At 37.9% G+C, this 123349-nt stretch overlaps 3 protein-coding genes and 1 long non-coding RNA gene across 5 annotated transcripts in view; 3 read left to right on the top strand and 1 right to left on the bottom strand.

Moving 5' to 3' along the window:
- The first annotated feature begins 7445 nt into the window (after positions 1-7445).
- On the top strand, positions 7446-61496 carry LOC139170400 (cytosolic phospholipase A2 epsilon-like). The gene is made up of 21 exons (XM_070757595.1): positions 7446-7484; positions 9339-9413; positions 11819-11891; positions 23383-23519; positions 25157-25285; positions 29177-29217; positions 30895-30937; positions 33144-33216; positions 36678-36847; positions 36960-37055; positions 44237-44274; positions 45758-45893; positions 46626-46762; positions 49177-49402; positions 51030-51144; positions 52621-52758; positions 54907-55014; positions 57309-57494; positions 57773-57939; positions 60076-60262; positions 61156-61496. Exons 1-21 carry the CDS (start codon positions 7446-7448, stop codon positions 61425-61427), a joined length of 2586 nt encoding a protein of 861 aa, XP_070613696.1. The 3' UTR covers positions 61428-61496.
- LOC139170421 (uncharacterized) lies at positions 54864-66527 on the bottom strand. Of its 2 annotated transcripts, none has more exons than XR_011559625.1 (4): positions 66028-66527; positions 65087-65219; positions 62424-62574; positions 54864-54985 (listed from the first exon to the last, which is right to left on the bottom strand). It is a non-coding gene; the product is annotated as an uncharacterized lncRNA (long non-coding RNA). The 2 variants fall into 2 exon arrangements; XR_011559624.1 differs by lacking the exon at positions 66028-66527 and adding an exon at positions 65799-65986.
- EHD4 (EH domain containing 4) lies at positions 66317-93770 on the top strand. Its single transcript, XM_070757624.1, has 6 exons — positions 66317-67050; positions 77005-77181; positions 79738-79835; positions 82609-83021; positions 87133-87297; positions 90936-93770. Exons 1-6 carry the CDS (start codon positions 66818-66820, stop codon positions 91473-91475), a joined length of 1626 nt encoding a protein of 541 aa, XP_070613725.1. The 5' UTR covers positions 66317-66817; the 3' UTR covers positions 91476-93770.
- Positions 93771-106909: 13139 nt separating this feature from the next.
- SPTBN5 (spectrin beta, non-erythrocytic 5) overlaps positions 106910-123349 on the top strand; it is a 138291-nt gene continuing 121851 nt past the window's right edge. Inside the window, exons 1-11 of the mRNA XM_070740867.1 lie at positions 106910-106942; positions 107919-108035; positions 109033-109200; positions 109591-109707; positions 112024-112181; positions 113229-113457; positions 114717-115351; positions 116646-116784; positions 118241-118473; positions 119552-119705; positions 122405-122644. Of these exons, the coding sequence (XP_070596968.1) occupies positions 106910-106942; positions 107919-108035; positions 109033-109200; positions 109591-109707; positions 112024-112181; positions 113229-113457; positions 114717-115351; positions 116646-116784; positions 118241-118473; positions 119552-119705; positions 122405-122644 (2223 nt within the window). The remainder of the gene's footprint in view (positions 106943-107918; positions 108036-109032; positions 109201-109590; positions 109708-112023; positions 112182-113228; positions 113458-114716; positions 115352-116645; positions 116785-118240; positions 118474-119551; positions 119706-122404; positions 122645-123349) is intronic.

Genomic DNA, 123349 nt, shown 5'->3' with positions numbered 1-123349 from the left:
TGTAGATTAGGGGAAATTATTATTGTACTGGGATTGATAATGGAAGATACTTTCAGTGAAAAATAAATAGAAAAATATGTTACACAATAATTATGATTTGCTAAATTAGAAATGATATGTTTGTAAAAGGAAGGGAATGATATAATGTTTAAGCACAGAAAGAATATAATATAATTTAAATTCTTAACAATAACTCCCCCCACGTATTGCTATTGTTATAATTAGATCAAAGGCATGATATGAACCAACTTTTTTTTTCTTGTTGTATGAAGAGAAGTAAATTTGAAACTTCCCTCGTAAAGGGCAGTCATATTAAAATGAGGGTTTAAAACATGAATGAGATAAGAATATAAGAAATGGATTGAAGCACTATGGCATAGTTTTAGTAGAAAAAAGCAAATAGGCAAGAGAAATTTTGATAGCTAATAGCATTTTGAACCAGAATGAGAACAGAAAACCATCTCTGAAATCCAGATGACAAAATTAGAAAAGGAGGTAGCACAAGATAAATGATGTGTACCAAAAGATAAATAATTAAGAATTTTGATTAAGAATTTATCAATTGATACTATATTGTATTGTATTCTAATTTGAAGGTATGTGAATTTGTATTTCTGTAAGGTGTGGAGGAAAAAAAATAAAAAAATTATACCCCATTAAAAAAACCTGGTTTCCTATATCGCTTGGAGATCAGAGAATGATGTGGAGCTGTGCTGCTTGTGAATTACTGTGGTCTCCTAGTGATACTATCGTGCACTTTTAATTTTAGAATAAACAATCAGCAAAAACCTCTGAAATCTCACTTGCACGAACATCCTCATGCAAGATTTCATTTGCTGCGCATGCCCAGAAGCCAAATCTCACATGGAGGGGTGTGTGCATGCATCAGGGGTGCGCATCTGCATGCAAATCCTGGAATTTCTTACCGGGATGGAGTTGGAAGCAGTGGTGGGCAGCAACTGGTGCGGTCAGGTGCTCCTTCCTGGTAGGAAATTCCAGGATGTGCATGCAGCTGGGCATCCCTGATGTGCGCATACGTATCCCCATATGAGATTTGGCTTCTGGGCATGCACAGCAAATTAAATCTTCCACGCATGCATGGAAGCAAAAATATTGGTGAAAATCATGAAAATCTCATTCACACGCATGTCCTTGCACAAGATTTTGCTTTCTGTGCATGCGCCAAATCTTGCAACAATGGGCACACGCATACACGCCAGATATACACATGCTTCTGACGGTCTCGGAGGGCGCACCGGTAGTGCCAAAGATGAGCGGCCCTTCACTGGTTGGAAGGGACCTTGGAGGTCTTCTAGTCCAACCCGCTGCTTAGTCAGGAAACCCTACACCACTTCAGACAAATGGTTACCCAACATCTTCTTAAAAACTCCCAGTGTTGGAGCACATACAGCTTCTGGAGGCAACTTGTTCCACTGATTAATTGCTCTAAATGTCAGGAAATTTCTCCTTAGTTCTAAGTTGCTTCTCTCCTTTATTAGTTTCCACCCATTGCTTCTTGTTCTGCCCTCAGGTGCTTTGGAGAATAATTTGACTCCCTGTTCTTTGTGACAACCCCTAAGATCATATCATAGTCCTTCCTTTCATAAGACTAGACCAGTCATTCCCAACATGGGGCTCATGCCCCACAGGAGGGCAATTCGATTTTTAATGGGGGCAATGGAAACTTTGTTTAAATCAAGTTAATGGCCTTTTAGGCTTCTTGCACATGAGTAGGAGTTCATTTTTTGAATAGTAAGAATTATATGTCATGGGGGGGTATCAGGATTTTAGAGATGCTTAGGTAGGGCATGGTCAAAAAATGGTTGGGAACCACTGGACTAGACATATCCAGTTCCAGCCACTGTTCTTTATGTGTTGTATCTATAATAATTAATTAATTAATTAATTAATAATAATAATAATAGTAGTAATAATAATAATAATAATTTATTAGATTTGTATGCTGCCCCTCTGCGCAGACTCACAACAACAATAGTAACAATATAACAAATCTAATACTTAAAAAACATCTAAAATCCATCATTAAAACCATACAACACAAGCATATCATACATAAACTATAAAAGCCTGGGGGGTATCTCAATTCCCCTATGCCTGGTGATATAGGTGGGTCTTAAGCAATTTACAAAAGACAAGGAGGGTGAGGGCAGTTCTAATCTTTGGGGGAGTTGATTCCAGAAGGCCGGGCCCACCACAGAGAAGGCTCTTTCCCTGGGGCCCAACAGAAGACATTGTTTAGTTGACGGGACCCAGAGAAGGCCAACTCTGTGGGACCTTATCAGCAGCTGGGATTTGTGCGGCAGAAGACTGTTCCGGAGGTATTCTGGTCCGATGCCATGTAGGCTTTTATAGGTCATTACCAACACTTTTAATTGTGACCGGAAACTAATCAGCAGCCAGTGCAGGCCACGGAGTGTTGGAGAGACGTGGGTGAATCTAGGTAGCCCCATGATGGCTCTCGCAGCTGCATTCTGCACGATCTGGAGTTTCCAAACACTTTTCAAAGGTAGCCCCATGTAGAGACCGTTGCAGTAGTCGAACCTCGAGGTGATGAGGGCATGAGCGACTGTGAGTAATGACTCCCTGTCCAAATAGGGCCGCAACTGGTACACCAGGCGAACCTGTGCAAACGCCCTCCTTGCCACAGCCGAAAGATTATGTTCCAATGTTAGCTGTGGATCAAGGAGGATGCCCAAGTCGTGGACCCTCTCCGAGGGGGTCAATAATCCCCACCAAGGTAATGTACAGACAGATGAGATTGTCCTTGGGAGACAAAACCCACAGCCACTCTGTTTTGTCAGGGTTGAGTTTGAGCTTGTTGACACCCATCCAGACCCCAACAACCTCCAGGCACCGGCACATCACTTTCAAGTCCCCTAATCCTTTTTATTGCTCTTCTCTGCACTCTTTCTAGAATCTCAACATCTTTTTTTACATTGTGGTGACCAAAACTGGATGCAGTATTTCAGGTGTGGCCTTACCAGGGCATTATAAAGTGATATTAACAGTTCACATGATATTGATTCTATCTCTCTGTTTACGCGGCCTAGAATTGTGTAGGCTTTTTTGGCAGCTGCAGCTTGTTTTAATTGTTTTTAACATTTGTATTGTTTATAGTGTTCTTTTTGGTAATGGCAAAGGGGTGATCAAAATGCTGATTTTTGAAAGTTCAAACAGACTAAGGTCCCAGATAGGTTTGAAATAAGATTTTAAAATGGACTTTATGGGTATACAAGCTTATGATGCTACGTGAGAGATACATCCAGTGGTGGTTTGTTCCCTGTTTCGCTTGGTTCGGTGAACTGGTTGCAGTGGCGTCAGGAGGCTCCACCCAGCCACCCAGAACACTTCATGCGCCCAACGCGCGCAAACCTGTAGCAATGGGATTTAGAACTCACTACTGGATTCCACCCAGAGTCTGCGGAGAGGGGCGGCATACAAATTCAATAAATGAATGAATGAATGAATGAATGAATGAAATAAACAAACAAACAAACAAACAAACATAAATAAATAAATAAATAAATAAATAAATAAACCAAGGACATTTCAAAAATAAGAAAATATATCTATAATTCTATATTAAATATGGATACATAGACACAATTCTATAGTTAATTCAATTCTCTCTGGTTTAAGTCCAACCTACACTCCTATCATTCATATCAGATGTTGAGACTCTAGAAAGAGTGCAGAGAAGAGCAGCAAAAATGATTAGGGGACTGGGGCCTAAAACATGAAGAACGGTTACAGGAAGTGCATATGTCTAGTTTAATGAAAAGAAGGACCAGGGGAGACATGATAGCAGTGTTCCAATATCTCAGAGGTTGTCACAAAGAAGAGGGAGTCAGGCTATTCTCCAAAGCACCTGAGGGCAGAACAAGAATCAATGGGTGGAAATTAAATCAAGGAGAGAAGCAACTTAGAACTAAGGAGAAATTTCCTGACAGTTAGAACAATTAATCAGTGGAACAATTTGCCTCCAGAAGTTATATATATAAGCTTGGTGTACCCAAGCTTATCTAGAATGAATTATGAGATTTACAAATGAAGCTAAGCTCTAATGTTTTGACTAACCAGATGGTATGAGCTTAACCATTGTGGTTTATAAGTCATTGTTTGTAGAGTAGTATTATCCAGAGAAATGTAGCTCAACAAACTATGAATATGTAATCCATGATGCCATTAATAAAATGATGAACAATCTTAGATGAAAGTACTCTTCATCAAAAGATTTTTTGGATGGGATAATTGATGTTACTCTGGCATAGAGTTCTTTTATTTGAACTCTCTGAGCAATTGAGTAATGGTCTGAGACTAAGGGGCTTAGAAGTATTGCCTTTGTCATGGTCAGACCATTTCCTACTACGGCTTGACTTCCTGGCTCCAATCCTTCCCCGCAGGGAGGCGGAACCAATTAAGATGTTCCGCCCCAGACGCCTGATGGACCCAGAGGGCTTTCAGACGGCGCTTGGGGTTATTCCAGATGCACTCGTCCACAGTTCGGCGGAGTCTCTTGCAGAAGCCTGGAACAAGGCTGCAGCGGAGGCTCTTGATCGGATTGCGCCTTTGCGACCTCTCCGTGGCGCTAGACCCCGTAGAGCTCCATGGTTCAACTAGGAGCTCCGGGAGTTGAAACGCCAGAAGAGACATCTAGAGAAGCAATGGAGGAAGAGTAAGTCTGAATCTGATCGAACACTTGTAAGAGCTTTTATTAAGACTTACAAAGTGGCGCTCAAGGCGGCAAGATGCGTGTATCATGCCGCCTTGATTGCATCAGCGGAATCCCGCCCGGCCGCTCTGTTTAGGGTGACCCGCTCCTTTCTTAATCAGAGGGGAGTTGGGGAGCCCTTACAGAGTAGTCCCGAGGATTTTAACACGTTTTTCGCTGATAAAATCGCTCAGATCCGGGCGGACCTCGACTCCAATTGGAAAACAGAGTCGGCTGACAACGAGTCAGTTGAGGTGACTGGGGCCCGTACTTGTCCATCTGTCTGGGAAGAGTTTGATCTGGTGACACCTGATGAAGTGGACAAGGCCATTGGAGCTGTGAGTTCCGCCACCTGTTTACTGGATCCGTGTCCCTCCTGGCTGGTTTCGGCCAGCAGAGAGGTGACACGGAGCTGGGTCCAGGAGATTATCAACGCTTCCTTGGGGAGGGGATCCTTTCCATCATCCTATAAAGAGGCGCTCGTGCGCCCCTTCCTCAAGAAGCCTTCCCTGGACCCAGCCGTACTTAACAACTACCGGCCAGTCTCCAACCTTCCCTTTATGGGGAAGGTTGTCGAGAAAGTGGTGGCACTCCAGCTCCAGCGATCCTTGGAAGAAGCCGATTATCTAGGTCCCTAGCAGTCGGGTTTCAGGCCCGGTTACAGCACGGAAACTGCTTTGGTCGCGTTGATGGATGATCTCTGGCGGGCCCGGGACAGGGGTTTATCCTCTGTCCTGGTGCTTCTTGACCTCTCAGCGGCTTTCGATACCATCGACCATGGTATCCTTCTGCACCGGCTGGAGGGGTTGGGGGTGGGGGGCACTGTTCTTCAGTGGTTCTCCTCCTACCTCTCCGGTCGGTCGCAGTCGGTGTTAGTGGGGGGTCAGAGGTCGACTCCGAGGTCTCTCCCTTGTGGGGTGCCTCAGGGGTCGGTCCTCTCCCCCCTGCTATTTAATATCTACATGAAACCGCTGGGTGAGATCATCCAAGGGCATGGGGTGAGGTATCATCAGTACGCTGATGATACCCAGCTTTACATCTCCACCCCATGTCCAGTCAATGAAGCAGTGGAAGTGATGTGCCGGTGCCTGGAGGCTGTTGGGGCCTGGATGGGTGTCAACAGACTCAAACTCAACCTGGATAAGACGGAGTGGCTGTGGGTTTTGCCTCCCAAGGACAATTCCATCTGTCCTTCCATTACCCTGGGGGGGGGGATTATTGACCCCCTCGGAGAGGGTCCGCAACTTGGGCGTCCTCCTCGATCCACAGCTCACATTAGAGAACCATCTTTCAGCTGTGGCGAGGGGGGCGTTTGCCCAGGTTCGCCTGGTGCACCAGTTGCGGCCCTATCTGGATCGGGACTCGCTACTCACAGTCACTCATGCCCTCATCACCTCGAGGTTCGACTACTGTAATGCTCTCTACATGGGGCTACCTTTGAAAAGTGTTCGGAAACTTCAGATCGTGCAGAATGCAGCTGCGAGAGCAGTCATGGGCCTACCTAGGTATGCCCATGTTTTACCAACACTCCGCAGTCTGCATTGGCTGCCGATCAACTTCCGGTCACAATTCAAAGTTTTGGTTATGACCTTTAAAGCCCTTCATGGCACTGGACCAGAATATCTCCGAGACCGCCTGCTGCCGCACGAATCCCAGCGACCAATTAGGTCCCACAGAGTGGGCCTTCTCCAGGTCCCGTCAACTAAACAATGTCGGTTGGTGGGCCCCAGGGGAAGAGCCTTCTCTGTGGCGGCCCCGACCCTCTGGAACCAACTCCCCCTGGAGATTAGAACGGCCCCTACTCTCCTTGCCTTTCGCAAGCTCCTTAAGACCCACCTGTGTCGCCAGGCATGGGGGAACTGAGACATCTCCCCCGGGGATATACAATCTATGAATGGTATGTGTGTATGTATGTGTGTTTAGAAATGGGGTTTTAAATGTTTTAGTAGAAATTTAGATTTGTTATAAATTGTCTTTTTGCACTTTGTTGTGAGCCGCCCCGAGTCTGCGGAGAGGGGCGGCATACAAATCTAAATAAACATAAACAAACAAACAACTGGGTACACTGCTTTTGCAGTTATGGCAATTAACACAGAAAACAAGACGTTTTATGTCTTCTGCCCAGCCCTTCCTCAAAGACCAGAACTTCTCAGCGAAATCAGAAGGGCTCAGTCCGACTAAATGAGGTTGGAGATAGGACTGATTGTAGGGTTACCAACCTGAGGGTGTTACAGAAAGAATTATAATCAGCAGGTACCTTGAATGATCTGAGAGACAGCAGCACTATCTATGCTCAAGCGGTATCGATTTGGTGGCTTCATTACCAACGTTCAGGCAGGTAGTAATCAAGGAAAGAGGCTCCGTGCACTAAGGAATACTACAGTATGTTTTGGAGATCTGTGCAATGCTTGGCAGGTTCTTGACATTTGAATAGCTTTGATCTGATTTTAATTAGATCAAAGCTCATTTTTTAAAAATAGTTGCTAGATATAGTGGGGGGGGGGTTAACCCCAATTTTTTACTAGGAGTTTTGAGAGAGGCAATTCTATACTTGCTCCATGCCTACGGATTCTTTCTGCTGCTGAAATTGCAAGAGGTGGGGCTCTGACTCAGCGTTCGTAACACCTACTTTTTCCATTTCAAAGCTAGGTAATATCTTTTAGGAGCCATTGTTATTTTAGAAGTGTTCTTCATAGCGCATCACTTGGACCTAATGGTTTCTAGAATGGAATCACTTACTACTTTCCTGAAGGTAAGAACTACAAAACTAGAAGCAGAGTCACTGGACAGGCTGTTCATACTGGTCTGCATGCACTTCTTTTTATCTTATCTAAAAAAAAAAAGGGAGAAACCAGTTAGTTGAAAACAGGACTTGTAAAAAGTTGTCACACATGGCTTTGATCTCATCATCATACAGAGTGAGGTTTGTTTGAATCCAGATATGAAAATTGTGACTGAGAGATAGGTATATGTAGGAGATGAAAGACACTGATAAGAAAGTATGTCTGAATGTTCTTGTTTTCTACTGAGATTTTGTTTTAGAAAGAAAAATCCACTTGTAGTGTATGCTGATGCTGTTTCTGTTGGCTAAGCTGTTTGGATAGCTATTTGCTGTTTACGGAACATCTGTAAATGTATACAGAATGTAAATTTATTTATTTATTTATTTTTATTTATTTTATAGAAACAGAAACATAGAAGACTGACGGCAGAAAAAGACCTCATGATCCATCTAGTCTGCCCTTATACTATTTTCTGTATTTTATCTTAGGATGGATCTATGTTTATCCCAGGCATGTTTTAATTCAGTTACTGTGGATTTACCAACCACGTCTGCTGGAAGTTTGTTCCAAGCATCTAGTACTCTTTCAGAAAAATAATATTTTCTCATGTTGCTTTTGATTTCCCCCCCAACTAACTTCAGATTGTGTCCCCTTGTTCTTGTGTTCACTTTCCTATTAAAAACACTTCCCTCCTGGACCTTATTTAACCCTTTAACATATTTAAATGTTTCGATCATGTCCCCTTTTTCCTTCTGTCCTCCAGACTATACAGATTGAGTTCATTAAGTCTTTCCTGATACGGTTTATGCTTAAGACCTTCCACCATTCTTGTAGCCCGTCTTTGGACCCGTTCAATTTTGTCAATATCTTTTTGTAGGTGAGGTCTCCAGAACTGAACACAGTATTTCAAATGTGGTCTCACCAGCACTCTATATAGAGGGATCATAATCTCCCTCTTCCTGCTTGTTATACCTCTAGCTATGCAGCCAAGCATCCTATTTGCTTTCCTTACTGCCTGACTGTACTGTTCACCCATTTTGAGACTGTCAGAAATCACTAGCCCTAAATCCTTCTCTTCCGAAGTTTTTGCTAACACAGAACTGCCAATACAAGTATAGGATAGTAGTTTAGATAAATATAACATAGAAAGTAATGATAAAAGAAGACAATAGGACAGTAGGATAGGGACCGTAGGCACAATGGTCCGCCTATGCATGCCCCTTACAGACCTCTTAGAAAAGGGGAGAGGTCAACTGTACACAATCTAAGGCTGAAGATTTTTGGGTTTGGGGAAAAAACAACAGTCAGGTAGTGAATTCCATGTGTTGATCACTCTATTGCTGAAGTTGTATTTTCTGCAGTCTAGTTTGGAGTGGTTTAAATTTAATTTGAATCTATCACGTGCTCGTGTGTTGTTGCAGTTGAAGGTAAAGTAGTCATTAACAGGAAGGACATTTTGGTATATGATTCTGTGAACTATGGTTAGATCAGTTTGGAGGCGACGTAGTTGTAAATGGTCTAATTTCAGTATTTCAAGTCTTGTGGAGTAAGGTATTTTGTTACTAGAGGAGGAGTGAAAGACTCTTGTTATGAAATATTTCTAGACACTCTCTATTGTACCAATGTCTGATATGCAATGCAGGTTCCATACAGGTGAGATGTATTCTAGAATTGGTCTGACAAATGTTTTGTAAGCTCTGGCTAGAAGTTAGAAGTTCAATGTTACCAAATGTAAGAAGAAATACCTGTAACTATTACAAGATACTATAACAAAAGTATCACTCCAGCAGTCTTGTATTTTATACACTTATTTTATTTGGCAGGTTCCAAACAGAACAACAACATTTTGGGAAAATCCAGAGAGTCAACATGCTATTCAAACGCATGTAGGATGTAAGGTAATGAATCTAAGACAGAAAATTAAAAATGACTGATTTAACTGGGCAATAGTTTTTATTTATTTATTATTTATTGGATTTGTATGCCGCCCCTCTCCAGAGACTCGGGGTGGCTAACAGCAACAGTGTACAATAGTAGTCTGATGTTAAAAATAATTAAAAGCCCATTAATATTAAAAAAAATTATTGTGAGGATAGGACAAATAAACATTTAGTTATGAAATTAAAAGAATTAATGTCTTTCTTGAGCAGTGAGAACAATTTTTAAGAGAAATTGCCTAAGAACTCACTGTATCTGCTTTTTTTATAACTACCTTCCCAGTCAACTAAATATTTGTTTGCAAAGGGGTATTACTGTCTTTGCTAGAATTCATGTGCCTCACATCACAGCTTGCTGCAGTTTTACTTGGAAATCATGGCCACTAAATTGCAGGAAAATGTCAGCAAAAATTATAATTTGGTTGCTGACAGGATGAAATTTGGTGATATATGCTCCACACTTCTAGCATAAGGAAATAGTTACAGCATTTTAGGAAATGAATTCTTGAGTTCTTCCTCATGTATTAATACCAGACTTAATTCTTGACAGTAAATTTCAGCTATCCAAGCGCTTAGTCTGTTAATCAGGAAATGGTTCTACGGAAGACTTTCAATCACAACTCCAATTACTTTCTTTCCTGCAGACAGGAACGAAGCCACAGATATAGCAAGCTGCCTATGGCAAGAGACAAAATTCAAAATATGTAGAAAGATTAATGATTCAGGACTGAATTCTAGACTTTGTCCCCTTGCCTTTCCAAAGCAACAGTTACTTGTCTATTATCTTGATCGTATTGGAAGTCATGTGTACTGTGCTGACTTAACTGTTCTCTCTAGCCTAAGAACCACTGGTTTGTTTTCTCCTTGTTTGATAAATAAATGAATAAATGAACCTACAAATGAACGAACTGTCAGCCTGGCTAACAGTTCTTTTATTTATTTATTTATTTATTTATTTATTTATTTGTTTGTTTGTTTGTTTGTTTGTTTATCAAACGATTATAGATGGTAATTTGTATAAATAATATATTAGAAAAGTAATGATAAAAAGTAATGATGGAAGACAATAGAACAGTAGGACAGGGATGGTAAGCACCATGGTGTGCTTATGCATGCCCTTACAGACCTCTTAGAAAGGGGGAGAGGTGAATTGTAGACCACAGAGTCAGGTAATGCATTCCGAGGTAAGAGCCGAGGTGGCGCAGCAGGTAGAGTGCAGTACTACAGGCCACTAAAGCTGACTGTAGATCTGTAGGTCAGTGGTTCAAATCTCATCACTGACTCAAGGTTGACTCAGCCTTCCATCCTTTGGATGGACTGAAAAGGCTTGAGAGAGATGTTGAACAACAGCTCTTTATTATAGCAATGAGTAAGATTCAGCAACTAGCCAGACTGATAGTTTCCCCTTTTATAGGGAGCGGTCCCTGGAGAAATAACCGAGATCACCAGTCCCAAATCCTATTTGGTAGCTTTAGCAGATGGAAGAAAATGGTGGTGTCACATAGATCAACTGCACAGCTACCAACCCACAAATGCAAATTACCCAAATCCCTTTAATGATCATTTCCCTATAGCTGATTCAAACCCAAGGGTGACAAAACACCTATCTGATGACCCTGGGCTCCAGCAACATCATGATCTCAAACCAGTTCCCGTATAATCCACAACTCCATCCAAGAGCTCCTGGGAAGTTGGACTAAACCAAGAGGGAGGGGTGTTGAGACTGTATTTTTTTTACTTCAAGATTCGCAATTCAAGCAGAAAAATGGAGAGTGTTGATCAATGATTGGTTGAGCTATCTGACCGCTCCCTATAAAAGGGGAAACTATCAGTCTGGCTAGTTGCTGAATCTTACTCATTGCTATAATAAAGAGCTGTTGTTCAACATCTCACTCAAGCCTTTTCAGTCCCATGTTTTAAGCCTTGTTTCAAGTCATTGCAAATCACTTCCCTTTGAGGTAGCCATTTTAAACACTTTTAAACAGCTTTCATATACTTTGACCATTTCAGAACAAGAGGAAAAATAACCCAGTTCTGCACACCTAAAAGTGACTTAAGACTGGGTCATGCATGGGCTGAAGGCAAGGCAAAATCCTGGGGACACAGCAGATAAAGATGTTAGCCATAACATTTTGGGGAAAGCCCTAAAATGTATCTATCTGGAGTCTTCAAAAGCACATATACTTTGTGATAGGGAAGATTCCAAATGAAAATAGTTGCTTTTCCCAGACCAAAGTCCAGATAACTTCATTAGCATTTCTAATTATAACTCAGAAGAATTGCATTTATCAGTTGAAGAATCCCTCCAAATATTTTTTTCTTCCTTCCTTCCTTCCTTCCTTCCTTCCTTCCTTCCATCCTTCCAGAGTATGGAGTCACCATGTTACATCTTAACTGTAAGAATTATTCTAATGAGGAATCTCCGTCGAGAAGATTGGTGTGAGTATTTTCATTGTTGATCATGGTTTCATGATATACAATTTATGTATGGTATGTCTGTGTGTATGTCTGGTTTAATAATGGGTTTTTTTAAAAAAAAATTAAATTTATTAGATTTGTTGTGAATTGTTTTATTATATGTTGTGAGCCACCCCGAGTCTACGGAGAGGGGTGGCATACAAATATAATAAATAAATACTGAAAGTATGGTATATGTCTGAACAATAATATTACTTATCTCCCCCCATGTCTATCTTGCTAAATATACAAGAAGCCTTTTAAAAGCATGTATAAAACATACACAAATTACATAGAGCACTCCAAGGTTCATCCAATGTTACAATTTGATAATTGCTGCAGCTTATCAGATCATTTGTAACTGATATGCTAAAAGATCTGAGTACATTGACAGCTGTTTGCCAAGGTTTTTGATAAGAATCTTTACTGCCTTATCCAATGATACCAGGGAAAATTCTTGTCTGCAAATTTGCACTTCAGTTCAGGCATGCTACTCTCACAGATACAATTACATATTTCAGTGATTATTCTATGATCAAGCCATGGGCTCAGCCCAGCTCCAGTTGGTTATTTTTGGTTGTGGTTGGTGAACCCCCTTCCCCTCCAGTCCCTGAGTACTCTCTTCTAGAGACATTTTGTTTTGTGGAGTAGAAAATTTTGATTCTTTCAAATTAGACCCCTAAATTTGCATATTGTACCCAAGGATCTTGGATCAGCAAGATCAGGAACAGCTTGCCTCCAGAAGTTGTGGGTGCTCCATCACTGAAGGTTTTTAAGAAAAGACTGGACAGTCATTTGTTTGAAAAGTTATAGAGCAGTGATGGCGAACCTATGGCATGGGTGCCCCAGGTGGTACACAGAACCATATCTGCTGGCACACGAGCCATTGCCCTAGCTCAGCTCCAATGTCCATGTGTCTGCTGTCCAGCTGATTTTTGTCATGCATGGAGGCTCTGGGAGGGCATTTTTGGCTTCCAGAGAGCCTTGTGAGGAAGGGGGAGGGATTTTTACCCTCCCACAGCTCCAGGGAAGCTTTTGGAGCTTGGGGAGGGTGAAACACAAGACTACTGGACCCACCAGAAGTTGGGAAACAGGCCCTTTCCAGCCTCCAGAGGGCCTCCAGAGGGGCAGGGGAAGCTGTTTTCGCCCTCCCCAGTCATTGAATTATGGGTGTTGGAACTCACAATGCACGATAGTGCATGCACACGCTCTTTTGGCACCCTAGGGGATAAAGGTTCACCATCACTGTTATAGGGTCTCCTGTCTAAGCAGGAGATTGGACTAGAAGACCTCCTAGGTCCCTTCCAACTGTATTCTGATTGACTGATTTAAAACATGGAAGACTATAAATGTGAGAAACTAAGGCTCATTAAAAGAATGTTACGAGTATAACGGCCTAGCTTCTTTTCATATAAAAAGAACCTTGAACAGATTGTTATTAAAATAAATTCAAATGCTTAATGTTGTATAGTAATAACCCCTTTGACTATGTTGGAACAGAATATAATAGAGAATAATTTTGCTGCAGTACACCCGAAAAGAGATCGCCAGTGGGAACAGCAATTTTTATGTCAGTATAGTGTTCTGCTGGCTGAGGGACTCAGGTGGATAGCATTTAATTTAGCCCTGAGGAGAATTTCTGAGATGGATTTAGCTTAAACCAAGAATATGTGGGAAATCTGCAATTTGCTAGTCAGCATTCCTACCAGATAGTGTCTAGACCAGTGTTTCCCAACCTTGGCAACTTGAAGATATCTGGATTTCAACTCCCAGAATTTCCCTAGCCAGCATTCGCTGGCTGGGGAATTCTGGTAGTTGAAGTCCAAATATCTTCAAGTTGCCAAGGTTGGGAAACACTGATCTAGACCAACCTGGCAGTTTGTGGCCAATGAACACTACCACTCCCCCCAATAATAAGCCCAATCAGGATTTTGAGTACATGGCAATAAGGCAAAGTACTTATTGCAGCGTTCAAAAAAATATAAGAAGGGGTCTTATTTTGGGGGCTACACGGTACATACATACAGAGTTTAGACAAATGGTGTAGGAATTTGAACAGAATCAGAGCCACCTGACATGGGGAAAACTGTATGTTTCTACCCTTTCACTGAATTTTTTCAACCCCCACATGCCTATCGAGATTAAAGTACAGAAGAGATGATGGCTTATTTTCAGTTCACTCCTACTTCCTCTTCTACAGAAACCAAAAGGATAAACAATTTAAATCAAACTCACCACTGAGTACACACCATAGCTATGGCACTTTACTTTGCCTGAAATTCAATCTGTGGTTTGAGCAGGCATATAATAAGCTTATCTACACTATGATTTCCCAAATATTATCAGCATTGTCCCAAAGAGTTTCAGCATCTGTCATAGCAATAGTGACGGGGGAAGTTTCTTTCACTCAGCCAATATTTCCCAACTGTTTATTTCAAGCTTGATTCATACAGTAGCCAAATTAATTGCTCTACATTTGGACTTCCTTGAACTAATCTCCAGTCATACTCCAAATAATGGCAGCAAGAATATAAAGGAGTTCTGTGTTCAAAAATGTACCAACTATTTGCATTTCCTCATCACGTCAACTGATGATATGCTTAAATAGCGTTGTCAGTCAAGCCATAATTAGTGAAGTGGCTTAACAAAGGCTTTGTGAAGCAATGATTATGTAAGCCTGGCTGTTCTCTCACATCTTGGGCAAGGTGGCTGTGGAGTTTATATAGTATTTCTTTGGAGGTTGTTGACCTCTAAATTATATAAATAAATGGAACTTTATTTATTTATTTATTTATTTATTTTGTCCAATACACAATGTGGGTTTTAGTGGATATATATCTATATACACATAGTAAAATACATGATGAATTTACTAGGATATACTCATAGTAAGGATATACTCATAGTAAAATATATCTACGAAATAATAGAAAAGAAGGTATAGTAATAGAACATATCAATGAAAGAATAGAAGAAGAGATATAGGAATAGAAGAAAGGTATAGGAGATACAGGAGAGCAATAGGACAGGAGACAGAAGGCACTCTAGTGCACTTGTACTCGCCCCTTACTGACCTCTTAAGAATCTGGATAGGTCAACCATAGATAATCTAAGGGTAAAGTGTTGGGGGTTTGGGGATGACACTATGGATGACTTATGAGAATATAAGGGGGGGCATATAAAGTGACAAAATATGCATTATGATATTATAGTACAATGTATGGAGCTTGTATCCAATAGTAATACACATGGTCAAAAGGTCAAAAGTATACTTTGCTTTGTGACATCACATGGACCATTTTTACTTGTTCCTCTTGCAAATGGATATGTATGTGCTAACATTTTTACCTTGTTTACCACAATATTACCTACAATTCATTTCACCAATAAATAGAAGTTATGGGAATCTGTGCTCTGTATAAAAGCAACCATTAATTGGATTTACACCAAAACAAAAATCCTTAGGTTTTATAGCTCCTTGCTATAATCTCAGGGTCATCCACATTTGGTGTAATCGTTATAGTCCCAATATAGTCATCAGCCTGTCCTTAATTTTCAATGCCTTTTTCCTTTTTGTTGCTGTAAGTACCAGTATAGTCATCAATCTGTTTTTTCTCTTCAGATATCTTCTCCTCTTTGTTGTCTTCTTGTTCTTGAAAATGAAAATTTTCATTTTCACTTTCTACCACTGTAATTTCTAAATATTCATTGTAATCCATTTTTTCCCCATTCTTTTCCATCTCCAAGTTCCAGAAAGCACCTTTTAAAATCTTCATGAAGGTATTTAAAGTATCCACCAGCTCCTCATAATCACATGCCTCCATATCACCAAAGTCACAATTTACAAATTCCAAAATTCTAACTGTTAGCATTAACCTGCTTCCACTGTCTTTTATGATATTTTTATTTTAAGTAATAGATGATGTCAATTCCCACTGTGCAGGGGTAGGCTACTACCTGGAGCGCCTAATTGGGCTCACCTCTGCAGCTCTGAAGGTACCGTGAGTTCAAGTGGAATTATGCTTCTGCGCCCGTGCAGGTAGCAAAATCACGCACGAAGACGCAAGTGCGCCCATGTTCTGGCAAGGTTTTTTGCTTCCGCAAATGCCCACCCCTGCTACTGTGCTAAGGCAGCTCTCTTAAACAAATAAGTCTCTGTATTTTAAGTCCATTTAATGCTTTAAAAATTATTTTTTTCAAAGTCTTGTTTTTTTCCAATTCTTTATATTGAAGTTTATTTATAAAGAATTTTATTTAATTATTTATATTGAGGTATAATCCAGTCTCAAACAGTCCAAAATATGCCTTTAAACACAATAACAAATTGTATACTGTTTTTGAATTTTTCCAGTCTCTGAGATAACTCTTTCTAAGCAAGGTCGGTCTCAGCTATCAACATGCACATATTTCCACAATCTATTGTAGTATTTCTTCTAACCATCAGATAGCATTTTCTGTTTCCAATATCAGGAATCTGCTTTTTTCTTACAAAAACTATTTCTCTATATTTTAAATCCACTTATCATTTATGAAATGTTCTCTTCAAATTTATGTTTCTGCAATCATTTTAATCTCCACCAAGTCTATTATAAGAGTGTTCTCAAAATTGGGCTTTAAATCCAATTCCTTTTAGTTTAGTTTCACTGGGGTCTTTCCACTTGCTAGATAGCCGCTGTTTCCATTTTGAAATCCCTTTTATTTATTTATTTATTTATTTATTTATTTATTTATTTAGTTAGTTAGTTAGTTAGTTAGTTAGTTAGTTAGTTAGTTAGTTAGTTAGTTAGTTAGTTAGTTAGTCCAATACACAATGAGGGTTTTAGTGGGTATATATCTATATACACATAATAAAATACATGATGAAGGTTATATAGGAGATACTTATAGTAAAATATATCTAAGAAATAATAGAAAAGAAGATATAGTAATAGAACATATCAATGAAACAATAGAAGAAGAGATATAGGAATAGAAGAAAGGTATAGGAGATATAGGAGAATAATAGGACAGGGAACGGAAGGCACTCTTGTGCACTTGTACTCGCCCCTTACTGACCTCTTAGGAATCTGGATAGGTCAACCGAGGACAATCTAAGGGTAAAGTGTTGGGGGTTTGGGGATGACACTATGGAGTCCGGTATCCTTTGTCCCCCTTTAAATCTTTAATTTTCTTCTTTTTAGTCATTATATCTGCCAAATATTCATCAGCTTCTGCACGTCTTCCTCTCTCTCCAGCACTTGCATTTCAGTCTTGTTTCCCAGGTGACTCACAATCTCTTCAATCTATTGGTCCGTTTGTGGCTGCCACAGCTAATGACAATAGCAGGTCGTCTTCTGCAGATACCAGCCAAGAGGCTGGCGTTGGCTGGAGAATGAACTAATATTCTGCACCTATTAATACAAAAAATGATATATATGCTAGTATATGCTTTGCTTTCCTGGTACTTGTATCTTCTAATTGTGCTATATTAGATTCATCTCCAATCATAATTATGGGAGTCATAATCCCAGACATACTGTAATTAACGGCAAAAGCATTTAGGCTTATATATCATCCCATAGGGCTTTACAGCACTGTCTAAATGCTTCACAATGTCAGCATATTATCCCCCAACAATATTAGTCTTCATTTTATCAACTTTGGAAGGATGAAAGGCTGAGTTAATCTTGAGTCCCACCAGGATTGAATTGCAAGGTTTAGTTTAAGTTTAAGTTTAATCAGATTTGTATGCCGCCCCTCTCCGCAGACTCGGGGCGGCTCACAGTAGTCGAGCCTCGAGGTGATGAGGGCATGAGTGACTGTGAGCAGTGACTCCCAGTCCAAATAGGGCCGCAACTGGTGCACCAGGCGAACTTGGGCAAACGTCCCCCTCGCCACAGCTGAAAGATGTTTCTCTAATGTGAGCTGTGGATCGAGGAGGACGCCCAAGTTGTGAACCCTCTCTGAGCGGGTTAGTGACTCCCCCCCCCAGGGTGATGGACGGACAGATGGAATTGTCCTTGGGAGGCAAAACCCACAGCCACTCCGTCTTATCCGGGTTGAGCTTGAGTCTGTTGACACCCATCCAGACCCCAACAGCCTCCAGGCACCGGCACATCACTTCCACTGCTTCGCTGACTGGACAAGAGGTGGAGATGTAAAACTGGGTATCATCTGCATACTGATGATACCTCACCCCATGCCCTTGGATGATCTCACCCAGCGGGCAGAGTTTGCCTGAAATACTGCATTTTAACCCCTGCATCACAAGGTCTCCTATACATATACCTATACCTCTATCTATCCGTCCATCCGTCCATCCATCCATCCATCCATCCATCCATCCATCCATCCATCCATCCATCCATCTATCTATCTATCTATCTATCTATCTATCTATCTATCTATCTATCTATTTATTTATCTATCTATCTTTAGATGGAACCAAGTTGAAGAATCTCAAGAACCTTTTATTTAAAGAACTATTTTAAGCAAGGAATAAAACTGACTTAGGAGTATCAGCCATCCATGACTTTGCTGATCTCACAGTAGCTGAAAAAGACTTTTCATCTTTTGAAGAAATTGATATATTATTGACATAGTGTTGACTGAGCTTCCACAAGCATTACATTATAGTTCTGTGGGAAGAAGAAAGAAACTAAATAAAGCATAGTAGTACATTGGAATCTTGATTTATAGAGCTCACTTCGTTGGACTCTGCAATTAATGCAATGAGTTTCTGCTTCACAAGATATAGATATGTTAATATTGTTACACAAACTACATCATATGTACCATTGTTACTCCATTTGCATAAAGATATGACTACCCATTGATGGGAGTTCTGCATAATGATGTAATCATGCAAGTGACATAAATTGTTATAATTAGCTTATGTAATGATATTTGTGAATAATAGCCAAGGGTTGGCTGCTGGCCAGAATGTCCCAGTTTAACTCGACTCCACAGCTCTGGAGGTACCGTGAGTTCAAATGGAATTATGCTTCTGAACCCGTGCAGGTAGCAAATTCGCGCATGGAGGCATAGGTGCACCCGAATGCATGGAAGCAAAAAACCTCACCGGAACATTGGTGCACCTGCGTCTCCATGCACGATTTTGCTACCTCCAGGGGGGAATTGGCTCTTCTTTGTACTACTTAGTGGTTATTTGCACCTGTAATATACTCATTCCTCGTCTGATTAATTGAAATGAAAATTCTTTATTTTCCCAAGAAAATTCATCACTCAAGAGTAACACTGAGGTGTTATATGACATGTAACAGAGTGATTTTTTTTCTGTGAGCATATGTATAAACACTCACAGTTCTGACAAAGAGAAATAAAATTAGCAGTAGTCCAGTTCAGAGGTCTCCAACCTTGGCAACTTTAAGACTTGTGGACTTCAATTCCTAAAATTCCTGAAGAATTCTGAGAGTCGGAGTCTACAAAGTTGCCAAGCTGATATCAAAGTTGCCAGGGAGATCCCCATGTCCAGCTGATATCAAGAGAAGTGAGACTTTTATGCTAACTTTCACATGCACAAATCCAGCTTTATTTTCAATATTTCCAAGGGCTTTCTAAAAAAAAAATTTATTCCAAGTTTCATTTCACTTCTGCGAATCATTTCCCTGTCCATCCCAACCTTTTTCTACTGAAAACAGAAGCAGTTTCCGATGACTCAGCCATTGTGTGTGTGTTTTTTCCCTACGTTTTGCATAGGTCAGCTTCAGAGAAAATGCAGCAAAACTGTTAACTGGACCTAGGAATATCTCCAAAATGAAAAAAAAATGTTTTTGTTTCAAACCCAGAATAAATTGCAATGATCTGTAAACGTTCTGAAACAATTCTGGATTTAGTAAAAGTGGAATAGATTAAATTTGGTTGTTTTGGGTTTGGATGGAACCACATCTACAAAGCAAGAAGGGCAAGGTTACTACATGTTGATCCTCTCTCTCTTTTCCCCCTCAATAGCTGCTATTTTATCAGCCCAATTTTACTTTGCCCCACTTCCCCCTCAGCCACTTCCTAACATCCTGTCAGGGTTCCAAGTAACACTCCCAACAAAAAAATGACTCCAAGGCAACTATTCCTCAAAGTTCCATTTTATTAGAGATGCCATATTGCCACATCTGGGAAAGCCCAAATCTGAATGCTTCCAGGTTTTCTCCATCCAAAAGAAAGTCTAAGTCCCTTCCCTAGCATCCACATGTCCATCACATGGTCCAATCAATGCACCATCCCAACATGGATTTTACTAAATCCAAAATTGTTTCAGAAAATTTCCAGATCATTGCAATTTATTCTGGGTTTGAAACAAAAGCATTTTTCATTTTATTTATTAGATTTTATTTATTTATTTATTTATTTTATTAATTAGATTTGTATGCCGCTCCTCTCCGCACACTCGGGGCGGCTCACAACAGTGATAAAAACAATACATAATGCCAAATCTAATAATTAGAATCTAAAATAACAATTATACATATAAAAATCTAAAAGAGAAACCCCAATATATAAAAACATACATACAGTCATATTATGCACAGAAACTACATAGGCAAGGGGAAAGTGTCTCAGTTTCCCCAAGCTTGACAACAGAGATGGGTTTTGAGGAGTTTATAAAAAGCAAGGAGGGTGGGGGCAATCCTAATCTCCGGGGGGAGCTGATTCCAGAGGGTCGGAGCCACCACAGAGAAGGCTCTTCCCCTGGGTCCCGCCAGACGGCATTGTTTAGTCGACAGGACCTGGAGAAGACCAAATCTGTGGGACCTAACCGGTCACTGGGATTCGTGCATCAGGAGGCAGTCTCGCAGATAACCTGGTCCGATGCCATGAAGGGCTTTATAGGTCATAACCAACACTTTGAATTGTGACCGGAAACTGATCGGCAACCAATGCAGACTGTGGAGTGTTGGAGTAACATGGGCATTTTTAGGGAAGCCCATGATTGCTCTTGCAGCTGCATTCTGCACGATCTGAAGTTTCCGAACACTCTTCAAAGGTAGCCCCATTTTGGAGATACTCCTAGGTTAACAGTTCCCAGTCACACCCCTCCAGGTGCAGGGCAGACCTTAACTCTCGGGGAAAGGAATATTGTTATGACTATATATTTCCCCAGTTCCAAACAATCTCCCCTCCCAGTTTTTCACAGCACTAAATGTGGCAGGCCTCAAGATCCAAGGCCCAAGATGGCTTCAAGGTCTGAAAAAATTACCTTTCAACTATAGCTTTGAGGGGATCGCAAATACACAACAGTTGGAAGGAACTGGGTATTATTTCAGGATATATACAAGAATTTATAAGTTTTCATCTCCGAAAAGGCTAATGCAGCATCAGTGTTCCAGATTTTTTTAAAAAGTGTTTTGATCTAACAACAGATTGAGCTACCTACCTTGAAACATTCTCTTGGTTAAACATTATTTCTTGGGAACCAAAGATTATTTCTTTGGTAAGAGGACACATAGCTTATTTCTTGCCACAAATGACTTATTGTATTTTTTCGGAGTATAAGAGGCACTCTTTCCTCATCTAAAAGAGGGTAGAAATGTCGGTGCATCTTATAAACCAAATACAGCCATTTTGGGCCTGCTGAGGCCCTTACCCAGTGTCCCTTCGAGACCGCCTTCTGCCGCACGAATCCCAGCGACTGATTAGGTCTCCCAGAGTCGGCCTTCTCCAGATTCCGTCGACAAAACAATGTCGTTTGGCGGGACCCACAGGCTGCCTTCTCTGTGGCAGCCCCGGCCCTCTGGAATCAGCTCCCCCAGAGATTAGGACTGCCCCCACCCTCCTTGTCTTCTGCAAACTCTTAAAAACCCACCTATGTCACCAGGCATGGAGAAATTGATTCCCCTGGCTGTCCCATTTTATGCATGGTTTATTGAATTGTGTGATTGTTTTTAATAAGGGTTTCTTAATGTGTTCTGTTTTAACATTGGATTTGTAGACTGTATTGTTTGTTGGAAGCCGCTCCTAGTCCTGGGAGAGAGGTGACAAACAAATCTAATAAATGAATGAATTAATGAATGAATGAATGAATAAATAAATAAATAAATAAATAAGTAAGTAAATAAATGGCTTCTTAACTGCTTTTCAGTTATTATAAACTGGATCATCAGCTTTTAGAGCAGCTGGTGATTTTTCTTTCATCCTGAGCAGAATAAGTTTTAAATACAACTTTAAGGACTTAAAATAAATAAACCTTTTGTATAAGCAGCAAAAGAATGATTAGAATATTGATTCCGGAAAGTTTAAATTTAATAATAAAATAAAAAATAAATTACATTAAATTTGATCTCTACCAGTAATACATAATGCAGAAAAATAACTTAATATTGGATATATTGAGGGATATCTTTGAACAATGGATCCAGGAAGTTTGTCTGCCATTATAGAGAAACTGTATTTAAAAGATACTATGAAAGAGGAACTAATTTTTCTGGACAAGACTGAGTTTGATTTGAAAATGAAATTAAAGATGAAAGGCTACAAGAATCATATGGAAGCATACAAATCATATGGAGCATACAAATGAAACTGACTGATGTCTTAATATTTAAGGGGAATGTATAAATAACAAATCAAAACAGTGACTGAATAATGTTTTTATATTGGGTTTATTAAAGATACTTATCAAAAGTTTGAAAGATTTTGTGAGATGGGACAAAGAAAAAAAGAAAACAAAAGCAAGTTTTAGAACATTATTTCAAGCAATTAAGGATGAAGATGGTTAAAAGGGAATATAAAGTTTGTTTATGTGATCAAAGTTTGAACAAATATGCTATTAGCTCTGAGGACCTTTAATGAGGTTTTGTTTACATAAACTAAATGATATGAATTTATAGATAAGAGATGAGATATGGGAAAGAAGAGATCATTTGTTGTATTTTCAGAGAAAGTGATCAATTACTAACATTGTTTATTCTTGTGATTAAGGGGGAAATCATTTATTTATATTATTTGTTTGTTCCTGTTTTATATCTATATCCTAAATTTTTATTTCTTTTTATATTTTTAGTTTTTCTCTTCACTTATTTTTTTTATTTTTCTTCTTTTAATTTTTAGTTTGTATTGTTTTTTATCTTTTTAATTGTCATGTTTAATAAAATTATTATTTAAAAAATAGCATTACAGCAGACTTAATTGACATTAAATATATCCTTCTTCATTATAACATTTCATATAGAAATGAAATAAAATGCAGCATTCTGAAACTCCCCAAAATTAAATTTCAACCTTAATTGATTGATTCAGAATCATCTTCATCCTGGGAACTGAACTCACCTTTTCCAGTCTGGAAATTGAAAAAGCAGTTTATAATCACTTCAGGATCCAAGTTCTGGTGAAATGAAAAATACAGTGCTACTAAAATCCGTGAAGATTTTTGAATCTGCTCTTTCAGATTTATCTCACTTCAAGATTAAGATAAATGGTCTGTCTATGTTTGAATGATAATCATTTCTGACTATAACTCCTTTTTTATTCATACATACAGTCAGTGAATCTGATTGCTATGTGACCTTGTGGCTTCCTACTTCCTCACCGGAAAAACTTCGAACCAAAACAGTCACAAACTGCAAAGATCCAATATGGAACGAAGTATTCTATTTCAGAATCCAGAGTCAAGTCAAAGTAAGATGAAAGATCTCAATATTTCCGTCCTTCTAAATGAGCAAGGATAATAGTATTTTATTGTTGTACTATCTTATCATTCAATTTTTTCTCTGTTTCATTTGTTTTATATTATATAATTAGTCAATGTCTAAGTAATCTTTCCAACCCAATGTACTTTTACAAAGAATGTTGCTTCCACTATATAGCAAAAATTTATATATATTGTTCTGTCGGGCTCTCTGGTACATTCCTCCCAAAAATTCACAGGTACAAATTTCAGACACACACACGTTTGAAAATTCAAAACAATGTTCTTTATAATGAAAAGTCACTTAAACTAAGCCCTCTTTTGGTATAGCAAAGAGCACTCGTCTCCAAACAAACTGGTAATTTGTACAAGTCCCTTATCAGTTCTGTGATACTTAGCTTGCAGCTGTGAGGCAATTCACAGTCTTTCTTCTTTCACAAAGTGAAACACACTTTGCTCTGGTTTAGTTTCAAAGCGGGGAAAAATCAGCACACAAAAGGTCAAAGTCAGTAAAGCAGTCACGAAACACAATGATCAGATAATCCTCCACAATGGCCAAACCCACAGGCTGCTATTTATAGCAGCCTCACTAATTACCACAGCCCAACCCAACCACAGGTGGCCTCATTTTCTTTGATAATAATCTCTCAGTTGTTGTTGCCTATGCATCGCTCTCCGCATGCGTGGCTGTATCATTAACTCTTGTTCTGAATCCAAGGAGGAGCTAGATAATTGATCTCCTTCTGAGCTGTCTGCCACACTCTCCTCCTCCCTGTCACTCATGTCTTCTTGGTCAGAGGAGCCTTCATCAGCAGATTCCACCGGGGGCAAAACAGGCCTGCAGCATGTGGATGTCTCCCCCACATTCACAGTCCTTGGGGCAGGAGCTGGGCCAGAGCTAACCACAACATATATATTATTTTATTTATTTTTATATATTTAAAATCTTTGATTTTATATATATATTGTTGTGTTACTCTCACTACTCTAAGTCTCTAATTTGGGCTCAGAGCATTTACCCCAGACACCCAGAAAAATATGGCATCCTTAACTTAATCCTCCAGGGAAAGATTGAAGGAAAATGAGGTTCAAGCAGAAGAACATCAGGGCTTAAAAAGCTAAGGCACTGATTTGGCCGAAACTCAGCAGTACTTTTCCATGCAGTTGTTGACAAAAATGAGATTGCTAACATGATAATCATTGTCTGATGATGGGTATGGCACAAGAAGAAGAAGAAGCAGTTATGGGATATTAGTTTCATTTGCTAGGGAATGGCACGTTCTTATCATTTCCCCTTCTTATATCTTCATTTTCAATATTGGACTTTCACACTCATTTCAATTTATCAGCTATTATTATGCTGGTTAAAGAATTAGAGGACCAGCCAAAAAACCTGGAGAAATTGGTTGCGCAAATATTTTTTTCACACATTTCAAATTTTTACAAATGTTTCCATATTTCAGATTTCTAGATAAATAAATAATAACTCAAGATGCTTCCAGGGCCTAAAATTTGATATTCTCTTTTCTCAAAGTGCCATTTTTTGTGAAAACTACCAACCACAAGGGCTTGGACTAGAATAAAGGGCCCGTACTGTAGTCATAAGAGAATTCATTTCTGTCTTCAGAATATTTTGGAACTGACAATATGTGATGAAGATTTCTATCGAAATGACGACAACCGTGTCATTTACTTTGATGTAGCTAAAGTCCCACTTGGAGAATCGATAATGGTCAAATTTGAATTGGATCACGTGGTGAGTGTGAATAAATTCAAACCCTTTCTGTTGGTTGGAAATTATTGGAAATAAAGTCAGGTAGATCTGAAAGGCATCGAGATATGGAAGGCTGATCTAGAAAGATTTAATAAAGGCACACTGTCTCTTTTATGAGGAACTACCGAAGGATTAAAATGGCTCAGTTACAAGGAACATAAATGTAAGGATTGGTATCTTGGTACTCATGCTTAATTGGTTCGTGAAGGAACGATAAATACAAAAAATAATGAGTACTGAATAGTTTTTTCACATAAGAAATAATATAGTGAGTCACAGGCAGCTGACACAGCCAAGTTCAAGCTATACATTGAGTTCCAGGACAAAATGTTCTTGTCAATTTAATTTAATTAATTTAATTGATTTATAAGCCACCCAATTCCTTCCGGACTCTGGGCAATGTACAACAATTTAAAACAATATAATAACAATTAAAAACCTCCCAAAATAAAGCATTCATATCCTTTTAGCCGGAGCTAGATGGTATAGCTCATCAGCCCCAGGCCTGCCGGCAAAGCCAAGTCTTCAAGGCCAGGAAAGTGGGGATAGTGCAGATCTTCTTTCTTTCTTTCTTTCTTTCTTTCTTTCTTTCTTTCTTTCTTTCTTCTCTGTTTCTCTCTCTGTCTCTCTACCACCCTTCTTCCCTTCCTCCCCCCTCTCTCTTCCTTGGGTAATAGCCACTATATTTACATAGAAAGTAAACAGATGCCTTTGTATCTGCTTTCTGTTTAATTCTGTAACTACAGAAGGAGATGGATAAACTGAATCAGAAACATAATAAGAGAACATAGAATTAGCCTGGACTTCTTAACCAAACCCAATCTAGACTATATTGTTATTGTATGCAATAGTGACAAATGTGAGCCGCTCCGAATCCATGGAGAGTCCACGGCATACAAATCTTTTATTATTATTACTATTATTATTATTATTATTATTATTATTATTATTATTATTATTATTATTATCATCATCTACTTTGTCATACTTTAGCCTTGAAAAGGCAGAAATATTCTAAAGATCAACACTTAATCTCTCTTTCAACTTTCTATGTATATAGAATGCAAGATAAACATTTTTTCTTTCCCCAATCTGTGATGTGGTACTTTAGTCAGAATTCATTTATATCCCCAGAAGTTCTTGGAACTGACAATATGCAATAAATTCTGCAGAATTATAGTGGTATTATCTCAAGACAGAATATAATTAAAGAGGAAATAAAGGGGGGGGGATAACTGTTATATATGCACTCACAAAACTTTTATGGATAGTCCTATCTGCACACATACATATAAATACACATTTTCTTTTTATATACTGACTCTGCTTTCTTTGTTTTCCTCCCCCCCGCTCCCCCCCCCATCCACACCCATGGGATTTGGGGGAGGGTTGGGAGTGTCAGTTTAAAGTAGTATTGGCTGTCCATGTAACCAATCTCAAAAGGTTTCACTAGCAGCTTCCAAGAGGAAGAAGAAAGAAGACTCCAACAATGTCTTTCTTTCTTTCTTTCTTTCTTTCTTTTTCTTTCTTTCCTTCCTTTCTCTCTCCCTCCCTCCCCCTCCTTCCCTTCCTAACCCAGAGATTTTATCTCACCTCCTCAGTCTCACACCTGCATGCCCTGATACTACCTTCAAGCTTAATTGCTGCCTCTATAATTTTTTTTTTTTACTGTACAATATCCAGTTTGGTGGACATGTCTGTAAACTTTTAGTCACTCTATTAAGGCAGAATATGGCCCAGGGTATGCCATTATGGAGGTAGTCTATACTTCATACCCCATAATAACATGGGCAACTTTTATTAACTACAACCAAGTAGATTACATAGATGCAAAAAAATCCACTTCCAGGTATGTAGTTGCCCTGAAAAATATGGAGCCATCTGAATAAAATCATGACAGGCTATGTGGAGAATGGCCAAGAGCCTGCCATACCACTGTGATGCATTGGAACAAACTATAACAAACCAAAAACATATAATAAGTTCAAGAATATCTCCTCAGGAAATTCAAAGCACCTGTCCACATCCTCACCAGAAGCAATTAGATGGTTAGCTTCCTTAGATATCAAATGATAACATCTATTCCATTGCACTTCTATGGCTCCATATTATGGTGATTTTATTATATTTATATTAATCTAATAGTTTGCTCCTGTATAGCATTGTCTATGTATCATTGGAGAAAGGGCAAGAGAGAGGAAGGTTTCTGATGTTAATTTAAACTAAATTTGTAGTGAGTTCATGACCTCTGTTGATGCTAAATAAATAAAAATTTCCAGTCTTGTATTTGAATGAAAAATACCTGGACAACCATCTCAACCAAAAGATGCAGAGACACTCTCTCTATCTCTTAGTTCCTCTATACTGATTTTCTGGGCTTTGTAGGCCAGTAGAGTGGGCAAAAAAGTCCCCCCAAAAAACAAAACATTTGAGGAGACACGAAACAATGTAAAACATCTGGATTGTCTGGCATAATTCCAAATGTCTAAATATCTTTGGAGAGTCTCAGTCATCCAGATCATGGTTGTCCCAAAGGTGCTTTTTGGAGAGGCAATTGGACTTTCTGGTGTGTGTTTTTCTTTGAAGCTGAAGAAGCTTCTTGGATGAGAAGCAGAACACTTTCAAAGAAAAACAGAAAGTCCAGTTGCCTTTTGAAAAAAAGCATCTTTGGGGACTTTCAAATGTCTACTCACCCTATGTAATTGAATGCTATATTATATAGGTTTTTGGACTGGTCTGGAAGAACTCTTCCATGCTGACTCAGTCTGCCAAAAGCACAATGCCTATTTTGACCTTAAGTTTTAAAGGTCATTTTTCCCCCTATGAAAACCATATCACTACAACGCTCTCTATATGGGGCTACCTTTGAAAAGTGTTTGGAAACTTCAGATCGTGCAGAATGCGGCCGCGAGAGCCATCGTGGGGCTTCCTAGATTCGCCCACGTTTCTGCAATACTCCACGGCCTGCACTGGCTGCCGATCGGTTTCCGGTCACAATTCAAAGTGTTGGTAATGACCTTTAAAGCCCTACATGGCATTAGGTCAGAATACATCCGGAACCGCCTTCTACCGCACAAATCCCAGCGGCCGATAAGGTCCCACAGAGTTGGCCATCTCCGGGTCCCGTCGACCAAACAATGTTATTTGGCGGGCCCCAGGGGAAGAGCCTTCTCTGTGGCGGCCCCGGCCCTCTGGAATCAACTCCCCCAGAGATTAGAACGGCCCCCACCCTCCTTGTCTTTCGCAAATTACTCAAGACCCACCTTTGTCGCCAGGCATGGGGGAGTTAGGATATTCCTTCCCCTAGGCCATTACAAGTTATGTATGGTATGTTTGTGTGTATGTTTGGTTTTTATAATAAGGGTTTTTAGTTGTTTTATTAAATTGGATTGTTACATGTTGTTTTTTATCATTGTTCTTAGCCGCCCCAAGTCTGCGGAGAGGGGCGGCATACAAATCCAATAAATAATAATAATAATAATAATAATAATAATAATAATAATAATAATAATCAACCCAGGTTTTTGTTACATTTTCACTGAAGTTTAATCAAAACCAGAATCTGCTGTTTTAAGAACTAGTTTTAATTACTTCAAGTTATTAGATTACAGCAAATATTTAGTTTGAATATTGAATTTTGCAAAACAGTCGATCTAATTATTAGTAAGCCATTAACTATGCAGATAAGGGGGAACAACAATGATGTTCTAAAGAAGTGAATCTACTTGTATACATTCATGTGTCTTTTTAAGTGACCATGTCTTTTTGCTGAAAGAAAATGGGACTTAAGAAAAATTCTCATGTGATAGGAAAAGGGAGGTTACTGGTTACTTGGCAAAAGGTCTGTCATATGTGTTACATTTTAATTTTCAGGAAAATGAAGAAATAGAAGTTGAATTTACTTTGGAGAATATGTGAGTAACCCAAATAACATTGAAATAAATTGTTGGAAAGTTCATAACACTACAAATGCAATAATGTACAGTATAAACAGCAGAGCAACTCAGTTTTTCACCTACTATCCATTTTTTTCCACTTACTATCCATAAAAAAATCGAAATCATGTCATTCAAATAATATTTGAATAATGGCCCAGCAAGTGAATAAATGAAAACAATTGTCACTGAGTGTAGTGATTGTTTCTTGCATAACAACGCAATTCAAATCCAATATTTAGAAGTTAACTTTTTCTATCATGATATCTGAAAATTGGGGAGGAAATCAGAAAACAGCCTTGCTAAAGTTTGCTTGCTTGCTTTCAGCTCTTGTACAGACCTTAAAGAGCAGAAACCATGCAATAGCATGACCTCGAGCTGGGTCACAAGTTGTCCATTTCCTAGAATATTTAATATCTCAACTCACTAATGCCTCTGGAAGATTCAAATATTCAAGCGTATTCTAAAATTTAGTTAGGGATGAGCAATCCTTGTATCTTGTTTCAATGAAGGGGCCCTCACCAGGAAGCCTTGAGTACAAGATCCCTGAAGATATTTTCTTGATAGAAGAATACCTATGGAATCAGCTCCCCCCAGAGATTCGCACTGCCCCTACCCTCCTCGCCTTCTGTAAAAGTTTAAAGACCTATCTGTGCCACCAGGCTTGGGGCCATTACACCCTAGACCTCTGGCCAACAAGTGTAGTATGGCTTGCTTTGTGAATGGGGATGAATGATTTTAAATGTTATTAGAGTTTTTAAAGTTTTTTAGATATATTAATTTGATTTTTTAGATATGTATATTGCTTTGATATGTTGTGAGCCGCCCCAAGTCCTCGGAGAGGGGCGGCATACAAATCCAATAAACAAACAAACAAATAAAATACTTAGCAAGCCCTGAATTCATTGGATAGGTATATTCCACACATAGCAAGTCGTGTCAGAGTTATCCAAGACCTAACCAGAACATTGAATAGCATCTGGAAGCTAACTGGCAGCCATTGAAGTTCAAATATGCATATGGACAAACCCCAACATACCCATAACTTCCCAGGCTGCCAAACCCTAGACCAGCTGCAGTTTCAGAATAACTTTCAATGACAGCCTTAGATGTGGAAGATTACAATAATTCAGATGGAAAATGATAAAAGCAAGAACTGTCAGCAATTTTTTCTGTGGCAGCTGGTGAACCAGATTATAATTATCTTGACCACACCTCCACAGTTGTTCTTGCCAAAGAGGATTCTCAAACCATGAACAATGTCCATCCAGTTAATTTAAAATTGAAGATGGAGTCAAGAATCAACTGGCTTCAAAATCCACATTAATTCATCTTTCTGAGACTAAGCTTAGATGGTTCTCCCTAACCAGCTTTCAAACACCAAGGCAGGTATTTACAGCATTGGCTTTGAATGATGCTTGTTTTTCCCCTTGAGTTGAATCTGCTAGAATATCTTAATTAGTAGGAGTCAGAATTTTCTCCATCACAGATGAATTAATTTAACTGGTGTGTGGCTTATAGCTGCTTGGCATACTGGAATGTGGACGTTTCCTTGAAATATATAGGTTAATGTAGCTGTACCGCTAAGCTATAGCTCATGTGGAATCATTGTATCTTCTTAAATTATAATGTTATGTCTATATTTCTATTTTCTAGAGAGGGTCCACTTGAAACAATAGCTACAAATGGAGCAGTGGTGGTAATTTTTATTTATATATTTGTTTCTTTAATCCTTTATTTTCCAATTAGAAAAATATGAACCTCCTCCACCTAGAACAGGGTTGTGCAATCTTTGGTTGGCCGAGAGTCCCCTTTGTTATTGAAAAACATGCTTTGTCCATTTTCCTAAAAGTAGGCAGAATCTAGAAAGGAAGTGAGTAACATCAAGATAAAATGAAATTTGATTACAGTTAATTACAAGAAAAGAAACTACAGCAATTTACACGTTTATGGAATTTCTATTCAAACACTTGTTGATCCATATACTTTGTAATGTACTTTTCTGATGCATTAAAATTGTAAATTGTGGAGGGCACTCCAGTGGCAATAGTTCAATTCAGGATGCCTATATGAGAATTTGAATTGGTTTGCCACATGAATTGATTCAACTCTTTCTTAAAATGCCCACATCTCTTTATACATTTAACAAATGGTTGAAATTGCCTTGTCACGTTGATACAGACTAAAAAAGAAGAGGCTTATTCTATTAAATATTGGGACTACGTAGATATCTGAAGTAGTGCTTAATTTTAATGAAAGATGGAGCAAAGTACTTCCTCGAAGCTGCTTCTTTACACTAACTGTATTGCTTCATCTTCTGGAACCTTTGCTTTCTCTTCTACAGACATAGGATGTTGGTTCGCTTTCACTTTTACATAGATAACTGCCATTTTATCAAGACTAGGATTATAGTTGTATTTGCTGAATAAACATTTAGCGGAAGTAGAACCATAGCTTTCCGGTAGCCACACATGGTTTAACCCAGCCTCTGCTGGCATAAATCACTCCAGACTTTTGCCCATCGTTGTTAATGGTTGTCCTGTGCATGTTTTTTGGACTTGCCTTTTAAAATCTGCCTTTTGAAAAATATTCAACTGGAGCTCCTATGGCAAACCAATTTATTCTTAGGGTGGTTAATTTCAGAATTCGCCCATGGGTTTTTATCAGTGGTGGGTTGCTACTGGTTTGGACCTGTTCATGTGAAGTGGTAGTGATGGGTGGCTTTCCATGCCCCTGAACCAGTTCCCCACTGCTTGAAGGCAACTGGCAATGAATCCTCTACGCATTCACATAGGCTTCTGCGCATGCACACAGGGTCAGTGCCCAGATGTAACGTGCCACATGTGTTATCTATGGAATGGAATAGAATAGAATAGAATAGAATAGAATAGAATAGAACAGAATAGAATAGAATTCTTTATTGGCCAAGTGTGACTGGACACACAAGGAATTTGTCTTGGTGCATATGCTCTCAGTGTATATAAAAGAAAAAGATACATTTCTCAAGATGTGGTACAACACTTAATGATTGTCATAGGGGTCAAATAAGCAATGAAGAAACAATCAATATTAATAAAAACCTTAGGATACAAGCAACAAGTTACAGAATAGAATAGAACAGAACAGAATTTCATTGGCCAAGAGTGATTGGACACACAAGGAATTTGTCTTGGTGCACATACTCTCAGTGTACATAAAAGAAAAGGATAAGTTTGTCAAGAATCATAAGGTATAATGCTTAGTGATAGTGCAGGTACAAATAAGCAACCAAATCATATTAGGAACCAGTCAATATAAATTGTAAGGATACAAGCAACAAAGTTACAGTCATTTGTCGGAGGAAATGGGTGATGGGAATAATGAGAAGATTAATAATAGTGCAGAATTAGTAAATACTTTTACAGTGTTGAAAAAATGATTTGTTTAGCAGAGTGATTTTATTTAGTATATTATGTAGTATAATCTACTAAGAAATCACTTATTCTATTAATCAGACTGCTCATCTATGTAAATATGGCAATAGGAAACTACAGTTCTGCCTGTGAGAGCAGATAATATGATAAAAGGAGGTTTTGAGGATCACGTTGGCCACAATGGGTAAAAGCATACCTTACAATATCTAATTTTAAATTATTTCTTCTTCAGTTTATATATATCATAATTGCTTGCTAATTAACTTATAAACTTTATATATTGTCCAAAATTATACAGTATCATTCAGTTGGTTAAAGCAGTGTTTCCCAACCTTGGCAACTTGAAGATATCTGGACTTCAACTCCTAATATCTTCAAATTGCCAAGGTTGGGAAACACTGGGTTAAAGCATTACAGCGTTTGGTCTAGGAAATAAAGTTCACTGCTTTCTCAGAGAAGAATTTCAATGTGAAGACATTCCTTTCTTTGCAGTGTCGTGAATTCAGCTGCTTGGAGTTTCAGATAGACAGGAAGAAGCGGAAGAAAAGGAAAAAGCATTCTAAACGTGAGCCTCTATCGCATTACAACCTTTAAAAACAAATGATCAAAGGTTCAGGTATAGTGTTCCATGTATAATGGCTGGAATTTCTATTCAGGCACTTGTTGACCCCCATTACACCACTGCTGTATTCAGAGCACTGGGCTTTAAATATCTGAAATGCCCAGCTTGAAAAGGTAGGCCAGGTCAGGTCAGCTTCAGTGTCATGAGAATTTATACCCAAGCAAGGAAATTATTTTCCTTTCAAATTTAGAAACAATGATAATTTATGTTTATTGTAGTATTTATTTATTTATTTATTTTATTTATTTATTTTGTCCAATACACAATACATATTGAAGAGGATAGACATGAAGTATTATATATAAAGAAAAGATATAAAAGTAGAGGAGAAGATATATGAAAGGAAGAAAAGATATATGAGATATGAGATAAGGAGAGACAATTGGACAAGGGACGAAAGGCAGAAAAGGACTGGTTGATGATGAGGATGATAACGATGATGATGATAATAACAATAATAACAAAAACAACAAGAACAGCAGCAGCAGCAACAACAACAACAACAGAACTGGAAGAGACCTTGAAATTCTTCTAGTCCAATCCACTGCTTAGGCAGGAAACCCTACACCACTTCAGACAAATGGTTATCCAACATCTTCTTTAAAAAGTTGGAGCATTCACAACTTTTGGAGGTTGATTAATTAATTGTTCTGTCAGGAAATTTCTCCTTAGTTTGAAGTTTGCTTTTCTCCTTGTAAGTTTCCGCCAATTGCTTCTCGTTCTACCTTCAGGTGCTTTGAATAGAATAATTGGACTCTCTCTTCTTTATGGCAACCCCCGAGATATTGGAACACTGCTATCATGTCTCCCCTAGTCCTTCTTTTCATTAAACTAGATATACCCAGTTCCTGCAACAGATCTTCATATGTTTTAGCCTCCAGTCTCCTAATCATTTTTGCTGCACTTCTCTGCACTCTTTCTAGAGTCTCAACATCCTTTTTACATTGTGGTGACCTAAACTAAATGCAATATTCCAAGTGTGGCCTTACCAAGGCATTATAAAGTGGTATTAAAACTTCAAGGGATCTTAATTCTATCACCTTGTTCATGCAGGATAGAACTGTTGGCTTTTTTAGCAGCTGCTGCACACTGCTGGCTCATATTTAAATGGTTGTCCACTAGGACTCGAAGATCCCTCTCACAGTTACTACTGTTGAGCAAGGTACCACATATATTGTACCTGTGCATTTTGTTTTTCTTACCCTACATTTTCACCATTTTCATTTTCGTAGATAGTGCCCAATGTTCAAGTCTGTCATGATCCTTCTGTATCTTGAGCCTTTCTTCTGGAGAGCTAGCTATTCCTACAGTTTGGTGTGATCTGCAAATTTGATGAGTTCCCCATCTATCCCTTCGTCCAAATCATTGATGAAGATGTTGAAGAGTACTGGGCCTAAAACAGAGCCTTGGGGTACGCCATTGCATACTTCCTTCCATGTAGATGCAATTCCATTGACACTACATTGAGTGTGGTTGGTCAGCCAGCTTTGAATCAATCTTCTTCTTCTTCTTCTTCCTCCTCCTCCTCCTCCTATTATTATTATTATTATTATTATTATTATTATTATTATTATTTATTAGATTTGTATGCCACTCGTCTCCGCAGACTCGGGGCGGCTGGTGTTGTTGTTGTCCAACCCACATTTTTCTACTTTATCTAGTAGTAGGTTATGGTCTACTTTATTAAGTGCCTTACTGAAATCCAAGTAAATTATATCAACAGCGTTCATCTGGTTCATTAATTTTGTCACTTTGTCAAATAATTTGTTTGCAAATGTAAACAAAATGTAAACAAAACAAACAAACAATTTTATAATCCCAGCGGCCAGTTAGGTCCCGCAGAGTTGGCCTTCTCCAGGTCCTGTCGACCAGATAATGTCGTTTGGCGGGGCCTAAGGGAAGAGCCTTCTCTGTGGCGGCCCCAGTCCTCTGGAATCAGCTCCCTCCAGGGATTCACACTGCCCCCACCCTCCTTGCCTTTCACAAGAATCTTAAGACTCACTTATGTCATCAGGCATGGGGCAGCTAGACTATGCCCCCCTCCACGACCATTAAATGTTATGTGTGGATGTGACTGAGTTAATTGGCTGCTATTTTCATATAGTGGGAACTTAGCCTATAGTTTTAACTAATTAGATTTATATTGTACCCTGTGAGCAGCCACGAGTCTTCAGAGCAGGGCGGCATACAAGTCTAATAAATAATAATATTTTTTAAAAAAATAAACTTTACATTTACTCCTTAACAGAATTCATTTGAATATGATAGCAGTGTTCCAATATCTAAAGGGCTGCCAGAAAGAAGAGGCAATCAACTTATTCTCTGAAGCACCTGAAGGCAGAACAAGAAGCAATGGGTAGAAATTTCCTGACGGTTAGAACAATTAATCAGTAGAACATGTTGCCTCCAGAAGTTGTGGTTGCTCCAACACTGAAGGTTTTTAAAAGAGATTGGACAACCACTTATCTGAAATGGCATAGGTTTTCCTGCTTGAGCTGGGGGTTGGACTAGAAGATCTCCAAGATCCCTTCCAACTCTGTTATTCTGTTAAAATGGAGATGAATCAAAATAATAAAATAGTCAGAAATGAAAATTTGTATAACTGGAATGTATATTGCTCAAGATCAACATAAAGCCATATTTTGGAAGGAAGCATGACCATGACAGAATTTCAAGGCATTTTATTTTATTTTATTATTTTATTATTTTATTTTATTTTATTATTATTTTATTTTGTCAAGCACATATAAGATTACAAAAATTATAAACATAATTGTAAATACATAAAATGTATAAACATGGTTATAAATACATGAGATGGTTATGAATACAAGGGGACATTAGGCCATGTTGGTGTGCTTATGTATGCCCCTTTCTATTCTAGGTTTATTTAGTTGAGAAATAAGGTTGATTTCTATGAACCTCTCTCTGAGAGTAAGCCACACTGATCCCAAGCTGTTGCATATAAATATTTATATCATTATATTGTCTTTTATTTATACACTGCTCAAAAAAAATAAAAGAAACACTTAAAAAAACAGAATATAACTTCAAGTAAATCAAACCTCTGTGAAATCAAACTATCCACTTAGGAAGCAACGCTGATTGACAGTCAATTTCACATGCTGTTGTGCAAATGGTATAGTTGTGCAAATGAAATATTCAATGAGAATATTTCATTCATTCAGATCTAGGATTTGTTGTTTTAGTGTTCCCTTTATTTTTTTTAGCAGTATATATATATATCCAGACCATGTTTTCCAGCAACGTTCAAAGGAATTAATAGTGTGTTTTTATTAAAAAAAGGAAAACTGTAATTTTAATTCATGCCTATAGGCGGCATTGATATGAATTTGTATACAGTACTACTATTTTTTTTTTAAAAAAATGCACTCTCTTTTTAGAACAAGATGTCAAATGTACATTGATAGGATCCTTTGAAGAAACTCAGAACATTTCATTAACCTCTGCCAACAAGCTGCAATGCACCGAACCTTCCTTTTTCCACTACGCCAAGTACCATCCAGCAAAACTGGACATTCTTCTTCCGGGAAAGAGATCATTTCTCTCTTTTGTATGTCATAGCTGAGCATGGTAGAAATCTGGATAATTCTGTGAAGTCATTTTGTTGGGAAAGGTATTTAAAAAACAAGCTTTTGTTTTTAAAAAAGCATCTTTATTTCCAGTTCTCTTGTATGTCGTGTGGAATTGATGCTGCCAAAACCAGAAAGCTGACCTTGCCTGTACATTCATTTCCCTTGAATCAGGAAATAATCAAAGAGGTGAATATGTGCCTAATTTTTAGATTTTTTTCTTTCTTTTTTTTAAAGGTCCTCCTTCAATGAGTCCTCTGGGAATTTGGCAGCGTATAAATCCAAATAATAAACAAACAAACAAACAAAATTCTCAGGGAGCAAATAAAATAGTATGCAACTGAATCACTTCCTGGCATATTAAAGTTAGCAAACCTCAAGTTACTTTGAATTAACCTCAGGCAATTTCCATGCCCTTCCTAGTTTGGTAGCATGATACCCAGCTGATGTTTACCCCTGCAGTTATTTTCCCTTGAATCAAAATAGCAATGACACAGCTCTTACTGAATGATATCACAATGAACATAAATCATGAATCATTGAAACTCTGATGAAATCATCTTTCGTCAGAGATTCAAGACACTATTGTATGGAAAAAATTAACTCAAACATCCCTACCCTAACACCCCCCCCCCCCCCCGCAAAACCAGTAAGTGTTCTGTCCAGCTCTCTGGTAGAATCCTCCCGAAAATTCACAGATACAAATTTCAGACACACACACGTTTGAAAATTCAAAACAATGTTCTTTATACCTTTTGTATAGCAAAGAGCACTCGTCTCCAAACAAACTGGTAATTTGTACAAGTCCCTTATCAGTTCTGAGATATTTAGCTTGCAGCTGTGAGGCAATCCAGAGTTCTTCTTCTTGCACAAAGTGAAATACACTTTGCTCTGGTTTAGTTTCAAAGTGGGGAAAAATCACCACACAAAAGGTCAAAGTCAGTAAAGCAGTCATGAAACACAATGATCAGATAATCCTCCACAATGGCCAAACCCACAGGCTGCTATTTATAGCAGCCTCACTAATTACCACAGCCCCACCCAACCAGAGGTGGCCTCATTTTCTTTGATAATAATCTCTCAGTTGTTGCTGCCTATGCATCGCTCTCCGCATGCGTGGCTGTATCTATCATTAACTCTTGTTCCGAATCCAAGGAGGAGCTAGATAATTGATCTCCTTCTGAGCTGTCTGCCACACTCTCCTCCTCCCTGTCACTCATGTCTTCTTGGTCAGAGGAGCCTTCATCAGCAGTTTCCACCGGGAGCAAAACAGGTCTGCGGCATGTGGATGTCTCCCCCACATCCACAATCCTTGGGGCAGGAGCTGGGCCAGAGCTAACCACAACAGTAAGGAATACACAAAAAATGAAGAAATAAGGTACTAGCCTAGCTGATGTAGCACAGTAAGGAGTAAAATAGAATTAATATAGGAATCATCAATTTTGAGAGGGACATATTTGGAATTTTGAGAGCAGGTTATGGCACTTTCACATAACACTAGAGTGGATGTGGCCAATCACAAAGTATGCATGTGTTAATAAAACACACAGATGCAAATAGCAAACACTTGTTTCATTTTTAACGTAGTCCTCTAGAGACTAGTTGTGGTATCTGTTTCTTTACCTGACCTATTTCAAAGTGCTGACACATTCTTAAACGCCTCACGACTCTATTAAGAGAAGCATCCGACCTTGCTTTTGATTGTGAAGATGGTATCAGGTCCATAACCCAGCAAAAAAACACCTTGCTGAAGTATTATTATTATTATTATTATTATTATTATTATTATTATTATTATTATTATAAAATTAGATTTGTATGCCGCCCTTCTCCAAAGATTGTTACAACATCAACAGCAAACATATACACAAATAACAAACTTGCTCAATACCATGATATAAATCAGTGTTTCCCAACTGGTGTGCCGCGGCACACTGGTGTGCCGCGAGACATGGTCAGGTGTGCCGCGAAGAAATAAGCTCAGCTTCTGGTCTCGCAACTTTTTGCGAAGAGAAAAAAGTTATGAGACCGGAAGCTCAGCTTGCTTCTTTGCGCCTTCCAAGTTTTCCAGCAGCTGCGGCGCCCCGCCCGGCTGGAGCTTCCCTGTCAGCAGGTGAGCTTTGGGGCTTGGTGGGAGGGCAGCGGCAGCGGGAGGGCGGCGCACAGCGGGAGGGTGATGGCGGCGGCAGCGGGCAGGAGCCATGCCGTGGGGTGGTGGCAGGGTGGTCCCTTTCTCTCTCCCCCTCTCTTGCTTTCTCTTTCTCTCCCCCCCTCTCCCTCTCTCTTTCTCCCAGTAGCCATGGGGCGACGTCAGGGTGATCAGCTGTGAGGCGGAGCTACGGAACAGAGGAACAGAGGCACCGACGGCGGCGGCTGGAAATGCTGGAATTGCGTGGCTGGCGCTTGCCTGCTGGCTGGACCAGGACGGAGGCTCAAGCCCCATGGTCATGCCCAGCGCAACGCCAGAAATGTACGGCATCTAGCCACCGCCGTCTGTGCCTCCGTTCTGGAGCTCCGCTTCACAGCTGATCACCCTGCCGTCGCCCCACGGCTACTGGGAGAAAGAGAGAGGGAGAGAGGGGGGAGAGAAAGAGAAAGCAAGAGAGGGAGAGAGAGAAAGAGAGAGGAAGAGAGGGGGGGGAGAAAGAGAGAGAAAGATATAGCAAGAGAGGGAGAGAGAGAAAGAGAGGGAGAGAGGGGGGAGAGAAAGAGAGAGAAAGAGATAGCAAGAGAGGTAGAGAGAGAAAGAGAGAGGAAGAGGGGGGGATAGAAAGAGAGAGAAAGAGATAGCAAGAGAGGGAGAGAGAGAAGGAGAGAGGGAGAGAGGGGGGAGAGAAAGAGATAGCAAGAGAGGGAGAGAGAGGGAGGGAGAGAGGGGGGGGAGAGAAAGAGATAGCAAGAGAGGGAGAGAGAAAGAGAGAGGGGGAGAGAAAGAAGGAGAGAGGGGGGGTAGAGAAATAGAGAAAGCAAAAGAGAGAGAGAGAGAGAGATAGCAAGAGAGAGGGAGAGAGAGGGGGAGAGAAAGAGAGAAAGCAAAAGAGAGAGAGAGAAAGAGAGATAGCAAGAGAAAGAGAGAGGGAGAGAGAGGGGGAAGAGAGAAAGACAGCAAGAGAGAGAGAGAAAGGGGGGAAGGAGGGTGAGGGAAAGACAGAGAGAGGGAAGGAGGGAGAGAGGAGGGCAAAAAAGAGGAAGGAAGGGAGAAACAAAGAGAGATGGAGAGAGGGGGGAAAGAAAGAGGAGGGAAGGGAGAGAGAGAGAGAAAGAGGGAGAGAGAAAAATAGAGCGAAAGGGAGGAAGAGAGATATTTTTTGTCCAAACTTTTTTTTACACACACACACACACACACCCGCGCCCCCCCCCCCGCTCAATGTTCCCCAGGATTTTGTAAATGTGAATAATGTGCCGCGGCTCAAAAAAGGTTGGGAAACACTGATATAAATAATATTTGGAACAAAACTTGCCTAGGCCAGAAATGATTCAACAACCTATGGCGCAACACAGTGGTGGGTTCCTCTTGATTCAGACCGGTTCACCTGAACTGGTAGTGACACACTGGGAACATGACAATGATGTCACGGAACCGGTTCAGTCAGTACCAGTCCATGGGTGTCACCACCTTTTTTTGAATTTTTGGGGGGATTTTTTCCCCATCTACGCATGTGCAGAAGTTGAGTTTCCTGCACTGCCATCTTGCTTTGGGCTTTTTAAATAAAAAAATTGGATTTTTTTTTAGCACTGCACACAACCCACCTCTGTCGTCAGGCATGGGGGAATTGAGATATTCCCTTCCTCCTAGGCTTATAAAATTTATGCATGGTATGTCTGTATGTATGATTGGTTCTTTAAATTGAGGTTTTTAAAATTACTTTTAATATTAGATTTGTTTACATTGTCTTTTTACTGTTGTTAGCCGCCCCGAGTCTGCGGAGAGGGGCGGCATACAAATCAAATCAAATAAATAAATAAATAAATAAATAAATAAAAAATAAGTAAGTAAATAAATAAATAAATAAATAAATAAATAAATATAAAGTGTGTGTGTGTGTGTGTGTGTGTGTGTGTGTGTCCATGAGGTGCGGCCATGTGGCATGGAAGGAAGCGAACTGGTAGGCAGGTAAGTTAGAACCCACCCATGCCTGTCACCCCCATTGCCACTACTTTTGCTCTTGGCTTCTTCTCAGCACTCTTAAAGTTGATTTTGAAGAAGATCTTGAAGGAAGATGTTTCCTTAGATCACCGCCAAACTCATTGGAGAAGTGTAGACTATCCCTGAATATATGAAAGTTAAAAGTTTGGCCAAGTCTTCTGCTCCTTCTCCACCTTAATACATATGAGGAAATACACACACCATAAAGTGTGTGCACCATGAAGTGTGTCCAACTGTGTGTGTTTGCTCTGTGATACAAGGCCGAGAAGGAGGAAAAGACTTGGCCGAACTTTGATGAAATGAAGCAACTACAGAACATGTAGGTACATACTGGATTTCCAATACTATGCCAGAGATATGGAGTGAAACAATCTGGCTCTGATTGAGAAGGACTTTCGAGTATTTCCTGATGAACAAACAGATGAATTGATGAGGCATGGGCTACCAGAAAAAAAAGTGTTCCAATGTTGTGTTAATGGATTGAAGTTGAAGGAGACTTTGGTACAACCATTTAAATGGGCCCATTCAGCCATTAGAGAAACCTATGCTTGTAGAAGCAGTTGAAAAGGAAGTGTTTCAAATGGACTATTCACAACTGACTATTCAGTATATACATGTCGTCTGGCGGGCCCCAGGAGAAGAGCCTTCTCTGTGGCGGCCCCGGCCCTCTGGAATCAACTCCCCCCAAAGATCAGAACTGCCCCCACCCTCCTTGCCTTTTGTAAATTGCTTAAGACCCACCTATATCGCCAGGCATGGGGGAATTGAGACATCTCCCCCAGGCTTATAGACTTTATGTATGGTATGCTTGTGTTGTACGTTTTTTAGATGATGGGGTTTTTTAAATACTTTTTTTAATATTAGATTTGTTACATTGTATATTATTATTATTATTGTTGTTGTTGTTGTTGTTGTGAACCGTCCCGAGTTTGCGGAGAGGGGCAGCATACAAATCTAATAAATTATTATTATTATTATTATTATTATTATTATTATTATTATTATTATTTATTCCTCCCCCCCTTTTAGTTTTTCCAAAATCTGAAAAAAATTGAATAATTTTTGAACCACTCATCATATTCATTAACTTCTGACCCTGTTTCTCTTTTTTCCATTCAATTATATAATTTATTCCAGGTTTCAAAATAATTTGTATACAATTTGTTCTTCAATTCTAATATCATTTTGTTCTTCTCTGCACATGATAAAAATTTAAATAGAATTTCTTCTTCTGTAGGGACATCTTTACTTTTCCATTTCTGGGCCACAGTTAGAATGTGCAACATTAAGTATATCTTCAAGTTGCCAAGGTTGGGAAACACTGTCCTACACTGATCAAGTAGATTCGCAATAGTATCTGCATGCCATTTAAATATTCCATCAATGATAATTTTAATTCTGCTTCCTCTGCCAGAGACTCCTCATTTAGCCTTTTTTCAGTCATTTCTGGAACAATGTACTGTATTTTATTTCCATCAAAGTCACTTTCCATTTAATTTCTCTCTTTTTATCTTAAGCGTTCCTTGATCTCTTCAACTATACTGTTCAAAAAAAATAAAGGGAACACTCAAAGAACACATCCTAGATCTGAATGAATGAAATATTCTCATGGAATACTTTGTTCTGTACAAAGTTGAATGTGCGTAACGGATGTGAAATTGATTGTCAATCAGTGTTGCTTCCTAAGTGGACAGTTTAATTTCACAGGAGTTTCATTTACTTGGAGTTATATTGTGTAGTTTAAGTGTTCCCTTTATTATTTGGGGGCAGTGTATATTCCTTGCAACTAACTTGTTCTCTTTTTAAACACATTGTACAAAACCTTATCTTCACCCCAACTAATCATCCTCTTACATTCATTTTACTTATCCCCAGTCTCTTTTATTTCATCATTTCACCAAGCATTTTTCTTACTACTTAAAATGTGCTAATGCATTTCATTCAACACATTTGAAAAAACCAACATTTTAAGGATTACAACTACGGTAACTATATTTCCTTAACATTTTCATATCTCATGCCTTAATTCCTTTGGCTTTGTATTTCCTACTCCTTACCTGTTCCTTTCTTTGAAAGGGAATAACATACCACCCAAAACAAATTTTGTGCCACAAATTTTGTGCCATGTATATACCCCCTGCTTGAGCAGGGGGTCAGTCTAGAAGACCTCCAAGGTCCCTTCCAACTGATATTGATAATAATACTGACATCGATATTGATGCTGATTGCTAGTGTAGTCTTCAGTGCTTTAATTTTTCACATTTAAGAAAAGCCAACGTGGAGGTGCAGTTTTGTATTCCAGTTGAAAGTTCAATTCCGTGAAAATGACACTGTAATTACATGAGTCACTTTTTAAATGACATGTGGTTTTTAAAACGAGTACATTAATTGTTTGTAATAGCTTTTCAGTAAAAGTAGACCGTGCACCTAAGATCCTTTCCTGTGTGTGCAACATTTAGGGATGTTTCCCAGGGGTTGAAATATCACACCCATCCTCTGAGTATATTCTTTTCCTTATTGGGGAAAAATATATGATAATATCACAAAACAGCTGTGGCATGTCAATCCTAAGGGCAAAATAGCACTAGAAGGATAAGCTTAATTTAATATTAAGCCACAAATTTAATTGGTAAGCTTTTGGCTTTGCCAACCATTAAGACCTCAGGTTACCTATGAATCAGGCTCCTACCATATGATTTATTCAAGAAACCATATATAAAAAAGAGAGTTTGCCAGAATTATATGTGAGCTCAGTATCAGTGAGTTAGTGAGGAGTTCTGAAGTGTCTGTAAAAAAAATGTCTATCTAAAACAAGGAGAAAGAGCTGCCCTCACTGACAATCCTCCATGGCAGTGGTTTCTAACCTTGGCAACTTTAAGACTTGTGGAACTCTGGGAGTTGGAAGTCCACAAGTCTTAAAGTTGTCAAGGTTGGAGACCCCTGCTCCATAGCATTTCACATAAATCTGTGAAATTTTTAAGATCCTAGATGCAACCAATATCACCATGATGTTGTGAATTCAACTATTAGGAAGTGCTAACAGATACCCAAACATCTGCATAGTTTTAATAGCCTGTCTTTAATTTTAACATCGGTACCAGCACATACAAGACTCATCTACAACACACATTCTTTTCCCCCCCTCATCCTTGTAAGAAATATAGGGAGATTTCAGTAAAGATAGTATTAATAGTAATTAGTACTGTGCATTCTTGATTTTCAGGATAAAGAATTTAATTTACACTTCGCAACACAGACTTGGTAAGATAATTTTCCTGCCTTCTATAAATTTCTCTATTTTTGCTCTGGATATTTTTAAAATAAACTCTCCTGGGAGTCAACCTGGTGACTATATGAACATAACCATTTTGTTTACTTGTCATCAATACAGAATTAATTTGCTATTGTTTCTATCTTACTGTATTTATTTGGCTTTCCAGTGCTGATACTTTCTGGGTGGTTTCCTATTCAAGTAATAATCAGCTCTAGCCTTGATTAGTTTTTTGAGATCTGCCTGAAATGTCTAGGTGTTCTCATCTGTTGGACAGTTTAAAAATGTATTTCCAAACATATGTTTGTTATTGACAGTGAAATTTTAAATTAACACCTTTTCACTGCAGTTTGCTTATTTGGGTTTGGTTTTACTGAATTTGTTCCTAAGGTTGAGAATTGTAAGTCTCCGTCAAGATTGCACTCTACTTCCTGGGTGTAGGTGGAAGGAAATCTTCTTGCTAATGAACTTAACTTTCTAAACTTAGGATGGAATGGCTTTAGAGTTTTCATCCTCTGAGGATGTGGATATGATCTATCTAGATACATATCTTGGTTTCAATTGTTGTGACCAAAATCCAATATCACGCCATTACATCAGGCGAGGGAGTGTACATTTTTGAGTAGGAATGCTATTGCATTAAAAGTAGATCTGCCTACTTCCATATGAAACCTCAGCATGATTCATTGGCACAATGCTGCGAGAGTTTGCACTGGGCAGGGCTGTAGGTTTTTTTGCAGAACAGTGTTGAATATATTTCTGTGTAACTGGGATCTATATATCGAGTAAACGTCCTTCTAACCCTGTGGTTCTCAATCTTTCTAATGTCGCGACCCCTTAATACAGTTCCTCATGTTGTGGTGACCTTCAACCATAAGTCTAGTGCCAATTTTCCCAACAGAGCTTTAAGCTGATTGGCAGGAAGGTCAGAAGGACACCCCCACTGTAAATGCCTGATTGGTCGGATTGTAAAAATATGTTCCAAGATGGGAGAATAGAAGCTTTAGTTCCTAACTAAATTTGTCTTTTCCCATGACCTTAGGCAATTCGTGTGAAACAGTCATTTGACCTGCAAAGGGTACAGACCCCCAGATTGAGAACCACTGTTCTAACCTAAGTTATAGAAACATAGAAAGATTGACGGTAGAAAAAGACCTCATGGTCCATCTAGTCTACCCTTGTACTATTTCCTGTATTTTATCTTAGGATGGATATATGTTTATCCCAGACATGTTTAAATTCAGTTACTGTGGAAGTTATGATCCAGGATAAATATTTGTGGGGTCCTTGATGTTCTTTGAGATTGCTTGTTTACTTTCAGATGTTTCATTATCCAAATGCATTAAAGATGTTACCTAGTTTGGGTGATAAAACATCTGCAAGAAACAAGGAAGCCCAGAGAGCACCAAGGATCGCTCCTTTCAACCCTGAGCTACAAATATTCTCCTCTATTGATAAATATTTGTGTTACAGCACATCAGACCTAGATGTACGCTTAGGGTTTGATCTTTGTCCAGAAGAAGAGGCTTTCCTGAAAAAACGGAAGAAAGTGACTGCTGCTGCTTTCAAAAACATTCTCCAGCTTGAGGATGACCTGCAGGAAGACGAGGTTAAGAATTGAGTTTTTATATGGATGGAAATTTTTCTGTGAGAGTTTACTCATTGGGAAACAAACAGCTTATAGTGTTTAATGCTTGTAAGCTTCTTTTCTTTAAAAGCATTGAAGCTGTCACATGCAGTTTCATGTCCTTGCTTAACTCATTCTGAGTTATTTTTTTACTCATGTCTAGGCTATTTATAACAGACCTCTCCCTTTGTTATTGCCATCACTTCATTTTATTCTCCAACCCCCTAATCACTTCCTAAAGTTTTTTTTAAAAAATGAATAGCAATAGCATTAGCATTTAGACTTCTATACCCCTTCACAGTGCTTTTACAGCCCTCTCTAAGTGGTTTACAGAATCAGCATATTGCCCCCAACAATCTGGGTCCTCATTTTACCCATCTTGGAAGGATGGAGGGCTGAGTCAACCTTGAGCTGGTGGTGAGATTTGAACTGCTGAGATAGGGACTTTTTTTATTTATCTTATTCATTTGTCCAATACACAATACATATGGAAGAGAATAGCTTTAATCCAATTGACGTGCAAGTCTTGACACTCCACCCCCCAAAATGTCAAGGTCCTCTTCAAAAACTATGGACAAACATCAAGTATGCCAGGTCCCTGAGCATGTTCCCTGGGGATATCTACTATAAGGATTGCGATTGAAAAAATTAGGTATCTCACAGGGTTTGCATATTAACTATTTTGATGAACAGTTGTGTTTTCCCTTTGTTCAGGTCCCAGTGGTGGCAATCATGGCAACAGGCGGTGGGATCAGAGCACTTACGGCGATGTACGCTCACCTACAGACATTGCAGAACTTAGGTGCTTTGGATTGTGTGTCCTATCTCACCGGATTGTCTGGCACAACATGGTATTATTATTATTATTATTATTATTATTATTATTATTATTATTATTATTATTATTATTATTTATTAGATTTGTATGCCGCCCCTCTCCGTAGACTCGGGGCAGCTCACAACAGTGATAAAAACAGTATACAATGACAAATCTAATATTAAAAGTCTATAATAATAAATCTAACATTAAAAGTCTAAAAAACCCCATTGTTTAAAAAATCATACATACAACATACCATACATAAAACTGCATAGGCAAGGAGAGATATCTCAGTTCCCCCATGCCTGACGACAGAGGTGGGTTTTAAGGAGTTTACGAAAGGCAAGGAGGGTGGGGGCAATCCTAATCTCGGGGGGGGGCTGGTTCCAGAGGGTTGGGGCCGCCACAGAGAAGGCTCTTCCCCTGGGTCCCGCCAGATGACATTGTTTAGTCGACGGGACCCGGAGAAGGCCTTCTGGTGTGCCTTCCGTAGTACAGTGAGATGTTCTTGAAACAATAAAATGAAATTTTATTAACCTTCTTCACTGGAGGTTTTCAAGAAGAAATTGGACAGGCATTTGTTTAGAATGGGTTTTCCTGCTTGAGCAGAAGATTGGACTAGAAAACATGCAAGATCCCTTCCAACTCTGTTATTCTGTATTCTGCAAGTAATAATGAGATATATTTTAATTTGCTCTAAGAGATGTTGCAGTAGCAATTATTCATTGACACAATGGATATAAAACAGTCTACAGCAGAGGTGTTGAACTGACAGCCTTCAGGCCAGATGTGTTACGTGCAAGCCACACCCACCCCAGCTCCATGAAGGGGGGGGGGAAGTCACGATTTGTCATGTGATAGCAACAGGACACTGCAAGTTTGACAACTGTGTTCTATAGCATAGTTAAAACCACTGCATATTACTGTAGAATTGGTTTCATCTGCAAAGAAGGTCACAAGGGAGTAAGGTCAGACTACATAGTAGGAGAAATGCCAGGCCCACATGCGGAAACAAGTAGCCATGTGAAATGATTATTTCTCCTTTGTTGGAAGACTTTAAATTGACAAATTTAAAGTAGGTTAATTGAAAAAAGTGTCTGCCGTCAATGTTCTTTCGGGCTCTCTGGTACATTCCTCCCAAAAATTCACAGGTACAAATTTCAGACACACACATGTTTGAAAATTCAAAACAATGTTCTTTATAATGAAAATTCACTTAAACTAAGCCCTCTTTTGGTATAGCAAAGAGCACTGGTCTCCAAACAAACTGGTAATTTGTACAAGTCCCTTATCAGTTCTGTGATACTTAGCTTGCAGTGTGAGGCAATTCACAGTCCTTCTTCTTTCACAAAGTGAAACACACTTTGCTCTGGTTTAGTTTCAAAGCGGGGGAAAATCAGCACATAAAAGGTCAAAGTCAGTAAAGCAGTCATGAAACACAATGATCAGATAATCCTCCACAATGGCCAAACCCACAGGCTGCTATTTATAGCAGCCTCACTAATGACCACAGCCCCACCCAACCACAGGTGGCCTCATTTTCTTTGATAATAATCTCTCAGTTGTTGCTGCCTATGCATCGCTGTCTGCATGGGTGGCTGTATCATTAACTCTTGTTCTGAATCCAAGGAGGAGCTAGATAATTGATCTCCTTCTGAGCTGTCTGCCACCCTCTCCTCCTCCCTGTCACTCATGTCTTCTTGGTCAGAGGAGCCTTCATCATCAGATTCCACTGGGGGCAAAACAGGCCTGCAGCATGGAGATGTCTCTCCCAATTCCACAGTCCTTGGGGCAGGAGCTGGGCCAGAGCTAACCACAACAGTCAAAGGGCTGTAAAACAGTGGTTCTCAAAGTGTGATCTGTAGATGTTTTCAGAGGGTGCACAAAGTCAAATAAATATTTACACATTTCTCAGCTTTAATTTCTAATACCATAAATTTCAGTGGATATCACCCATGAAAAGCAAAGCTTTCTTAAAGAGTGTAAAGCATTCCTGAGACAAAAAGCCTGACTAAAACTGAGCAGGAGAGTGGATCAGATGACCTCTCAGATCCCTTACAGCCCTCTGAATGTGATTCATAGGTTTATGTTTTGCTGCTTTTCAGTTCCTAAATGTGCCTGTCAGAGGTGGGTTTCAGCAAGTTCTGACCAGCTCTGGAGAACCAGTAGTGGAAATTTTGAGTAGTTCGGAGAACCGGTAAATACCACCTCTGACTGGCCGTGAACTCCATCTATTGTCTGCCTCCCGAGTCCCAGCTGAACAGAAAGAAATGAGGATTTTGTAGTAATCTTCCCCTGGAGTGGGTGGGAGTTTTTACAGTATCCTTCCCCTGCCATGCCCAAGAGCCATGCCCAACAGGCCACATCATGACCCTCAAGCCACGTCGACAGAACCGGTAGTAAAAAATATTTAATCCCGCCACTAGTGTCTGTGTTCCTTTCCAGGACAATGTCACGCTTGTATCAGGATCCCAACTGGTCCCAAAATGATTTAGGAAAGCCACTCAAGGATGTGCAAAAACACGTGACAAAAAACAAATTTGTGGCCAGCTTTGCCCCAGAAAAGCTGAAGTACTATGCAAAGGAACTGTGGCAACGTAATCAAGAAGGGTACAGTGTATCTTTCACAGATGTGTGGGGATTGATCATTGAAGCTCTGCTACACAAGGAGGTATTCTACTATTTTCTTTCATTTTTTAATGCATTGTAATGAATGTTAAGGTTAAATTTGATTAATCAGTGGTTCGAGCAACAGATTTATTATATTTATACTGTTGATTATAGCAAGAGCACTTAGACTTATACTATTATTTATTATTTATTGGATTTGTATGCCGCCCCTCTCCGCAGACTCGGGGCGGCTAACAACAATGATAAAAACAGCATGTAGCAATCCAATTAATAAAACAACTAAAAACCCTTATAATAAAACCAAACATACACACAAACATACCATGAATAACTTGTAATGGCTTAGGGGGAAGGAAAATCTTAACTCCACCATGCCTGGCGGCATAAATTCATCTTGAGTAGTTTACAAAAGACAGGGAGGGTGGGGGCAGTTCTAATCTCCGGGGGGAGTTGGTTCCAGAGGGCCAGGGCTGCCACAGAGAAGGCTCTTCCCCTGGGGCCCGCCAAATGACATTTATTAATCGACGGGACCCAGAGAAGCCAACTCTGTGGGACCTTATCGGTCGCTGGGATTCATGCGGTAGCAGGCGGTTCCGGAGGTAATCTGGTCCCATGCCATGTAGTGCATTATATGCTGCTTTATAGTGCTTTACAGCCCTCTCTGGCAAGTTTATAGAGTCAGCATATTGCCCCCAACAATCTGGGTCCTCCTTTTACTGACCTCAGAAGGATAGAAGGCTGAGTCAACCTTGAGCCAGTCAGGATCGAACTCCAGACTGTGAGCAGAGTTAGCCTGCAAAACTGCATTTTAACCACTGCACCACCATGTCAGTAGTGGATTGCTCCTGGTCAACCCAGTTCTAAGAACCAGTAACACCAGTAGCAGGAGGGTCTGCCCACCCTCCCTTGACGCTTCTGTGCAGATGCATTGTGTGTTCACACAAGCGCACGAACCAGTAGTAAAGGGTTTTAGAACCCACCACTGCACCAGGGCTCTACTATGTAGAACCGCTGTATATGGATTAAACATTAACAGGGTTATAAATCTGCTGTGATTACTTCTGCCAAGCAATAACTTTCAAGCTTCTAAAAAAATGAATGTTCATAATATAAGCGCAATTCCGTTTCAGAAAATTTACTATATCCTTAAATCTTATTCACTTTGAAATATGTGTCTGCATTTAAGTATATTTAATGCAACTTTTTTGCAGGAAAAAGTTAATAGAAAATTATTTTAAATATGCCACCATAGTGTGAAATGTTTGGTGGCCTTTTGTTCAAAAGAGATAAAGTTTCAAATAACTAACTTCAGATTGTGTCCCCTTGAACACAAGAACAAGGGGACACAATCTGAAGTTAGTTGGGGGAAAGATCAAAAGCAACATGAGAAAATATTATTTTACTGAAAGAATAGTAGATCCTTGGAAGAAACTTCCAGCAGACGTGGTAGATAAATCCACAGTAACTGAATTTAAACATGCCTGGGATAAACATATATCCATCCTAAGATAAAATATAGAAAATAGTATAAGGGCAGACGAGATGGACCATGAGGTCTTTTTCTGCCGTCAGACTTCTATGTTCTATGTTTCTATGTAAATGCTAAGTGAGCTATTTATGTCTTTTGCAGCTACAATAACTATGTTCTTGTTTCTTTCACTAACAAGGAAAACCCTCACAAACTTACTGATCAGCAGCAGGCCCTAACTGATGGACAGAATCCTCTACCTATATATCTTTGCCTCAATGTGAAAGAGAAGCAAAGTAACCGAGGGTTCAGAGGTAATTGTAACTTGTATTTACATTTGGAGGTACTGTATACATAACCAAAAGCTACAAATGTCCAATTTTGAAATAATCAGGCCTTAGGTGTGTCACATTCTCTCAGCCCTAGAAAGGAGGCAACAGCAAAACACATCTGAAGAAACCTTGTCAAGAAAACTGCAGGGCTTTGTCAAGACTGACTCAAAGGCACCGAAGATAAATGATTAAATAAATAGCCACACAAGAGTCAATAAATTTAAAAGCAGGTTTATAGATTGTAAAAAGAAGTCTAGATTAGTTGGTTGGAACAGTTTGGGTGATGCAAAAGTTCCTTTCCACAATAAAAAAAAAGTTCCACTTATAAAAGACATCCCCCTATATAAGGTGCTTTAAAAAGTTCAGTGGGCATTGGTTAACCCACTGATAGTATTGCTTCTCTGAATGAAATATTCCAGGAATGGCTATGGCGTACTTGTACACCAAGGATCTAAAACAGGGGTAGGCAAAGTTGGCTCTTCTATGACGACTTCAACTCCCAGAATTCCTCAGCCAATTATGCTAGTTCAGGAATTCTGGGAGCGGAAGTCCACATGTCATAGAACAGTGTTTTTCAACCAGTGTGCCGTGGCACACTAGTGTGCCGTGAGACATGGTCAGGTGTGCCGCGAAGCTCAGAGAGAGAAAGAAAGCAAGAGAGAGAGAGAAAGAGAGGGAGGGAAGGAAACAGAGAGAAAGACATAGAGGGAGGTAGGGAGGGAGAGAGAAAGAGAACAAAAAAGAGAGGAGGAAGGAAGAGAAAGAAAGAGGGATGGAGAGAGAGAGAGAAAGAAAGAGGAAGGGAGAGAAAGAGGGAGAGAGAAATATAGCGAAAGGAAGAGAGAGAGAGATAATTTTTTGTCCAAACTTTTTTTAGCCCCCACCCCCACCCCGTTCAATGTGCCCCAGGGTTTTGTAAATGTAAAAAATGTGCCGCGGCTCAAAAAAGGTTGAAAATCACTGTCATAGAAGAGCCAACTTTGCCTACCCCTGATCTAGAATACTTGGTTCTCTTCAGTTTGTTTCAACAGGAAGTTATAGAGTGAAACCACAAAGCTCTTCTTTTTTTCAGGATGCCCACCTCCCGGCCCATGCAAAGTTCCCCCAGCCCTGATCAGTATGTTCTAGCAAAACTTGAAAATGAGGGATTGTCTACTGTTACTCCTTTCCAATATTTAGAATTGCTTTTCTCCAGTTCTCTGATGTGTTAAAGACAATGCAAGATAAAGATAAAGAGTCCTCGGAGGGGGGGGGGGCATATAAATCCAATAAATAATAATAAATAATAAATGTATACATTAAATACAGTCATAGAATTGCCATATATTATGATGGGAAGATACTTAAACCTATTAAATAAATAATTGTAAAAATATAATATAAAATGTTATTATAAATAATAACATTATTACAAATAACATTTTTGGGAATATTATGCTTTTATGTCTGTGTTTTTAGAATGGTTGGAATTCACACCATATGAAGTTGGATTCCAAAAATATGGTGCCTACATTCGTGCTGAACATTTTGGTAGCAAATTCTTCATGGGTCGTTTGATGAAGAAAATCCCAGAATCACGTATCTGCTTTTTAGAAGGTAACTGAGTTGCTAATTAAAATACAGATGCCATTAATCTCACACTGAAATTTACCAAATGCAGTGGTAAAGGCACGATAAGTACAAAAAATGATAAGTACCAAAAACCGAATAAGGTGAATCCCACAATAAAATTTTCTCATCAAAAGGTATTGAGTACCAAATTTTACAATTTTCAGAGCAGTCGAGTTACAAGGTAGGACTGTAACAGGTTATCTGCACGATTTTTTAAATTTGTAAATAATACATTTTGCCCATATCTCATATTTGCTTAATTTTGTTATACTTTAAGATACACAATGGCGAAAGGCTTTAAATAGAATCTATATACAGTGATCCCTCGGTTAGCGCGGGGGTTACGTTCCAAGACCTCCCGCGCTAACCGATTTCCGCGTTATACTGGATGCGGAAGTAAAAACACCATCTGCGCATGCGCGCCCTTTGTTCCATGGCCGCACATGCGCAGAAGGTGGAGCGACGCAAGTTCGGAGGCTGGCAATGCAATGGTGATTTTTCCGGGCTCCTCGCCGCTACCCACAGGGCAGCGCTGGCGGCAATGGCAATGGCAACCCTCCCTCCTTCCCTCCTTCCCTTCTCTCCCTCCCTCCTTCCCTCCTTCCTTCCTCTCACCGGCTTTCTTGGGGCAGCGCTGGCGGCAATGGCAATGGCAACCCTCCCTCCTTCCCTTCTCTCCCTCCCTCCTTCCTTCCCGATTGGTCGAGATTTTGGCCAATCAGCAATCAGTATGACGTCATCGGGCGGGAAAAAACCGTGGTGTAGGAAAAAAAACGCGGACTTATTTTTTAATTAATATTTTTTGAAAAACCGCGTTGCAGCGTTTCGCGCTAATCGAGAACGCGCAAATCGAGGGATCACTGTATTGTTTAGCACATTTCAATTAATTACGATATGCATCCATTTCACTATACAGTATCTTCAGTGTTTGGTTGTTTGGAATAAGCACCATCCTATATTCTTGGCTGCAGCAAAAATACACTATTTTTCTCATGGAAAAGCAATGAAATCTCACAAAGCTAGTGTTGTGGCCCACCCGCATCCCGCACAGATGGTCATAGATCCCGAGGATCGAGAGACGGGTGCAGGCTGGTACCCTAGGCCCATGTACCTGGCACCTGAATCTGATAGCGAGAAGGTTGGAGAGGATGTGATGTCAGAGGCTGAAAGCCAACCAGGTCCTTCTGCACCTACGAGATGTACATGAGTGACTCAGGAGAAGAGGAGGAATCTCTTTTTGATGCTAGAGTACGCAGAGTTGCCAGAAGGCACGAGTGGTTAAGCAAGAGGAGGTCTCTGCATGAATAGATGTCTAGAACAATTGGCCACCCCCTTAGGCTATTTAAGCTTGAGATACATGACGCGTCAGTGTGGAAGTCAACTTTCATTATGTTCCAGATGTCCGCTTGGATTTCTCTCTTGGGATATTACTATTTCAATGATGAATTACGACCTGGGGATTTTGGGTTCATTATCTCTAGGCTTCCTGTCAACTCAGAGTGAGTCAGTTAATGAGAGCTGTGTGATCAAAGAAAATATCTGTGAGTTTTGGTTTCTGTTTTGGACTCTATAATTAGCAGCTGGCACCAAGCAGACCTATTTCTTATACTTTGTCGCTGGATTTCTAAATCCAAATCTCCCTGCTCCTAAAATATTAGAATTACATGTTTAAATCTTGTAAAATCAGTGTGTGTGTGAATCTATTTCTTGGGAGGTTCATTACTGGAACAGAACAGCTAGGTGCTACTTGTAAATTATCATTACATATGTATGACTTGATCTATTCTGATTTACGAGAGTGGAACTGTATGTGTATAAAAACATGTATTTATTTTTGTAATTGCAGAGATGAGTAAAAACTACTGCCTAACAAATTCAAGGAGTCATTTATTCACTATGTAGTATTCTAGGGCATAAAATCCTGTCTGAGGCATAGATCAGTTCACAGCATGTGTGTGATTTGAACCACAATGTTCTGGGTTAAACCTTAAAACAACATGGCAGTGTACATAACCATGTACATGTATTCACTGATATAAAATATAACAATTATATTATGAAACAATAAAGTAAAAAAGGAAAAGAATTATTTTAAAGATCTCACAAAAAACACTCCTGTCTTGCCTCTTGCAGGAATCTGGAGTAGTGTGTTTTCTGTGAACATTATGGATGGCTGGTTCCTGGCTACCAATTCAGAAGATTTTTGGCAGATCTGGACACGAGACAGAACAACTGAACTTGGTAAATTGCTTTTAGATCATCTCCTGCTTTGTTCCATAATATGGCCTTAGACTATTTATATACTTTCTGTATTTTTATCTGCTAATTTTTTAATAGTTTTTATAGATAGTGGTATAAAACACCCAGAATTAATAATAATAATTGTAAGAAATCCATTTTCATTCTGATATCAGGACTGAAACTGCCTTGACTTCTGGTGGGGAAACAGAAAAGTCAAGGTTTGACCCAGTCCTGCTGGCCTTTTGATTGGCTTTCAAAACCACCAATAGGGTTATCTGTTTGAAATGGTTTTTGGAAGTCCCTGCCCTGTTCTGCACATGTACAGAAATGTCTTGGGTGGGCAGAGCCGTCTGTTGCTGCTACCAGTTCTAAGAACTGGGCTGAACTGGGAGCAACCCATCGCTGCTATGTTCCTTTTCTCGTGTAATAACTGTTTGCCCGTTCTCTACACTCTTTTTGTATAAAATATATTACAAGGGCTGTAGGAAAGCAAATGTTTATAAATATAGAAGTGCCCCATTCCAGCCCCTGAGGCCTTCAGTGCAATTGAAAAAAATGTAAGAGTAATTATCAGTAGCTGCCAAAAATAACATTAGGTGGGCCAACGTTTTCAGTATGTGTCACTTAGTGTCATTTTAATAAAGTGGGCAGTGTAGAAATTTAGCAAATAAATGCAGCTGTTTTCTATGGGTTTCATGTTGAGGTTGGCTGTTAGATTGATATCAGAACCCCCCCTCCCCCTGTTCATCCTCCTCCCTCTTGCCCATCTTTTAGCTATTGTATTTTTATATACTTTTACAGCATTTTATTTATATAGATTTATGTTTTTAATATTATAATATTATAAGCAATATTAATAGACCTCGTAGAGGAGCAACATATAAATCAAATAAATAAATAAATAAATACAAAAATAAAAAATAAATACAAAATAAAAAAAATAAATATATATATAACTCTAATACCCATAGTTACCCTGTAGTAAGATGGGGTGGCCAATAAATTAAATAAATAAATACATTTCATACCTACATATCAGACAGGTTTTTTTAGTTTCATAGAAACGGATACAATGAATCCTCTACTTACAATACATAATTTTGGTGATGCAGGAGGTACAAGAAAAAACTTTTTGTCCCCATGCACACAAATATTAAAGCACATCAAGATCCCAGTGCTGAAAGCAAAATGCTAAATTATACCTGTGCAATATTCTGCTTTTTGAAAAAGTAAAAAGGGGTGTGCCACAACTCCTTTGGGGCAATGAACCCAGCTGCTGTGACCTAGAGGTGGAGCTCTTGCCTCACAATTAGGAAGTTGTGAGTTCTATCCTACGTTAGAGGCAGGTATAGGTTCTCCTGCTTGGGCAAAGGATAGGGACTAGGTGATCTGCAAGTTCCCTTCCAACTTTGTTAATATTTTAAATCCTTATATAAATTACTTAAAGTATTTAAAATTTGGCCAGATAGGAGAGAAAAGTGAACTAATACAAAGTACAGATGAAATGATAAAAAGTCAGTCAGTCATCACTAGACTGTGATGTTTTTCTGTGTCATATGTGTGTGTGTGTGGGGGGGGGGGTGAGTGGTTTTCTTTTGAGTGCTGAATGTAAAACATAATGTCATTTTAATGTAAGCTGATTAATGTACATATAAAGTGAGAATAAACAGTGATGGTATTCTACGGGTATAGTCAGGTACACAGAACTGGTAGAAAAATTTTGATTTATTTTCTCTTTTTTTCCCCTTCTGGGCTCTGGGTATGTTTTTCCCATTGCAGTAAATGAAGTTAAATGTGTATAATTTTAGAAGAGTTGTGCATGTGTGTGTGTGTACATATACATACAGTTTATACAGTAGATAATGTATATTTTTGTGTGCCTGTGTGTAATATGTATGTGCACATATGGCATATATACATAGAATTAAATAGTATATTTTGGATGTTCAGTAATAGTAAATAGATGGGGAAAATTGTATTTCTTAGAGGCGAGAAGAGGCCTAACCCTAACCCAAACCCTTGACGTGAATGACGTCAAGTTGGCCATCTTTAAGTCACATGATCTTTAAGCCACCGCCTCCGGTCACATGATCATCAAGCCACTCCCACTTGGTCACATGGCTAGCAACCCACATCCACAAAACAAGCCACGCCCACAGCAGCCCTTCACTGACAATAAAGATTCTATTCCATTCCATTCTATTCTATTCTATTCATATTTCAAGTGTCTGATACCAATAGATTATTATAGGTATGGCTGTGCATGCATTTAATGTATATTATTTTGTCTGCAGAAGAGTTTATGTGCTGTCCAAAAGCAAATAAACTACCTGTTCGAATCCAGTCTCCTCCAGGAAGCCTTGCCAGCATTTTGCAAGATGTTATTATGTGGCGACCTGCTGTGTCATTGGTCCCCAATTTTCTGAAAGGTTGCCCAATGCACAACGAGTATTTAGAGAGTGGATTTGCAAACTGGAAAGGTATAGTTTTCTTTTAATTAAAGGTACTTTTGAAGAGCTTGTACTCCAGTGATAGTAGGTACTGGAGACTTTGCTGTTTGTTTACAAAAGCTAGACTGATAAATGAAACAGATTCTTTTATAAGATTAATGAAAGGCAGATCTTTGGAAACGAGAAAACAGGTTGTCTGCTGCATAGAAGAAAAATAACAGTATTGTCCCTCCTGAACTGCAGTTACTATGTCTATTTCTTTAAATGTTTCTTTGGCCTGCTTTTAACCATAAATATATTTCATTTAGATTGTGATCTTGACAGTTTCCCTAACCAGCTAACTGGAGCAGAAGAGCACCTGTACCTGGTGGATAATGCATTTGCCCTCGATACCAGCTATCCTCCACTTATGAGGCCGGAGAGAAAAGTGGACATCTTCATACATTTAAATTATAGCTCAGGTTCACAATTGCGGGTGAGGAACATGACACTCCATTCCCAGCAATTGTACTTATAAGTCCTGTTGTTTTCTGATGCGAAGAGGAAGTTGACTGTCAGAATTTAGCTTTCTCTTCGGCAGAAATATTATTCTTACAGAATCTTATTCTTGCAGCTGCTTCCTCTTCTGCCACATGACATTTCTCATATGAAAATGAGAAATTGATTTTTTAAAAAAACTTTCAGCAATGTTGACAGATGCACTATCAACTGAGCCAATTAACTAACTGGAACCTTTATTTTGCCACCTTTAATAAATAAGCAATTTTGCCTTGCTGATCTTACGGAATCACAGTTTAAGCTATCTTAGTTTCTTGACTTCTAGTGCCCTCTTTTGTCCTCTGGTTTACACAACACACAAAAAAGATTCTGGGATAGAAGAAAGGCCCAACAAAGTTGCTACTCAAAAAATGCTAACAGGCCCAGAAATAGAATTAGGATAGGATAGGATTGAATTGAATTTTATTGGCCAAGTGTGATTGGACACACAAGGAATTTGTCTTGGTGAGCATGCTTTCAATACACACAAGAAAAAGAAAAGATAAATTTGTCAAGAATCATGAGGTATGATGCTTAACGATAGTCCGGGTACAAATAAGCAATCAAATCATATTAGGAACCAGTCAATATAAATTGTAAGGATACAAGCAACAAAGTTACAGTGATTTGTCGGAGGAGATGGGTGATGGGAACAATGAGAAGATTAATAGTAGTGCAGACTTAGTAAATAGTTTGACAGTGTTGAGACAGTTATTTGTTTAGCAGAGTGATGGCATTTGGGAAAAACTGTTCTTGTGTCTAGTTCAATGATGGTGAACCTATAGCACAGGTGCCACAGGTGGCACAGAGAGCCATATCTGCTGGCATGCGAACTGTTTCCCTAGCTCAGCTCCAACATGCATATATGTGCCGGCCAGCTGATTTTTGGCTCGCACAGAAACTCTGGGAGGGCGTTTTTGGCTTCTAGAGATCCTCCAGGGGGATGGGGGATGGGGGAAGGCATTTTTACCAGCCAGGGAAGCCTTTGGAGCCTGGGGAGGGCCCACCAGAAGTTGGGGAAACAGGCCATTTCCAGCCTCCAGAGGGATTCCGGGGGGGGGGGGGGAGCTGTTTTTGCCCTCCCCAGTCATTGAATTATGGGTGTGGGCACTCATGTATGCGCGATAGCGTACACGTGCATGCTCTTTCAGCACCCAAAAAAAGGTTCGCTATCACTGGTCTAGTTGTTCTGGTGCGCAGTGCGTCGTTTTGAGGGTAGGAGTTGCAGCAGTTTGTATCCAGGATGTGAGGTGTCTGTAAATATTTTCACAGCCCTCTGTGAAAATGACTGAATGTTAAATCAGGGCATCTCTCCCCCCAATTATTGTGTAATAGTTACACAAATAAATGGGGGGATTATACAATAAACCATGTTACGTAAGGAACCATCTATCTCATTGTCTGCCCAGCTAACAGGGATAATGTCAGGGATAATTATTGAATTTGTATTATATATTGTTTTCTGTTGCTGTTGTGAGCCGCCCCGAGTCTGTGGAGAGGGGCGGCATACAAATTTAATAAATAGATAGATAGATAGATAGATAGATAGATAGATAGATAGATAGATAGATAGATAGATAGATAAAACAAAGAAACAAACAAAGAAACAAACAGTATGCAGGCATTCACAATACACTTGAATTCTAAGGCCTCATCACATTGTACATACTGTGCTGAGAGCTGCCATCTAAATGACCAGGATCAGGACCTAAAATCAGTAGGGTACTTGTCTTCATTTTAAAGTAAAACTAATTTGGAGAGATATTATTGGAATGCACAAAGCAAAATATTCAACCTGGTGGGTCTTTTTCCCATTTGGGAGACAGGATTAAGGAGCAAATGGGTTTTGTGGAGGTTTAGGCATCCATTTTTCTTCTTTAAAAAGAAACAATCAGCATTTTTCATATCTTGTTTGTTTCTAAGCCTTTAGAGATTGCAGAACTGAGCTACTAAGCCAACCGTTCCTCTTAAAACCCTTTGTAAGGCAGCTGTGATAAGGTTTTAATATTTTTATTTTTTTTAAATAAAGTACTTATAAATATTTGTTTGATCCCCCCCCCCTTAATCTATACAGCCTCTGCAAATGGCCTCGACCTATTTCTCAGAACAAGGAATTCCTTTTCCCAGAATTATCCCACAGGAACAAGATGAAAAAGATGTAAAGGAATGCTATTTGATAGGAGATCAAGAAGGTCCAAATATGCCATTAGTTCTCCTTTATCCCCTGGTTTGTAATACCTTCCAAAATTATAAAGAACCTGGTAAGCGTGTGTGAATGTTGTTTGCTTCCCTCTACTCCCATTTAATTATATCTGGTGCTGTGTTTTAACCAAATGTGAGATTTAGAGACTCAATACAAAAGAGAAAAAGAATTTGGTCCCAGGATTGAAGGGGACAGTTGATTTGCAAACTGTGAAAAGCAGTGATACAAAAAATGTGCTTTCCCTTTCTCTCCAATAAAATGCTTTGCAGCTAGGGATACTCTCAGAAGTTCTAATTTATTTTTTAACTTGAAGATTTAATGTGATAGAATAAAAAACAGGGTAACTAATTGTTAACATTGTTTTAAGGATGGTAATTAAATTGGATGCAATATCTTTTTTCAGCAAGTTATGTCCAATTTTTTGACTTAGCGTTATCCATGTTTGTGCTGTAGGGTCTGGTAAAGCATATACTCAAAGTAGTGACAACTTCAGAAGAGAAGTAAATTATCTGTGTTGTTTTCCCAGTTCTCAAGGACCAATCTGAGCTGTCCTGAGTGTCTTGTTTGCTTGCAATGAAATTATTTCCTTCCATGGTTGAAATATAGAGTCAGCAGTTTTAAACCCACCTCAGTGATGGTATTTTCACAAATTAGCCTTGAGCAAATTTATCTGATATGCATTTCAGTGGTCTCTCAAATGAAAAATTGCTAAAGATTTCTTTATTAGCATGAATCCATAAATCTTTCTTTTTCCCTCACTAAGAAAATATTTTTACTGCTAGATTAGTTTGCCATGCTCATATATATCTGCAGTCAAAGTGTAGCAACTGATGCATCAAATGCAGTTTAAATCAGAGAGTAACATACGATAAAATAAATTGACTAATTGTCATGTATTTTCTGCATCCGACTAATCTGGGGGGGGTTTCCTTTTATTTTGAAAAATCATAGGTGTGAAGCGTAGTCCCGAAGAAATGAATGATGGTGATATTGATGTGACCAGTACCTGTGGTCCTTATAATATTAATGACTTGCAATATTCAGAGGACGATTTTGAGAAACTGGTAAAACTGAGCCAATACAACATCCAAAATAACAAAAATACTTTGATTGATGCTTTACGGTTAGCTGTGGAACGGAAAAAACAATATAAGAAGAACCTACATATATTGAGACCTAAAACTTCTGGAGGAGAGGGCACCTCAGTTTTTCCTGAACCATAAAACAAAGCATTTCATCCCAGAAGGGAAGTAAGATAAAATGATCAAAAAAATATTTAAGATCCTGGCCATGAAGGGGAAAAATGCTGCTTTTATGAAAATAAATAAATTATAAAACTTCAAATGCTCTTTTAATGAATTCTACTTGTCTTTTGGCAACAAAGGGACAGTGACAGAGTAAAACATGGATACAAAACTTTCTCACACAGATAAATTTGGAAGATCCTTTGAACAATGACAAAAAAATGTCCTGTGAAAAATGCTTTTACCTTGTAATGTTGATTGTGTAAGGTCTAAGCTTAAGCAGTGAAGGGCTGCAAAAAATGTTACTACCACACTGGGCGTGGCTTATTTTGTGGGTATGGCTTGCTGGCCATGTGACCAGGTGGGAGTGGTTTGATGATCATGTTACTGGGGGTGGCTTAAAGGTCATGTGACTGGCTTAAAGGTGGCCAACTTGACATCACTCACATCATGGGTTTGGGTTATGTTGCCTGGCCTCTCCTTGCCTCAAAGAGATACAATTTCCCTATCTATTTACTATTACTGAACATCCAAAATATACTATTTAATGATATGTATATATGCCATATGTGTACATACATATTACACACAGGCACACAAAAATATACATTATCTACTATATAAATTGTATGTGTATGTACACACAGGGGGAGAGAGAGAGAGCTCTTCTAAAATTATACACATTCAACCTCATTTACTATGATAGGAAAAACATACCAATAGCCAGAAGGGGAAAAAAGAAAAACATTTACAATTTTTCTACCGGTTCTGCGTATCTGACCATACCCGTAGGAGCTCATCACTGGGCTTAAGCCAACATTGAGCCAAATAGAACAACTTATACAGAGGCTTGAGAAGAAGAATCAGCATTTAATTTGTACAAAGCAAAGGCTGGGTAATCTATTCCCAACATAATCAAAAAGAGACAAGTAAGGAATAACCACACCTTGGGGAAGGTATGCCATCCTTTTGTACCTTCAGAGACACCCAATTCTGGCTGCCTGGCCCATGCCTTCCTTGTAGTCCTGCATTGGCTGTGTAGGAAGGAACATTTTTCTTTCCTTTTTCTGTTCTGGCTTCAGTAGTGCTGTCTTCTTTTTCTCTGTTGCTTAGCTAATTTCAGCAACTATCAAAATAATGGAAATGAATTGTAGCCACATAAGGGAGAAACACTTTACGAAACTAAAAGCAATTTTGGTTTCTTTCTGCTGCTACTGGCAGTTGGAACATAAAACCTTCCCCTTAGATATTAAGAAGAAATTATACGTAAAATATGCAATTACATACCAGTTAAAGTGTAAGAGATATAAAAAAATATAGTAGGTACATCGATACGGTACATTGTAAAATGAATCTTTTATGGTATGTGGTGTTATATTGTTATATTTATGTCATGTCATGTCATTTTTGAACATGAGGTTTATATCTAATGTTATTTTTAAAACTGTTTAATAAAAAATATTTTTAAAAAACCCTTCTCCTTCTCTTCAGTGGAACTTCCTTGTTCAGATCAAGAAGGAACTGAAAAGTGCTTTTCTTCTGGGGATTTATACAGTGACTTGTTCTTCCTTCGCTGGAGGAAAATAGAGGTCACCTCACTTCCTTTTAAGACTTGGGAAGGATGGTTGAGTAAATATTACAAGCAGCTCTTCTCTTTCAGAAATTTCCATGGGGAAGATAATTATGATAGGTTGTTACCATTCAGGCTGAACCCATTAACAACTCCCTAATTTCTGTTTACTTTAGTCTGTCAGCCTAGGGTTCTGTTCTGTTCTGTTCAGCTGAGAAAAACGGAAGGAGCTTTTGATTTTCTCAGCTAATGCAGCAATACTAACCGTAGTAAATGTGAAACCAAAAAGTGAGCAAGCTCTGAAATTTTGCATAGGGGGAGGATTGTAACAAGAATTTTCCTTCTAAGAAGAACTAAGCCAAACTTCTAAAGAGAAGAAGTTTGTTGCAAAAAGGAATTGTAAGTGGATTGTTCTGAGATATTGGAAACAAAAGTACATTGAGCAACGTTTTCTTCAGAATGTCCATCCAGCGAGGAAGGGAAGGGTTTCTGGTGCATTCTGACAGCTTTGCAAAAGTAAATGCAATGGGGAAGCTGGCAGGAAATAGGAAGTTGCTCTTGCAGCATTTTTGCCTACCCATGCTGATTCTGTTCTCCATTTAGTAAGGGAATATCTCTGATAGGATGATCCAGTGGATCGTGGGAATATCTCTGATAGGATGATCCAATGGATCGTGGGTATCTGAACTAGTATTTATGTTACTTGATTGACCAGATAGTACTTAGGCTTTGGTTTGCTTAGCCCTTGAAATGTGTTTGGATATTAGTTGTGGTGTTGGGTTTACTCCCTAAGCAGTGGGTTGGACTAGAAGACCTCCAAGGTCCCTTCCAACTCTTCTCTTCTCTTCTATTCTATTTATTTTGGAAACTATAATTTCACTGGAAAAAAACTAAGTGACTTTCTCTCTTCCCTTTCATTTCAGCAAAGATGATAGTAAGCTAACAAAGAAAGGAGAACAATGAATGGAAGCATGTAGACTGATGGATGGAGGCCCAACCTGAAGTATTGGGATCTAAAGTTTACACATTTGTAATGAAAGGAATAGGTAGAAAACACCACTGGCACAGCCCTCAGCCTTTAAATTGGAAATGTTTAATTGTCTGTAATTTACAAAAGGTGTGTTGCTTTAGTAGAAATACAATGAGCACTAACAAACTAATATTCATAACAACAGCTCACATTCCCTTTATAAAAATGCAGGAGAAATAAGGAAGTATTTCATTTCCTTGTAATAATATTGGCTATTGAATTTCTTTGTGGAACAGTATCTAGATGGTGTAAACTGATGGATTCACATCTAAGACAAAAGAGGCATAAAAAGCTCCAGATTATATGCATACAAATTATTGTAATATTCCAAATGCCATTAATATAATTATTTTAAACTTTCCAGAAGTGGTGTTAAATATATGTAGCAAATTACTTAATACAGTATTGGGATCTAAACTGCCATGCTACACGGATCGGATTAAGTTGCATTTTCAGTGTTTATTTTAGCCATAAGTATAGATAAGGTGTGTCAAACTCACGACCCACTCTGGTTTCGCAAAGGGGGAAAAAGTTTTGATACATCATGTAAAAACATGACATTGCAAGTTTGACACCCATGGTATAGATTAATCATGTGATATATTCACCATTAAACTAACTGCAGGCCCAGTGCCCCATAAAATAGTTACAGAAAAATATACATTAAAGTTAACAAAAAATAAAGTTACAAATTAGTCTGTGAATTACAGAAACATAGGCATGTACACAGTGAAGGGCTACCATATTTTTACTACCACACTGTGGGCGTGGCTTATGCAGGACGCCCTGCATTTTCTTTCAATATCTTTCAATGTAAATTGGGTGCTCTGGGGTAGAGCTCCATTTTCACTACCCCACTGCATTCCCCCTATCCGGGCAGCAGCCCACCCCTGCCTGTACACAGAATTGCCATGAGACTTGAATAATTATTTAGCATTTAGATTTACATACCACTTCACAGTGCTTTACAGCCCGTCCTAAGCAGTTTACAAAGAGTAAGCATATTGCCCCAATAATCTGGGTCCTCATTTTACCCACCTTGGAAGGATGGAAGGCTGAATCAACCTTTAGCCTACTGAGATTCCATCTGGCAAACTGCTGGCAGCCGGTGATCAGCAGAAGTAGCTTGCGGTATTGCACTCCAAGCACTGCACTACTGAGGCTCTTTTAACTATTAAATTAAACACAGCAAAATTCAAAATCAGGTCCTCTTTACATTACACAATTTCCAGTAGCTAAGGATTAGCTATTAACCAAAATGAACCATTCTAAATTATCTATCCTTGCACCATAATAGAATTTGGCAGGAAACTCATTTACTGAACCTCATAATGAAAAAAAAGTTAACAAAAAGTTAGCAAAAGTTAAGAAAAAGTTAAGAAAAATTAAAGTTACAAATAAGTCCGTGAATTACAGAAACATAGACATGTTTGACAGGAATAATGGTTTAATTATTAAACTAAACACAGCAACTATTACTAAACAAAACACAGCAACTATTAAACTAAACACAGCAAAATTCAAAATCAAGTCCTCTTTACATGCCATTATTGCCAGTAGCTAAGGATTAGCTATTAACCAAAATGAACCATTCTAAATAATCTATCCTTACATCATAATGGAATTTGGCAGGAAACACTAATAATAATAATAATAATAATAATAATAATAATAATAATAATAATAATAAATTATTATTTAATAATAATAATTTTAAAAAACCTGGATTATTTAGGATTTGAGAAAGTACTTTTTAAATTCCATTTTAGTTCAGCTCTTTCCTTTCCTTCTGGATTCTTGATAATTTCGCAAGATTCAGGGGAGACTTTGCAAGGTGACACCTGACATTATCCGACGACTAAATACCACTTGGATTTGATGGCAATCTCGATACCCTTCAAAGAGGTTGGTTTGTTCCGCCCTTTCTCAGACCGACACTCCCCAAGGCCGCGGAGCGCTTTCAGAGTACAGTACTGTACCTGAGATTCTTTTCCTCCGCTTCTATTAAACGTGACAGGATGGGCGGGCACTTCTAGAGGGCCTCTGGTCGACCTTTCGCGGGTCATTTGAGCAGAAGCAGCAAAGCTACCGATTGACCTTCCCCCTCCCGGCATCTCGGGATAGTCTGAAGAAAAACTGACGTAGCCGATCCTACTTTTGGAGAGGCGAATGCTCCCAAGCCTAATAAAATTAAACGTACGGTTTAATTCAATTGACCTAATTTACTGGTTTCAAGGAGGACAGGGACGGGAGGCACAGTGATGCACGCCCCTTACACAGGAAACGGGGAGAGGTCAACTGTAGACGATCTAAGGTTAAAGTTTTGGCGGTTCGGGGAAGAAACCACAGAGTCAGGTAGTGCATTCCTGGCATTGACCACTCTATTGCTGAAGTTGTATTCTCTGCAGTCGAGTTTGGAGCGGTTTACATCTAGCTTCAAACTACTACGTGCTCGTGTATTGCTGCGATTGAAGGGGAAGTACAGTACCACCAACTATAACCTAAACGCCCGGGTTGGCCCCTATCACCTGACCTGCTATAAAATTCGTGGTTTATTAAGTCGCCGTCGGGAAAGAGAGACAGACAGCCATGGAGCAAAGCGCCATGACGCCTGCAGCCTCCGCCCCGCGGTTAGGCCACTGCCGAGCGGAAGGGCGGGGTTCGCGTTTGCCGGGTCAGCTTTTCAGTCTGGTGGCAGCCCAGGCGGGGAGAGCGAGCGAGCGAGCGAGCGGCTGAGGGACCGACCGGCCGCCAGCAGCGATCGTCGGCATGTTCAGCTGGCTGAAGCAAAGCGGGGGCCAAAAGCCCGGCGAAAACGAGAACGTGGTGGAGACGGTGACCGGCGGCTTGAAAGAGCTTTACGCCAAGAAGCTGCTCCCGCTCGAGGAGCATTACCGCTTCCATGAGTTCCACTCGCCCGCCCTGGAGGATGCCGATTTCGACAACAAGCCCATGGTGCTCCTCGTGGGTCAGTACAGCACCGGGAAGACCACCTTTATCAGGTAAAAAGAAAAGAAAAAAAGCCCGCGCTCGCGACTTCCTCCCGGAGTGATTATGGCGCGTTAGCCCGGGCCCGGGGAGTTGCCTTCCTGCTGTTTTCAGGCATAAAAATAGCCGCCCATAACTCTCGAAGAGAGCCCAAGAGTAAGCTCTCTACCGCATCTCTCTCTTCCCTTCTCACCTGGTGGGATTTGGGACGGGAGGAGGTGGGTATACCCGCTGTTTACCATACCTTGCAAAGCTGAAAACCATGTTATTTGCCGGCTGAGACCTATGGATCAACATCTCACCAAGTTTTCTGCTTGACCTCCACTTGCCCCATTCCCAATTGTGATATTAAACACGATGACTAGGCCAAGAAGATGGGGGAATTCAAATACCAAAATGTATCAGTAGTAGCTTATGCGTGGTCAGATACGAACATTATCAAGAGAATAAACAATAAAAGTGTTCCCCTGTGACATCATGTTTTATGATCTAGAGTTTTATTATCTCTCATGGCAATATTGCATGCGCATATATATATACCTCCCAATGTATACATTATACATAGTATTTATTACAAGCCACCTTTAATTCAATATTTAATTTAATGTGCGCTTTTCAATATTTGATTTGCCATTAATAATAACTTCCACAGAGAATGGTTCAATTATCTCATCCCCATAAGGAAATATTAATAATTGGGGAGGAAGCTATGTTTCATAATCCACAGCCTTTTAAAAATTCATAACTACACAAACAACAATGGTAGGCAACTGAAAATACCTTACATATATAATAATGATTAAAATTTAGCTATAAATATGACAGTATAAGGAGCAAAGATCCACAAGATTTCCAATTGTATCAATATGTAATTAATACAATCCTTTAGGTGGTCATTAAATTTAGCCTAAGTGGAAACATTGCTTCATTTGTTCATTTTTTAAAAATATACAAACTTCAAAAACAACTAAGGCCCATATTCTGAATAATTTTTTTCCTATAAAATAATATATTTGCTAAATTCCAGGCTCTATAGCACAAAAACTCAATATTAACTAACAAATTAAAGTTTAGGAAAATAATTTAGCATCACAATTCTTTATGTGTCATTATGTCTTTATATATAAAATAAATTATTTCATGAATGGTCTCTTCAGATACTTGGGCTTTAATTCCAGATTTCTAGTCATTGTCTATGGAGATTCTCAATCATCCAGGTCCTGGTTGTCCCAAAAGAACTTTTCCAAAAGAGAGTTGGAGAAGAAAGTCCAGTTGCCTTTTGGAAAAACACCTTTGGGATCTCTAGTAATTGTAATACCAACACATCAAGGGAGCAGTTTTTACCTTTTCTATGTTATCTGTATGACTTTAGTGCTTCCTTTTCCTGTGATTAGTACTCATTACAGTCATTTGTCCTCCTCATTGTGTTTCCTCATTTAAAGGACTGATACTAAATATACTAGTTTTCAGCATGGTGGTCTCCCATGACCTTGGAACTTCATGTCCCAGATAGTATGGGTTTTATGCACATTGAATGCTTAAGCTTTTAAATGTTTCCCTTCCTTTTTCTTTCTACAAGTTTAGTTTTATACCCAGTAGAGAGCCTAGCAAGTTCTATTCTTAACTTCAAAATAAGAAGAGTTTGTTAACGTCAAGTTGACACATTCATTTCATCAGCGGTTAGTGAAGTAAATATTTAGTACTGAGAGAATTTAAATTGTCTAAAGCCATGATAATGAACCTATGGCATGCGTGCCACAGGTGGCATACAGAGCCATATCTGAGGACATGCAAGGAATTGCCCTGTGTCATCTCCAGAGCGCATAGATGCACTGTCCAGCTGATTTTTGGCCTTCCAGAGGGCGGGGGAGGCTGTTTTCATCTTCCCCAAGTTTCAGGAAATCCTCCAGAGCCTATGGATGGCAAAAACTGGACCCAACAGGCCTACCAGAAGTTCAGTTCAAAGTCTCCCCACTCCGCAAAAAAGAAAGAAAAGTAATGGTAGGCCCATTGAGTCATTTTTTTTGCCATCCACAGGCTGCAGAGGCTTTCCTGAAGCCTGGGGTTGGCAAAAAATGGCCCAGCGGACCCACCGGAGGTCCAGAGGCTTCTGTGAGGCCTGCACTCATGTACATGGAACAGTGTAGGAGGGGTTGCTCATGCATGTTCCAGGGGGATGACATTACATTATGGGTATGGGTATGCACACCCATGCTATTGCACACACACACACACACACACGTCCTTTTGGCACCCGAGCAAAAAAAGGTTCGCCATTACTGCCCTAAAGTGTTTTTTCTTTGGAAATATGTACTGCCCCTTGTTTATATTCGGATTTACAGATACTGTTGGAAGGTGAACTGGCTTAAGTCCAAAGAGCAGTGAGACTGATGTTGACTGAACTGAAGGCTCTGGTTTCTTTTGCAATGGGTGTTATAGGAATCATCTCATGCAGTTTTAAAGAGTCTGTGGTTGAAGCTTTATATTACAGTTTTTCACAGAATAGTATGCTTTAAAAATTAAAAAAAAATCTCAACAGGCTAAATCTGAATTAATTTCAAACATATTCAAATTGTACTGATTTTCCTAATTTCAGATTGCAAATTTATTCTGTCAAAGTGTCTTGTTTGGGTTTTTCTGCTAAATGTATTTTATTCTTCCACCTAGTCATTTTCAAAATGCAGGAAAAAATTATTTTAAGAAGTTCTCTCAAATGTAATGATTACTTTTTTAATATAAATATGAGTAGCTAAGAGATATGAGTACAGTGGTACCTCGAGATACGAGTTTAATTCGTTCCGGACCTGGGCTCTTAAGTCGAGCAGCTCTTATCTCGAACGACTTTTCCCCATAGGAATTAATGTAAATAATTTTAATTGGTTCCAGCCCTCAAAAAACTCACAAAGTTAGTCTAAATTATGCAGAAAGACATGTTTTTAATGAAGAAATGTACATGTACATATAAATGAATAATGAAGTTTCTTTCAGTTAACTTGTAAACTTTCTTAAACTTTTAAATTTACATATGTTCAACTTCTCTGCCACCCAATCCTGTAGGACAGAGGTCCCCAACCCTTTTTGCACCAGGGACCGGCTTTAAGCGATCAAGAGAGGAATGGGTGAATGAATGGACGGAGGGTGGGAAGGAAGGAAGGAAAGAGGGAAGGGACAGGAACAGAGGAAGGAAGCAAGGAAACTTATGAAAGGGGAGAGTAAGAGAGGAATGAGTGAAGGGAGGGAGGGAGGGAAGAAGGTGGGGAGGAGAAAGAAAAGAAGAAATAGAGGAAGGGAAGGTAAAAGAGAGAAAGAAAAAGAGCAAGAAAGAAAGAAAGGGGGAAGGGACAGGAACAGAGGAAGGAAGGAAGGAAACTTATGAAAGGGGAGAGTAAGAGAGGAATGAGTGAAAGGAGGGAGGGAGGGAAGAAGGTGGGAAGGAGAAAGAAAAGAAATAGAGGAAGGGAAGGTAAAAGAGAGAAAGAAAAAGAGCAAGAAAGAAAGCTGCAAGCACCCCCCCGAGCCCCCCAGGCTGGCTGCAACCTTTTAAAACACGCGCACCGCTTCGCAGCTGTCTCCTGAAGCCGAACGCGGAAGTTAGCGTTTGGCTTCAGGAGACAGCTCCTTGGCGCTTGTATCTCGAATTTGGGCTTGTAAGTAGAACAAAAATATCTCTCCCTTCCCAGCTCTTATCTCGAGTTGCTCTTAAGTAGAGCAGCTCTTATGTCGGGGTTCCACTGTAGTTAAGAGTACAGGAAGACAAAACCGGAAAAAAGGTATCTTGCCTTTTATTCTCTTGTTTTCAGTTAGACACTTTCACTTTTGGATTGCAATGTTACAATGGTAACCCCCCAAAAAGTGATAAAAAATGCCAAAGGAAAAAAAAGAGAGGAGAGGATAACCTGTAGAAAGAAGAATTATACTAGATTTACTTCAGAAAATGTTTTAGAAATTTAGCAATAAGTTTTGAATCAACTGATACTACATTGACTAAAAATCATTTGATATTAAATTGACAGCATTTGGAAATAGAATGGATGAAAAACTTATAAAGTTTATATACTGTATATATAAACATGTATCACATGTTTTTACTGTGTGTGTGTGTGTGTGTGTGTGTGTGTATGTATCACATGTTTTTGCTGAATTTTTAAAATTAAGGGAGACTAGGATAGCGCTATTTCGGCCTTGTTCTGACCTCATCAGCTAGCCATACCTTTACTGGGATTTGATCCAACAGAAAACACACACACACACACACATATATATGGAGATAAAAACTTGAGAAGATGGGAATCTTTATAAATCAAGTATCTAAAGATGTAAAACATAGTAAATAGATATAGATATTATGGAGAGTAAAATATAAATTATAAACTGGAAAGAGAATTAGATAATTTGGCACTGCTGGAACTGAGAGAGAAGGAATTTTATTTGAGTTGCTGATAAGGCTGCAACTTTTAAGGACTGGCCATGAGTCTCCTTGTTCTTCATTGTCATAATTTTGAATAGTCGCTGAATGAATTGTTGTTAACCAAGGACTCATGTACTGCATACACTCAAACATATTGTGGTCTCTCTTAAGTGTAGCTGTTTCTTTTTAAAAAAAAAAATATTTTATTGATTTTTCTTTAAGACAAACAACATTTAAAGGAGCTACCATTGCTCCGCTAATCATAGAAGTCTAACTAATACAGAAAAAAAGTCTATGATCAGATCAATACAGAAAAACAGTTAATATACTACTACTGTATATTATAACATCTACATCTATGTTTCCATTTTGGTATTATAGTTCGCTTAATCAAAATCAATTCTAATATCCATAAGTTTTATCAATATATTACTAAAATATGACATTCAGTTTTATATTTTCATTTTAATAGTGTAATTAAACTAATTGAAGTCAATTAATTAAACACAAAAAACTTATACTTAAAATTTCTTAAAATACTGCAATACTATATATTTATACAATTCAAAATCTACTTCTTTATATCTAATTTAACAATGTAATGAAATATTTAAAATCGGTTACTCACTCTAAGAAACCTTATCCTTTAAATTTCTTAATATAATACTATCCTTAAGATTTCAATATATCATATATTTAATTTAATAAATTCAAATGTTTTAAAATTTATTCATATATTATTAAAACTCTTTTTTAACATTCCATCAGTTATACACTTTCTCCCAGGTTTTATAAAACTCTGTTTCCATTTGATTATTTAACCATCTTGTCATCATATCTAATTCTGCACAGACGTGTAGCTGTTTCAAAGGAAAGGATGATGTTTAGAGGTGCAAATGCTTAATGTACCTTCTTGGTTGATCATATCCAATGATTGGTTTTTCTAATTGTTGACTTTGTCTCACACTTTTACTTCATTTTAAATTGTTATTGTTTAGCAGCCTCTTTCTTATGAGTACTTTCCAACTGTAGAATATCTTTGATGTAAGACAAATTTATTTGATTGCTTGAGAAAGCTCCCTGTATCAGTTGCTCACAGACAGTTTTCTATTTCAGCTTATCAGTTCCTTCATTCTATTAAAATCCTCTCTCCAATAGTGCTAGTTGTCTCCTCATTATCTTAGTCACAAGTATCTTGTTTTGTATGCTCAGTATGATTTTCCCAGTCTTCTCATTTGAACATTATCACTTAGAAATGTATTCACTTTCGTTGCCAGCAGTTTAGACATTAATGGCTGTGTTGTGTTATTTTGAGGGGACAGCATATTTACACTGTTATACAAGCTGTATACTTACTACTTTACATTGTAGCCAAGTGTCATTTCTTCAGTGTTGTCACATGAAAAGATATACGTACTCAAATATTTACAAAATGTGAGGAGGTGGACTCACTTCTGTGACATACTGTATGTATTAGCCTTCTTGGCTGAGAAGGCAATCGAGAAAATCTATCTGTACCCTTAATGATTCCCATTTATTGTATTTCTGCTATGATTGCTTATCTTCCTGTTTTTATTAAGATGAGATTTCCTTCTAAGCCTCATGTCACAAATTTTACCTCAAACAGGATTCTTACTCTTAAGCAAACATCCGCTCTCTTTTTATGCTTGTACAACAAAAATAGTCAGCTTCATAACTGATGAAATGAAAGATTGTGCATGGAAGAGGTAGTATACTTTATTTCACATTCAAAATGAACCATTGCATTCAGTAGTGGGTTCTAAAACTCTTTACTACCGGTTTGCACCCGCGCTTGCAATGCTACTTCGCAAAGCCTCCTGCCACCGCCGCTACCGGTTCTTAGAACTGGGCCAAACCAAGAGCAATCCACCGCTGATTGCATTCCAAAGCTTCTGGCCGAATATTCCAGATCAGCTGCAATTCAGCAGAAACAAAATTGGGGATACATTTGTTTTTCTGTGTTTGGGCAGAAAAAAATCCAGAGAGATCTGGGAATGATTTTAGGGGTTGGGTAGAGCAAAGCTTGTACCACCAGTATGTACACATACCATCAACAAAACCCCTCAGGGTTGACTTTCTTCCACTGTTACCTTCTTTATAACTACTATTGTCTGCAAGAACAGCATTTCCAAAGTCTCCAGGGTTGACTTTCTTCCACTTTTACCTCTTTCATAACCACTGCAAGAAAAGCATTTCAGTCCAGAATCAAAACTGAAGTGCCCAGTGTTGTTCGGTATGCAGACCAAAATATTTGAAACAAGTAATATTTAAAGGCTACTAAATCAACTGTTCTATGCATGAAACACTTTCTGCATGGAACAGTTTGTTTATCCATTATACTCTCTGTTTGCTTTGGGTCTGCAGGTCGGGACAATTGTTGGAGTGGAAGGGTAATCCTACATTACAATCCGTTTAGGCCAGTGAATCATTTCCATAGTGAAACAATATTTATTTTAATTTGTATTATGAAGCTTCTGTGCTATGTTGCTCTCTTAATATGGGTGTGTTGAAGACAGGTCTGTGGTTTCACAACAGCCAAATGAAAACATGATTTATGTTGCTTATACTGTACTTTAAAAGGATTGAGTCTTTCAAGTAACTGGTAAAACAAGCAATACAAATAAAGTCAGTCTGAACCACAGACACAGCTGGTGCTAAAGAAGTACTTTGTGTAAAATTATGTTCACATTTTCATTGCTTTCTGGTCCCTGTTGTGCTAGGCTTCTCCTCTTCCTTTTCCTCCAGTATCTTCTCAGTTTTTCCTTCTTCATATCCATGTTATCAACTTGGTTTGTCTTTCATCACTCATCTGCTCATTCATTCAACAGATTTGAATGTAATGGCCAAAATGTTACACTTTGGCTTCATGCTGAAACAAAGAACAAAACTGTTGTTTGCAAATGTCCCAATTTAAATATTTTTGTCATTTATGTCAGTTTATATCATTGGTGCAGTTGCATTATTATATTCTTATTTCATGTGCATCAATTTATGTACTTTGCATAACTGTCTAAATTACTGTAGTAATAACAATTTCATTTAAGAGATATTCAGGGTGTCCAGCAAACCTGGAAAACTGGGAAATCGGGGAATTATCAGGGAAATTGGCGGTTCAGGAAATATCAGGGAAATATCAGGGAATTTGTGGAAAAAAACGGAATAAATCAGGGAAAAACCCAAACTGTATTAAAATGTTTAAAAGTCAGAGGAAAATCATATTAAAAAGAAAACGAATTGCACTGCCTGGCAGAGTCAAGCAGAAATGAGCATAACTTTGGTAACAACTTGCTTCCTTAGCTACCAATATTTCTCCATGGCTTAGCTGTTTGGTATGACGTAATCTACAACCGCACTTTAACTAGATCGCATGTTACAGGGAAATGTCTGGGAAATATCAGGGAATTTCAAAATGCTTTCCCCCGGACACCCTGTCAATTTCTTTCACATGAGTGGATTTGTTTATTCTTCAGGAAGTTGCTTTTTATTCTATATTGATCTTGATTATTAAATATCTAAAGTTCTCAGGAATGACCAGCATACAAATAACGTAAATAAATAAAACATAGAAATCTGTTGGAAGCCAACACAACACTGCAAAATAGGTGTTAGATTGCCAAATGAGCTAGCACCATCAGCTTGCAGTCTACATCTGCAGTTGTTTTCAAGAGCAACCTCAACTATGGCACATTGCAATAACCATGTGGAGATGATGGGGACATGATTCACATCCTTCTGCTTAGAAAAGAATGGAATTTCCATATGTCAAAGTAAATTAAGATGTAAATCTCAATCAAGGTGTCAGCATAGAATGGATTTGGCATGAAATATTTTTTTAAAAAAAACCTGAATTATCTGTATAACATACCTTAGAAACATAGAAGATTGACGGCAGAAAAAGACCTCATGGTCCATCTAATTTAATCATCAATACCAAATTACTATTGTACACTGTTTTATTGTCGCTGTTAGCCGCCCCGAGTCTCTGGAGAGGGCCGGCATACAAATCCAATAAATAAATAAATAAATAAATAATCCAGTGTTTCCCAACCTTGGCAACTTGAAGATATTTGGACTTCAACTCCCAGAATTCCCCAGCCAGCTTTTGCTGGCTGGGGAATTCTGGGAGTTGAAGTCCAAAAATCTTCAAGTTGCCAAGGTTGGGAAACACTGATCTAGTCTGCCTTTATACTATTTCCTGTATTTTCTTTTAGGATGGATATATGTTCATCCCAGGCATTTTAAATTCAGTTACTGTGGATTTACCAACCACGTCTGCTGGAAGTTGTTCCAAGCATCTACTACTCTTTCAGTGAAATAGTATTTTCTCACGTCTTTCCCCCAACTAACCTCACATTGTGCCTTAACCTACTTTAACATACGCATATAATCTGTAACTGTTCATTTTCTTGAAAATATATAATAGAATAGATTTTCCAAGCCTGGGCTTCGTCAAATGCTGGTAGAGACCTATAGGAATGCATGACCTCAGTACTGCAATAGAATGTAATGCAGAATTATCTCTTCAGTATCTCCTATTCTGGCTTTGTCTCTGTAGCTACAGCAGGAAAAAAAAGATAATAGTATACTTCTAGGTAATTGCATCTGGGATGTGGATAGGGAGAAAATTGCTGTCATGAGGATTACACAAGATTGAGGAAAAATGGAAATAATGCTGCTTGATTTATCAGAATTAGATTATTTTAGTTTTTATTACAGTTGTTAACAAACTGGTCTTTCTGTAAATACCTAAAGTATTAAACATTTGGGAAAAGATATGTCAAGCAATTATTTTATATTTCTTATTTTCTTGCACTGTCACAATTTGCCAAACATGCTCAGTTGGTCTTATTTTATGAAGCCAAGAAAGCAGCTATATAGGTAGAAAACCTAATTCATAAACTTAAACATTTGAGTATGTATTTCATGCATTAGTAAGGACAAAAGTAATTTGTTCCCTGATCTGCAGTATTCAGAAACAAATTGAATGGTATAGTTGAAAATATTTCCTCCCCTGTCTATTTATTTCAAATAAAAAGTGGAAAAGGATGTAAAACATCAAGACTTGGCTTATTTAGGTGAACAGGAAAGGGAAGAGAGACTGATGATGAATTTGATGATGCAGATAATGAAAAAAGTCAGATACAAAGTCAGTAATTTGATTAGCAATTTAGCAGAAAAGCCTTTAAACTTATATTTTAAAAGTCTGCAATATTTATTTTAATTTAAAACATCTAGTGTTTTAATTATCACAAATATTAATGCTCTGTTTTTATCCAGTGGATTTTATATTAAGCCAATTGATCAAATCTCTTTTGAATGGTTGTAGAATCCATGTTTATTTCTGTGTCCCACTGAATGCAGATTTTATTTATTCATAGATTTTACAGTCATTGATAAATTTACAAACTACAAAAAAATAAAAAATGTCTTAATGGCATCATAATTTATATTCCCGGTGGCTTCATTTATTTATATCATAGTTTTTCCTTAGAATAATTTCTTTTAATATTGTTTTATTATTTTTTGTATCACAATTTAGGTACCTCTTGGAACAAGATTTTCCAGGGATGCGAATTGGCCCTGAACCAACTACAGATTCTTTTATTGCTGTCATGCATGGAGATACAGAAGGGAGTACTCCGGGAAACGCTCTTGTGGTGGATCCCAAAAAGCCATTCCGCAAACTCAGCCGTTTCGGAAATGCGTTCTTGAATAGGTAAGGAAAGGTTGTGCACTAATTTATGCATATATATAATAACATTCTTTGCTGCTGGTAACCAAGTTTCTCTGGGACGTTTCTGGTCTCTGTGTTCCAACCAGCATGACATTTCCAAAAGAGTCATAAATTCCTTTGTTTTATAGCCTCATATAAATAAGTCTATACAATTATGTAACAAATGTAGACCAGTAACATTTTAAGGAAAGGCCAATAAAATTAATGACAACTTAGAATAATGGACTTTTATGCCATTATTATTATTATTATTTACTATCTTCAAGATTCATGTAAGGGAAACTCAAATATAAAAAAGCAAGAAGTTAGGAGACAGACATAGGTGTAATAATGCTTTTTGGGTTGTAGGATATAATCTGCCCATTTTGAAAGAATTTTTTTAGCCTTTTTAAAGGAACAAAAAGCTATTGGACTAGGATTGGAAAACTCCAGATTCAAGTCCATATTTTTACTCATGGAAATACTTTGATCATTTCAGCAAACCTTTTTTTTTTTTTTGGGGGGGGGGGGGGGGGCAAAACCCAAACAACTACTGAAGGAATAAGGCACTGTGTGAGCTACAGATTTATAAGGTTGTTTCTCATATTCTCATTCCTAAAATTAAAGCCACTCTTTGTCTCGCTCTTTCCAGAGTTCACAAGCTCCAATTCTCTTCCCATAAAAAGAATTAAAAAGTGGTAAATTCTTCCTTGCCTTACTTCATCAGTATTCTGGTGTTCAGATCCTCTTGTTCCAGTTTTTCTTGCCTTGAACATCTGTCTAAATCTCTGTTCTGTCTTGGTGGTTTGAGTAATATAGAAGGGAAGAAGGGACACAAAATCTGTTTGGTTCTGTAAAAAGTCCCTTTCTAGTTATTGTTGTTTAAAAAAAATTTTTTTTAATTCAGGACAGGGTTTTTTTTCTCTCTCTCTCTGTCTCTCTCTATCTCTGTGTCTATCTCTGTCTATCTCTATCTCTCTATCTCTCTCTCTCTCTCCCTTTGTGTGGTACACGCACACACACACACACAAACCATCCAGCTCTGCATGGCTTTTAATTGATTTTAACATTCACATTATGTGGCTGTTTTAATGTTTTTACTTTTTGATATGTATAATATATCATTATAATGTAAATGTTAAAAGCCACACAGTCACTGCTGGGAGAGCTCAGCCATTTAAGAACAGTACAACCATTTTATGAGCTCTGCTCAATTGTCTGATCTCCCCCAGGCTATATAGAAGGCCAGGTCAGTTTTATGATATTCTTTTTGTTCTTGAAACTTTTTTTCTCTGAAAATAACTTTAATTGGATTTTGTCCTAATGTAACACAATCAAAATATTGTCCCATAGTAGTGTATTTATCAGTCCACGGTTTTTTTAAAATACTAATTTTTGTATTTCATTAGGAGCCCAATAAGAATTGTGGGATAATGCAGTGAACTATGTTTTTGCAGCTTTCTTAAAAGGGCAAACTGCTACAAATCTAATTTAGAATCCAAAGAGCTTATTTATACACTACTGAAAAATCTCTTATCTCTTTTCTTATTGCACATAATGGCTCACAATAGCTTAAGTGTATTACAGTGCTGTCTCTATACATAACTGCAGTTCTTGTTTTTCATGTAAAACCTGTCACTACTACATTCTTGACATCCAGAAAATATAAAACACAATATGATTGTTCAATTGGTATAAAGGACACAGTCTTCTCATAAACTTGTCTTTTTAGCCACCCAATAAAGCACACAAGGAGGTCAATATGAATGGTTTTTAAAATAAAATGTAATTGCATTTTTCCTTCATTTTGTAAAGATCTTTTTTTTGTAGCCTAGTAAAAAAGACTGCAAAAATATTTTTAAAATATTAAGAATAATTCCAAATGGAAGAAAGCTGTCATATCCAAAATACAGTATATTCTATTTTGCTTTTTAATAAATTTTAGCACATCATACATTACCTAGATTACATGACATAATTTACAATATTGATATGATTTGGCATAGCTTAACAGTATTGTTAAATAAATAAAATAATTAGGAAAAGCAGAATCCTGGTCTAAGTAGAATTTCCTACCTTATGGGGAGAAATATTCATGCTCTCCAAATGTGCAGGAATCTTAAAGCTGGACTCTTTTCATATACAGAAACTGGACAAAATAGAAACATAGAAACATAGAAGACTGACGGCAGAAAAAGACCTCATGATCCATCTAGTCTGCCCTTATACTATTTTCTGTATTTTATCTTAGGGTGGATATATGTTTATCCCAGGCATGTTTAAATTCAGTTACTGTGGATTTACCAACCACGTCTGCTGGAAGTTTGTTCCAAGGATCTACTACTCTTTCAGTAAAATAATATTTTCTCACGTTGCTTTTGATCTTTCCCCCAACTAACTTCAGATTGTGTCCCCTTGTTCTTGTGTTCACTTTCCTATTAAATGAACCAATCATCACCTTTGATGCTTTGGTTGAGGGCGTCTATCACTGGTAGTTTAAATATAAGGAAAGTCTTTTCCCAAGTCTTCTATAACCAAAGTTTTCCCTTTTCCACGTAGGTTCATGTGTGCTCAATTACCCAATCAAGTTCTGAAGAGCATCAGCATCGTAGATAGCCCTGGCATTCTCTCAGGAGAGAAACAACGCATCAGTAGAGGTGAGTTTCCTCTTTTTTTATAGGATAATATATGCCCTCTTTCTTTGGCAGCAGGCACTTAACCACAGACAGAATTTTTCAAAAATAGATTTAGGGTTATTTTTAAAAAAATGAAATAATTTAAATGATAGAAGAGACATTGAACATACCGAGTCCAGTTTATCCAGTCATGTTCCTAGATGCTACTTCAGCGTTCTAAGTCACAATCTGCTAAACATATTATTAAATCCATGTTTTGTGCTCTCTTGCATTACTATCTCTGAATTGAAGGATTGTAACATTTTCCTTTGATTATAATGTTCATTATATTAAAAAGTAATTGACTTTGAAATATATAAGGGGAAGACTTCAACTGACTGCACAAGAGTTACTATAAAAGATAGAACCAAATAATATACTGTATGTGAAGCATTTATAATGCTTAATGTAAAATGCAATATGCATAATTTTTTCATATTAAGTCTCTATTATTATTACATTTGTTAATCCAAGTCATTAAAATATTTTGTCAGAATTGTTTTATTAATATATTAAGCTGTTATCATATCTGTTGTGAGCCGCCCCGAGTCTACGGAGAAGGGTGGCATACAAATCTAATAAATAATAATAATCATCATCATCATCATCATCTTACTCAAAACTGAAGTGTTCCACATATGTCAGATGTTCTCAGTTCTCAGTACACTGAGCAAAAAGTGAGGAAGTTATAATTCCAACACTTGGAAAGCACAAATTAGATAAAACTGATTATTTATGACATTGACATTAATAAGACTATAAATAGTACAGAATTACCAGAACTGGTAATTCTTGTATATAATTTTGAGAACTTCAAACCAGTAACAATTTTTAAGTTTTGTAATTTAGTTTTGATATGACTACATAATACTCACCTACTTAGGACACATTGCACTGATTCTGAAGTGACACTATAATAATAATAATAATAATAATAATAATAATAATAATTTATTAGATTTGTATGCCGCCCCTCTCCGAAGACTTGGGGCAGCTCACAACAACAAGTAAGGTTGACTGCTTTATGACATTACTGTAATATCCTCTACACTTTTAGTAAAATGGTGTTTAAGGTGTCTAATCATAAAGTACATTGTGAGCATCCATGAAACCATATCTGTTTTTTCTACTACTCTACAGCAATTTCAGATTTTTGAAGGGCTTTTGTATGATTGGTACCCTAATGCAAAACAAATAATTAATATTTAACTGATATTTCCCTGAGCACATGCTTCTAGCATATGCTATTTTTGGTGTTTTCTTTTCCGTAATGCTGCCAATTGAAACAAAACAGAAAATTATGTTCTGCTGACAGAACAATGAATCATATGTGTTTTGTGGTGAAGATTTAGGTTCAGTACTTAAGAATTTCAGAAATTAGCAGACATAAATTCCCCCAGATTAATTATTCATTCATTCATTCATTTATTTATTTATTTTGTCCAATACAATGAGGGTTTTAGTGGGTATATATACACATAGTAAAATACATGATGAAGGTTATAGAGGAGATACTCATAGTAAAATATATCTAAGAAAGAATAAAAAAGATATAGTAATAGAACATATCAATGAAAGAATAGAAGAAGAGATATAGGAATAGAAGAAAGGTATAGGAGATATAGGAGAGCAATAGGACAGGGGACTGAAGGCACTCTAGTGCACTTGTACTCGCCCCTGAAGGGGATCAGTTCCTAAGTCTTTCTTTAAATAGAATTTGTAGGTACATATCAGAACAGGTACATATGATTCTAACTTCATTAGTCAAATCTTAGTATATACCAGACACCAAGAGACATTTTTACAGAGCTTTACTTCAGACTGATGAATTGCTGAAGCTGTACAACGTTCTCACGGGTGTCCCAAAATAGTGCATGTATTTATTATTAGCGGCCATTGTATTTAACTCAGATTCTTAATATTGTAGGCTTTATAGCAGTCCATTCATAAATGTATGTTGTTTGTGAGTCGGATGTTCTTCACTGTTTGTAAGGTATCTGCTAAAAATACCATGCCTCCAAAAGGATCAATCTTTTCCTGCGTATCTGAGGCATTTTAGTTGGTTATCTCCCTCAATCTCTCTCTTCACCTTTCTTTCTCTTCCCTTTCTCAATTTCACAATCTTTTGCTTTTTTGTTTTCTTTTTCCCCTTTCAAGGATAGCACCAACCTTAGCAAATTTAGGTAGGTTTAACCCACAAAAATACTGGCATGGAATAACAATCTCCATTGAAATAGATTTTTGCTATGCTGGGCTGTGATGTGTTGCCAAGTTTAATCAGGTTTAGATTTCTGAACTTACATAAGTTTCTAAACTTAATAAGTTTAGAAATTGAATTTAATAATAATAATTTCTAAACTTAAGTTTAATAAGGTCTCTGATTTCTGTCACTTGTAGAGGAAAGTCTTCTAACTTAGCTAGTGTATAACTATGGAGTTAATTCTTTGGAGTAAGATACATGGTTGTGGGATCTACTGTATATGTAGACATTCTCTGTATTTTTGACAACCTGTGTAATCCTACATTTTTATTATGACTAACATTTGCTTTAGTTTCATGTTCAGCTATGAATAGCTTTATGAAAATTAATTGCAGTGCAGTGTGAAACGGAACTAGGCCACCAATATAGCGTCTGAAATCATCTCATTCAAGCATTACAAAATTATGTCTTCATCCCACAAGATTTACCTTGAAAAACTGTGAGCAAAATCACATTTTATCACCTTTTCCTCTTCATTGTCTTTTTTTTGATCAGGTTACGACTTCTGTCAGGTCCTGCAATGGTTTGCTGAGCGGGTGGACCGTATCATCCTTTTATTTGATGCTCACAAACTTGATATTTCTGATGAATTCTCAGAAGCAATCAAGGCATTCCGGGGTCAAGATGACAAGATACGGGTGGTGTTGAATAAGGCTGACCAAGTGGACACCCAGCAGTTAATGAGAGTATATGGTGCACTCATGTGGTCCTTGGGCAAAGTCATTAATACTCCGGAGGTTCTGCGAGTTTATATTGGTTCTTTTTGGGCCCAGCCCCTGCAAAACACAGAGAACCGAAAATTATTTGAGGTAGAGGCACAAGATCTGTTCCAGGACATTCAGAACCTTCCACAAAGAGCAACAGTGAGAAAACTGAATGACCTGATCAAGAGGTCACGGCTTGCAAAGGTAAGATGGGGTGTAATATATAGCTACTGACTGATGTGACTGAATTGCTCTCTTGCCATTTTCATCTGCAGCGCAATCCATCTATATAAAGTCACAGAAATGTCATGATAAGAGAGTAGTGTAGGGTTTCTTGCCTGAGCAGGGGGCTGGACTAGAAGACCTCTTAGGGGCCTTCCAACCCTGTTATTATTATTAGAGATAGACACCTAGTAGATTAGAGTGTTGATTGTCAGTGGAAAGGGAATCCATTGTCTTCCATGGTAGAAATTTTGGGAGGTGCTACTAATTTATTTTAAAAAAATATTTTTCTCCTGATGTATCAAACCTTTATTTACATTTCCTTTCCTGTTTTCCCTTTTTGTTTTACTATTGGAAAATTATTGCTTTAATAGCACCCAAAAGTCTCTGGATATTTAAAAAAATGAAAATGTTTAAAGGAATTTCTTATTACAATAATAATAATTATTTATTTATTTATTTATTTATTTATTTATTTATTTATTAGATTTGTATGCCACCCCTCTCCGTAGACTCGGGGCGGCTCACAACAATAACAATAACAATGTAAGAACAAATCTAATAATTTAAAAAGCACTAAAAACCCCATTATTAAAAGCGAACACACACACAAACATTCCATGTATAAACTGTATAGGCCCGGGAGAGATGTGTCAGTATCCCCATGCCTGACGGCAGAGATGGGTCTTAAGAACTTTACGAAAGGCAAGGAGGGCGGGGGTAGTTCTAATCTCCGAGGGGAGCTGGTTCCAGAGGGCCGGGGCCGCCACAGAGAAGGCTCTTCTCCTGGGTCCCGCCAAACGACATTGTTTAGTCGACGGGACCCGGAGAAGGCCAACTCTGTGGGACCTAACCGGTCGCTGGGATTCGTGCGGCAGAAGGCGGTCCCGGAGGTATTCTGGTCCGATGCCATGAAGGGCTTTATAGGTTAATTAAGGATTATTTTTCTGTGGCCCAAAAATGTCACACAAAAAATATACTCTCTGCAAGTTAAGAATATATTTACTCTCAATTATCTAGCGGTCCATTCTTCTGCTGTTTCTGCCACCATTCTGGTGGTTGTTGTTGTAATATTGTAACCAAAAAGTGAAATGTGTCTTAACTGCAAGAGAAAGAATAAAAAATAATTTTCCTCCTTTCTGCAAGTGGACAATCTCATGATTTCTTTTTGTCCAGAAAGACTGCACCAGACAGAAAACCCTATCTAGTAACTAGCATCTACCATCTTGCCATTCCCCATTATTTCAAGGACACCATAGATCCTTACCTGAAAGGGCTTTTATTTGTTTCATTAAGGAAAGAAATCAAATTGCTTAGGCTGATATGGAAGCTTCCCATTTCAGTATAACCAAAGAGCCAGTATTTAAACCATGTTAATTTTTTCTTCTTCTCCCCTCTCTCTTAAGTTTCAAAAGTTCTGCAGGATTTCTCTGAACCATCCTGTAAAGTTGGGCAAGAAGGCCTAAAAATGTGTCATCTTGGCTTCTAATCTAATTTTATGAAATTTGTGGCAATTTTTTCCCCCCTGATTGCAGGATCTTCTGTCTGGTGCTGCATCTTGGCTTCTAGGCTTTAGGTCTTTTGTAGAGAAAGATGGCTCAATAATCGTAGAGCTCCCACATATAAAAAAATGTTGAAAGTTTTTTGCACGGAGCCAAGGAAAAGCTAACGTCATGAATAAGGAGTAGGATACAAACAATTTATTTATTTTCATTTTCTTTGATTTCTTTAGGAGAATTTAATACTGCAGGATCTGAAGCAGTAATAAATTGACTTGTGTGAATCTGCTGGATAAATTTGATATACATAAAATATAAATTATTTTACTATTCATTTTAAATTTGTTAATTTAATTTAAGTTAAAATAATATAAATTATTGCAAACTTGCATATAGAAACTTGTATATACAAATATAGCTATCCTAATTCAGTTTTAATTTTCTTTCTTTCTTTCTTTCTTTCTTTCTTTTATTTATTAGATTTGTATGCCGCCACTCTCCGTAGACTCAGAGCAGCATACAAATCCAACAGTTAAAAACACTTTAAAACCCTTAATATAAAAGACAATCATGCATCTCATACATACCATACACAAAGCAGGAACGGCCCAGGGGGATCAATTTCCCCATGCCTGACGACAGAGGTGGATTTTGAGGAGTGTACGTAAGGCAAGGTGGGTGGGGGAAATCCTAATCTCCAGGGGGAGTTGATTCCAGAGGACCAGGGCCGCCACAGAGAAGGCTCTTCCCCTGGGTCCCGCCAGACGACATTGTTTCGTCGACGGGACCCGGAGAAGACCAACTCTGTGGGACCTAACCGGTCGCTGGGATTCGTGCGACAGAAGGCGGTCCTGGAGATATTTCTTTCTTTGTCTTGGTCCTTTTTCTTTTCTTACTTTTTTTGTCTATCAGGTATAAACTGCTTGATGATATTGGATGCCATGGTACAAGCAGGAGATTGGTAGAAGTGGAATTTGCAGCCATTGAACTGAAATTTCAAAAAGTATTGAAATGCAGTAAACTTCCAATGGCTTTACAAACCATAGTGTATATAAAATAAGATTTACCTTTCATAGAGAATAATTGTATTTATGCTTCATAATGATATTCAAAGAAGGCTATAGTTTCAGTCCAGTGGTCTTGACTTTTTCCCCACTGTAATTCTGAATACAGAAACTGTGACTCTTGCGAATTGTGATACACTTTTCAGTTTTTATTCCAGTCACCCTTTCTGGTAACTGAAATATTCTAGATTCACAAGGGGGAACCATGTAGATTATATATAATTATATATTTGATCTGGAGCTGCCCAGAGTTGGTTAGAAGATGGGCGGCTACATAAATGTTTTAAATAAACAAACTTTTGTAAAGGTTTTTTGAACAGACACTGTGCTTGCATAACTTCTATTTACATAATTATTAAGACCCTTTAAACTTGTACTGACTGCTGTGTGCATTTTCCTGTCATTTTCCTGGTTGTTAAGAATAGGTGGAAGCTCTTTCATCTTGTTTGTTTCAAAATTAGAACATGATTTCATTTGTTTTCTTTGAAAGCATTGTTGTATGTATACATTCATACATGTTGCATCTATAGATAGCAATTGCTGTCAATATGCAAGATTATTTACATCCAAGTACAGCAGGTATCAATCCTTGGGCATCAACAATGGGGTAAGAAGCTTTTCAAATAACATGTAGTGAAAAGTCCATTCCAATTTGGCAAAGGCACAAGATAAACTTTACTGAAACTTGGCAGTATTCTTTTCAGATTGATGTTCCTCAGCTTTATTGCTTTCTTTTAATAGTTCTTATAATTCTACCCTTGCCTGGTAACGTTTGTAAAATTGCAAACATTGTCTAAACATGGAATCATCCAAGTAGTTGTCAAGTAATATATAAAGTATTAGCTAAAAAAGAGAATTGGTTATATGCATATACAAGCACATATATTTCTAATTAATAATTCCAAACATCATTAATTAATCTATAATTCTCAACATCCTGCTGAGGTTTCCAAATGTGGTTATCTCAGTAAACAGTGTTTAGGATAATGATAGAGGTCCTATCTATCGGAAAAGATTATGAAGCCTTCCCTCCCTTCCCCCATTTCTTTTCAAAAGTTGGGCAGTCCTTAAATTTACTAGTTTTTTTGTAATATATCGTCAGACATCAATGTTTGCTAGACATACTTAAGATCTCATTCTCTGTGAAAGTCTTCCAGAAATATATATATTATTTTACTGGATTTTGCTGCAGTTCCATATCCATTGTATTTTATGCATAATTCTAATTTCCTGACTTAGTAAATTCCTCAGTTTGATATAAGATTCTGGTTCTAGCGTTGTATATTTTGAAGTTGCTAAGTCTTTTTAGAACTACGTTGGTGCTATTTTGTGATATCAGATTTTCATTAAACACCCATTCAGCTTTACAAGTTCCTTTGTGGATTTGTGTATGCTTAATTTATTTAGATGAAATATACACAAATATATGTAAATAAATGTATTTTCATTTACTGATTGATTGATTAATGTAAATAAATGAATACATCAATATAATAATACATCTTTTTAAAAACTAATTACTCTTTTTAGGTGCATGCTTACATAATCAGCTATTTGAAAAAGGAAATGCCTTCAGTATTTGGAAAAGAAGCTAAAAAGAGAGAATTGATCAATAAATTACCTGAAATTTATCGTCAGCTGCAGCAGGAGTATCAGATTTCACCAGGAGATTTTCCTGAAATCAAGAAAATGCAGGTATTGTATCTCATATTATAGCTACCAAACAACAATTTATCTGTTCAAATCATAATTTCATCTCTCCATCTAGCCTCAGTTTTTATTCCCACAATTGTTTTGGGATATATATTATGATTAAAAAGAATATTTATTTTTCACATTTGTGAGCTGCCCATCCCCCTCAAAGAGGGACCCTGGGTGGTATACAATAAAATGCCATAATATATACTGCTTAAAAAAAATAAAGGGGACACTCAAAGAACACGTCCTATAGCTGAATGAATGAAATATTCTCATTGAATACTTTGTTCTGAACAAAGTTGAATGTGTGTTGCTTCCTAAGTGGACAGTTTGATTTCACAGAAGTTTGATTTAATTGCAGTTATATTGTGTTGTTTAAGTGTTCCCTTTATTTTGGGGGGAAGTGTATAACAGTATTTAAAAATTAAAACATTAGAATTAAAAATTCAAAACTCAAATGGTTTTAGAGGTTTGCAAAAATAAATTGAAAAGGCAAAAGGAGGGCTCTTGGAGTACCAACCCTGCTCCACAGCTGTGTGATCCTTTGAACTCCCTATGCAAGGCCATAAATAAGTACGTTTAGTCACACAGCCAGATGGTTAGACCAAATAAGAGCCGCGGTGGTGCCGTAGTTAGAGTGCAGTACTGCAGGCTACTTCTGCTGATCACTGGCTATCAGCAGTTTAGCAGTTTGAATCTCATCATGCTCAAGGTTGACTCTGCCTTCCCTCCCATTGAGGTCAGTAAAATGATGACTCAGATTGTTGGGGGCAATATTCTGACTTTGTAAAGTGCTTAGAGGGTGCTGTAAAGCACTGTGAAGCAGTATATACTGTAAGTCTAAGTGCTATTGCTATTTATCAGTTTTGTCCACTTACCAAAGTGTCCTATAGCCTTGGGAAGATATTAGTGATGGTGATGATAATGATGCATTTTATTAAAAAAAAAATCTGTCCTCTCATAAAACTATTTCCACCTAGTTTTGCAATTTGTTTTCAACAATCTTATCTGGTTAGATTGTGATTCTGGTCGGGATATTTATACTGAAAAACCTTCCTGGTCTTGTCAGCATTCATTGCTGCCCTTACTGCCCAACTACCTATACTCCTTTCGAGATGGGGGGAATTGATTATTATATTGTTTTGCAAACTAGTGGAGATAGAAGCGCTAAAGCATATGAGCTCTTATGAGAGAGAGAAACGTAAGCCACTTATTAAAAGTGTAATAATACATACCTATTATGATTCTTAAGCAAACATAGGAAGATGGTGATGGAGGTAGTGGTGTTTATAATCTGTCTTTTAACTCAAGATGGAGAGGGGCGGCATACAAATCCAATAAATAAATAAAATAAATAAACATATCTCATTTAATATTAATATTATTTTTTATATATCTGACTGCCTGTTTAAAATGTTTGGTTCTAATTTTAGAGAGGATTATATTAATTATATAAAGAAAGTCTTATATTTTTTGGTTTCACTTACAAATAGCTTCAATTTCATAGGCCTTGCTGAGAGTTTTGAGAAATAAGTGATAATATCTTTTTAGTCAGTCATAAAAACCAGGTTTGGAAAGTTTAGTTGGAAGTGAAAGTTCATTTGGGAAGGAGGAAGAGATGGACTGTAAAACAGAGGGGCTTTTTAAATTCTGTCCTGACATTTCCAGAAAAAACTCAGAAGTCTGAAACTTTGGGAAAGTCTTACAGCTCATCCAGCAACAATAAGCTAAATAAAGTAGCAACTGTAAATATCAGTTTCCTGCATTCACTTTAGGGGAAGGACATTTGAATTATTTTTATTTCACTGGGGAAGGAGAAAATCTCACTAAGAGGTTTGAACAGCAAGAGAAAAAGATGCAAGTTTTTTTCCCCCCATTGCATCCCCTTGGGAATAGCAGTTAGATAGTTGTCTGGAAAATTCCTGGTCTTGGGTCCCTGAGTGAAATGTACGCAGCTGGTGCACTCCTACACAGAGAAAGCAGAAACACAGGCTGAAATGCAACACATTACTTTTTTCCCAGAAGAAAAGAGCAGAGGTTTCTTAGTAAAAGGGAATTTTACATGCCCATGCCCTGAAAACTTTTTTAATCTTTTCATTTTAGTACAGATGTATGCCAGCTGGGAAATTCTGGCAGCTACAGTCCTTATTTCTTAAAGTTACTAAGCTTGAATAACGCTGGTCTGGTGGACTATTGAGGAAATTTATATCAGGATGGAAAAGACAATAAGTAAAATTGAGTTCAAAAGGGCCCGGATATTATTATTATTATTGTTGTTGTTGTTGTTGTTGTTGTTTATTGTTTGTTGTTGTTGTTGTAATGATGATAGTAGTAGTAGTAGTAGTAGTAGTAGTAGTAGTAGTAGCAGTAGTAGTAGCAGTAGTCCTAGGTGCTTGGGAAGCGCCCGACTGATGATAAAATACGAAATCGAGCATAGTGATCTCGTTTGCTGTGTTGTATTGACAATAATAATAATAACAACAACTACTACAACAACAACTACAACAGAATTGGAAGGGACCTTGGAGGGCTTCTAGTCCAACCTCCTACGCTACTTCAGACAGATGGTTATCCAACATCTTCTTAAAAATCTGGCTGAGGGCTGCAAAGAAAGACTTTCAGGGGGGGGGGGGAAACGATGACAATGCATTCCTGCAGAAGAGGTAGTGGGGTAGTGGCTTGGAATGTTGCTGCTTTTTCACTGTAAGCCCCTTTCATTACCTCTCCTGTTGACATACAGATTGGATGCACTAAATTGCTTCTTTACCGAAAAGAAGCTGCTGCTTATTGCCATTGCTGTTAAAGGGTTGGGGGGCGGAAATTCCAGAAGGCATACATCACATGCATTTAATACTTTTATGTGCAGATTCTTATTTGTGAATCGCATTAGTGGGTTGAGAAGTTACTAATGTTGATAGTATAATTGGTTCCCTAATAATTCTATAGGAATTGTTGAGTTGAAGCTCGATTGATTATGTTGACTGCTGCTGTACCTAGAGATATTTTGCTTTTCTACTCCTGAAATTTTCATCCTGTATCCTGTTTGTCCAGACTGGATAAATATTTTCCCCAAAAACATATTGTTTACTGTTTAAAGTTGTTCGCAACATTCTGTATTCCCCCGTTTCAATATTTACAGACGCCTCACAAATTGCTTCAACTCCTACCCTCAAAACAACACTATAGAGCACTTCACACCAGAACAACTAGACACGAGAACAGTTTTTTCCCGAATGTCATCATTTTGATAAACAAATAATTTCATCAACACTGTCAAATTATTTACTAAGTCTGCACTCCTATTAATCTTCTCATCGTTCCCATCACCCAACTCCTCCCACAAATGACTGTATGATTGTAACTCGTTGCTTGTATCCTTACTGTTTATATTGTTGCTTATTTGTACCCTATCACTATCACTAAGTGTTGTACCTCATGATTCTTGACAAATGTATCTTTTCTTTTATGTACACTGAGAGCATGTGCACCAAGACAAATTCCTTGTGTGTCAAATCCCACTTGGCCAATAAAATTCTATTCTATTCTATTCAATCTTGGTAAGCATCAATAATTTCTTCAAGGAGTTATTGAAAAAATTCTGACTTGTCATTTTATGTGTTCTTGTCATTTCATAGGAACAGTTGGAGAATTATGACTTCACTAAATTCCATTCACTGAAACCAAAACTGATAGAAGCCGTCGATAACATGCTGGCCAATAAAGTGGCTAAATTAATGACTCTGGTTACACAGGAAGAACGTAGCATGCCAACAGAAAAGGTTCACGGTGGCGCATTTGATGGCACCTTAGCAGGACCATTTGACCGTGGCTATGGGGAAGGTGCCAAGGAAGGAGCTGATGAGGAAGAATGGATTGTTGCCAAAGATAAACCCATATATGATGAAATATTTTACACTCTCTCGCCAGTCAATGGTAGAATCTCTGGGGCCAATGCAAAGAAAGATATGCTGACTTCCAAACTGCCAAACAGTGTCTTGGGGAAAATCTGGAAACTTGCTGACTGTGATAATGATGGCATGTTGGACGAAGAGGAATTTGCATTAGCGAAACATCTCATCAAGATAAAATTGGAGGGACATGAACTGCCTAATAACTTACCCATCCATTTGGTACCCCCATCCCATAGAAAAAATGTGTGTGGAATAGAGCGGTAAATGAATTGTGCAAAATTTAGTCACATAAAATGTTGGAAATTGTTACATAGAAAAGGTTGCAAGAATCCTTTTAATACAATTGAAAGTATATTAATCTGCCAATATTTTCAGAATAATATCAAATGTTAAATTTGTCCTGTAACAAAATCACTTTTGCTTTTTTTTAAAAGAACACACAGAGCATAATTGGCAATGAGAAACTATCATTAATCAGGGTATCCATGTATGCACATTTGTGTCCTTACATAAACTATTTCTGATTTTTAAAAGATACATGAATTAGATGTACAGTAGTATACTTTGTAAGCTACAGGAACCAGCAATGTAGAGCACCAGTTACGTTTATGAGTAGATATAGAAACCACTTGCACAAAATATTTTGTCAAAAGTGCCTTTTAAATCTCTCTTTGCAAATATTAAATGGGTAAGAAGAAATATTTCCACTAAATTTACAGTCACATTGATGAAATAGGATTAAATAGGCGTAAAATAAATTCAAATATTAAATAATAAAATACAAAACCTAAGGCCTTTACAAAACGGTTCTCTCCAAAGAGCAATTATTTTTTCCTACTTGAAATATGTTTGAAATAATTTTTTATGATATTCCAAACTTTGTTTCTTAGATTAGATTACATTTTAGCCTTAAAAAATGCATTTCAGTGAAGCTTCGTTTTAATCAAATCTTTAAAAGCATGCTTTAGTTTGAAATTTATGAGCAATAGGAAAAAGCAAAAAAAAAATAGTTCCAAAAATTGTTTTAATAAATATTAACCATTTGAGAAAATTGGGGAAATATAATTAAGAAATAATTATTTCGGTTGATGTTTTAATTGTGATCAGAGTAATTGTTGAAATTATCCATATAGCCTTTTGTAAATAAGATATATCAGTTTTTGCTGAATTAGATTCAAAGCCAGATTCTCCAGAAATTCTATAAACAGGATATGAATACATTACAATACTTTTCCCTGCTGTTCTCAGCATTTGATGATAAGAGATATGGTATCTCAGTCCATGAAGTTTCCATTTAATACCATAGCTGAAAAGTTATGATAAAATTAGTGTCTGTATTTTATTTTTTTACTTTATAAAGTCATTGAAGAGCCTATCACCAAATATTGTGATCAGATCCTGATATGTTCGAGGTAATTGATTCCTTTTAATTAACTATAAATCTGTAGGATACTTTGAATTCTGAGAATTCAATTCCATAAAAATAAAACTTGCTGATTACCTAACAATATTCTTTGCAATGCTACCATTCATAAATTAAGAGGTATGCTTACTGAAAGTGAATTTCATACTGGGAAGGTAAACTGGTTTGATATGCTTCTCAGTGATATTATTCATTGTTAATGTGAAAGGCAAAATTGATCATTCTTTGGTATCCCCAATTTTTCATGGGTAATGATCCTAGGGACCTTGCTTGCTATTCTCTTGCTTTTTCCTTTGTATTGTTAGGTATGAACTTGTTCTACACAATGATCAAGTTCAGTTTAGTTTCTGCATTGAGCTGCTGAATGAAAGGCAAGATATGGTAAATATGAAGTCAGATTGGTCCAGCCATCTCAGTCTCTTCTGCCCAAATGAGTGGTCTTCCCAAATTTGTTGCCTCAGATCCCTTGAAGTAGAGGTGCTAACATGAGACCTGTTTGTAAAACATATACTTTGTCAGGAAACCATGTTATATTTAAGCATTACATTAAGCCATGGTATGCTTGACCATGGCTTACTGAGGAACATCCTTTTTTTCTGGGCTAACTTTATGGCTAAGTATGATTAGAACAGGGTATCACTTTTGGATCTTCATTATAACCGCTGTGGGCAATGTCATTAAGGTGCTGTAATCATCTCTCTCTCTCTTTTTTTTAAGTAGATAGCGTAATGAAAACCACCAAACTATCAAATTAGCTGCAGTTCTGCATATTGACATGCAAACCAATTGGTCAAGAAGGATATTATTGGTGGGTGCTGGTTTTACAATGGTGGGGATTTCCAGGTTTTTGAAGGAGCTGATTTATTGAGGAAGGGTAATAAGAGACAAATGGCCAGGAGGACCATATTGGACTAAAGAGCCTGGTGCCTGGAAGGAATTTATCATTTTTTACTCTTGTATTATTGAGCCTTAGCAGATAGTTTATTTCAAGGGGGGAAATCCTTAAAGGGAAACTGAAATTCTTGTGACACTGAAAAAAAGAAATCAAGAGATAAATTTCTATCTGTAAATCACAAATAGACAGAATATATAATTTTATTTATTGCCAAAAATAAAAAACCCTATACAACTTAAAACATTTTATGCTGTCTTCCTTTTTAGAGTCCTACGTGTTTGCACTCATAAATGTTTGCATGTTTTGCCACTTGTCTTCAAGTCAAGCTTATCATCCAGCATATAGCTTTCTTTACAGGCATAGTTTTCTACTGCCTCCTTCCAGGATGTGTTTTCAAGTTCTCAGTAATATCTATTGCTCTGGTATTTCCTGGAGATCTGTTATATACACACTAGCCAGGTCCAACCTGCTCAACTTTTTACATCATCCAGAGTTGTTTGACTTTGATGGTGCCATAGAATGTCTTACTGGATTGTAGCAGAAACAGCAAATGTGGATATACCATGAAAATTCTTGCTTATCTCCCTTTTTATAAAAACCTTGTATTTCTGAAAAGTCCCCATTTTTAAAAAAAAATCTGCTATCATATTTGCGATTGTAGTAAGTTAAATTTGCTGTGGTTTCTTTTTGCTGAAAGGAAAATTGTTGATGTGTGTAAACTGATGACTGTCTTTAAAACAGCAACACCATGGCATCAAACAAAACGAAACAATTCAGCCTCATTTTCTATCATAACCTTTAATAATCTACTGGATTCTCCTGGGAGGTGGGGTTCAGGCATAGTGTAAAGAAGGAAAAGGTTTATTAGAAAGAAGAATTATCACTGCTCTGTACGTCTGGCCTCTTTAAGAATTGCTTCTCTCTGTGTATCTCCACAAGAGTTTCTCTAATATTATCCACAACATAAGAGATTTTCCAGGGTGATACACTGCTAACAACCAAACATATTTTCCCCCTGAATCACATTGAAGCTCCAAAGGATTGTTAAATAAAGTATAAATAGTTCATCCATGAGCTATTTTTGTCCAATTCCTAAGACATCCCACCCAACTATAGCTCCACAGAAGATTTCCCAACCCTTAGAATTCTAAAATATGCATGTAAACCTCTTTGGTTAAATAGAAATTCAGTATTTCTGGTTTTATGCACTTATATGGAAAGACAAGGCACGCAATATTATTTTGTTCACATAGGATTTGATGCTGAATTAGAAATCTCCAGGTCACCAATAGGGTGACCAGGGTTTGAGCACAATATCTGTTTCTCTACTTAAAGCTTTACGGTTGACACCATATGAAATTCTTTTTTTTATATACAATTACTTCGCTTTTGTACAACTGCTAAAAAATTTAGATGTAATCTATTCTTGGAGATCTAATTTTATTATTTAGGGGCACATATGTCGCATTGTTTCACCAATTATAATTCTCTCTTGTACAGTTTTCAAACACCACAGTGTTTTTATTCCCACCCATTCACCCATTGCTAATGGACTGACTTAAAAGAATTGCTATTTGTTGAAAACAGTGCAAAAAGTTATCTTTTCTGCTGTGGTCTGCCATCTGGTGGTTAAAAATAGCAATATTTGGACTACAGTATTTACCGTATTTTCAGTGTATAAGGCGCACCGGTGTATAAGACGCACCTAGATTTTAGAAAGGGAAAACAAGGAAAAAAGTATTCTGAACCAAATGGTGTAGTATTATATTGTTTAATAAAATACCAATGTAGCAGAATACTTTTTACAACCATGTATACTTTTTTAAACCATGTATACTTTTTAAAACCATGTACACTTTTTACAAACTTCAAACTTGACAGCTTCAAGACTTGTGGACTTCAACTCCCAGAATTTCTCCACCAGTCATGCTAGCTCAGAAATGAATTGAAGTCCACAAGCCTTAAACTTGCCAGATTTGAAGATTCTTGTACTCCACATCCCTAACTCAAACAAATTAACAAAACAAACAAGGACAATTCATTTTGTTAGTTGTCCTTTAGTCACAGAAATGGCTAGTGATAGAATCATTTACAATTACAGTTCCCTGCTGAGGTTGCCTTAATATTACTATTATAACGAGGTTTTCAAAGACCCCTCTCTTGACTACTCCAATTTTCACAAATGAAGTGCATGGAAATATATGGTGATGATGATAAACCTGAAATACTCCTTAAAAGGAGTGTTTCTAGAGCAGGGACCTCCAACCTTGGCAACTTTTAAGAGTTGTGCACTACAAATCCAAGAGTTCCTCAGCCACCTTTGCTGACTGAGGAACTCTGGGAGTTGAAGTCCACAAGTCATAAAGTGGCCAACGTTGGAGACTCCCGTTTTAGAGCACTAACAATTCAGCTAAACTCCCATTTTCCTTGAGAGAGAGAAGGTTTAAGAAGCTGCAAGATTTACCAGGAAGTTATAAACTGGGAATGCATCTTATTTCCTGCCGCGGGCTGCCAGGCGGCCTCGGCAACTTTCGGAAGACGCACCCAATTTTTAAAGCACTTTTTTGAGGTAAAAAGGTGTCTTATACACCGAAAAATACTGTATATGTTCTAGAATTGATATAAATTATGCCTTAAATTTGAAAAAGTGACATAATAACTCTGATGTTTTTCAGTGCTTGAAATGTTTCAACCAGATTTAAATTAATAACTGAAAATTTCAAAATTCAGAACGTTTACTTTAATTCAACTTTGAAATGAAAGCATATTGTATCCTAAAACCTTTAAAAGATTTTAAAAATGTGCCTAAAAATCAGTTTGGTAAGTAGTGGTTAAGGCATTTGGCTAGAAACCAGAAATCATGAAGCAGACAGCCAGTTAAATGACTTTGGGCCAGTCATACTCTCTCAGACCTAGGAAACCACTTCCAAAAACATTGCCAATAACTGCAGGGATGTGTCAATACTGGAATCAATATTGACTGGAAGGTGGGGGAAAATGTTGTATTTGGTAAAAACAAAAAAACTGATTTTTTCCAATAAAATTGAGAGAACCCATATACAATAGTTTAGTTGGCTTTAGAATTTTAATTGTTAGCTAAAATATTTTCTAATAAAAGAAGCACCACAATTTTTTTCTCATTGTTTTCTTAGTTGTTATCATTTTCATTCACAATTCATACAGAAACTTTTTTTTTACAATTGTATCTATTGGATTTTTTTTTAAAAAAAAAACTTACTTAGGTTTTTACTTCTTGCTTGCAGATATCACACTGGAAATGAGAAGATAAAAATAATTTCTTCTACTGATTATACCAGTAGATGGTATTGCCCTCCTACTGGTAACTTTCATTGTGGCAGCAGAAAAAAATATATACTGTATAGTACAATAGCACTCTAGAGCCATTAGTTAATTATTTCACATACTAGTTCAATGAAATAATAAAGAAAACCTAGGTACAGTGGTACCTCGAGATACGAGTTTAATTCGTTCCGGACCTGGGCTCTTAAGTCGAGCAGCTCTTATCTCGAACGACTTTTCCCCATAGTAATTAATGTAAATAATTTTAATTGGTTCCAGCCCTCAAAAAACTCACAAAGTTAGTCTAAATTATGCAGAAAGACATGTTTTTAATGAAGAAATGTACATGTACATATAAATGAATAATGAAGTTTCTTTCACTTAAGTTGTAAACATTCTTAAACTTTTAAATTTACATATGTTCAACTTCTCTGCCACCCAATCCTGTAGGACAGAGGTCCCCAACCCTTTTTGCACCAGGGACCGGCTTTAAGCGATCAAGAGAGGAATGGGTGAATGAATGGACGGAGGGTGGGAAGGAAGGAAGGAAAGAGGGAAGGGACAGGAACAGAGGAAGGAAGCAAGGAAACTTATGAAAGGGGAGAGTAAGAGAGGAATGAGTGAAGGGAGGGAGGGAGGGAAGAAGGTGGGAAGGAGAAAGAAAAGAAGAAATAGAAGGGAAGGTAAAAGAGAGAAAGAAAAAGAGCAAGAAAGAAAGCTGCAAGCACCCCCCCGAGCCCCCCAGGCCGGCTGCAACCTTTTAAAACACGCGCGCCGCTTCGCAGCTGTCTCCTGAAGCCGAACGCGGAAGTTAGCGTTTGGCTTCAGGAGACAGCTCCTTGGCGCTTGTATCTCGAATTTGGGCTTGTAAGTAGAACAAAAATATCTCTCCCCTCCCAGCTCTTATCTCGAGTTGCTCTTAAGTAGAGCAGCTCTTATGTCGGGGTTCCACTGTATTGTGAAAACTGGACAAAGGACAATATAAATCAAATAACTGGTATTTCACAATTGGCAATAAATGCACTAGGCGTTGCTGGTATTTATAGTAGTTAGTCACTATAATAGTTTTATTACCAAATCATATTTCCTACTAACACTCAGGGTTCAAAAATTCACTAATGCAACAACATGAGTAATTTACTTCAACAAAAGGAATTTATTAGTTCAGGAGGACATTCATGCTTTTTTCCTTGGGTGTCACACTGAGATTGTTCCAGTTTCTAGAGAACCTTGAGTTTAATGGCTTATGTTAAGAACAAAGTAGATTTTAGCTACACCAGAGCAAAAACAAATAGCATAATAGCATTGTTGTTCATGGCGAGTATTCTGAGCAGAGCCTGGTTACAAGCGGTGTGCCACAAGGGTCCTATCCTTTTTAATATGTTTGTGAGTGACATAGGGGAAGGTTTGGTAGGGAAAGTTTGCCTATTTGCCGATGACTCTAAAGTGTGCAATAGGGTTGATATTCCTGGAGGTGTCTGTAATATGGCAAATGATTTAGCTTTACTAGATAAGTGATCAAAGTAATGGAAACTGCAGCTTAATGTTTCCAAATGTAAAATAATGTACTTTGGGAAAAGGAATCCTAAATCTGAGTTGTATTGGCAGTTCTGTGTTAGCAAAAACTTCAGAAGAGAAGGATTTAGGGGTAGTGATTTCTGACAGTTTCAAAATTTAATTTTGAATGGGTGAACAGTGCAGTCAGGCAGAAGGGCAAGTAAGTAGAATGCTTGGCTGCATAGCTAGAGGTATAACAAGAAGGAAGAGGGAGATTGTTATCCCGGTGTATAGAGCGCTGGTGAGACCACATTTGGAATACTGTGTTCAGTTTTGGAGACCTCACCTACAAAAAGATATTGATTAAATTGAACGGGTTCAAAGACAGGCTACAAAAATGGTGGAAGGTCTTAAGCATAAAACTTATCAGGAAAGACATAATAAACTCAATCTGTATAGTCTGGAGGACAGAAAGGAAAGGGGGGACATGATCGACACATTTAAATATGTTAAAGGGTTAAATAGGGTTCAGGAGAGAAGTGTTTTTAATAGGAACGTGAACACAAGAACAAGGGGGCACAATCTGGTGTTAGTTGGGGGAAAGATCAGAAGCAATGTGGGAAAATATTATTTTACTGGAAGAGTGGTAGATGCTTGGAACAAACTTCCAGCAGACATGGTTGGTAAATCCACAGTAACTGAATTTAAACATGCCTGGGATAAACATATATCCATCCTAAGATAAAATACAGAAAATAGTATAAGGGCAGACTAGATGGATCATGAGGTCCTTTTCTGCCGTCAGTTTCTATGTTTTTACTTGATTGACAAATTAAATAAATAAATAAATAAATAAAAATAAATTCAGTAAACTCTGTGGGACCTTATCAGCCGCTGGGATTCGTGCGGTAGCAGGCGGTTCCAGAGGTATTCTGGTCCAATGCCATGTAGGGTTTTAAAGGTCATGACCAACACTTTGAATTGTGACCGGAAACTGATCAGCAGCCAATGCAGGCCACGGAGTGTTGTAGATACGTGGGCAAATCTGGGAAGCCCCACGATGGCTCTCGTGGCCGCGTTCGGCACGATTTGGAGTTTCCGAACACTTTTCAAAGGTAGCCCCATGTAGAGAGTGTTATTTTACAGAAAGGCAGGTTCCAATCAAAATTATTGTAAAAAACGGAGTGGGACCTCTGATCAGGAGGACTAATTGAACAGTAGAAACTTTTACACACAAAAAAGGATGAATTGCTTTTTATGGGATTTATTCAGATGACCTGAAATGCTTTGATTTGGATTAAGTAGCAGTGACAAGAGAGTTGGATTCGATAACTAAAAACCTTTTTTAAATCTAGGATTCTATCAATGCCAATGTAGTATCTTCATCCCCAAGAACCTTCTATATATGCAGTGCAAACGAGGCTCAAGAAATAAGAAAATTTTTAGGAAAATATTACATAAGTGGTATTTTACTCCCGTTCAACTCACACACTTTCAGCAGAATATCAGGGGTATTTGTTGGCGTGGGTGTCAAGATAAAGGAGTGTTTATGGATATGTTTTGGGAATACCCGATAGTGCAGGAATTTTGGCAAAAAGTGCAAGAGGACATTAATAGAATGTTAAATATACAATGGACAATCACTAAGGAAATGGCAGTACTAGTTAAAAGAAATGTGATGGGAGAATTTAAAGAAATAAAACAAGCAGCAATAGAAAGTGCTCAGGCGGTAATAGTTTTGGGTTGGAAGGATGCGACAAAATGGACAATGAAAAATTGGTATAGGTACATAGTGGACCATATTCAATTTGAAATTATGGATAAAAGGATACATTTGGATAATGAAACTGAATTGAGACAACTGATGGGACGGTGGGACAAGGTAAGATGATATATGATGAGTAGAATCCGAGACCAAGCTATAAGAAATAAATTGGAATCACTCTATAATATGTAAATAGATATATTGCTCTTGGGTCAAAGTGGATTATATAAGAAACACCCCCGATTGGTGGTGGGGTATGTGTGTGTGTGTCGGGGTGGTGGGCACATTTCACTATGCACTGTTTTATGTTGTGTGTACACTAAACTTGTTAAAAATTAATTTTAAAAAAATTAAAAAAAGAAATAAGAAGAATTGCTATTACAAAGACAAACAGTATAAATACTGTTGAAGCATATTTAATTTCTGCCAACAGCAATACGGGAGGATATCTACATTCAAGTACCATAGACGTCAATCCATGGGCAACCACGATGGGATAAGGAGATGCAAATGATGTCCCATGCATCATGATATCATCATGAAAATGGGGAAACTCCTGTACTAGATAGAATGATGTGATTATAGAAAAATTTCATTGTCTCGGTGATACTACCATGACTCGTCATCATTTTGACGTCATTATAGTTTTTTAAGGATTTCTCTAGACTGCTCAACCTACCTGTGTTACATTTTATTCTTGTTGGCCTGAGGAGGAAGAGCATTCAGAATTTGTCTACTGCCTAAAGCAATTCCCACAATACTGTTAGGAAATCAGATACTGATGTTGTTTGGTTTGGGTTTCATTAAACAGGGGGAAAAAATAAAAAGAGGAAAAACATGTTGCTTAATAGGTGTAGATTGCGCATGGACAGTTATAATGAAATGTATTCATGCATTAATGAAAATTTTACATACTTACAGACATACTGTCAGGCCGAAATCTTCATGTGGAGTTAGAGAGTTCAGCCTGACACAACACAAGGGGGGGTGGGAGGGGTAGTGAGTAGTCAGAGAGGAAAGTTACCAGACACAACCAAAGATTCCTTTTTCCAAGCCAAGGTCACCTTTTGTTCTGCCTCAACTGAAGAGAAGAGGAAGTTGATAAGCCCCTGCACACAGACTGGCTCTCATGGTGAACATGTGGGTGTGGGGGATATAAGATGAACCTTTACCTAGGTGGGATTCTGGGAACAAATCAGAATCGGAATGATGATGGCGTAGCCAACATGGTTCTGTTAATAAATCGAGCTATGATTGAGAGAATTTGACTGGGACTTGGTTTCTTTCTCAGATGCTATTTGGAACGCTGACACATACATTTTTTAAACATATTTATAGACATATATAAAAATGCCTATACACAGAAACACTTTGTTATTGTAAAAGGTTTACTAAACTGTATCTTTCTAATTGATATTTATTTACATATAGATTTTAGAAGCTGTGAATGTTCCAGCACTGGAAGTTTTTAAGAGATTAGACAAATCTCTTTCATTTATCTGAAATGACTAGAACAGGGCTGGTGAACCTTTTTTCCCTGAGGTGCCGAAAGCACGTGCACATGCTCTATCACACACACCCATAATTCAATATCTGAGGAGGGCAAAAACGGCTTCCCCCACACCCCGGAGGCCCTTGAGGGGTCAGAAATGGCTTCCCTAGGGCCTGGGGAGAGGAAAAATGCCCTCCTTCCCTCCTGAGTTCCTCTGGAAGCCGAAAACGCCCTCCCAGAGCCTCAGAGTGAGCTGAAAATCAGCTGGCTGGTACTCACATGCACCCTGGAGCTAAGCTAAGGCAATGGTTTGTATGTTGGCAGATATGGCTCCAAATGCCACCTGTGGCATGCGTGTCATAGGTTTGCCATCACTGATATACGATTACCTGAATGACAAGGGGGTCGGACTGAAATTATTATTATTATTATTATTATTATTATTATTATTATTATTATTATTATTATTATTATTATTATCATCATTATCATCATTATCATCATTATCATCATTACCATTACCATTACCATTACTATTACACTATTACTATTACTATTACTATTACTATTTATTAGATTTGTATGCCGCCCCTCTCCGCAGACTCGGGGCGGCTCACAACAGTAATAACACAATGTACAGAGAACAAATCTAATATTTAAAAGTATCTAAAACCCCATTATTTAAAAGAACATACAACACAAGCATACCATACATAAAACTATATAGGCCTGTGGGAGATGTCTCAATTCCCCCATGCCTGACGGCAGAGGTGGGTTTTAAGGAGTTTGTGAAAGAGAAGGAGGGTGGGGGCAATCCTAATCTCCGGGGGGGGGAGCTGGTTCCAGAGGGTTGGGGCCACCACAGAGAAGGCTCTTCCCCTGGGTCCCGTCAGACGACATTGTTTAGTCGATGGGACCCAGAGAAGGCCAACTCTGTGGAACCTAACCGGTCGCTGGGATTCGTGCGGCAGAAGCCTCCAAAGTCTCTTCCTACTGTTATTTTGTTCTTGTATAAGTTACATTATTGTTGCCAACTGTAGCCTTGTACCAAAGATGCTTCTTCCAGAGGTAGTTGGAATTTCTTGTTTTTCTTTGAAGATGTCTCACTTCTCATCCAAGATGAGAAGCAAAACATTTTCAAAGAAAAAACAAGAAACTCCAGCTGCCTCTTGAAAAAGCACCTTTGGGATAACCTTGACCTGGATGATTGAGAATCTCCAAAAACATTTAGTGATGCACTTTGAGATAAATGGTGAGGGAACAATTTAAAACCCTTATAATAAAATAATCACACAATCCAATCAAACCATACACCAACATTGACAATTGGTGTGTGTATTAATTTCCCCATGCCTGGCAGCAGAGATGAGTTTTTAATGACTTACAAAAGGTGAGGAGGGGTGGGGGCAGTCCTAATCTCTGGGGGACGTTGGTTCCAGAGGGCCGGGGCCGCCACAGAGAAGGCGTGTAAGTACCCTTTTTTCTTTCCTGTGGCAGCCTTGCACCTTTCCTTGTTTTATGTGAGATTGTGAGAAATGGGAAGTAATGACAATGAATATGCCATCAGTACAATCCTTTTGCCAAGAACCTTTACCCCCAATGTTCTGATGAACTTTTCTTTCCTGGTCAGATGTACGTAGAGATTATAAATACTTTCTTATTATCATAGTATTCAAAGTTCATTGTGTATGCACAAATAGGCAACTCGGTTGGAACGAAGAATCTCTCCTTTCGATGACTGCTTTCTGAATTTAACACAAAACATCTTGGCAAAATTAGGTGAGTGAAGATTTTACAGAATTATTCTGTTTCTACATAAATAAGAAACAAATATGTGCTGAATCACATAAATTAACAATGGAATTGAATCAGAAAGAGGATTCAGATTCTTTTAAAGTTTGGGATTTGTTTTATAATTTGCTGTAAAATAAAAATAAAAAGGAGAGAAAGGATGTATAAATAGTGATGTATATATAGATGTGTACAAATGATGATGTGTAGTTAAAGAATGAAAACAGGATTTTATAAGTTTGATTGAAAAGGATAGCTATATTGATTAATAGATGAACTGATAAAAACTGTAAAAGAAATGTAGTTTATATAAATGACATATAGATGAAAATTTTATGTTAAGACAATTTACCATAGAAAGGTTAAAGAGGTTGAATCTATATTTGTAAATAGAGACCACATTTGGAGTACTGTGTTCAGTTCTGGAGACCTCACCTACAAAAAGATATTGACAAAATTGAACGGGTCCAAAGACCGGCTACAAGAATAGTGGAAGGTCTTAAGTATAAACCGTATCAGAACTCAATCTGTATAGTCTGGAGGACAGAAGGAAAAGGGGGGACATGATCGAAACATTTAAATATGTTAAAGGGTTAAATAGGGTTCAGGAGGGAAGTGTTTTTAATAGGAAAGTGAACACAAGAACAAGGGGACACAATCTGAAGTTAGTTGGGGGAAAGATCAAAGGCAACACGAGAAAATATTATTTTACTGAAAGAGTAGTATATCCTTGGAACAAACTTCCAGCAGACGTGGTTGGTAAATCCACAGTAACCGAATTTAAACATGCCTGGGATAAACATATATCCATTGTAAGATAAAATACAGGAAATAGTATAAGGGCAGACTAGATGGACCATGTGGTCTTTTTCTGCCGTCAGACTTCTATGTTTCTATGTTTCTAAATGTGTTTGTTTGTCTCGTCCTTATGTTTGTTTTTTATTTCTTAATACAGTGGTACCTCGAGATACGAGTTTAATTCGTTCCGGACCTGGGCTCTTAAGTCGAGCAGCTCTTATCTCGAACGACTTTTCCCCATAGGAATTAATGTAAATAATTTTAATTGGTTCCAGCCCTCAAAAAACTCACAAAGTTAGTCTAAATTATGCAGAAAGACATGTTTTTAATGAAGAAATGTACATGTACATATAAATGAATAATGAAGTTTCTTTCACTTAACTTGTAAACTTTCTTAAACTTTTAAATTTACATATGTTCAACTTCTCTGCCACCCAATCCTGTAGGACAGAGGTCCCCAACCCTTTTTGCACCAGGGACCGGCTTTAAGCGATCAAGAGAGGAATGGGTGAATGAATGGACGGAGGGTGGGAAGGAAGGAAGGAAAGAGGGAAGGGACAGGAACAGAGGAAGGAAGCAAGGAAACTTATGAAAGGGGGAGAGTAAGAGAGGAATGAGTGAAGGGAGGGAGGGAGGGAAGAAGGTGGGAAGGAGAATGAAAAGAAGAAATAGAGGAAGGGAAGGTAAAAGAGAGAAAGAAAAAGAGCAAGCAAGTAAGCAAGCAAGCAAGCAAGAAAGAAAGAAAGAAAGAAAGAAAGAAAGGGGGAAGGGACAGGAACAGAGGAAGGAAGCAAGGAAACTTATGAAAGGGGAGAGTAAGAGAGGAATGAGTGAAGGGAGGGAGGGAGGGAAGAAGGTGGGAAGGAGAAAGAAAAGAAGAAATAGAGGAATGGAAGGTAAAAGAGAGAAAGAAAAAGAGCAAGAAAGAAAGAAAGAAAGCAAGAAAGAAAGAAAGGGGGAAGGGACAGGAACAGAGGAAGGAAGCAAGGAAACTTATGAAAGGGGAGAGTAAGAGAGGAATGAGTGAAGGGAGGGAGGGAAGAAGGTGGGAAGGAGAAAGAAAAGAAGAAATAGAGGAAGGGAAGGTAAAAGAGAGAAAGAAAAAGAGCAAGAAAGAAAGAAAGAAAGAAAGAAAGAAAGGGGGAAGGGACAGGAACAGAGGAAGGAAGCAAGGAAACTTATGAAAGGGGAGAGTAAGAGAGGAATGAGTGAAGGGAGGGAGGGAGGGAAGAAGGTGGGAAGGAGAAAGAAAAGAAGAAATAGAAGGGAAGGTAAAAGAGAGAAAGAAAAAGAGCAAGAAAGAAAGCTGCAAGCACCCCCCCGAGCCCCGCAGGCCAGCTGCAACCTTTTAAAACACGCGCGCCGCTTCGCAGCTGTCTCCTGAAGCCGAACGCGGAAGTTAGCGTTTGGCTTCAGGAGACAGCTCCTTAGCGCTTGTATCTCGAATTTGGGCTTGTAAGTAGAACAAAAATATCTCTCCCCTCCCAGCTCTTATCTCGAGTTGCTCTTAAGTAGAGCAGCTCTTATGTCGGGGTTCCACTGTATTTATATCTAATAAGAATATTTTTTAAAAAATATATGTAATAAAAAGAAACAAATATGTGCTGTAGCTCTTCCTGGTAATGTTAACGGTATGCTTATAGTTTAAATCAAAGGTTATTTCTTGCTTTTTATAAGAGAAGAAAACTTTTATAGTAGAAAATGTGGATTTTCTTCAGTAGAAACAAGAATTTATATGAGAGATGAATGAAGACTCTGCTTAATTTGGAGTTTCAATCTTATTAAAATAAACCAATAATTTGTTGAAGTTGGGAGTAATGTTAGAGAAAAAGAATTGAAAACTGGATTATATTCAGAAGCACAGATGTGAGAAACTTATAAACCTTATAAGCCCAGAGCTACCTTGTAGAAGAGATGGGTGGCATAAAAATTTAATTAATTAATTAAATAAAATATAAGATTTCCAGGGAATATAAATTGAATTAAATCTGTGAGAAAACATCTTGCAATCATAAAGGATGTATAAAACTAAATGGCATACTATAAGCCTGTGATGCCGAACCAATGGCACGTGTGCCCCAAGTGGGATATAAATCCATATTTACAAGCATGCGAGCCATTGCGCTAGCTCAGCTCCAGTGCAAATGTACACAGTGGCCAGCTGATTTTTGGCTCGTGCATAGGCTCTGGGAGGATGGGCGGAAAGGGAGGACATTTTTGCCCTCCCAGGTCTTCAAGAAAGCCTCTTGAGCCTGGGGGAGGACAAAAAACAAGCCTACAGGGCCCCTCTGAAAGTCAGGAAATGGGCCGTTTCTGGCCTCTGGAGGGCTCCAGGAGGCAGGGGAGGCAATTTTCACCCTCTCCAGGAGCCTGGGGAGGGGAATGGGCCTAGTGGAAGTCAGAGAGCAGGGGGTCATGTGTACATATGCAGGTGTCAGGCCAAGTGGGGGAGCGTATTCACGTGGGCAGAGGATGGGGTGCTAGGGGGGCCATTGAATTATGGGTGTGAGCACACACACACACTTTTGACACCCATGGGAAAAAGGGTACACCATCATCACTGCTATAAGCAATTAGGTAGAATTAAAAAGAGGAATTAGATCAGAGATTGTTCCATTGGTTTTGATGTCCATAATCTGAAAAATAGCATATTCGCTACCTTTATGTCTATTCTGTATTTACCAAGATCAGAAGAGGATAAGCAGCAGCAAAGCAGATGAACTCAGTTGCTGTGACCATGAGTTCCCCATTGGAAGATCTGAACGACCAGGTTAGGAACAGCTCATCATGGAGAAAATATATCAATGTAGCAGGATTCTGGTGTGAGGGAAGTTCCCTGAGAGTGGGCTCCAAAGGCTTAGAAGACTGAACCTCTGGTCCCAGTGACTGACACAGATTGGATTCTACAATGTGGTTGTGGGATACGTATATTTGCCTTCATTTGTGTATCAGTGTAGTCACAAATAGTTGGCAAAATCTTAACAGCACATAATCAATTAATCAATCAACCAACCAACTTTTGTTAACAACCAATGTTATTTTTAAAAGTAATAAATTAAATTTTATCAATATAAGTATTTTTCTTACTACAAAATTGCCTAGGATTGATTTCTGCTTTCCAGATTCTATAATTCCAAGCCCATATGGGCTTCTTAACAAGACCATATCTCTTCCTAAATGTTTTGCTGTTAATGTAATAATTCAGAGATGGTGTCTTCTTATGGATCACATAGTTCTTTGTAATGTTTTCTATAATAATTTATTTTGTTGAGACATTTCAAATGTTAAGTTTAATATTCATCACAGGTTAGATGTTGTGTTATTTAGTACCATTGAAGTGTTTCCAGTGTACATGTTTATCATGAAGACATTAATGTATTTAATTTACTACCTGTTGCAATCCCAAGATCCTTGGGTGTTTATGATAATATCTCACCACCACCAGAAAAAAACCCAATTCATCTATACTAAAAGATCATTTCATTATGAAGCAATAATAACCTAAAGACCTTAATATTTTTATCCAACTTAAGTGTCTGCAAAAGATCTTTTGGTTGACATGTATTATTAGTGGATAGGTCTTTCTTTCCTATTCACAAGAAACAATACTTTTACCCAGAAAAAAATAATACTATGTCCAATGAATATGATGTAAAGGAGGAATCAGGCCAAGACCTCAAGGGAATTGGCAGTAAATTGGGACATCTGATTATGTTGCAGTCATGTTGGAGTATTCTTGTTTTTAGGTCACCATGGAGGAAGAATATGTACAAGGCCAATTCAAGAAGTTGCAAGCACAACGTATGATCATGCAGAAAAAAACATTTACCAACTGGCTGAACAATATTTTCTACAAACACAGTGTAGGTAGCTTTCTTGTAATGTTCTTTGTAGATGATCCCTTTAAACACTTTTGTTTTATGTTAACAAATTCTTCTGCCTAATTTCACTAATCAACTTAATCTGGGATTCATTCATTGTTTTTAAAACTGTAAAACAGCTAGAACAACACTCTGCAGAAAAGTCTTAGAAACAGAACTTCATAATAGGGTATCTGAACATGCCGTTTTCTGTATAGCTGTGATTCTCAACCTTTCTAATACTCATGTTCCTCATATTGTGGTAACTTCCAACCATAAGTCTAACATCAATTCTCCCAACAGAGCTTTAAGCTGATTGGCAGGAAGGTCAGAGGAACAGCCCCCACTGTAAATGTCTGATTAATCAGATTGTAAAATAATGATAATGATAGTGTTAGTGATAGTGGTAGTGGTAGTGATAGTGATAATGATAATGATTTGTTAGATTTGTATGCTGCCCCTCTCCGTAGACTTGGGGTGGCTTACAACAGTTCCAAGGCACCACAATATGTTCCAAGGCGCCAGAATAGAAGTGTTAGTTCCTAACACCATGAGAAATTTGTCTTTTTTCATGGTCTTACATGACCTCTGTGAAATGGTCATCCAATCCCCAAAGTGGCCCTGCCCCCCAGGTTGAGAACCACTTCTCTATAGCTTTTACCTGTTAGCAGTGATGGGCTCCTATGGGAACGGTCAGGAACGCAGTTCCGGTAGCAAAATTTGGAGCTCCACCCCAGAGCACCCAATTTGCACTGAAAGATGTTGAAACAAAATGCATAAGCCACGCCCACGGTGTGGTAGTAAAAAATTTGGTAGCCCATCACTGCCTGTTAGGTCAAGATAATTAAAGCATTGCCTCTCTCCTGCTTATTATTGAGCAGTTGGGTAACCACTAGTCCAATATCAGCTTCATATCACAATTTTCATAAGCAAGATAGCATTAAGAACATAACATCATGTTATTGTTGTTTACTTTATTTGTGATCCTTTAATTTTGTAGGCAAACGTTAAGATTCTAGATCTCTACACTGAACTGAAAGATGGTATTCATCTCCTGCATCTTTTGGAGCTACTATCTTCCGAACAACTACCCAGGCCAAACAAAGGCAAGATGAGAGTTCACTTTTTGGAGAACAATAGCAAAGCCATTCAGTTCCTCAAATCTAAGGTGAGGTATAAGATTTGGGTTATAGTAGGCACTAATCAAGTTTTTATTGGGATGGGAAGATGGAAAGTCATATTGTCAATGATATGGTCCTATCTACTGATGAGTTTCAATATCTTGCACCTTCACTTTCATGATGGGGAGGGGAAAAACCTGTTAAAAATGTAGTCACTTCTGAAAATAAGTTAATCGCACATATCCAGTTGATGAAAACCATGCATATTAAGAAGGGTAGCAAAGATGGAGAAAAGTTTATCTCTATGTTTCACATATTTTCCAAGACCTATTCCTAAATGTACTGGTTGACCACCACTACTACCCACTTTTTTAAAAAAAATTCTCAGAGACATTTATAAACACACTAATGATAAAAGCCTCTTGTGTATTCAGCAGTTACATGTGAAGCTAATTGGACCAGAAAACATAGTAGATGGAGACCAGACCCTTATCCTTGGATTAATGTGGATAATTATCCTCCGATTTCAAATTTCATTGATCAGTCTTGACAAGGTAAAATTGTAATTTAAAAACTCCTCACTTTTTTCTTTCTGATTTAACCTGTTAGCTTGACAATTTTCCAACAATCCAAACTTTGATACAACACTTAAGACTGAAAAGAAGCATAGAGGTGATTGTACTGTCTGCAGGAAATTGTATGATATTGTTCTCCTATAGATCCAGGATCAGAGGGCCTTCATACAAAATTGGTGAAATGTTTAAGTTAATATTCTACACATCTATATCAATATAATCACTGAAATCAGTAACCAGTGATCTAAAAATAAGATAAACTTTGTCACTCTTGAGACTTCTGAACCCTTGGAGAGGTGGAGCAATGGCATTAAAAAAAACCAACTAAATTTTGTATTTACAGCTAATTATTAATCATAGGAGAGAAGTATGTATCAACTCATGAAGTTTCCGTGACCTGCTCCCAAGTTGCCAGGGGGATAGGAATTTCAAGTAGATGTGTCCTGACTGTAAGGGTTCAAACACCCCCAGCAGAAGTAAAACTCCAAGGCAGGCATTCTCCTCAAAGTTCCATTTTATTAGAGATGTCATATTGGCACATTTGGGCAACCCTGAATCTGAAAGGCCTCTGGGTTTTCCCCACCCAATTTAATGTCAAAGTCCCTTCCCCTGCATCCACATGTCCATCACATGGTCCAATCATGTCCCTGTCCCAACTGGAGTGGCTTCCCAGTCACACCTTTCCAGGTGTAGACTGACCATCCTTGACTCTCAGGGAAAAGAATATTGTTATGGCTACACATCTCACCCTGTCTCTATCCAACACCCCCTCCCATTTCCCGCTGCATGCCATCCGCAAAGTGCGGCAGCCCTGAAGATCCAAAATAAAAGATGCCCTCTGTTCTGCTGGGCTCTCTGGTAGGAGCCTCCCGAAAATTCAAGGATACAAATTTCAGACACACACATTCAAAACAATGTTCTTTATCACAAAATTCAAAATAAACTAAGCACTCTTTTTTTATTGCAAAGAGCACTCATCCCAAAACAACCGGGTAGTCTGTACAATTTCCCTTAATCAGTCTTTAAGTACTTAGCTAGCAGCTGTGAAGAAACTTCACACCCCTTCTTCTTCCACGAAGTGAAACACCCACACATTTTGCTCTGCGTTGGTTTCAAAGACGTGAAAAATCAACAAACAAAGTCAAGGCACGATTCCTGAAAAACTGCGATCAGATACTTTTTCACAACGGCCAAACCCACATGCTGCTATTTATAGCAGCAGTCCTAATTACTGGAGCCCCACCCAAACACAGGTGGCCGCTCTTATCTCCGGTAATATGTCCTTACTTGGTCTCTTCTACGCATAATTCTTGCTTGGGTCCAAGACGTCTTCATCCGAATCAATAGAAGATAATGAAGATTGACTGTCTGGGCTGTGTGCCAAGCCCCCCTCTTCCAAGTCACTCCCACCTTCTTCTTCGTCCAAGGAAACTAAACTCTGAACTGACTCTGTCAGCAATAACACAGGCCTATGTCATGTTGAAGTTTCCCCTGCATCCACCTCCACATTCCCTGGGGCAGGAGCTGGGCCAGAGCCAACCACAACAGCCTCCAGGGCTGATAGGCTCCCCTTCCCCCTCCCAGCTCTGAAATGAGAGAAATGTAGGATGTTAGTCTAGTCTTCCCTAACTGTCTCTCCCAACCCCAGGAGAACCCTTTAGGAAATGTATCATGGATTTGTTTCACTAGCCTATCCGTCTTCACATCCCAGGTCTTAACTCAGGTAGATTCAGACAAAGGGTACCCTTTCTAATGGACCAAATACTGTAAGTGACCCCTATGCAATTTGGAGTCCAAAATTTTTGTAACCTCATAATGGGTTTCCCCTTGCACTACCATCGGTTTAGGCACTGGATGGTCTTGTGGTCTCAGTTTTCAACAAACTACTTTGGAAGACTAGATGCATTTTCCCTAATAGGCCCGGGAGGTTAAGTTGAACCACTGTTGGGTTAATTACCTTCAGTGTTGAAAACAGTCCTAAGAACTTAGGTCCAAGCTTATTGCTGAGCAATTTCAATTTAATGTATTTGGTGGACAGGTAAACACGATTTCCCACACAAAATTAATTAATTAGTTGAAAGAAATGGAGATGAGCACCACCTGCTAGAGTCAGAAATATATGGACAGGAGAACTTTTCCTTTAATAACCATATAATTAACTATAATTTAAATCTGCATGCACTCCTGTTGCTAGCTATTAAACTTTTTGGTCTGTTTTGCTTTTTGTGGAGTTTTAATTTTGCTGATTCATATTTAGATTATCCTATGAATGCTCTTGCCTTGTTGGCTTTCTAGGATGAATTTGGATCCAGAGTTGATGCTCTTTCTTCTAATGAAGCTCTATTGGTTTGGTGCCAACGTAAGACAGCCAGCTATTCTAATGTCAACGTGAAAGACTTTTCCAAAAGCTGGAATGATGGGCTAGCTTTCAATGCCCTCATTCATGCTCACAGGTAAGGAAAAGTATGATTTCCATCTTTCCTAAGTGTTCTGATATATAATTTCTGTATAATTGAGAAAAGTACTGAAAGATAACAGAAAATTATTTTCATTTGGAAGGAACACAATGAAACTTTAGCTAATTATGAGTAGTAGGGTGAATTGTTGTCTCTCTGTATATTATTTGGAATCCATTATTCTAATGAATTGTATTCTACTATGCAATATAATATATACAATATAATATACTGTATATATATTCTGTAACATTAGAATCAATAATCACCCTACAAATGTGAACAGCCAGAAGTTCAGAACAGATATAGGAAGCATTTCTTATTTTTTGCTGAATTATGATACCTGTCAGAGCAAGTTATAACAAGATAAGAAACTGAATAATGTCATAAAGAATAAGCTATCAGTTGCTACCTTCAAGATCCAAGGAAGCATGCCTTTGAGATGAGTCATTGGAGAGCTACAAGAGTCAGGGTCAATTATGTACTACTTAGAGTTTTTGCAATTGCACCTTTACTCCATAAATATTGTATTACACTACATCTGACATCCCTACAAACTCTAGCAAATTTCTAAAAATTGTAAGGTGGAAATGCATATGTCCACTTCCTTGCATTTTCTACACATAATCTCCTTCTCTCAGGGTGGCTTACAATAATATAAAAAAGATACAAATATTATTTATTTATTTATTTATTTATTTATTTATATTTATATGTCACTCCTCTTCGAAGATTTGGGGTGGCATACAACACATAAAAAAGAAGAACAATATAATATAATAGTCTAAATCCAATTAATTTAAAACTAAGTGTACTAAACTATAAAACCCAGTATTATTAAAAAAAAAACAATCATAGCCACTGAAACAACAATCATAGGTAACATTCATCAGCCAGGGGGCTAGGGTCTAATTGCCCCAAATCTAGCGGCATAAATAAGTCTTAAGACTCTTGTGGAAGGCAAGAAGAATGGCAGCAGTACAAATCTCCGTGGGGAGCTGATTCCAAATATATTTTACTTGTTTTTATTTTTGATCTTTTCAGACCTGATCTTATACAATACAGCTCCCTGCAGCGTCACCAGCCCATAATTAATCTAAATAATGCCTTCACTGTGGCGGAGAAGCACTTGGGAATCTTGAAGTTGTTGGATGCTGAAGATGTAGCAGTGCCATTTCCAGATGAGAGATCCATCATGACCTATGTGTCATTCTACTACCATTACTTTTCCAGGCAGAAGCAGGGTCAGACAGTCCAGAAAAGGCTTGCTAAAGTCAGTGTATTGTTATTTTGCTATAATAAGCATTCCTAATGTCTGGTATGGCTTAAGTAAATAATTTCTGCAGGCCAAAGAGAATGTGGATTCCTTTATCCATGGAACACATAGATTTCCTTAGTCAAAAAATGTCTAAGGAAGTACAGATGCTGTTAAAATGAAACTTACCTGAACTCCTATAACATGGTAACATCTGCAACTTGGAACTGATAGATTATGGCTTCTTAGCACCTTGAGAATGGAACACGTATTCAATGCACTGGCCTAGAGTAGCCATTTGCAGAGAATAGAATAGAATAGAATAGAATTCTTTATTGGCCAAGTGTGATTGGAATTTGTCTTTGGTGTACAGTATATGCTCTCAGTGTACATAAAATAAAATATACATTTGTCAAGAATCATGAGGTACAACACTTAATGATTGTCATAGGGGTCAAATAAGCAATCAGGAAACAATTAATATTAATAAAAATCTTAAGGATACAAGCAACAAGTTACAGTCATATAGTCATAAGTGGGAGGAAATGGGTGATAGGAATTATGGGGAAAAAATAGTGGTAATAATAGTGCAAACTTAGTAAATAGTTTGACAGTGTTGAGGGAATTATTTGTTTAGCAGAGTGATGGCGTTCAGGAAAAAAACTGTTCTTGTGTCTAGTTGTCTTGGTGTGCAGTGCTCTGTAGTGACGTTTTGAGGGTAGGAGTTGAAACAGTTTATGTCCAGGATGCGGGGTTCAGTAAATATTTTCACTGCCCTCTTTTGGACTCATGCAGCATACAGGTCTTCAGTGGAAGGCTTTCCATTCATCTAGAAGGGGTATAAATAATTACACATTATTTTAATTGCTATTTGCATTTTCTTCTGGGTAATTTTGTCTGAACACAATCTATTTGTTTCCAGCACTGTGTGATTAAACTAAATTTACAAAAAATATTTAATCATACATATTGCACTTTGGTGTTTTTTTCTTTACATCCAAGAGACATTTTGGAAGAAAATTTCAGTCAGGACTATGTTGAATGTATATTAATGTAGAGATGGTCCTGGTCCAATTAACAATTGCTGATTTTAGCAGAAGACTAAGATCCTATAGTGAATTGCTCATGGAACAATTTCTTTTTAAAAAAAATTAAAGTTTTTTTAAAGTAACTTTTAAAAAAAACACTCTTGGATGAAACTTGATTATGCTGAAAATGCATGTAAAATTCTACTGATCAAGAGAGAAAAATACATGTTATGTTTGATCTTTCTGCAGATCGTGTTTTGCCTGAAGGAGACAGATGAATTGAAATTCCAGTATGAACACATGATCTTTGAACTCTTGAAATGGATAAAACTCAAAGTGACAGAACTGGATGACCGTTCCTTCCCCAATTCTCTGGAGAAAATGCACTTACTCATGAATAATTTTAAGGTCTTCCGCACTATGGAGAAACCGCCCAAATACCGCGAGAAGGGAATAATTGAAGCCAATTTTTTCCACATACGGACCAAACAGCAAGTCAACAATCAGCGTGCTTATGTTCCCCCTGAAGGAAGAACTTTAAGAGATCTGGAAAAAGAATGGACTGCTTTGGAGAAAGCAGAGAGCAGTCGAGGAAAAGCAATATTGCAGGAGCTGTTAAGACTTGAGAAAGTTGAGCAACAGGTCCAGATGTTTCTAAAGAAAGCAGCCATTCGTGAGGCCTATTTGAGGAACATGACAGAGATCATCAAAAAGCAGGATGATTGGCAACCTGACAATGTAGAACAGCTTCAGGCAAACACTCGGAAACTAGACGCAATTGAAGCAGACATGCTTCCCCAAGACCAGCGCTTCAAAGCCTTGTCTACAATGGCTGCTGAAATCATGCAGGAGAACTATCAAGACAAGGCCTTGATTACCAAAAAGTGAGTAGGATGCCTTCAGATTGGGGCAGTACTCATAGATGGTGTTGGAGAGACTGAAAACAGCACAGGTGATAGTTTAGCATGAATTAATGCAACCTCCATCTTTGGAAAGAGTAGATTTAACTGATTGTATTACCGGTCTATTATGTATTCTTCCAATAACAAAAATGTTAGGATAGATGATAAAGACATAAGAATAAAGGGCAATCACAATATTAAAACACCTTAGTGAGTAAAATATGAAAGAACAAAATATGAGCAAGCTGCTAATATAATGCAAGCGTTTACAATTTCAAAATTACACAATTAAAGTCTAATATGTCTACAAAGGGATGAAGATGTTGTTGTGTTTATCTATTTACACAATTCTTTCTAATCTTATTTGCATATGTTATATATAACATTCAATTAGTTTTGAATTATGTAGATTTCTTTTTCTTGCCTTAATGTAGCCTATGCTTTTCTGTGGATTTCCATGTTTCTATGAGTCTTCGGAGAGGGGCGGCATGCAAATCTAATGAATTATTATTAATTATTATTATTACTGTATGTGTATATGTGTAAATTTTTGTACATTTATTTTGCTTCCCCTGCCATTTCTTTTTCTTGTCCTTTCTTTTGCTGCACACATTTCTTCTCCTTGTCTTCTTTTCTTCTTTATCTGAATCCTAAAATTCCTTTAGTCAAACTACATTTGGATGCTTTGATTGCTGGCTGTTTTCTATACTCAGTTTTGATTGCTTCTCTTCTAAGCTGCTGCCAGAATTTAAAATTCCTTTGCACTCCCTAAGCCAATTTTGTCCTGTGCATCTTTTCTTTGCCCTGGCCAGTTCTGGAGATCTTATCTGCAAAACACTTGGCTTTCCCACTTCAGCACATAGTATTTCCACCTGATATGCTGCACCTGAAAATCATGACTTTTTTGAGCTGGGCCATGGGCACTGTCCAACTAATTCAGCTACACTAAGTCCCAGAGGGCAAGAGAAAAAAAGGAAAAAAGAATTCCACATGGACTATTATGAGGCTCTTCTTCCACATTGTTCTACAATTCACTTTTTCACATATCACCAGATGATCAAGCTAGAAGTAGAAAAAAAATCAGAATTGCTAATGAATATTGCAATTTGAAGTTGCATTTTCCCACTGGATTAAACTTGGTGTTTCCCCACAGCAGCTGGTGTTATAAATAAGACATTTAGAAATATATCATGTAATGGCATCAGACTATGGGGTAACTTAAACTGTCCATTAGTGAAGTCTTGTGATATCATTTTCTTTCTCTCTCTCTTCGCAGGCAAATAGACATCATTCATCAATGGCAAGATCTCTGGGACCATCTCAAAAGACAAAAAGACGCTATGGGAAAGATGCAGGAAGTGCTAGTCATTTTGAGGGACATTGACACCATTGTGGAAGAACTTAAAGAAGTGCAGGTATATTGAGTTATTTTTTCTAAAGATTAACATTGGTGGCTATGGTCTTTAATGAATGCTTCCAACTCATAGCCTATGGAAAGAGAACGAATAAGGATGTGTTATGCAGAGGGGGTATCTGGAATTAGAATTTGAACTTAAACCATAGATTGTAACTACCAGTACTCATTAAAATCTATTGACATTTCTTTAGAGGGATTACCTCCATTAAATTAGAAGATTGTACATTGAAAACAAATGATACGTAGGAAGGAATATTGTGCAAATCCAGCAAGCATTATTAATTGGTTTGGTTTTTTTCTACGACAGAGCCTGGTACATATAAAGCCTTTTGAAGCAGACAAAAAAATAGGAACCATATGGATTTATGTAAAATTCTACATTGATAATAGAAGCTTGAAAGCATTTATAGCTAGCAAAATTAAGACTCATACTCCAAGTCATTCACATATAGTTGTACCTTGGTATTCATCTAGAACCAACGCTAATTGGTTCTGGGAGATGCAATGAGTACCAAAAACAATGAGTATCAAAAATATTTTCCCCATAAGGAATAATATAGTGAGTCACAAGGCAGTTGACATCAACAAATTCTAGCTTGTGCATCAAATACCAAGCAAACAATGAATACCAGGACAAAATATTCATGTCAAAATGTGTTGAGTAGCAAATTTGAAGATTTTCAAAACAGATGAGTACCAAGGTTATCACCTCCTTGCTAGTCTGAATATTTTGTTTTGCAATAATTTTCTTTCTTCTTTCACTTTCCCTGTTAGACATTTCATCATAGCACAAGATAGATCTCATTCATCAGCAGATGGCAATATTTATTACCGTTATTGTTATTGTTATTGTTATCAGCATCATCATTATTATTATCATTATTGTTGTTGTTGTTGTTGACAGCTAGGTGTTTAACTGGATTTGGCACTTTTGTTTATCAAGTCCTTCCCGTGGACTTTCTTTACTAGTATTAAAGAAATCATCACAGAATGTATGTCAAGTAGCATAAGTCAAACTTTTCCACTCTGGTTGTTTCACAATTCTTCTTCTGCTCCCTCAAATATTAGAGGGCACCAGATTAGAAAAGGGTGTTTGTAGAGCATGTGACCATTCCGTGATTTCTTATATTTCTTTTCATATAGAAATATGTAACAGATGTTGTCAGGATTTAGCAAGTTGATATTATCATACTAAGCATCTATGGTAAAATTACTTCATTGACTTAGATCATACTGATAAAATTCACTTGTTTTGAGTTTGATGTGTAATAAGGATAAAATTAGTCACTATCTTTTGTAAATCATGGCTTGTGGCTTAGTACAATGTATGAAACGAACCAATTGTAGTAAATTATTTAACATGTTATTTTACAATCTATGTATGAATTTGGGAATTACCTGCAATCAAGTAGCTGAAAAGCATACCAAATATTTTTCTTTCATTCTGTTTCTAGATATTAGTAAGCTCTAAGGATTGTGGCAAGGAGCTCTTAGAAGCAGTGGAATTATTGCAAAAGCACAAATTAGTTGCCTCCCAAATCTCTTCTCTTGAGGAAAGCATCATGTACATTGCTGAAAGAACAAAAGATATAATACAAAGGAAGCCTGTCAAACCAGATATGCTTCAAGCCAAATATCAGATGCTTCATCGGCTACATCAGAATCTTCAAGATTCCTGCCAAACAAGGTACAATTCTTGTAAATATTGTTGAATACTTTGATTTACTCTGCAAAAAGAAAAATATCCTGAATTTGGATTGGGATTCTGTATGTGTCAGAGTTTCAAGTAATACCCTCCAACACAATAATACTCCGAGGCTTGAGTTTCCTCAAAATTCCATTTTATTGGAGATGTCATACATCTGAGGAAACCCGCATCTGAAAGTTTCCATTTTCTTTAATGTTGTCCATGAACAAAACTTCTTATGGAAATAATCCAAGGGTTTTTTTTTTACACAGCTATCTTTTATTTAATATATTTCAATTTTGTGACACGCATGAGATTTTTCTAAGAGAAGGAAAACAGAAATATAGAAACAAAATTTTACCAAATCAATTTATAGCAGCAAAAACAATTGCTCCCAACCTGCCTTCCATTGAGAACCTGTATACTGCATGAGTCAAAAAGAGGGCGGGGAAAATATTTACTGACCCCTCACATCCTGGACACAAATTGTTTCAACTCCTACCCTCAAAACGTCGCTACAGAGCACTGCACACCAAGACAACTAGACACAAGAACAGTTTTTTCCAAATGCCATCATTCTACTAAACAAATAATTCACTCAACACTGTCAGACTTTCTACTAAATCTCCACTTCTATTCTACTAGTTTTTCTCATCATTCCTTTCACCCATTTCCTCCCATGTTGACTGTATGACTGTAACTTGTTGCTTATATCCTAAGATTTTTATTAATATTGCTTCTTCATTGCTTATTTGACCCCTATGACAATCATTAAGTGTCGTACCACATGATTCTTGACAAATGTATATTTTATTTTATGTACGCTGAGAGCATATGCACCAAGACAAATTCCTTGTGTGTCCAATCACACTTGGCCAATAAAATTCTATTCTATTCTATTAAATGTTTAAAAGATTTTTCCTTAGTTTATTTTTTGTATGATTCTGAAGTAAAAGTAAAGCTGAAACTGTACTATATTTTATATTTTAATAATAAAATATAATAAAATACTAAAAAAAACCAAAATAATCTCCAGATGTAACCCTTTTAAAGTACATAATTTATTTATTTGATTCAGGCAACGTCAGTTGGAAGGGGCTTTGAAGCTTTTTGAATTTTTCCATGAGTGTGAAGAAGAAGAGAAATGGTTGTCTGACAAGTGGAAATTAGTGAAAATGGGAACTTTGGAGGATGATCTCACTCATATTTCAGCCTCTCTCCAAAGCCATAAGGTTGGTAAAATATATTTTCTTTATCATTTGTGCAACTTTAATAGAAAGCCATAGAAAAGCTCTGAATGGAATGGTGACACTATATTTCTCATTGTTATTGCTGATGAAGCCATAAGGTGGCATTACAGACAGGAAGAAAACAAAATCTTCACTAGCATTCCTAATTACAGTGGTACCTCTACATAAAAACTTAATTCGTTCTGTGACCAAGTTCTTAAGTAGAAACGTTCTTAAGTACAAGCAATTTTTCCCATAGGAATCAATGTAAACGTGAATAATGCATGCAAACCCATTAGGAAAGAAATAAAAGCTCAGAATTTGGGTGGGAGGCAGAGGAAGAAGAGGAGGAAGACAGTCGCTGCCGAAGGAAGAAGGTGAGGTAAGGGGAATTTAAAAAATCCAAAACTTTAAGGGTTTTTTTAAAAAGAGGGACTCTGAGGCAGCGCCCAGAGAAAGGGGTGATGGCAGAGATTTATTCCCTCTCCAAGCACCCAGAGAAAGGAAAATGCTTTGTTCGCTCTAGACTGCCAAAGCTTCCTTAAGCACCACCGAAAGGCTCCTCTGGCAGCCCAGAAAAGCCTGAGATGGCCGGGATTAAAGGGGGAATGGCAGGAAACTGGCCAGACCTTCATGTAGCTCTCAAATTTCCTGGGAAATTTTTCTGGGCTCAGGTTCTTAAGTAGAAAATTATTCTTAAGTAGAGGCAAAAAAAATCTTGAACACTAGAAAAGTAGAAAAGTTCTTAAGTAGAGGTATCACTTTACTTAGATTTCTCTTAAATCTGAAAGAGGACATATTGCCTTCCTTCTTCCTGCTATTTCTATATAGTTTTATTAATAATTTTGGTTATGATAGTAAAAACTATTTTCTTACTTTAAAACTTAAAGAAAGAAAAGAGATTGGAAAGGAAGAGTAAAAAGTTCTTGGAGAGGGGCAGCATACAAATCCAATTAAATCTATATCTAAAGCACAAGAAAAAAGAAAGAAAAGAAAGAGAAATGTAAGACTATCACAAAGGAAAAGAAATATACAAAGAAGTAATTTCCAGTCTTCATCACAAGTTTAAACAAATTTAGTAATTCTCCATCTCCTCTAAAAGTGCCAAACACAGCATCTCTTCACCACAAATCCATAAGAATCATATTTTAAGTACTGGTGTAAAAAAAAAAATCCATAAGGACTTTGCCAAAAGAAATAATATATCATGTTTAAACCTTGGTCAAATAAACCAACTTTATATTTCTTCCTCTTACTTCTAATAGTCTTAGTTCATTCAAATATTGTCATATGATTTTATTTCTTGTCATTTCTTCTTTATTCCATCATACAGATTTATTCAAGGCTTTAATAAGCCTCTTTTGTTTATAGCGTAAAAAAAATACAGGTCATTTTCCTCTTTTATCATTTGTATTTTTCTTTTAAATTTTAAAACCTCAGACTTTTTTTTTGTGGATCCACTCAAGCATTCTTTTCTAAGCCATTCCCTGTCAACTTGAAACTATCTCTATATCATTTTGTCACTATTTTGGGGCATAATCTTTTTATAGAAAATCATTACTGATATTAATATTGTGGCTGCTGCCAATGTTCTAAGTAGACCAGACAGGAAATATAATAAGATGAATAATTCTACTTTATTGTAAGGCTTCATTTATGGTAAGAATTTTTGCAAATCTGAAAGTAAAAAAGTTTTTGCCTTCTCTTTTTACCGTCTGATAAGTTAGAATGGATCCCTTCTAAACTTTTTTCTCTGCCCATTGCTCAACTGCACGCTCCCCCACTTTTTATTTCTTCATTTCCTAGGCAATGTCTCTTATTCCTGTGTTCCAAGGTCATTTCACATACTATTAACCCTTTGAAAACTGCTATCTTGTAATCTCCTTGTGAGGAACAGCTGTCCAAAGTACATGTGGGTAATCTCCCATCCTTTCCTTAGCAAGAGAGATTCCAATCTACTCATAAGTTCCTTGGTCTTTGCTTCAATTCATCATTCCTTCCCCAAAAGTCCCCCCCTTTTTTCTGTACATAGGTTGATCTGAGGGAAAAATGGCTAGTCCTAGTCAGTGTTCCCTCTAATTTTATTCCAGTGTGGGCGGAAAAGTATAGTGTCTGAGCTACAGTCCCTTCGGGACTGGGCGGCATAGAAGTCTAAATAAATAATAAATGAATGAATGAATGAATAAATGAATAAATGAATGAATGAATGAATAAATAAATAAAGTGTGGGCGTGCACTATCACGCATACGCGAGTTCTGACATCCATAATTCGCTCCCCCTCCTTTCTCTCTCCTCCTTCCTCTCTCATCTCTTTCCTTTCTCTCCCTCCCTTTCTCTTTCCTTTCTCTCCCTCCCTCTTTCTCTCTATCCTTTCTATCTCTCACTCTTTCTTTCTCCCTCTGTCATTCCCTCTTTCTCTCCCTCCTTTTTTCTCTCTTTCCTTTCTCTCCCTCCCTTTCTCTCTATCCTTTATATCTCTTTTTATTTCTCTCCCTCCTTCATTCCCTTTCTCTTTCCCTCCATCCCTTTCCCTCCCTCTTTCTCTCTATCCTTTATATCTCTCACTATTTCTATGTTTCTCTCGCGCCCCAGCGCACATCTCAGCTTAGAGGGAACTATGGTCCTAATTCATCCTTGGTGGATTAGACACTTAGATTCCCCACTCCCATTCCTTAACCACTATACCTTATTGGCTTTCTAGAGAGCAACATCCAATAATAATCTCCCAATTTCTATCTGGCAGTCTTTCCAAATTGAGTGTGACTCCCATCAAGCAATGTGTTCAAAAATAATTTACAAGGGCCAGGAGTTAAGCCAGAACAATCCTTCAAACCAAAAGATTCAGAAGAAGTTGAAAGACATCCGTCAATTGTGGCAACAGCTTCAAGATGAGATGACTAGTTGTAAGATCCGCTTGGATACAGCTGCTCTCATTCAACAGGTAAGTCAGTCTCCTCCTTTATCCAAACAAGGTAAAAAAAAAAGTTGAAAGAAATTATTAATAATTTTTAATAATTTAAGAGTCGCAGTGGCGCAGTGATTAGAATCAGTGATGGACTCCTATGGATACGGTCAGGTACACAGAATTGGTAGAAAAATTTTAGTCAGGTATGCAGTACTGGTAGAAAAAAAATGATTTTTTTTTCTTTTTTTCCCTTCTGGGCTCTGGGTTTTTTTTTCCCTATCACAGTAAATTAGGTTCAATGTGTATAATTTTAGAAGAGTTGTGTATGTGTGTGTGTGTATATACACACACTCTAGTCCAGTGTTTCCCAACCTTGGCTACTTGAAGATATTTGGACTTCAACTCCCAGAATTCCCCAGCCAGCGCTGGGGAATTCTGGGAGTTGAAGTCCAGATAACTTCAAGTGGCCAAGATTGGGAAACACTGCTCTAGTCCCCACCAGCCAGCATTGCTTAGCTGATGGAACCTTTAGAAGGCCAACTCTGTGGGACCTGACCAGCCGCTGGGATACGTGAGGCAGAAGACAGTCCCGTAAGTAACCTGGTCCTAAGCCATGTAGGCTTAGGACCAGGTTACTTATGGGAGGCATTGTTCTAGCAGTTCTCAATTTTCTGGCCTTTTTTTACTATACAGTTTTACTTATATTGACATGAGTATGTTTTTTCTGTGTTTCAATATAAT

The sequence above is a fragment of the Erythrolamprus reginae genome, chromosome 1, assembly GCF_031021105.1.
Source record: "Erythrolamprus reginae isolate rEryReg1 chromosome 1, rEryReg1.hap1, whole genome shotgun sequence".
Classification (NCBI taxonomy): domain Eukaryota; kingdom Metazoa; phylum Chordata; class Lepidosauria; order Squamata; family Dipsadidae; genus Erythrolamprus; species Erythrolamprus reginae.
This window is presented reverse-complemented; position numbering and strand designations above follow the sequence as displayed.

What these genes read in the sequence shown, in the direction of transcription:
- EHD4 (XM_070757624.1), top strand. Translation starts at nt 66,818, where the DNA reads ATGTTCAGCTGGCTGAAGCAAAGCGGGGGCCAAAAGCCCGGCGAAAAC. An exon ending in GGAAATGCGTTCTTGAATAG is followed by an intron (nt 77,182 to 79,737) that starts GTAAGGAAAGGT and finishes TTTTCCACGTAG; the next exon opens with GTTCATGTGTGCTCAATTAC. An exon ending in CTGAAATCAAGAAAATGCAG is followed by an intron (nt 87,298 to 90,935) that starts GTATTGTATCTC and finishes GTCATTTCATAG; the next exon opens with GAACAGTTGGAGAATTATGA.
- LOC139170400 (XM_070757595.1), top strand. Translation starts at nt 7,446, where the DNA reads ATGGTTTCTAGAATGGAATCACTTACTACTTTCCTGAAG. An exon ending in AAGCTCTGCTACACAAGGAG is followed by an intron (nt 49,403 to 51,029) that starts GTATTCTACTAT and finishes TTCACTAACAAG; the next exon opens with GAAAACCCTCACAAACTTAC. An exon ending in CCAAAATTATAAAGAACCTG is followed by an intron (nt 60,263 to 61,155) that starts GTAAGCGTGTGT and finishes GAAAAATCATAG; the next exon opens with GTGTGAAGCGTAGTCCCGAA.